The 144,179-nt window shown below is 41.8% G+C and overlaps 5 protein-coding genes across 7 annotated transcripts in view; 2 read left to right on the forward strand and 3 right to left on the reverse strand.

Moving 5' to 3' along the window:
- The window catches only part of LOC124148043 (cell wall protein DAN4-like), a 25,881-nt gene extending 6,303 nt beyond the window's left edge, over positions 1-19,578 (reverse strand). Inside the window, exons 1-3 of one of the 3 annotated variants that reach the window (XM_046518976.2) lie at positions 19,037-19,578; positions 1,711-1,809; positions 1-480 (exon numbers count right to left, since the gene is read on the reverse strand). The exon at positions 1-480 is cut by the window's left edge and continues 216 nt beyond it. In XM_046518976.2, coding sequence (XP_046374932.2) covers positions 1-480; positions 1,711-1,809; positions 19,037-19,340 — 883 coding nt within the window. In that variant the 5' untranslated portion in view covers positions 19,341-19,578. The remainder of the gene's footprint in view (positions 481-1,710; positions 1,810-19,036) is intronic. The other 2 variants (XM_046518975.2, XM_048386658.1) reach the window with 2 other exon arrangements.
- A 10,731-nt stretch (positions 19,579-30,309) lies between these two features.
- LOC124148048 (aldo-keto reductase IolS-like) lies at positions 30,310-49,484 on the reverse strand. The gene is made up of 8 exons (XM_048386671.1): positions 49,295-49,484; positions 44,791-44,853; positions 42,616-42,801; positions 39,746-39,904; positions 38,334-38,512; positions 37,749-37,800; positions 36,049-36,210; positions 30,310-30,844 (listed from the first exon to the last, which is right to left on the reverse strand). The coding sequence occupies exons 1-8, from the start codon at positions 49,406-49,408 to the stop codon at positions 30,749-30,751; spliced, it is 1,011 nt and encodes a 336-aa protein (XP_048242628.1). The 5' UTR covers positions 49,409-49,484; the 3' UTR covers positions 30,310-30,748.
- A 5,766-nt stretch (positions 49,485-55,250) lies between these two features.
- LOC124148045 (ankyrin repeat, PH and SEC7 domain containing protein secG-like) lies at positions 55,251-65,326 on the forward strand. Its single transcript, XM_046518977.2, has one exon. It carries the CDS (start codon positions 56,701-56,703, stop codon positions 57,994-57,996), a length of 1,296 nt encoding a protein of 431 aa, XP_046374933.1. The 5' UTR covers positions 55,251-56,700; the 3' UTR covers positions 57,997-65,326.
- A 4,393-nt stretch (positions 65,327-69,719) lies between these two features.
- Positions 69,720-87,925, reverse strand: LOC124148046 (26S proteasome non-ATPase regulatory subunit 11-like). The gene is made up of 12 exons (XM_046518978.2): positions 87,829-87,925; positions 85,841-85,942; positions 84,069-84,193; positions 83,065-83,136; positions 82,756-82,813; positions 82,091-82,202; positions 74,789-74,871; positions 73,629-73,773; positions 73,032-73,155; positions 71,578-71,739; positions 70,890-70,941; positions 69,720-70,189 (listed from the first exon to the last, which is right to left on the reverse strand). Exons 1-12 carry the CDS (start codon positions 87,908-87,910, stop codon positions 70,047-70,049), a joined length of 1,260 nt encoding a protein of 419 aa, XP_046374934.1. The 5' UTR covers positions 87,911-87,925; the 3' UTR covers positions 69,720-70,046.
- A 23,594-nt stretch (positions 87,926-111,519) lies between these two features.
- On the forward strand, positions 111,520-117,157 carry LOC124148047 (cyclin-dependent kinase 5 activator 1-like). Its single transcript, XM_046518979.2, has one exon. The coding sequence runs from the start codon at positions 111,984-111,986 to the stop codon at positions 112,857-112,859; it is 876 nt and encodes a 291-aa protein (XP_046374935.1). The 5' UTR covers positions 111,520-111,983; the 3' UTR covers positions 112,860-117,157.
- Positions 117,158-144,179: the final 27,022 nt, after the last annotated feature.

Below are 144,179 nucleotides of genomic sequence, written 5' to 3' on the forward strand. Positions count from 1 at the left end.
GTGTTGGAGTTGTTGCAGGTGATGCAGTTGTCATCGGTGTTTGATTTGTTGCAGTTGATGCAGTTGTCATCGTTGTTGGAGAAGTTGCAGGTGATGCAGTTTTAATCGGTGTTGGAGTTGTTGCAGTTGATGCAGTTGTCATCGGCGTTGGAGTTGTTGCAGTTGATCCAGTTGTCATCGGTGTTGGAGTTGTTGCAGTTGATCCAGTTGTCATCGTTGTTGGAGTTGTTGCAGTTGATCCAGTTGTCATCGGTGTTGGAGTTGTTACAGTTGATCCAGTTGTCATCGGTGTTGGATTTGTTGCAGTTGATCCAGTTGTCATCGGTGTTGGAGTTGTTGCAGTTGATGCAGTTGTAATCGGTGTTGGAGTTGTTGCAGTTGATGCAGTTGTCATCGGTGTTGGAGTTGTTGCAGTTGATCCAGTTGCCATCGGTGTTAAGCCTACAGTTGCAGTCAGTGGCGTAGCAGTCAGGAATGTTACTGTGGGCGAAACATCTACGCATGCAATAATCATTTCATTGTTATCATTGAACAGTTAATTGGTATGCTCCTCAGTTTAGATTTGAGTCCTGAAAAAATGTGTTTCAAACAAATAAAGATATATATAATTTTAAACGGTGAACGAAAAAAGTGTCTCATTATATATTCGTAATTTCAATTATTTCTAGGTACTTTTAATATTTGGATAAGTTTCTCGTTACTTTGATAATTTGTCGTAATTTCAGAATTCTTCTCTTAATTTCAATAATTTTAAGAAATCGAAATTTCGGTTCCTTAAATATACTTGAAATAATGAGAAAAAACTCGTAATTTCCTTCTTTTTTAAATAACCTTGAAATAACGAGAAAATATTCGAACTTATGATAAAATGATCAAATTAACGAGGAAGGACTCGAATTTTGAGGAAATAATTGAAATTACTAAATATTATATCGAGTCGACGCAACAGGAAAAAAATCGAAAATACGGAACCGTGTGGGATAGTGTTGGCAGCAACAATAGCAGGTTGGAACCGTTGTCGTAGGTGGGTGGTTCGAATCTGCCTGTCCTGTATGATGGTGGTTTAACCTGGTCTACCACTATGGGACCTGTGCCTTTCATGGTTTTATTGTTGCCAACGCTGTCAGGTTGTGTTCTTGTGAACGTTAAACTGTAGTGCTACCCGGTTCCGTCACGTCAATAGGTCTGTGACGGTCATTTTACAAGCGTGGCATCCTGATGCCGAATTGCGTTGGGCAGTAACCCAGTGTGTAAACGATCGTATACTGGTCCACCGCAGATGTTGGTTTATTTGTCCAACAAACTTTTCACTTTTTCATGATTATCTCCTACTGCACGAGATTTTCATCCCAACATTCTCACATTGCAGCTGGTTCCTTTAAGCACTCTGTTTCATGCATTACCTATGGTGTTTTCAACAACCAAGGTACAGTCATCAAAAACAGTTTCTTTTGTTGCTGAGAATCTTATCGAGATAAATATATCACAGAAACATTACATACGCGTCCCAATGTTGAGAAGGAGCACACATATATAGAAGCGCCTAATGGCCGATATGAGTTCAAGTATCAGTTACAAATTCGAAGGAAAAGGCAATATTTCATCTTTCACTGAACATTTTATACTGGCAACTTAGTGTTTGTTTTGGCTCTGTAATAAACGCAAATAACATGTCATTAGATCATACATATACGTTAATCACAAAGGTACCTTCAGTCGTTGTCATGATTGTTAATACTGTAGTATGTGTCGGTTGTGCCGTTGCTGTTGTCGTCGTCGGTGGCGTCGTGGTCGAGAAGGGCACCGCACCTGTTTTGATGAAGAAATACTCCCTAGTTGTTCGACATAAATTTACTATTAATTACTTTCGGTTTTGTAAAATCAATTGAAGAAAAAATATAATCCAAATAATCTGAAACAGTCTGAAGATAATACATAAGATCTCAGCGTCAGGTATATCTAACCAGGTGGTAGCTAGTAGATGTCATTGTTGGGAATGTTACCTTGGCAGGAGTAGACGTCAGTGTCAGGTATATCGTACCTTTGCGGTAGCAGATATACGTGTCAGACATATATCACCATGGTGGTACCTAGTAGATGTCAGTGTGAGGTATATCTTACCTTGGCGGTAACAGATGTAAGTGTCAGACATATGTCACCTTGATGGTACCTAGTAGATGTCATTGTCGTGAATCTTACCTTGGCGGGAGTAGATGTCAGTATGAGGTATATTGTACCTTGGTGGAAATAGATATCAGTGTCAGACATATATCACCCTGGTGGTACCTAGTAGATGTGTGGGGACCGTAGCAGATGTCAGTGTGAGATATATCTTACATTGGTGGTAGCAGATATCAGTGTAAGGTATATCTTACATTGGTGGTATCAGATGTCAGTGTAAGGTATATCTTTCCTTGGTGGTAGTAGATGTCAGTGTGAGGTATATCTTACCTTGGCGGTAGTAGATGTCAGTGTGAAGTATATCTTACCTTGGTGGTTGTAGATGTCAGTATGGGATATATCTTACCTTGGTGGTAGTAGATGTCAGTGTGAGGTATATTTTACCTTGGCGGTAGTAGATGTCAGTGTGAGATATATCTTACCTTGGTGGTAGTAGATGCCAGTGTGAGATATATCTTACCTTGGTGGTAGTAGATGTCAGTGTGAGATATATCTTACGTTGGTGGTAGTAGATGTCAGTGTGAGGTATATCTTACGTTGGTGGTAGTAGATGTCAGTGTCAGGTATGTCTTACCTTAGTGGTAGTAGATGTCAATGTGAGGTATATCTTAACTTGGTGGTAGTAGATGTTACTGAGAGGTACATGTATATCTTACCTTGGTGGTAGTAGATGTCAGTGTCAGGTATGTCTTACATTGGTGGTAGTAGATGTCAATGTGAGGTATATCTTACCTTGGCAGTAGTAGATGTCACTGAGAGGTACATGTATATCTTACTGTGGTGGTAGTAGATGTCAGTGTCAGGTATGTCTTACCTTGGTGGTAGTAGATGTCAATGTGAGGTATATCTTACCTTGGTGATAGTAGATGTCAGTGTGAAATGTATCTCACCTTGGTGGTAGTAGATGTCAGTGTGAGATATATCTTATCTTGGCGGTAGTAGATGCCAGTGTGAGATATATCTTACCTTGGTGGTGGTAGATGTCAGGGTCAGGTATATCTTACGTTGGTGGTAGTAGATGTCAGCGTGAAATATATCTACCTTGGTGGTAGTAGATGTCAGTGTGAGATATATCTTACCTTGGTGGTAGTAGATGCCAGTGTGAGATATATCTTACCTTGGTGGTGGTAGATGTCAGGGTCAGGTATATCTTACGTTGGTGGTAGTAGATGTCAGCGTGAAATATATCTACCTTGGTGGTAGTAGATGTCAGTGTGAGATATATCTTACCTTGGTGGTCGTAGATGTCAGTGTGAGGTATATCATACCTTGGTGGTAGTAGATGCCAGTGTCAGGTATATCTTACCTTTGTGGTAGTAGATGTCAGTGTGAGGTATATCTTACCTTGGTGGTAGTAGATGTCAGTGTGGGGTATATCTTACCTTGGTGGTAGTAGATGTCAGTGTGAGGTTTATCTTACCTTGGCGGTAGTAGATGTCAGTGTGAGGTATATCTTACCTTGGCGGTAGTAGATGTCAGTGTGAGGTTTATCTTACCTTGGCGGTAGTAGATGTCACTGAGGGGTACATGTATATCTTAGCTTGGTGGTCGTAGATGTCAGTGTGAAATGTATTTCACCTTGGTGGTAGTAGATGTCAGTGTCAGATATATCTTACCTTGGTGGTAGTAGATGTCAGTGTGAGGTATATCTTACCTTGGTGATAGTAGATGTCAGTGTGAGATATATCTTACCTTGGCGGTAGTAGATGTCTGTGTGAGATATATCTTACCTTGGTGGTAGTAGATGTCAGTGTCAGGTATATCTTACCTTGGTGGTAGTAGATGTCAGTGTGAGATATATCTTACCTTGGTGGTGGTAGATGTCAGGGTCAGGTATATCTTACCTTGGCGGTAGTAGATGTCAGTGTGAGATATATATTACCTTGGTGGTGGTAGATGTCAGGGTCAGGTATATCTTACCTTGGCGGTAGTAGATGTCAGTGTGAGGCATATCTTACCTTGGTGGTAGTAGATGTCAGTGTGAGGTATATCTTACCTTGTCGGTGGTAGATATCAGTGTGAGATATATCTTACGTTGGTGGTAGTAGATGTCAGTGTGAGGTATATCTTACCTTGGTGATGGTAGATGTCAGTGTGAGATATATCTTACGTTTGTGGTGGTAGATGCCAGTGTGAGATATATCTTACCTTGGTGGTAGTAGATGTCAGTGTGAGATATATCTTACGTTGGTGGTAGTAGATGTCAGTGTAAGGTATATCTTACCTTGGTGGTAGTAGATGTCAGTGTGAGGTATATCTTACCTTGGTGGTAGTAGATGTCAGTGTGAGGTATATCTTACCTTGGTGGTAATAGATGTGAGTGTCAGGTATATCTTACCTTGGTGGTAGCAGATGTCAGTGTGAGGTATATCTTACCTTGGTGGTAGTAGAGGTCAGTGTGAGATAGATCTTACCTTGGTGGTAGTAGATGTCAGTGTGAGATAGATCTTACCTTGGTTGTAGTAGATGCCAGTATGAGGCATATCTTACCTTGGTGGTAGTAGATGTCAGTGTGAGGCATATCTTACATTGGTGGTAGTAGATGCCAGTGTGAGGCATATCTTACCTTGGTGGTAGTAGATGTCAGTGTGAGGCATATCTTACCTTGGTGGTAGTAGATGCCAGTGTGAGGTATATCTTACCTTGGTGGTATTAGATGTCAGTGTGAGATATATCTCACGTTGGTGGTAGTAGATGTCAGTGTGAGGCATATCTTACTTAGCTTTAAAGGATATCAAATAACCTTCCCCAACCAGGAATCATATATGGCCGCCTCTAAAATCAAACAAATCTTCCAAATTACCGTAAATAGTTCTATCCCCCACTGGCCAATATTTACTAGGGGAGTTATTCGAGTGCACCCAAGGGAAACCGATGAGGACCTCGACATATACGCCCAAGAAGCCAACACTATAAAAACCCAACCAGAAATAACTAGCATCCGCAGGATCAAATCAAACAGAAACGGAAAAAACACCCCCACGCCTATAGTAATAATAAACTTAAAAAAACAGCCGAACATCCTGGAGCCCCCAAACACATCACTTTCGGCGCTAACCAAAACTTGTAAGTTAAACCCTACATAAAACAAGTAAAGCAATGTTCCAATTGTCTCCAATACAACCACACTGCTAACCAATGCAGATTAAAAAAAACTCAATGTAAAAACTGTGCCCAAACGGACTGCCCAGGCACATGCACACCCTGGTGCTTCCACTGCAAATCCGTCAAACATTCGTCACTCTCAAACCAATGTCTCCACAGACTATCACTCACACAACAGGCCAACAAACATATAAACATAAATACGGTCAAAATCCAAACCAAAAGACCCACACCGTAATCATACAAACAACACCTACCAACACCACCCTCAAACAACAACACTCACGCACGCAAAACAATACTCCGAGATTCCTTATGGGACTCAAAACAGAAACACGCATACATCGCACACGAAACAAACATCCCACTCATCCCACAAACTCACACACGCACCCTCCCCGCCTTCCACCACACGGTCACAACATCTACACCCGCAAGCAAAACCCAACGCACAACGACCACCACACAACCAGCACCCACACAAGCCACTACAACCACGAGGGCAACAACACCCCAAAACCTACAAGCACCCCCCGAACATCCAGACAACAGGGAAACCACAGAAGCCATACAGACTCACACATCAAAACCCAGCACGCAACCCACCACCGATGAGAGTGACCCAAATAAAACTAACCTAGCCGAAGAAGACCATTACTCAACCTCAGAAGAAACTAACGATGTTACCTTATCAGCCCCTTTAACCAAAAGCTATAACAAAAACTCTCCCAAAATGTAGCAAACAAAAAACTAAACAACTTAGTCCTCCTACTAGCCTATATGCTTAAACAGTCTAACCCAGAAGCCAGCTCCAAATCCTTTTTTTGGTGTAGCACAAAAACTCAAACGCATCACCATCCCTTTCGACCGATTCAGCAGCAGCCTTAAGGACTTAGTAAAGTAAAATCCTAAAACAGCTTAAACCAAACATAAAACCACTCAGCTTCCCAATGGAAGGCCTTAACATTTTCCAATGGAATGCCAATGGCCTCGCCGGCCATGGATCAGAACTCAAAGCTAAATTTAAAATAGATAAAGGTCCACATGTAGCCTGTATTCAAGAAACCAAATTTTCACATGAAACCAAATTTAATCTTCCAAATTATAATTCAGTAAGAACTGACAGGTCTAATACCATCCCAGGCCGAGCAGGGGGAGGTCTAATCATCTACGTAAGAGAAGCTATAAACTACGAGGCAATTCAAGTTAACACATCTAATCTAGAAGCTAATGGAATCCAAGTCACCATTAACAACAAGAAAAGAAAATCATCAACATTTATCACTCATCTCTAAAACCAATTAAAGATAAAGACCTAGACATCCTTTACCCACTGGGAAATAAATCAACCATCTTCTTAGGGGACTTCAATGCCCATCACCCTACATGGAGCATTGCAAATAAATTAGACAATCATGGACAACTAATATCATATACTCCAGACTTAGCACAAAGGTTACTGTGGGATGTCCACCAAGTACCTCTAGGCAGCGACCACTTCCCCATAAATATAACCTTAGGAAACCTAAAAATCCCAAATCAAACCCCTAAACAGGAACCACAATTTCAGTACAATAACGCTAACTGGGCCAAATTCCAAGAATTAAGCAACCAAGCTAATCTAAACGATTTAGAAACAAACGACCCGAAACATTCTGTCAAAATCTAACTAATTTCAGAATCAACGCAGCCAAAATCGCAATCCCCTTTAAATCAACCAACCCAGGAAAACCCACTGTCCCAAAGTGAAATGAGGATATAGAGCTAGCCAGACGCAAACGCAAATCAGCATTCAACAAAGCTAAACGAGACCCCACTCATCTCAAAACAGCCCATGAATTAAACCACCAAGTCCAAAAGCTAGTTAAAACTGCTAAAACAAAAAAAATGGAAAAAATTCTGCGAGGATCTAAACCACCACAGGTGTGTGGCATAAAATTCACGCCATCAGAGGCATCAAACGAAGTCAGTAGCAACAATAACTTCAGTAAGAAATTCCAAGATAAATTAAAAGAAGTGACCAAATTTTCCAAAGAAAACAAACAAGACAACCTAGAAATAAACCAACCTTTCACAATAGAAGAGCTAAATCACGTACTAAACAACAGGAAAAAAGAAACAGCCCCAGGCCTAGACCTCACCTCATATCAAATTATCAAAAACCTACCAGCTAAACTACTCCAAACTTTACTTAAACTCTATAATCTAGTCTACCTAAACGGCCAGGTCCCATCCTCCTGGTAGGAAGCTCTAGTTATACCTAAACCTAACAAACCAGCAGATCAGACAAACTCTTATAGACCAATCTCCGTAACCTCAAACCTCTGCAAAGTAATGGAACTAATAACTAAAAATAGGCTGCAGCACTACCTAGACCAAAACAACATTATAAACCCTGACCAAAGCGGCTTCACGCCTGGCCGATCAACTCTCGACAACCTCGCCCGACTAGAACAGGACATAAAAACAGGACAATTAAACAAACAATACACTATAGGCATATTCCTCGACTTCTCAAAAGCTTTTGACATGGTTTGGTACCTCGGGTTCATTCAAAAACTCCAAACAATAGATCTAAAAGGTAAAATAATAAACTTTATCCAAAACTTTCTAGCAAACCGAAAAATAACAGTGGGGATAGACCAGACGCTATCGGACCAATGTCCACTAGAAAACGGAACACCCCAGGGTAGCATCCTCAGCCCAACACTCTTTAACATAATGATAAACGACCTCTTTGAGGGAATATCCCCAAAAGTCAATACATCTAAATTCGCAGATGTCGGAGCCCTCTGGGTCGCACTAAAAACATCAAAATGGCCCCAAAACTCAACAAAATTCAACAATGGGCCGACAAATGGGGCTTCTCTCTTAAAACTACAGGCATAGTCTTTAAACACAAAAACATGCAGCCCGCCACTCCTAGGCTAAACCTAAACAACTCCACGATTAAATTCCTAAAACAAACCAAATTCCTAGGCCTAATCTTTGACCAACATCTCACCAGGGAAGCGCACATACAAAACCTCAAAACTAAATGTAGCAAAGACTTAAATACACTAAGCTGCCTCTCAGGCACAAATTGGGGGGCATCTAAAGACACACTCCTTTCGCTCTACATTGCTCTCATAAGATCAAAACTAGACTACGGCAGCGCCATATATAATACTCTAAACCAAACACAAAACCAAAAATTAAACTCAATCCAATACCAGGCCCTTAAAATAATAACGCGTACTCAACACGGCACTGCTGCCACCTCCCTACAAGCACTAACAGGGGAAATTCCACTACAGCTCCGAAGGGAACAACTTACACTAAACTTCTGAGCCGCATCCCAATCTAACCCGCTAATTCAAATCATGATCCAAAACAATATCAGCCCTAAAAACCAAGCCAAAACTAAGAAACTCCCTCTTCGCACACCAATATCACAAAGGATAACCAATTACCTGAAAGAACACAACCTAAATAGCCTAAAACAAAACACTAAAAACTCAAAAATCTTCACCCCCAAACTCGAAATCCCTAAAATAGACACAACACTAGCCGACACTCTAAACAAACACTCTGACCCCAACCTAGCTAAACACTCTACGCTAGCATACTTACATGAAAACTGGCCAAACTGGTGTCACATATACAAGGACGGATCTTCAGATCCTAACTCATGCAGGTTTCGGAGTCCACATATCTCAACCAATAAAACAAACAAATTCATATCGACTCCCAAACAACCAGTCCATCTTCACTGCAGAGCTAATGGGCATGGCCACAGCCCTCCACAACCAACAAATTAAAAAACACCCAAAAATCCTAATATTAACAGACTCTCTCAGCGTCCTTCAAGCTCTCAAAAATAAAAACACCAAAAATCGACCCAAACTTAAACCAAATACTAAAAAGCACTAATGATCTAACTAAGGCAGGCAAACAAATACATTTCATCTGGATCCCAGCACATGTAGGAATATTCGGAAACGAACACACAGACAAGGCCGCCAAACTATCCCTTAAACTACCGGAGATTAGTCTTAACCTTCCACTGTCAAAATCAGAAATCAAAAGCATCTCTAAAAGAAAAGTTTCCAAAAAATAGCAAAACCTCTACCAACAATCCAAGTGTCAATTAAAAAAGGTCCTCCTTAAACCCCTTCAAAACCAAAAATCCTCCACCCAACAAAAAGAATAGACAGGCTTATCACTAAATTACAGGGGGGGGGGGGGGGGGGGGGGGGATGTTTATTTAAGTGTCACGTGCATATTATATGATAAAATACAAAATATACATTCATAGAATTATAAAAAGCACCCGGCCATATGGCCTATGAGACACTATAATCTAAAATATCACAGAACAACAATAAGTTAAGAAAGTACAAATGACAAACAGTCCCTACATTCAATATATAATTAAAACATGAATTATACCAAAACCTGCATGAGAACAATCATACAGGTCTATCAACAACAAAGATTCTCGCACAAACATGCATTCAGTGCATGTACTAAATTACAAACAGGGCACACCAATCTAAATAGCCACCGGCAAAAAATCAAAACCAAAACACTAGGAACTTACCCCCACTGCACCCATCCAGAAACACCAGAACACGTACTCCTGCATTACCAACACTACCAGACTCAACGCACAAAGCTAAAAAACTCTGTAAAACCAAATAAAACACTAACCCTAGAATCAATACTAAACCCCCAAAACCACCCAGACACTTTCAATGCCGTAGTCATATATTTAATCCAAACCAAATTAATAAACCGCATCTAAAACTCTAAAACACACCTAAAACTACATAAAACCCAAATCACTTAAACACCAAACACTCCCTTGGTACTACCTACTCCACCCCTGGCATTTTCCAAATCTCCAAATTTCCAAAATATTATATTAGCAGCCAATAAAGCCCCATCCTGGCTGCAAACCCCCCTTCTTCCACATTTTTCGGCAAAACACACCAAATGGCCTGGACGGGCCCGTGTGCGAAATACGCTTAGTCGGAAAGCGCACGTAAAATCTCCAAAGTAAGTAAGTTTTGACCAAAGGAGGACCCATGATAAGCTGAACTTGGTGGTGGTTACAAGGAGAGACATTTTTGATATCCTGAAGACAAATGCTAATACACGATATTTTTTGTACTTGCTGATGTCTCATTTTTAGATGTGTGATTTTGTAGAAAAATATGAGTACTGGTATGGCTTCTACATGATGGTTTGCGATGGTGTCAAGGGAATACACGATCCTAGTAAATGTTATTGCCATTCAAATGTTGTTGTTTTTCTGATATGACATCAAATGTCTGTAGTACGACTTTCAATGATAATGTTTATGAGGCTTGACGGGGCATTGTTTTTATTGGACCCGAATTACTTTATGACGGCTGGGTCTCTTTATCTCAGCTCCATAGCCTTGACGCTGGAAAAGAGCAGCATTTAATTAATGAGAGTAGGTTATATCATGGAAGATACACTTGAGAGAGAGAGGGTTCTACTAATTACCGTACCACAGGAAGAGACCTGTAGACGTGAGCGCGGGGTTGTGTATAAGATGGCCGTTGCATAATGGCCGGAGAGATAAACATTGAGCTAAACCACTTTTGTTTTCACGGGCTTGTTGAATAGTTTCCCAGCGCTACTGTCAATATATCTTCTACTTGATCCTTGATACATTATTTTGGCATTAACAATATATTATTTTCAACGTACATTATTAGTTTACTAGTCATTTGTTTTTGAGTATTTGTCAATTGTGTTTAGCTAAAAAGCAATAATGGTAATATATGGTGACATGTAAACATAAAACGTCTCACGTAAAACGTAGTAAGTACAATAGTAAATATAAATATTCAAATCGCATAACAATACAATTATAACAAGATACATAATATTATGTAATTCTAAAACCTGTGTTCCTCATTCAGAGCCAGGCGGAAAACTGATTAAGTAACGGGAAGAAGCTTGACCTTACACATATGTAGATACATCGACTGAATATGACTATATATGTAAATGTTAACATACTGTACCTATCTACACGAACTGTAAAAAATGGGCATACGGTCACGGAGACGAAGGCTATAGATATCATACCTGATTCGATGTTTTAGATGATAAAGTACAGTATTTGATAAGTTCTGTTATTGATATCTAAAAATCGATTTGCGGTATCAATAAACATTTCATGGTATAATAAAATAATATTTGTGATATAAATTCATTCTTTGGTACCCATAAATGAATTATTGATATAAAATATGGAATAAATAGTAGAAAGGCGCCCTATATATTGTTCTTTGTGGATTGTATTGAGTAACTCGATTGCATCACGGTTATAGTGTTAATTGCTAATTCTGCACCATCATTTCTTTCATCTTTTCAAAAACTGTTTACAAAATGGCAACTTATAATTAACCAATGAAAATATACTGACCCGACCTGCGTTTATTCATCTCTCTGTCATTATTATCGTTAACATATGTCTAGTTTTAAGTGTATATATTCTTGCTATACATCGTACTAAAGGGGAACTGATCTAAAGCAATTCCCCGGGACTGGTTGTTGCCTTTGTTATTGTTTTTTCCCGTGAGTACACGGATGATATAGCAGAAACCTAGACTAGTTCGCGACCTGTGCTGCGCAATTCGTATGCGCATTTGTCACTTTTATTGCTTATGCAAGGGCGTATGGTCACATTGATCAACAAAATGAAATACAGTTTTGGAAATAATAAGGAAATGTTGCTTGGTAGTTGTGCGATTTTCGTTTACACTATTTCGCCAGTAACACAATGTGATTATTTCCCCCGAGCATTGCTTAATTTATCGTGAGTATATTTTTACAGTCAAAATGTACAAAATTTTCACTTAGGAATTTTATTAAACGCCTGAATATTCAGTTATTTTACAAATTGACAGAAACATGTGTCTATCTGTATTACTATGACAACGAATTCCAAACATTTCTATGTTTAATATCATCACTAAGAGACTGAAAATGTTACGATGAAAAGTACTTTTCTATTTTGTCTATAGATCTATCTGTCTGTCTGTCTGTCTGTCTGTCTGTCTGTCTGTCTGTCTGTCCACGGTTCCTAAATAAATCCATCGAGTTAGATAACAATGAGCAATCAATCAACTTATTGTCGGTTAACCCTTTGAACAAAGTATGGTGTTTTTAAATCGGCACTTCACGCCATGGCATGAGTATATTCCCTTTGTTTGAGTAAACTTAGACATGTAAACACTCACTCTTAACATATCCACTGTGCAAGATAACAGTGTTTAATCAATCAATGTATTTTCTGTTAATCCTTTGATGACTAGGAACGATCCGTTGATTTACCAAAAAAGTAAATCACCTGATCATTCATCTCTTGCTGGGCTGCCACGTGCATATTACATAACACACATTTCACCTCACTTCAAATCTGGATTTAGATTGAATATTTACCCCAGACACAATAAATGCCAAATGGGAACATTTGTCAGGTATTCTGACTGGTGCTACCACTAATTATACCTGTAATGAATTCATTAACCGAGCATCAAGTGAATGACGACAAATACACAAGTGTAGGGTTATACCAGAAAACGCGGATGACAACAAGGGAGTAGTAATCGTATTATCGACGCAATCCGAAATCCGAAAATGCTTTAACTGCATGGATACTCTTTTTTATTATTAAACAATAACCATCAGGGGTATTTCGAAATGACGACATCTGATGAGCTCCGTCGTTCTTTTTGTCTGTTTGTTTAGACTGAGGAAATTAATTAACATGCACCCTTTGTCGAAATCTTTATAGATCACGGTTAACCAATCAGTGTTAAAAATGAGTAAAACAAATATTGCCTCCAAGTTTATTTAGCTGTCCATGCAGACTGTAGCCCAGTCTCTTGTCACGCTCAGTTGTGTTGCGTATCATAATACTTAATACCATGTCTACAGGATATTTTCAGGATTTTTATCCTTTTTCTTCCCCTTTGTGTAATTCTGATGGAAAGAAGTCACTCATGCATTCTATGTAAAAGAAGATCAGACTTGGTTAGAATCCGTGTTTATCTGTGACAACTTCCAACTGGTGACATTTCAGTGAACTTGGCAAGTGGTGGTGAATTTTGATATTCATATTATTATAACCTGTCAAGTTGTACATAAATTTGTGTTTAAATCATAAATATTCAAAGGGACTGTTCCCTACACCCGTCCATATCTTAATTAATAAACATTATTTAATGTATGGATTATATAAAGATTTTATCTAAGTATACGTTTGACATTTTGTGTGCATGAAAGATGGGATTAAGGGAGAAAGGAAATATTTTCCTAAAAGTTTCCAATAACTAATGGAGGAAATTGGAAATGGCTGAACCTGTAGAAAGCATCAAATCCGTGACAGATGTGACAGATCTCACAGGGTGACATTCAACAGGCCTATTACCTTGTTTAACAGTTTAGAAAAAGATAAGAAATTTGAAGTGAACTACATTGGAAAATGAGAGAAGAAATTGATAGTCAGTGTTTTTTATCATAAAAAAACTCTCTGTTCAGTAAACAACAGTTGTTATTTTGGTACTTTCAAGAGGAATCCCAAACCTTCTCTTACTCTGTTATGAAAAACTTATGTCAAAGTGAAAACAAAAAAACATTAACATGCAACAAAGAACGTTTATTGGATTTGCTTATTGTTGATATGCATGTGTTCAGATTAATGAAAACATAAAATTATACTATATCAACTATAATATGCTTCCGTGTGTGAATGCATGTAATACTTGCATATTGGCTCCCCAGTTCTCACAATACTTTATATGAAAGCAAAATTTTGTGTCAGAGACCGATTTCACAACCGCATGTCTTGGTGTTACACAGCCAGTGTCCCAACTCTCGTGTATCTACTTTAATGTTTCGCCCTCGCGATCTAACGTTCTAACATTTCAGGGCATACATATCATCTTCTTTGAGTGGAGTTGGAGTGATGAAGTAAGACGAGTTTTATGGATGAACAACTTCTTTATTACAATTAGTGCGACGTTTCGGTGTAGATCCTAACACCTTTATCAAGTAAGTGATCACTTGCTTGATAAAGGTGTTAGGATCTACACCGAAACGTCGCACTAATTGTAATAAAGAAGTTGTTCATCCATAGAACTCGTCTTACTTCATAGACATCATCTTATACACAACATATGCGTTCTGGACATAGCCTGTACGTTACGATAGCGTCAGCAGAGATAATAGAGGTCATAAGACACAGCTTTATTTGCTTTTCAGGCCACAGAGAGTGTCACATGTAGATCATAGATATACATGTTTAAGTTACTTCTTTGATAGGCATGTAGAAGTTGCAGTACTAAGTAAGGATAAGATTTATGCATGAACAACTTCTTTAAACAATTAAGAGCGACGTTTCGGTGTTGGTAAACTTGCTTGATAACGGTGTTAGAACCTACACCGAAATGTCGCTCTTAATTGTTTAATCAATCTTATCCTTACTTATGTTTAAGTTACATGGGCAGCAGGCTAGATTATTTACATCAATACAGTGCAAATATTGTGTTCAATAAAAGAAAACGTTGATAGCTTTTTAACACCCTTTTTTGTACTATTAAACAAACTGTGGACATATTCGCCTATTGTAATAACATCTAGGTAACAAATAATATCTATTTCTGAAATCCACGAGCATAATTGTTGTCAAACCCTAAAACATTATCAGGGCGGCCAGTTTTGACTTGCCAAGTGCCTTAAAGTGAGTTTATTCTTAAATATGCCATTAGCGATTGACCCTACAATGTATAGCTGGGAATTGTCTCTCGCACGGTTATGGGTAATGACGTATTGTATAATATTACTGGGTAATGCTCAAATTAGGTGCTGTCATTTACTCCAACGTCAAGCGTCTCAACAGGACCATAACTTTGGTTATATATCAACTCCCTGTCTCTATCTCTTAATTTGTTAATGGGTAATTGCAGTCCAAATTTATCAACTCATTAATCTATTGTTGCAAACGTGACTGATTTGTTTACACAATAAGAAATGTAATTGATCATGAACTACTGAGGCAGTCAAGCATCTGTATAAGAAATGTAAAAGCAGCCATGTTACATGTAGTCCAAAAGTACTAAACTTCATCCATCACTAAAATGTCACCAGTTGGAGTGAGTGAGTGAGTATGGTTTTACGCCGCTTTTAGCAATATTCCAGCAATATCACGGCGGGGGACACCAGAAATGGGCTTCACACATTGTACCCATGTCGGGAATCGAACCCGGGTCTTCGGCGTGACGAGCGAACGCTTTAACCACTAGGCTACCCGACTGCCCGTCACCAGTTGGAAGACCAGTTCACAGATAAACAAGGATTCTAACTAAGCTTAAGTCTATGAAAGCTAACATGTGAATAAACTCAGTTCACTTAAAATTAAATAATTCAAGCACTTGCAGTGACCAGTTAACAAGTAATCAGTGAGATGGTATATAAATACTGGGAACGCCAAGCAACTTCATTGTAAATAGACATATGCACCTGTGAATGGCGTGGTGGCCGCAGCCTTGTATATCAAAGTTTCTAATACCGAGTGAAACAAAGACGAGGTCCCTGCATACACTGGACATGATGTATGCTGCATGTCCAGCCACCATCAATATCTCTAGTGATCTTTTCACGATTCCGAGTCTTGCGCATAACCATTGTCACCACCTGGTTGAGTGGCTTCCTTCCATCAACGTGAAAGGATTACCCAAAACCAATCTCCCCTAATAATAAACTGTTACCTTTGATATCCCTTGCAATACTCATTATGGTCATTGGGCAAATGTAACATCACAAACCCTAACGAGATTCTGTGTACATGGTCACACCCGGTGATTGTGAAGATCTCAAATTCTATCAAAGTCAGACAACATGGCTGTTCATATTCATTACCAATCTTCTCTTAGAATTAGTGATACATATTAGAATCCCACGCACAACTATCTCTTATCAATTCTTACAAAATACAAAACGGAAAGTGAGGAGTGGGGAAATGGGACTTATCCCTATGTGAAAAAATAAGACATTAGTAGTGGTGACATCACTATCATAATTGTACTATCTAAAGCATAAATTTGGCGTACGAAAAGCGTAATATTTGCAATCACCTGGAATGACTCATGTTGGCAAAACTTAAAACGAATATGTCCGCAATCCACAAACAATGACTTCATTAATGGCGAACATTTACCATCCCGCGACAATCGTGTCAACTCGGTGTTCCCCTAGCAATAAACTCGCATCTAAATTCACTACTGTTCTACTGTCGGCTAGTCACCAAAGGGTGTGCAACCCGTTGAGCACCCGTGTAACATGCGTGTTACACGCGTTCTCAACGCGTGTTAGGGGAATGAACTTCTAGGCAGTAGTGTATATCTTACCTTTGTGGTGGTAGATATCAGTGTGAGGTATATCTTACCTTGGTGGTAGTAGATGTCAGTGTGGGATATATCTTACCTTGGTGGTAGTAGATGTCAGTATCAGGTATATCTTATCTTGGCGGTAGTAGATGTCAGTGTGAGGTATATCTTACCTTGGTGGTAGTAGATGTCAGTGTCAGGTATATCTTTCCTTGGTGGTAGTAGATGTCAGTGTCAGGTATATCTTACCTTGGTGGTAGTAGATGTCAGTGTGGGATATATCTTACCTTGGTGGTAGTAAATGCCAGTGTGAGATATATCTTACCTTGGTGGTAGTAGATGTCAGTGTGAGGTATATCTTACCTTGGTGGTAGTAGATGTCAGTGTCAGGTATATCTTATCTTGGCGGTAGTAGATGTCAGTGTCAGGTATATCTTACCTTGGTGGTAATAGATGTCAGTGTCAGGTATATCTTACTTTGGCGGTAGTAGATGTCAGTGTCAGGTATATCTTACCTTGGCGGTAGTAGATGTCAGTGTCAGGTATATCTTATCTTGGCGGTAGTAGATGTCAGTGTGAGGTATATCTTATCTTGGTGGTAGTAGATGTCAGTGTCAGGTATATCTTACCTTGGTGGTAGTAGATGTCAGTGTCAGGTATATCTTATCTTGACGGTAGTAGATGTCAGTGTCAGGTATATCTTATCTTGGCGGTAGTAGATGTCAGTGTCAGGTATATCTTACCTTGGCGGTAGTAGATGTCAGTGTCAGGTATATCTTATCTTGGCGGTAGTAGATGTCAGTGTCAGGTATATCTTACCTTGGCGGTAGTAGATGTCAGTGTCAGGTATATCTTATCTTGGCGGTAGTAGATGTCAGTGTGAGGTATATCTTACCTTGGTGGTAGTAGATGTCAGTGTCAGGTATATCTTACCTTGGCGGTAGTAGATGTCAGTGTCAGGTATATCTTATCTTGGCGGTAGTAGATGTCAGTGTCAGGTATATCTTATCTTGGCGGTAGTAGATGTCAGTGTCAGGTATATCTTATCTTGGCGGTAGTAGATGTCAGTGTGAGGTATATCTTACCTTGGTGGTGGTAGATGTCAGTGTGAGGTATATCTTACCTTGGCGGGAGTAGATGTCAGTGTCAGGTATATCTTACCTTGGCGGTAGTAGATGTCAGTGTCAGGTATATCTTATCTTGGCGGTAGTAGATGTCAGTGTGAGGTATATCTTACCTTGGCGGGATTAGATGTCAGTGTCAGGTATATCTTATCTTGGCGGTAGTAGATGTCAGTGTGAGGTATATCTTACCTTGGTGGTAGTAGATGTCAGTGTCAGGTATATCTTACCTTGGTGGTAGTAGATTTCAGTGTCAGGTATATCTTACCTTGGTGGTAGTAGATGTCAGTGTCAGGTATATCTTACCTTGGTGGTAGTAGATGCCAGTGTGAGATATATCTTACCTTGGTGGTAGTAGATGTCAGTGTGAGGTATATCTTACCTCGGTGGTATTAGATGTCAGTGTCAGGTATATCTTACCTTGGTGGTAGTAGATTTCAGTGTCAGGTATATCTTACCTTGGTGGTAGTAGATGTCAGTGTGGGATATATCTTACCTTGGTGGTAGTAGATGTCAGTGTGAGGTATATCTTACCTTGGTGGTAATAGATGTCAGTGTGAGGTATATCTTACCTTGGCGGTAGTAGATGTCAGTGTCAGGTATATCTTACCTTGGCGGTAGTAGATGTCAGTGTCAGGTATATCTTATCTTGGTGGTAGTAGATGTCAGTGTGAGGTATATCTTATCTTGACGGTAGTAGATGTCAATGTGAGGTATATCTTACCTTGGTGGTAGTAGATGTCAGTGTCAGGTATATCTTATCTTGGCGGTAGTAGATGTCAGTGTGAGGTATATCTTACCTTGGTGGTAGTAGATGTCAGTGTCAGGTATATCTTATCTTGGCGGTAGTAGATGTCAGTGTCAGGTATATCTTACCTTGGTGGTAGTAGATGTCAGTGTGAGGTATATCTTACTTTGGCGGGAGTAGATGTCAGTGTCAGGTATATCTTACCTTGGCGGTAGTAGATGTCAGTGTCAGGTATATCCTATCTTGGCGGTAGTAGATGTCAGTGTGAGGTATATCTTACCTTGGCGGGAGTAGATGTCAGTGTCAGGTATATCTTCCCTTGGTGGTAGTAGATGTCAGTGTCAGGTATATCTTACCTTGGTGGTAGGAGATGTCAGTGTCAGGTATATCTTACCTTGGTGGTAGTAGATGTCAGTGTGAGATATATCTTACCTTGGTGGTAGTAGATGTCAGTGACATGTATATCTTACCTTGGCGGTAGTAGATGTCAGTGTCCTGTTTACTGACCACTGTCAGAGTCTGTGGCAACTCGCCGTGGAGGACACACTCTCCTGAGCCTGAATACGCCATAGACACACACCCTTCCTCTTGATGACACAGGACAGAACACTCCGCCCGACTTGGCACCGTCTTCCCACTTACAACGTAATCTGTGGCGGACTTGTCTCTGAATATCAGGTCAAACATCTCATCTACACACAAGCTACTTCCCGTAGTATTTGCATTGTTTGACATGACCATAACGAGGAACACCAGTTTCACATTGTCAGACATTATGGGAAATCCTCTTAACCTTTACTTAGAAGTCTTTCGGTTGAAATCTCCTCTCAGAATAATTTCCTAAAGACACGCGCAAGTACTTGTACTAAAACACTTTAACGGGGCCACTTTTGTTTTTTCTCTGAAACACTCATTGGTTGTCGAGTCCTTGTGTCTTCATAGCTGACACTGACATACTTTTTGCAGATACCATGTTTTCCTTAAGTGTGTAAAATAGTTCATGCAAGGCTGACTTCACATTCAACGAGTTTTGAGCAGCTGCATCATCGGATGTCACAGAGTACTCTGTTTCACATCTTGGAAGATACGCGCTTATAAAACCGTAAAAAAACCAAATAAACAGAAAAATTGAAAAGCAATTTCATTTATTGTGAAGAAACTTTAAAACGATGAATTGAGAGTTCAGTGAACAAAATCTACATTACCTTTTTGTTTCATCGCGCTCCGACAGCGGTTCTCCTGCCGTCATATTATCAAATGATTACAATGTGTCACTTGGCTGATGTTTCATCGCGCTCCGACAGCGGTTCTCCTGCCGTCAGATTATCAAGTGATTACAATGTGTCACTTGGCTGACTTTGTTTCATCGCGCTCCGACAGCGGTTCTCCTGCCATCAGATTATCAAGTGATTACAATGAGTCACTTGGCTGACTTTGTTTCATCGCGCTCCGACAGCGGTTCTCCTGCCATCAGATTACAGGTGATTACAATGTGTCACTTGGCTGATTTTGTTTCATCGCGCTCCGACAGCAGTTCTCCTGCCATCAGATTATCAAGTGATTACAATGTGTCACTTGGCTGACTTTGTTTCATCGCGCTCCGACAGCGGTTCTCCTGCCATCAGATTATCAAGTGATTACAATGGGTCACTTGGCTGATTTTGTTTCATCGCGCTCCGACAGCGGTTCTCCTGCCATCAGATTATCAAGTGATTACAATGGGTCACTTGGCTGATTTTGTTTCATCGCGCTCCGACAGCGGTTCTCCAGCAGACAGATTATCAAGTGATTACAATGTGTCACTTGGCTGATTTTGTTTCATCGCGCTCCGACAGCGGTTCTCCTGCCATCAGATTACAGGTGATTACAATGTGTCACTTGGCTGATTTTGTTTCATCGCGCTCCGACAGCGGTTCTCCTGCCATCAGATTATCAGATAATTACAATGTGTCACTTGGCTGATTTTGTTTCATCGCGCTCCGACAGCGGTTCTCCTGCCATCAGATTATCAAGTGATTACAATGAGTCACTTGGCTGATTTTGTTTCATCGTGCCCCGACAGCGGTTCTCCTGCCGTCAACTGCAGCTGTTTATGGCCAAGACTTACTGCATCAATAAGCATCATTATGCCTGCGAAGGAAGCTGTCATTGGGTGAAGTGTAGGGAATGGGGGTTCTGTCTCACTGCCACCTAGACCAGATTCACGCCCCAATAATGCCACTACAGAGGTCATTTTGTATGCAAGTTATGCAATGCGGTCCAATGACCAGTTCTTTGGTTTTGTGCGGAATACTTGGCGAGCTTGCTGTCTCCCCTGCTCTATGAAGTTTTTTTTGTCTTCACTAATGCCACTTGAATTTGATCGAATCTCCTGGTTCAGTGCGTTGTATTTGGTGAGTTCTGACAACACTGAACTGTTGAACTGTTTGGAGATTAATAATATAGTGTTTCCTCGATATGCATCTCGCATGCCGATCATTGGATCGCATCACATAATTTGCATAAAAAATTACCTCTGTGGTAGCACATTATTGGGGTACGAATCTGGTCTAGGTGGCAGTGAGGCAGAACCCCCATTCCCTATACTACTACTTTGAGACTTAATCCGAGCAGATGGGGCATCCGAGCAGGTATAATTGATAAATCTGACTTTAGTGAAAGAGACCTACTGATAGGAGTTCTGATTATCAGGAAGTTTATTGTGCCTTACCTACTGAAAGGAGTTCTGATTATCAGGAAGTTTATTGTGCCTTACCTACTAAAAGGAGTTCTGAGTATCAGGAAGTTTATTGTGCCTTACCTACTGAAAGGAGTTCTGATTATCAGGCAGTTCATTGTGCCTTACCTACTGATAGGAGTTCTGATTAGCAGGAAGTTCATTGTGCCTTACCTACTGATAGAAGTTCGCATTATCAGGAAGTTCATTGTGCCTTACCTACTGAAAGGAGTTCTGATTATCAGGCAGTTCATTGTGCCTTACCTACTGATAGGAGTTCTGATTAGCAGGAAGTTCATTGTGCCTTACCTACTGATAGAAGTTCGCATTATCAGGAAGTTCATTGTGCCTTAACCTGCTGATAGGAGTTCTAATTATCAGGAAGTTTATTGTGCCTTATCTACTGATAGGAGTTCTAATTGTCAGGTTTTAAAGGTGAAGTTTTCAAGGCTTATGAATTTGTTCCTGGTGATAGAGGCTATAGAGGCTTATAGGCAAAAGGTTAGTTCTGCTCAGAAAATGGATGGTTCTACTTTTGTTGAGTTTGCTTGGGAGAAATAAATTTTGCGTGAAAGGCGGTGTACTTCTAAGGAAGACAGTGGTGAATGTGATAGTTTGAGACGGTTTTACTGAAGGATTTTAAGCAGTGTGTTTCAGGGGACATTCGGACATATCTTGATGAGCAGAAAGTGGATCAGATACTCAAGGCCGCTACTTGGCTTATTTGTTAACTCAAAGGGTTAGTTTCAGGCAGTCAGGGTTTTAAGGCAGGAATTCGCAGGGTTAAAAATCTGGAAAGGATAGTTCATCACTTCCTAGATATAGTTCTATTATTTGTAAGTCTGATTCTGAGTTTATTGACAAAAAGTCAAGTTCTAGTCCAGTTGCTTGAAAAGACACTTCTGGATTGATGTCGGCGCCTACATGTAGATATTGCTATTACCCAGGGCATATCATTTCTGTGTGCTCTCCCCCTAATGATTTTATGAACGTCAGGTCACAGCCTGTGGTTCTGCTAATGAAGAGGTGTTTTGTAGACCAGTCATCATGGTCTGTTAGCGTGAGAGAGGAGTACTCATCCTATCTTAGTAAAGGTTTTGTGTGTCAGCTAAAGGTGACAGTTCCAATGTTAAACCCATCACCATTTTGAGGGATACTGGTGCTCTTTCAAAGGCTTTTGGGTGGTATTTTGCCACTTTCTGAGGTGTCATCAGCGAACTCTGAGGTTTTGTGAGATGGTTTATGTGGTTTTACTAGAGCGCCTCTCCATTTTGTAAATTTGAAGACAGATTTGGTGTCTGTGTTTGTTAGGCACCTGTTGGAGGACAGATTTGGGGTCTGGGTTAAGGTTAAGGCACATGTTAGAGGTGCAGACTTACTTATTGGGAATGATTTGGCAGAGGAAGATTTTGCCTGATGCTGTTGTTTGTCATGAGCCCAGCACTTCGGAAAGTACTGAAATACCTGCGTACTATGGCCAAGCAAGCATCTTCTGAGAATGATTCCAATTACGATTTGGCTGGCACTTTTGTTGGTCATTCTCTTGACCTGTCTAAATTTTCAAGGGAGGGTACTCTAAAACTTATGACAATTTGGCTGTTGAGGAACCAGTTCATGGTAGGGAACTGTTGGTTACGTTACAGGGGGAAGACCAAGAACTCAAAATTTCTTGCCAATAGGGTACTCTCTTTAAAAGAAGCTGACACGGTTCCAGTTTGCTATGATTTCAAAGATAGCATTTTGATGAGGAAATAGTTCTTCCAAGTTTATGTCGAAATCATGTTTGGGTTTAACACATGAAACTCCTTTGGTAGGTCAATTGGGTGTGAGCAAAACTTGTGACAAACTTCTATCCCATATCTTCTGGCCTAATTTGTAGCATGAAGTGGCTGAATTCTGCAAAACCTGCCATGTGTGTCAAATGGTTGGCAAACCTAAACGCAAAATCCCAGCTGCACCTTTGAAACCAATTCCAGCCTTTGAAGGGCCTTTCAGCAGGGTCATCAGTACATGATTACTATCATGGTGCTTCCACAAGGTTTCCAGAGAATATTCCTTTACGGAAAATTACGGCTCCGTATATTATCAAGGCTTTGGTAAAGTCCTTCACTATGGTTGGTTTACCTGGGACTATTCAGTCAGATCAGGGCTTTAATGTCATGTCAGGTGTTTCCCAAGAGGCTGTTTACAGCTTAACAAAAGCTTAGCCTGCCTAATGTCAGATTGCTCTCAGACAGGAAAACATGTTAAATGTGAATAATATCAAGTTTTGTCATAAAAGACTACCTTCGTAATTTGAGTCAATGCTCGTGAGGTGAGGTGAGTTGAGATTGAACGTAGCTTTCAAGATTATTTTACTTATACAGTGACGTGCATGCACGTGTGTGGCTGCCTGTACTCGTCCCGACTTATGTCGGTTTTATTGTGCTAGCCCATTGAGATACAGTTAAATACGAATACCCTATTCGGACATAGTACACTGACTCCGAGCCGACCAGTCCTTGTTTTAGCCCCTTAATGCCGATTGCCAGACCGGGTAACAACAAGTACCATCTCTTAACGTCTTTTGGTATGTCGTGGCCGGGGATGAACCATCGACCTACCACTCCTCGTCCAGATGCTCTATCCAATTGACCACAGAGGCACCGTGCAGCTGGATAGCGTTGATTTGCCAATAAAATTATATCCATAATATACATACATTCTTTTACAAGAGGATGATTGGCCCGGTAAAAACAACTCATTTCTCTATCTTTTTACAATATTTTTACAATCTTGGCGACCGTGCTTAATCGAGTGAATAGGTTCGGCGACTTGGTTGTCTTGATTGTATGTCCACGTACCCTGTTGCTCATAATATCAGCCACTGTCTTTGGTCTTACAAGCCTCGATTATTTACACGAAGTCGTGATCTAGGCCGAACATTGCTGACTGCAGCGTGAAATAATAAGAAATCCTAATAATAATATTATTTTGTCATGTGTTGCTGCAACTAAATTAGAGAAGCTCGGGGATGCGGTTCCTCGGGAATATTTTATGTGCGCATCAGATCGACAAGTTTTTAAAGTGTGGTGCTCTGTGTGAGACTTGAATACTTTCAGATCAGGGACACGAGTGGCCCAGTCGTCCAAGGCGCAGAAATTCGCTGTGCAGAGTTGCGTTCCTTAGGCGTCCCAGAAACCTATGATCGTGGGTTCGAGCCTGCTTAAGTTTCTGGGTTTCACCAATATGGTAAACGTCTAAGACGTTAAGACCTGCATAATTTTGGGGTTTCCTCGCACATGAAGGTGACATGTTGTTATACAAAGCTGAAATACTGTTCAAATTGGCGTTAAAGCCCCACCCAGCCACTGATTTACTAACTATTTATTTAGTCTTCCAAAATTGTTGCAAAATGTATAATTATCCTTCGGTATATTTCACACTCATGGCGTCTTAATTCGGGTTACGCGGAAGGGAGTGAGTTGGGTTTAACGCTGCTTTGAAAAGTATTTGAGTTAAGTCACGGCGTGTCAGCATAAACATAATTATAGAAAAGCCCAAAGTGATGCAGGTTTCAGGCGTTTTCCACTTTGGTGAAACCCAGGAGCACGGGTATGGTGCTGACAAACCTAGAAACATTATCAGCGCGATTTGGAGACTTACCTGACTAGAACATTTGGAACTTTACACGAAGGAAACCCTTCAAACATAATATTTGAATAGACTTATATGTATCATGATAATATTTTGGTGCCATCTGTGTCATAAACCGGATGATTTATCGATATTTCAGTGATGACAGTAAAACATGCTTTTGGATTAACGGGTGTCTTATGAGATGAAATACCAACACCATGTATAGAATGTATACATCAGTAATTACAGTTATACCCATGTGATGCAATAAATGAACATCTTCCTTGTCTCAAGTGGTGCAATATATGAACATATGTCTCAAGTGATGCAATATATGAAAATATGACAGTGATGCAAAATATGAAAATATGTCTCAGTGATGCAATATATGAAAATGTGTCTCAATGGATGCAATATATGGACATATGTCTCAAGTGATGCAATATAAACTGACGTCCAAAAGAAACTTCACCAGAGTTTGAAATCACTCTTGCTAAAAAACAACAAAACAAACATGCATGAAGTAAAGTGTATTGAGAAGATCAATATATCAACATAATCAACACTGAAAATGACAATCATACCGCGACCGAGAATGACGTCAGAGCCCCCCAAAGTTGGGTGTGGTACAAAACACGAGCTTTCAGAATCATGGACATTAGACAGAGTACATAAACAATCGCTCACGTTCAATAACAAGTCATTAGTAGCGTGTGTGACCACCAAATGCCTCAATACACGCAAAAACTCTTCGACGCACAGAAAAAGTCAGTCGTCTGATGAGGTCACGTGGGATTTGACGCCATTCTTCTTAGAGGGCCAAGATCAGTTCTTGCCGGTTGGCTGGAGAGTGTGGTCGTTGTCGAACATGACGATCCATCAAGTCCCAGAGGTGTTCTATGGGGAACATGTTGGGTGAGCGTGCAGGCCACGGCAGGACGTTGACGTTGTTGGTTGCGAGGAAGTTAGTGACAATTCTGGCTGTATGGGCTCCAGCGTTGTCATGCTGATAAATGACACCACGTGGCTGCTGTTGGAGAAATGGTAGGACAACTGGACGAAGAATGTTATCCATGTAACGCTGAGCTGTCAAGTTTCCGTCAACGATGACCAGCGGTGTCCTCTCCTGCCCACAGATCCCTCCCCACACCATGACACTCCCTCCATATTGTACGACCTCCTGCACGCAACACGCCGCCGTTCGTTCACCCCTTTGGCGGTAAACACGTTGTCTTCCATCAGCCCTAAACATACAGAATCGACTTTCGTCAGTGAAGACAACCCTCTGCCAGTCACGTCGTTGTCAACGTCGTACAGTCCGGGCCCATCTCAATCGCAGACGACGATGTTGCGCTGTCAATAGCTGTCCTTTCACAACTAGCTTTCTGAGCCACCAGCGACTCCTTATCTGGTGTGATACAGGTGAGGTGAAATGGGGCTTAACGTCGCGTCGAAGGTTATTGCACTTATACATGACGTGCATGCACGTGTGTGTGTGTGTGTGTGTGTGTGTGTGTGTGTGTGTGTGTGTGTGTGTTTGTGTGTGTGTGTATGTGCGTGTGTGTATGTGACTGCTTGTACTAGTCCGGACTAATGTCAAGTTAATCGTGCTAGCCCACTGAGATACCATGCTGCAGTTTAACATGTCAATATCCCACTCAAACATAGCATGCTGACTCCGAGCCGACCAGTCCTTGTTTTTAGCCCCTTAATGCCCAGTGCCAGGCAGGGTAACATCAAATACCATCGTTTAACGCATTTTGGTATGACGCGGACGAGATTTGAACCCCCGACCTTCCGCTCTCAGGGCGGTCGCTCTACCACTAGGCAGTCTGGTCTGGTGTGATACACATGTAATTATATATAAATGTGTAAGTTGGGTTTAACACTGCTTTTAACAGTATTCCAGTTACATCACTGCGTGCCAGCTTAATGTGGGAGGAAAACACAAAGTGATGCATGTCTCAGACGTTTACCACTTCGGTAAAACCCACCAGCACGGGTATGGTGCTGACAAACCTAGAAACATAATCGGGGCGAACCGGATTCGAACCTACAATCATGTTTCTGACGTGCCCAAGGGACACAACTCTGCACAGCGTGCATCGCCAAAGACAACTGGGCCATCCCTGGACCTGCATGAACTAACTAGACTGGATTTATGACAGTCTTAAAAGTTAGTCCACTGAGATAGGTGCTGCAGTTGGAAACCCAACTCAAGACACAGTATACCGACTCTTGAATTGACCAACCCTTGTTTTATCCCCTTAATGCTGAGCACAAGGCAGAGTAACACAAAGTGATATAACAAGTGTTATATTTGAGATACCACTTTCTTAGTGAGTGAGTATGATTTTGCACCGCTTTTAGCAATATTCCAGCAATATCACGGCAGGGGACACCAGAAATGGGCTTCACACATTGTACCCATGTCGGGAATCGAACCCAGGTCTTCAGCGTGACGAGTGAACGCTTTAACCACTTGGCTACCCGACCGCCCCACCACTTTCTTAGTAAAGTAAAGATTCTCGTACTTTTTAGGTTGAGTCCGTCCGGGATTCAAACCCACAAAGAGAAAGTTTTAATGTGTTTGGGTATGACGCAGCCAGGGGAGTGAACCACCGACCCTACGGTGCCGGCAGATGCTCTTCCCACTGCACCACAGAGTTGAAGAACACTAGCAGCTGTGTTTTATCAATTCCACAAAACAACAAAACATCAAATCCAGTGATTCCAAGTGATATTTATTCCCTTCTTACAACAACATTCTGACAGTCGGTCCTACAAAAAGCGTGATTGATATGAAGGTATCAAATGTTCAAACACTCCCAAGTACAAACATCAGTTTGTTAGATATCCATGTGTTCCCATATATTCAAAATATACCCAAGCATTCATCTGTACATCAATAATGCTTACCCTATAACCTGTGAACATTTTGCATCCTAAAACAATATCTCCTGTAAGCTACACAGCACCTTACAAACATGTCCAGGGCTAATTTGTGATTGCACAGAAAGCTCCCTTTACACATCAATAACTATTGGGTCCAACAACAACAACAACAACATTAAATCACACACATCTTCAAATATTATAAGGGTAACGCTATTTTTTAGGGCATTATCATTTGCAGAAGCCCGAGGTCTTCCATTAACTGCCCGACGAAGGAGGGCAGTTGAAAAGACCAAGGGCTTCTGCAAATGATAATGCCCTGAAAAAGAGCGTTACCGTTATTATAGCTAAAATGGATGGAATTTGTTATCAAATAAAAAGAAACAACAATATCGGTTTTGAAACAATTACTGCAATCAACACGAATGTCACTGATCCACTTCTACAAGTATGGAAACGTCATAGAACAAACCAGATGACGTCACTATACTACGTGACGTCACTTTCTCTACCCTATGACGTCAAGCAATATGAGGGCATTATCAAGTTACAGTGGCCCGCTCATTTCTGATAACGTGCGGGCGGTTTAATGATAATTCTATCCATTTTAGCTATAAAAAAGAGTAAGTAGTCCCACTGGATTTCCCATGTGCACATCCACAAACGTATAATTATAAAAAACATGAGAAATATACCCCTGGAAGAAAGTTAAGGACCTCTCCATTTTTATTGTCAAATATGTTGACCTCTCATGCATCTTTTAGAAATACAGAATAGGAACTCTATAAGTTCTTCCTGCTGATTGCAAGGACTTGGTAATCTTGCGTGAAAACGGAAGCAGTGGAATGGGTAGTCAAAGAACTGTTGCCATGGAATGGCTACCGAACATTTCGGTTTCTGTAGTTCAATATGCGTATGTCATTTTGTAAAGAAACACAAATGTTTTTGTAAGCTGTATTTTGCAATACAATATGAATAAAGTAAATGCTGTTATCTTGAAATATACAGCTAGGTGAAAATGAGGAACCATGTGGTTCTGAGGTCAATACACACAATCTGTAAATGAAGGTGTGTGGTTGGCTAGTGCAAATATTCGATGTCAGTCTCTTTATGGTGCTTATCATTACCAGAAATAAAGCACAGAAATTGGTGCAATATTCATGATATTTGTGTAATAAATGTGTGAACACTTAGTTGCACTGTTCAAACTAGTCTGGGACCAGTAATTTGTCTGTAGCTATGGTCCCAGAGGCAAGCTGAAGAGATCATATTCATATGCCACATTGAGACGATTTGACATAAGGCATGAGGCACTGTGGTCTGGACTATACATTGAAGGGTTGTTAGAGACAGTGTTTGGGTTGGAGGAGACAGGCTTTGGAGAGGGGTAGGGGTAGGTGGTTGGTTAGAGACAGTGCTGGGGGGGGGGGGAGGAGACAGGAATTGGGATGGGGTAGGGGTAGGGGTAGGGGTAGGTGATTGGGTAGAGACAGTGTGGGTAGAGGGAGACAGGGATTGGGGTGGGGTAGGGGTAGGTGATTGGGTAGAGACAGTGTGGGTAGAGGGAGACAGGGATTGGGGTGGGGTAGGGGTAGGTGATTGGGTAGAGACAGTGTGGGTAGAGGGAGACAGGGATTGGGGTGGGGTAGGGGTAGGGGTAGGTGATTGGGTAGAGACAGTGTGGGTAGAGGGAGACAGGGATTGGGGTGGGGTAGGGGTAGGTGATTGGGTAGAGACAGTGTGGGTAGAGGGAGACAGGGATTGGGGTGGGTTAGGTGGAGTAGGGGTAGGTGGTTGGGTAGAGGGAGACAGGGATTGGGTTGGGTGGTTAGAGGGTGCTTAGATTAGAAAGACAGGAATTGGGGTGGAGTAGGGGTAGGTGGTTGCTTAGAGAAACTGTTTGGGTGGGGGGAGACAGGCGTTGGAGTGGAGTGGGGTTAATGGTTAGAGGGCGTGTTTGGGGATGGGTAGGGACGGGTCAAGTAAATAATCCAAGGCAGGCTTTGCAAGGCAGGCTTTGCAAGGCAAGCTTCAAAACTACCCTTGGCACATAATTCACTAGTATACCAGAAAGAATAATAAAAATACTTGTCCTCTATATTGTCAAATCAGTGCCGCATACACACTGGCACTGACTCAATGTGGACTTAAGTGACTGGTAAAATATCTGGCAACAATGACAATAAAACACACACAAGACACAGCTCTAACTTGACATGACACTTGGTATGACAGCAGAGTTTCCCTATAACACAACGACATAATGTATGATGCAGCCATTTCATCAGTTTTGAAGTTAGTCTTTGTGAGGGAATTATTAGGAGAAAGGACCAGTTTGAACTGTGTCGAAACAAATTTAATAAAAATGTCCCACCAACATTTTGTGTTTACCAGGAAATCAAACCAGTGAGAATGTAAAATCATTTTGCTTTTGAGTGAGTGAGTGAGTGAGTGAGTGAGTGAGTGAGTTTGGATTTACGCCACTTTTAGCAATATTCCTGCAACATCACTGCAGGGGACACCAGAAATGGGCTTCACACATTGTACGCATGTTGGGAATCGAACCCGGGTCTTCAGCGCGACGAGCGAACACTTTAACCACAAGGCTACCCCTACGCCCCATTTGCTTTTGAGTGATGTGACTGTTCGGATACGTTTTAATATAAATCAATCATGAAGAATGTTTGAGCAATAGGCAACTGCATTCAAGCACTCAAATGACAATTCTCTGAATTAAACTTCACAGGTCTTATTGAAATCTTTAAATCATTAACATTTGAAACATTTAAATCTTCTCTGAGTAGTGGTCTAGCAATGAATTACTTCTTGTTTAAAAATGTGGTTTTACAGAAGTGTATGATTTGGTTTAATAAAACAAGAGTTCATTGTGAGGAATGCATCCTATCCACCAGTGACAGGTGTCTTATTCACATCTATTCACATCTATTCACATCTATTCACATCTGTCAGGGTGAACCCAGGCATCCAGCGTCCGTCCGACCTTGGCCTTGAGCTCCTCCGTGGCGTCAGCCAACTGCTTCACTACATCCTGAAAGATGAGACAGGAATACATCACTTGTCGTCAGGCCTGTGGGAAATGTGTGGACACAGCGACGCACCATCACATCACACATAGGGGCTCGCATTTGTATTGCCTAATATAAGTTTTCCACACTAGCTGTGTTCATATTCTGCTCCCTTTATGTCTTCTGTGGGTGTATATTTTCATTGTCCCCTGTTGTATGTATGTCTATACGCTGTGATGTCTGTCAGTGGCGTGGAATTTAGCATAAGTCCCGCTACGATTGTCCCGATACAATACGTATCGTGATACTTTGTTCATAATGAAATATGTATCGTGATACTTTGTCATAATACAATATATATCGTGATACTTTGTCATAATACAATATGTATCCTGATACTTTGTCATAATACAATATGTATCCTGATACTTTGTCATAATACAATATGTATCGTGATACTTTGTCATAATGCAATATGTATCCTGATACTTTGTCATAATACAATATGTATCCTGATACTTTGTCATAATACAATATGTATCCTGATACTTTGTCATAATACAATATGTATCCTGATACTTTGTCATAATACAATATGTATCGTGATACTTTGTTCATAATGAAATATGTATCGTGATACTTTGTTCATAATACAATATGTATCGTGATTCTTTGTCATAATACAATATGTATCGTGATACTTTGTCATAATACAATATGTATCGTGATACTTTGTCATAATACAATATGTATCCTGATACTTTGTCATAATACAATATGTATCCTGATACTTTGTCATAATACAATATGTATCGTGATACTTTGTCATAATACAATATGTATCCTGATACTTTGTCATAATACAATATGTATCCTGATACCTTGTCATAATACAATTTGTATCCTGATACTTTGTCATAATACAATATGTATCGTGATACTTTGTCACAATACAATATGTATCGTGATACTTTGTCATAATACAATATGTTTTGTGATACTTTGTCATAATACAATATGTATCGTGATACTTTGTCATAATACAATATGTATCCTGATACTTTGTCATAATACAATATGTATCCTGATACTTTGTTCATAATACAATATGTATCGTGATACTTTGTTACAATACAATATGTATCCTGATACTTTGTCATAATACAATATGTATCCTGATACTTTGTTACAATACAATATGTATCCTGATACTTTGTCATAATACAATATGTATCGTGATACTTTGTTCATAATACAATATGTATCGTGATACTTTGTTCATAATGCGATATGTATCGTGATACTTTGTTACAATACAATATGTATCCTGATACTTTGTCATAATACAATATGTATCGTGATACTTTGTCATAATACAATATGTATCCTGATACTTTGTCATAATACAATATGTATCGTGATACTTTGTTACAATACAATATGTATCCTGATACTTTGTCATAATACAATATGTATCGTGATACTTTGTTCATAATACAATATGTATCCTGATACTTTGTTCATAATGCAATATGTATCCTGATACTTTGTCATAATACAATATGTATCCTGATACTTTGTCATAATACAATATGTATCGTGAAACTTTGTCATAATACAATATGTATCGTGATTCTTTGTCATGATACAATATGTTTCGTTATACTTTGTTAATAATACAATATTAATTCTACCATAAATTTGGAAATTACTTGATTCAGACGGGTCAATCAGAGGTTGTCAAATCATAATAAACCCCGTCTGATTGAAACAACTTATTTTACGGCCACATCACTGCGAAAGCTAATATTCATGGAATAGTACTTTTTTTCAGTCATTGCGGAAAGGCATACTTAAATAATTATATCTACAGTTATATCTTACAAAATGCAAAGTTGCGGTTACTACAATATTCAAAGGATGTGTGGCATTACATTTCGTGCAGTAAACACAATAGAAATGTACAAAGAGAATGCATTTGGGGTTTTGGGGACAACAGGGACTTGGAATATGGCGCTTTTCTATATATGGCTAGGACGTCTTTTTGAGTCATTTGTGGCACTTTTGAAAAAAATTATATATTTCCTAGAGTACGAACACTATTTAAAAGGTTTGAAACTTTCTGACTATCTGGTCTCATAATTCAAGACAAAAATGTTACTTTTCAATCAAAACTTGACTTTACATTCCGAATTGACAGGCAAAGTTGTAAACGACCCAGGATCATTCGACCGGCTCTGGGGTCCCTGGCCTCGTCATTCTCTACACACTGACGTATGAAGTCGTGGCTGTCAGTGGTAAAGTAGGGTGATACGTGTTTATGTTTGTCGAGTGTCCCGAATAAGCTAGAAATGTCCTGCATGTTGTACACATAGTTTTTTCCCAACCGATTTTCTTAATTTCCCTTCCCAATAGTATACGGGAAAACATGTGTTTCCATACACTGGATTTGTGTTGCTTCACTGGAGGTTCAAATTTTGTCGATGAAACTTTCATTTTCAATAAGTTCTTTCACACCTTTTGACAGTTTGCGCTGATATTGATGGAGGTGAGGTGAGGTGAAATGGGGTTTAACGTCGCGTCCAAGACTATTGCACTTATATAGCGACGTGCATGTACGTGTATGTGTTTGTGTGGCTGCTTGTACTAGTCCGGACTGATGTCGATTTATAGTGCTAGCTCACTGAGATACCATGCCGCAGTTTAACATGAATACCCCACTCAGACACAGTACACTGACTCCGAGCCGACCAGTCCTTGTTTTAGCCCCTTAATGCCGAGCGCCAGACATTGTAACAACAAGTACCATCTTTTAACGTCTTTTGGTATGACGCGGCCGGGGAACGAATCCCGGACCTTCTGCTCTCCGGGCGGACGCTCTACCACTAGACCACGGAGGCGGTGATATTGATGGGAATTCTGACATTCGATTGCATAGCATAAAAATTATCAGCCAATGAATTGTATGTAAAAAACGTGTCGCTCTTGCATGACCAGTAAGTGCTTGTTAAATGTTGATGGGCATTGATGTTCCAAAACTCGTTCAAAACTATTGCTGATTGGTTAAGTAGAGGAAGTTGACCAATGAAATCATAACAAACACTTTTATGATAAGGTAAAGCTTCAGTCAACTTCAGTGTAGGCAGGACCAGATTGTTTCATGTGTGTATCTGAATACTTTTGGCCAGGGCTCCGTTTAAACAATTCCCGGTCGGACATTTTGAACCCAACTCGTGAGTCCGACAACAAGTACTCAGGGTAGGGGTGGGTAATAGGGGGTCAGGTACCCAGATAGTAATTTGGACTCGTTCCTGCCCTAGTTTCTGGGGACCTATTCTAACCCAGTATCCCCCTGGGGCAGTAGACTGCTGGGGCCTATTCTGCCACAGGTTCCCATGGGGGCAGTAGACTGCTGGGGCCTGAAACCACAGGTTCCCCCGGGGGCAGTAGACTGCTGGGGCCTATTCTGCCACAGGTTCCCATTGGGGCAGTAGACTGCTGGGGCCTATTCTGCCACAGGTTCCCCCGGGGGTAGTAGACTGCTGGGGCCTAACACCACAGGTCCCCCCGGGGGCAGTAGACTGCTGGGGCCTATTCTGCCACAGGTTCCCACAGGGGTAGTAGACTGCTGGGCCCTATTCTGCCACAGGTTCCCCCGGGGGCAGTAGACTGCTGGGGCCTATTCTGCCACAGGTTCCCATGGGGGCAGTAGACTGTTGGGGCCTAAAACCACAGGTTCCCCCGGGGGCAGTAGACTGCTGGGGCCTATTCTGCCACAGGTTCCCATTGGGGCAGTAGACTGCTGGGGCCTATTCTGCCACAGGTTCCCATTGGGGCAGTAGACTGCTGGGGCCTATTCTGCCACAGGTTCCCACGGGGGCAGTAGACTGCTGGGGCCTAAAACCACGGGTCCCCACGGGGGCAGTAGACTGTTGGGGCCTATTCTGCCACAGGTCCTCACGGGGGCAGTAGACTGCTGGGGCCTATTCTGCAACAGGTCCCTCTGGGGGGCAGTAGACTTCAGTGTAGGCAGGACCAGATTGTTTCATGTGTGTATCTGAATACTTTTGGCCAGGGCTCCGTTTAAACAATTCCCGGTCGGACATTTTGAACCCAACTCTTGAGTCCGACAGCAAGTACTCAGGGTAGGGGCGGGTAATAGGGGGTCAGGTACCCAGATAGTAATTTGGACTCGTTCCTGCCCTAGTTTCTGGGGACCTATTCTAACCCAGTATCCCCCTGAGGCAGTAGACTGCTGGGGCCTATTCTGCCACAGGTTCCCATGGGGGCAGTAGACTGCTGGGGCCTATACTGCCACACGTTCCCAAGGGAGCAGTAGACTGCTGGGGCCTAAAACCACAGGTTCCCCCGGGGGCAGTAGACTGCTGGGGCCTAACACCACAGGTTCCCACGGGGGCAGTAGACTGCTGGGGCCTAAAACCACAGGTTCCCCCGGGGGCAGTAGACTGCTGGGGCCTAACACCACAGGTTCCCACGGGGGCAGTAGACTGCTGGGGCCTAACACCACAGGTTCCCCCGGGGGCAGTAGACTGCTGGGGCCTAACACCACAGGTTCCCCCGGGGGCAGTAGACTGCTGGGGCCTAACACCACAGGTTCCCCCGGGGGCAGTAGACTGCTGGGGCCTAACACCACAGGTTCCCACGGGGGCAGTAGACTGCTGGGGCCTAACACCACAGGTTCCCCCGGGGGCAGTAGACTGCTGGGGCCTAACACCACAGGTTCCCCCGGGGGCAGTAGACTGCTGGGGCCTAACACCACAGGTTCCCCCGGGGGCAGTAGACTGCTGGGGCCTAACACCACAGGTTCCCCCGGGGGCAGTAGACTGCTGGGGCCTAAAACCACAGGTTCCCACGGGGGCAGTAGACTGCTGGGGCCTAACACCACAGGTTCCCCCGGGGGCAGTAGACTGCTGGGGCCTAAAACCACAGGTTCCCACGGGGGCAGTAGACTGCTGGGGCCTAACACCACGGGTCCCCACGGGGGCAGTAGACTGCTGGGGCCTAACACCACAGGTCCCCCCGGGGTGAGGTGAGGTGAGGTGAGTCAAGGTGAGGCCGAGCGCCAGACAGGGTACCATCTTTTAACGTCTTTTGGTATGACACGGCCAGGGATCGATCCCCGGACCTTCGGTTCACCGGGGGGACGCTCTACCACTAGACCACGGAGGCGGTCCCTATTGTGTATACATGTGCGTGCAAAACTTACATCGGACAGCTTGACGATGTTGCTGTTCTCCACTATCTGCTGTGGGGTGCTTGCTCCTACGATGGCGACGGGGACGTTCTCCTGCTGCAACAGCCACGACAGCGCTGCCTTCGCCATTGGTACACTGGCCTTGTCACACACACCCCGGATCCGCTGGAGGGCCTGGAGTCAGACAAAGCACTGCTGTAGAAATCTCAGTCATAGGGGTTCATGGTATCCCAATTGCCTAGAGCGATACTCATACAGTCAAGTCTCGTTAATCCGACACTTGTTAATCTGACAATTGGCTTTATCCGACACTAATGGTGGGAACCAATTAAATCAGTGCCATTTAGACTTGTTAATCTGACAGTCTCGCACTCCAACTCCGACACACCTTATTTGCTGAAATCACTTTATAAACAGTCTCGTAAATCTGACACAGTGATCAGCGTACTCCCTGGTCATCTGCCCGCGAGTACACAGCCCGTGTTTTGATCCGAGACGAGCCGGCGAGTAGCTGCATATTTCAACGGCTGCAGAGATAAACTTGCTAAAAAATAACCAATTACTGCTTTGAATAAACAATACAGGATTATTCACATGCCTAGATTACTTCAATCTCATTAAAATCGGATACAAGTTCTCGCAACCGCTGAGGACATCCCATTACAGGTCACGTCAGAACGACCTTTCGCGAACTTTGACCGACCAATGAAATTACTAACAGGAAATCAATATGAGAAAGCAGCTTTCTTATACATTGCAGCACTAGTTTGAAATTGCCGATTTCCATTCCAGACTATGCTTTTAATGTATTTTGAATCAGTCATACAGTTCGTAACAGTAGTTTTGTGTTAGACTTTAGAGGTTGCATGATAAGAAAACATATTCCGCTAACAATCTAACATAACAATATAAATATTTCCTTTTTCCTTTTTGAATTGTGTAGTTGTCCGATTTTATATCATAAACGTTGATACTACCTAATTTCTTTTAGTTGACATACTCGTTAATCCAACATAATCATATGCAACCAACAATGTTGAATTAATGGGACTTGACTGTACCTGACATTTAGACCAGACAATCCAGTGACTGACATCAACATCCATCTTCACAACTGTGATACGATGAGATGCATCTACCAAGTCAGTGAGCCTGTCACCCAATCCCGTTAGTCGGCTCTTACGACAAGCATGGGTTGCTGAAGACCAATTCTTACCCCGATCTTCACAGAGTTAAGGATTTTAGAAACAAAACTATCGAACTGCTCCTAAAAGTACCAGCCTCTCACACAAGCACTTTTATTTGTTCGTTATTTTGTAAACCAAGTAACCAAGTCAAGATTCCTGACATATTCAAACCTGGAATCCCCAATGACAGAGTCAGCTGCCTAAAGTGAGTGAGTGAGTGAGTTGGGTTTAACGCCGCTTTTAACAGTATTCCAGTTATATCATGGCGTGTCAGCTTAATGTGGGAGGAAAGCCCGAAGTGATGCAGGTCTCAGACATTTACCACTTCGGTGAAACCCTCGAGCACGGGTATGGTGCTGACAAACCTAGAAACATAATCGGGGCGAACCGAGATTCGAACCCACAATTATAGGTTTCTGGCATGCCCAAGGGATGCAACACTGCACAGGGAATCGCGGCGCCTTAGACGACTGGGCCACCCGTGCCCCCCTGCCTAAAGTGAGAGCATGGCTACATTTACTGTACCTCAAACACCTCCTTCTCGGCGCCATCTTGACCATGTCGACTCAACTGGGTGCTGAAACAGTGAGGATGGACATCAGCAGATGAATGCATACTTTGTAATGTCACATCAGCAATCTTGCTGCTTTTAGTTAACAGCAATGTGAAGTAAGAGGTTATGTATCAATGATGCTGTAGGCAGAGTGCCAGAAATTAAAGGAAGCAATCAACATATACCCAAAGGCTAGGAGACCTACAGTAACATGTGACCAAAATATACATGTCACAATTGAATTCCATTTCATGTTGATACTCCATCTTGTTTACATCTCAAAACGAAACAAACAATTTACATTACATGAATTGGGAAGTTTTTCAATACAAATTTGAGAAGTTTTAACAAATTTATGCAAATATCGGCTTCCAAGCAGGTTTCGAAACCTGAATTGTTTTTTTATATATCATTGTTTTATCCACCTACTGACTAGGACTTTCAACACACAAAAAAATCACAAATCAAGAAACAGAAAAGTCTGTCCTGACAGAATAAACCGATTGGACCGGAATACTTGCAACATGAAGGCCCAGGGGCAGATAACTCTAACTGACCTGTCACGAGAGAAGAGTTTTCCTCTCCTCCTTCCCTCGGGGACATCGTCGAGGGTGGCATACTTGCCAGTCAGCAGCCCCTGTTGTAGAGGTGAGTAGGCCAGGACACTCATATTGTTCTCCTTGCACACCGGCAGGACGTCGTACTCCGCCGACCGCCACAGTAGGTTGTACCCCATCTGTAATAACATTCAGGGTTGGTTGGTTTGTTGTTTAAGACCTCTTCTAACCCGGGTCGTGTCCGGACTAACGAGAGCGTGTGAGTGGTTGGTTGGTTGTTTAACGCCGCACTCAGCAATATTCCAGCTATGACGGCGGTCTGTAAATAATCGAGTCTGGACCAGACAATCCAGTGATTAATATCATGAGCATCGATCCATGCAATTGGGATCGATGACCTGCATCAACCAAGTCAGCGAGCCTGACCACCCGATCCTGTTAGTCGCCTTTTACGACAAGCATAGTCACATTTTAAGGCAAGCATGGGTTGCTGAAGACCTATTCTACCCCGGATCTTCACGGGCCTTAGCACTGACAGAGGATTCAATAAACCCTCTTTGCTTACTAGCGTTTGTTACAAAGTATTATGATGTCAAGCCTTACCACCATAAACTACAGCAACTATTTTGTACTCCTAAAGTCTCAGTGATGAGAGTGTGTGAGTATGGTTTTACGCCGCTTTTAGCACTTTCCAGCAATATCACAGTGGGGGGCACCAGAAATGGGCTTCATACATCGTACCCATGACGGGAATCGAACCCGGGTCTTTGGTGAACGAATGTTTTAACCACGAGGCTACCCGACCGCCCCCTCAGTGTTAAGAAATGTCAGCAGACGAAACCCCTGTATACTTAAAGAAATCTAATGTATACTCTCCTACTCATGCAAATGCATCTGTTATCATGGTTATTCAAATGACTTTCTTGTATATATGTCCATGTACCACTGTGAGTGTTTATTAATTGAAACTAAACAAGGTAAACGTGTCGCCATTATGATGGCTTTAATGTCATTAGTCCATCTGGGGCTGATGAAACTTGCGTAGGAAACTGCATCAAAATCAAAATCAAAATTTTTCGCTTATTGAGAACATAAGTTCTTATAGTGGAATATAATGATAAGGATTGACTGAGATTTTTATAAAAATATGCAGTCAATCCTTACATGAATATGTGTTATATGTAGCTTCTCCTTTATAGGTGAGTGATTTTGTCTCTGATGGACAGTTTGGGCTGTATACTCCCCATGGAGCTGAGAATGAAAATCAAGTGCACACTGATCCACAGACCAGGGCAATAATGGTTTCTAGCTCCATAAGAATTCCCTTATAGAAAGCATATATCATTATTGATACCACCATCAAGACAAACATGACACCAGTTCACAGCAGTCAACTTGAATATAACACATACCTGGTTTGATATCGGCCTTCCTCCGGCAGCAATGAATTGTTTCAAGTTTTTCGGACCAAAATTTGAAACAGCGTAGTACTTCAGTCGTCCCAGGGAAATCTGCCTGTTGAGTTCTGTGACAGTCTCATCGTAATCCTTGATAAATGCTGGAAAATGAATCTGGCAGAGAAAAAGAGTTCATTAAATAATGACAGTATGCATCTCAAAAAGTTGAGAATAACCATGGTAACATTTTTACAGCTTCATTCCCACAAAAGCTAACCCAGAACAAACAAAATTTTAGTTTTTTTTGGTAAAAGTGATGTAATGACACAAAACCGCAAATGCGAGAGATATGAGAGGTGTTTTCTGATTGGTCAATAGGAGGGACACAGAAGTCCCAGAACTCGAAATAGCCACTAGTTGCGCTACAATTGAGCCCAGAAATTCCAGCCTAGTTTGGCAAGTTTGGAAATTGGACTTTTCTAGTCAGTTTACACCCTTGCCTCGGGAAGAACTGGACTTTCTAGTCAGTTTATGCACTTGCCTTGCGAAGAACTGGACTTTTCTAGTCAGTTTACGCCCTTGCCTCAGGAAGAACTGGACTTTTCTAGTCAATTTACGCCCCTGGCCTCGGGAAGAACTGAACTTTTCTAGTCAGTTTACGCCCTTGCCTCGGCTCGACTGTAGATGCACGGCTAAGGACAACTCTGTCCAATGGGTCGGACTGTAGATGCACGGCTAAGGATAACTCTGTCCAATGTGTTCGACTGTAGATGCACGGCTAAGGATAACTCTGTCCAATGGGTTCGACTGTAGATGCACGGCTAAGGATAACTCTGTCCAATGGGTTCGACTGTAGATGCACGGCTAAGGACAACTCTGTCCAATGGGTTCGACTGTAGATGCACGGCTAAGGACAACTCTGTCCAATGGGTTCGACTGTAGATGCACGGCTAAGGACAACTCTGTCCAATGGGTCTGACTGTAGATGCACAGCTAAGGACAACTCTGTCCAATGGGTTCGACAGTAGATGTACATCTCAGGACAACTCTGTCCAGTGGTTCGACTGTAGATGCACGGCTAAGGACAACTCTGTCCAATGGGTTCGACTGTAGATGCACGGCTAAGGACAACTCTGTCCAATGGGTCTGACTGTAGATGCACAGCTAAGGACAACTCTGTCCAATGGGTTCGACAGTAGATGTACATCTCAGGACAACTCTGTCCAGTGGTTCGACTGTAGATGCACGGCTAAGGACAAATCTGACCATTGGGTTTGACTGTAGATGCACGGCTAAGGACAACTCTGTCCAATGGGTTCGACTGTATATACACAGCTAAGGACAACTCTGTTCAATGGGTTCGACTGTAGAAGTACTGCTTAGGACTGTTTTCTAGGGGGATATTAGGATCACAAACTGATAGAATACCAAGGGTTAGATGAAACTGAAGGGGATTATCATGAACCAACTTTCAGCATCAGAGGGAAAGTTTGATAAGGTTCTTAACAAATACTAATGTTGTATGGGCAATCTCATTGAAATCAGATCTTAGTTCTCGTTGTCGCTAAACAAAGATCTGAGGACATCCCATTACAGGTCACGTCAGAACGACCTTTCATCTGACCAATCAAAGAGTCGCTTACCAGATCATGAAAGTGACAGTCGGAATGTGTTTTATAATCATGCAACCTTGAAACGTTAAAACGGGGTATTCCGAATGACAGTTACGGCCCGTATGACTGATTCCATCAAAATTATTGATAAACATTTGAACGGAGGTGGCGTTGCACAGTACGTGGGAAGCACTGCCATACAATCGCAACCATATATTAGACATTCCAGAATGTTTGTTTGTTCACTTTTCAAAATTTTCATCGAGAACTGTGTCAATATATTTTTTAAGCGTCGTCTGAAATGGAAGTCACCAGGTTGAAGCGAGTGCCGTAAGGCTCGAGAAAGCTGCTTTCTCATTGGCTGATATTGACTTCTTGTTATTCGTTTCAGTGGTCGGTCAAAGGTCGCAAAAGGTTGTGTGACCCGTAATGGAATGTCCTTAGACCTTCGTTTAGCAGAAGCAAGAACTTAGATCTGATTTTACTGAGATTGGTTGTATGGTGCAACTTATTTCAGTCTATTAATAGATTTCTCAAATGATTTTTCACAGGTGCAAATTTAACTTAAGTAGAACAAGTCATAGATCAGGGGTGTCACAATTCACTGACAACTAACGGGGCAAGTAGACTTATTTCACTCGTATCAATTCATCCCTCACCATTTTTAATAAAATATGCAGGTAAATTTCAATCCTAAAATATGTTTTCATTTCTCAAACACTTGTAGTAATAATAATGAAATACATGTCGCTTATATCATAACTAGAAGGCATACTTGGCGTCTGTCTGTTCAAAAACTAAACAAAAAAGTGTGTTGGCGTAGCAGGTCTTGAAACTATTTTTTAAAGGGATGCAATTATATTTATTTTTGTTGTAAGCAACTCGTTACTGATTCTCAAATATCAAAGCAAAAGTGAATGATTTTGTGAGGGTTATGACTGGGGTTTTTTAAATCGAGAATGACTGGGTTGATGAGAAAAAAACATGATTTGATTACCAAACAGGCCCAAAACTGAATTTATTTTCTTTAAAAACAGTATGACTAAAAAACAAAAACAAAATGTTCATATTAACTCAAAGGTTAATTACAGAAAATGGTAATAATAACTGAGAACATAAAACTCTATAAAATTAAACAGGGCAAGTGAATATATTGCAGGACGAGTACAAAATAACATCTACTTGCCCTACAGGACAATTTGGGTTTAAGAGATTTTTTTATTAGCCCTGACAGTGAACATAGCACACCTATGTGGTGAAGGATGCACACACCTGTATAAGATCAATATAGTCGGTCTTCATCTTCTTCAGGGCTTTGTCGATGGAGTTTTGGATGTCCTCTGCTGAGTATGGTGGGGTGCCAGGGCCTTCCCTAAACCCATACTTGGTTGCTATGACAGCATCTCGGCGCCTCCCCTCCAGACACGCTCCCAGAGCCTCCTCTGAACCAGCATAGCCCTGAAGTGAGTGAGTGAGAGAATGTTGTTTATTTAGCAATAATATTCCAGCTACATTGTGGCAGTCTGTAAATAATCAAGTCTTGACCAGATATTCAAAGCATGTGCAGCAATCTGTGTAACAGGGGACAGTGATACATACACATTCAGCCGAGTCGCTGACCTTGACTAGACATCTATTTTAGCTGATTCATACAACATGCATAGATCAGTGGGGACATGCGGGACAAGTTCAACAGAGGCATCGTAATCTTGAAAGCAGATAACAATTATGACGACAGACAAATCTGCTGTGGATGCAAACATATATGGGCCAACAACATCTGGTAAAATAATTTCCCTTTTTTATTTCAATGTTCCACAGAAAGTAAGACCTGCCTATTTGTGACAATTAAATTATATGCAGATATTCTACAGTAATTTGCATTTAAAAGAATCTTCATACCCAATTTTTATGGTTGATAAAATACAAACCTTACTACAGCCCTAATACACGTCATGCTACAGCCCCAATACATACCTTATTAGAGAATCAATATAAACATCTTACAACAATCTCCCTACATACGGTACAACAGCCCCATACATTTCATACTACAGCCCCAAAACAAATAATAATACATCCCCCATACACATTTGACTACAACCCCAATACACATCTTACTACAGGCCCGATGCACATCTTACTACAGCCCCAATAACATCTTACTACAGCCCCGATGCACATCTTACTACACCCCCAACAACATCTTACTACAGCCCCAACAACATCTTACTACAGCCCAGATACACATCTTACTACAGCCCCAACAACATCTTACTACATCCCCGATGCACATCTTACTACAGCCCCAACAACATCTTACTACAGCCCCGATGCACATCTTACTACAGCCCCAACAACATCTTACTACAGCCCCGATGCACATCTTACTACAGCCCCGATACACATCTTACAACACCCCCAACAACATCTTACTACAGCCCCGATGCACATCTTACTACACCCCCAACAACATCTTACTACAGCCCCGATGCACATCTTACTACAGCCCCAACAACATCTTACTACAGCCCAGAAACACATCTTACTACAGCCCCAACAACATCTTACTACAGCCCCGATACACATCTTACTACAGCCCCGATACACATCTTACTACAGCCCCAACAACATCTTACTACAGGCCCGATGCACATCTTACTACACCCCTAACAACATCTTACATCAGCCCCGATGCACATCTCACTACAGCCCCAACAACATCTTACTACAGCCCCGATACACATCTTACTACACCCCCAACAACATCTTACTACAGCCCCGATACACATCTTACTACACCCCCAACAACATCTTACTACAGCCCCGATGCACATCTTACTACAGCCCAAACAACATCTTACTACAGCCCAGATACACATCTTACTACAGCCCCAACAACATCTTACTACAGCCCCGATGCACATCTTACTACAGCCCCGATACACATCTTACTACAGCCCCAACAACATCTTACTACAGGTCCGATGCACATCTTACTACAGCCCCGATGCACATCTTACTACACCCCCAACATCTTACTACAGCCCCGATGCACATCTTACTACACCCACAACAACATCTTACTACATCCCCGATGCACATCTTACTACAGCCCCGATACACATCTTACTACAGCCCCAACAACATCTTACTACAGCCTCGATGCACATCTTACTACAGCCCTGATTCACATCTTACTACAGCCCCAACAACATCTTACTACAGCCCCGATACACATCTTACTACACCCCCAACAACATCTTACTACACCCCCAACAACATCTTACTACAGCCCCTATGCACATCTTACTACAGCCCTCATACACAGCTTACTACAGCCCTCATACACAGCTTACTACACCCAAAAGAACATCTTACTACAGCCCCGATGCACATCTTACTACAGCCCCAAGAAACACTCTACTACAACCCGAAAGTACTTACCTCTGCCGTGTCAAAGAAATTGATGCCCTGTTCAAAACACTTGTCAACAATTGCCTTTGAGGTCTGAAAACACAAATTTCACAGATGAATAAAGTTGTTTATCACATAATAATGTATTTATATCAGTCACCAACTGATTTTTCACTAATGATTTGTCCACAATACAGAGACATACTTCCCATGCCCTACACAGTACAGAGACACACGTCTCATGCCCAACACAGTACAGACACTTCTCATGCCCTACACAGTACAGACACTTCTCATGCCCTACACAGTACAGACACACTTCTCATGCCCTACACAGTACAGACACACTTCTCATGCCCTACACAGTACAGAGACACACTTCTCATGCCCTACACAGTACAGACACTTCTCATGCCCTACACAGTATCGACACATGTCTCATACCCTACACAGTACAGACACACTTCTCATGCCCTACACAGTACAGACATACTTCTCATGCCCTACACAGTACAGAGACACACTTCTCATGCCCTACACAGTACAGAGACACACTTCTCATGCCCTACACAGTACAGAGACACACTTCTCATGCCCTACACAGTACAGAGACACACTTCTCATGCCCTACACAGTACAGACACTTCTCATGCCCTACACAGTACAGACACACTTCTCATGCCCTACACAGTACAGACACTTCTCTTGCCCTAAACAGTACCGACATACTTCTCTTGCCCTAAACAGTACAGACATACTTTTCATGCCCTACACAGTACAGACACACTTCTCATGCCCTACACAGTACAGACACTTCTCATGCCCTACACAGTACCGACATACTTCTCATGCCCTACACAGTACAGACACTTCTCATGCCCTACACAGTACAGACATACTTCTCATGCCCTACACAGTACAGACACTTCTCATGCCCTAAACAGTACAGACACTTCTCTTGCCCTACACAGTACAGACACGTCTCATGCCCTACACAGTACAGACACTTCTCATGCCCTACACAGTACAGACATACTTCTCATGCCCTAAACAGTACAGACACTTATCTTGCCCTACACAGCACAGACACACTTCTCATGCCCTACACAGTACAGACACTTCTCATGCCCTACACAGTACAGACATACTTCTCATGCCCTACACAGTACAGACACACGTCTCATACCCTACACAGTACAGACACTTCTCATGCCCTACACAGTACAGACACTTCTCATGCCCTACACAGTACAGACATACTTCTCATGCCCTACACAGTACCGACACACTTCTCATACCCTACACAGTACAGAGACACACTTCTCATGCCCTACACAGTACAGAGACACACTTCTCATGCCCTTCACAGTACAGACACGTCTCATGCCCTACACAGTACAGACATACTTCTCATGCCCTACACAGTACAGAGACACACTTCTCATGCCCTACACAGTACAGACACGTCTCATGCCCTACACAGTACAGACATACTTCTCATGCCCTACACAGTACAGAGACACACTTCTCATGCCCTACACAGTACAGAGACATTCTTCTCATGCCCTACACAGTACAGAGACACACTTCTCATGCCCTACACAGTACAGAGACACACTTCTCATGACCTACACAGTACAGACACGTCTCATGCCCTACACAGTACAGACACTTCTCATGCCCTACACAGTACAGACACTTCTCATGCCCTACACAGTACAGAGACACACTTCTCATGCCCTACACAGTACAGAGACACACTTCTCATGCCCAACACAGTACCGACACTTCTCTTGCCCTACACAGTACAGACACTTCTCTTGCCCTAAACAGTACAGACACACTTCTCATGCCCTACACAGTACAGACACTTCTCTTGCCCTAAACAGTACCGACATACTTCTCATGCCCTACACAGTACAGACACTTCTCTTGCCCTACACAGTACAGACATACTTCTCATGCCCTACACAGTACAGACACTTCTCTTGCCCTACACAGTACCGACATACTTCTCATGCCCTACACAGTACAGACACTTCTCATGCCCTACACAGTACAGACATACTTCTCATGCCCTACACAGTACAGAGACACACTTCTCATGCCCTACACAGTACAGACACTTCTCATGCCCTACACAGTACAGACACTTCTCATGCCCTACACAGTACAGACATACTTCTCATGCCCTACACAGTACAGACACGTCTCATACCCTACACAGTACAGAGACACACGTCTCATGCCCTACACAGTACAGACACTTCTCATGCCCTACACAGTACAGACACGTCTCATGCCCTACACAGTACAGACACTTCTCATGCCCTACACAGTACAGAGACACACTTCTCAAAAAAGGCGACATATATAAGTATTTGTGTCTGCCATATTGTTCGCCATGAGAAATGTGTGTTGTGAATAATTATGAGCATATTACAGCACAGGTAATGTTGTGTCAGTAAGGATTAGATAAGGGTATATTTACGTAGGTTTATCTATGACATTCTATTTGAGATTACGTTTATAGTAGGTTTAGAATGAATTAATATGGCAGTAGATTACTATGTACCGTAATAAGCGCCCAGGGCCCTCTCAAAATAAGAAATAGGGGGCTCTTATTAGAATATTATTTTGGTGAGAAAAAAAAAAAGATTTGAAAGATAAATTTTGTGGTTTATGCTGACAGCCTGAAATGTTTATATACGACAGATATATTTTTCCAGAATTTAATTGCCCATAATTAAGGGTGCATATAACACACGAGTGATTATTATACGCGAATAAATAAGTGTTGTGTACAATGATCAATGGGAAGGGGTGCTAATTGGTATTGTCCACTAGCCAATATATTAGCAAATATAGCCATGGGCCCTTATTAGAGCGGGGCACTTATTACGCCGAATACGGTATATTATTTTATGATATTTATATTTAAGTTATAGTGACTTGCGAGATTTACACCACAATAACCTGCTACATTGATATTGTTGTAATTTTAAAGCCTCCATAGGGTGCTGTATAGTCTATCTCCCAAACCCTAAAGAAAAAAAGTAAAAAGGAGTCCAACTCAAGTCTAGATTCTGGGTTCCATTTGGATTTTATTCTTTCTATTTTGTGGACATATATTTTAAACAAGTTAACTTTATTTCTGGAACTTAATGTCAGTCTAGGTGTTGTTCCACAACATATTCTCTATTGTGAGGAAAGTATGACGAAAAACTTTCCAACCCAGGCCATTCAACCCCTTTATCAAATGTATGTCAAGGCTTCAGAGAGTTTTGTCGCTGAACTGAGGTGATAGTCAACCTAATTGACACTGCAGGTAATGCCTGACACAGATAGGAAGACGAGGTCAGAAGATTAACTCAGGAGGCACAAGACGTGAGGTACATGGGTACTTCATGATTAAACTGGCCATCAGCATTGAACAGAGAAACAAAGACCCACACGTACGAGGCTCTACAGCTCACGTACATGTTTCTGTGATTATATTCACCAAAACTTTTCTGGAATTACACTTCATTGATCATGTGAACATATTTACAAATGAATATGATGTTTTACATATTGTTCCATTTAGGACCTGGTCCTGATCCACAAAATAATCTTACTCCTACAACTGGCGTAAGTCTATGTTAAAGTATGGTAGTTAGGATCACCTTTGCTCCGATCGCTTTGTAGAACGGGGCCCATATTACCATGGTTAATGAATAGGGTATCATTTGATGGTTTTGACAATGTTTTCAAGAAGGCCTCTTCTTGCATATTTTCAACAATGAATACAGTCAGGCAGCGGTAGAAACGAACATTTTTAGTCCACTAGTCCTCTTAATGATAATATATAGTAAATCCTTAAAAAATGGCAAATTTCAACTAGTCCTTATGATACGTTAACCATTGGGAGTTTTGCAAGGACTACATAAGCATGTAAAAATAAATACCTTACACAAACATGACCTTGTAAATGTCTGTGTCATCAATAATCGTTTACAACAGACTTTCAACAGTTTCGCTCAGAAAATACTAGAATTCTGACACTTGTTTCGTAAAATCAGTATGACACGTGTAATAACCTGTTTAGGTAAGCGGGTCAGTAGCTATGATATAGATCTATTTGTCGGACCCCAGTATTGTCATGAGAAGTAATAGTTTGCAACTGATAATATACACGTTATGAGTCGTGAGGGGGATGCATAACAACTGCTTTGGGGTCTATACTTTGTTACACAGTGTTTTTTGTTGGTAATATGATATCCGTTATAGATCTCAAAGATAAGCCATCCCTAGGCCCCTCTGCAGAAGGACCAGCACTGAGCCTGTTAATGGAATGTCATTTTGAACCTTGAAACTCCACAATCTCTGCTCAGATCCGGGCACATTCTGAACACTGGAGGATATAGTATCTAAGGAGCTGTACCTCCTTCACTCCACAACGTCGGATATCATGAGTCCGTAATACAAGGAAGGGGAGGGACCGGCAAAATCTTACTTTGTGCAGAGTCTGCCAGATATGTAACGGTGGTCTTACCTCTAAACTCTGTCCGTCCCAATTAACCGTCGTCTTTCCCATGTTGAACTGCCATGTCCCCAAACAAATAGGGGACACTTCCAGATCGGTTCCTCCAAGTTTCACTCTGGCCATAGCTGCAGATACTGGTATGCCGTGCGCTCGACTGTTGACGACGTAGGTCGGAGTTACCTCCCGTTGTACTCGATATAGCAAGCTCCATGTCAGCGCGTGACACCTTCGTTGCAACTCTCGGTATACGGTATATCACTGTGAGGAGCTTGTCGATATAGGGGTCAGCGCTTGTTGCAAGCTCATTCTTCGCGTGATAACTTCGATACGCTATCATAATTGGCTGAGTCTTGACATTGACGCTTCTTTGCTGTTTAACATGTTAAGATAACCGGTGGCTGCAAACATGGGCAACTATCGCAGTGATTACATTAACCTATCGGCTCTTGTCTAAATTTGTATTTCAAGTGAGTGAGTATGGTTTTACGCCGCTTTTAGCACTATTCCTGCAATATCACGGCGGGGTACACCAGAAATGGGCTTCACACATTGTATCCGTGTCAGGAATCGAACCCCGGTCGTCGGCGTGACGAGCGAACGCTCTAACCACCAGGCTACGCGACCGCCCATTTGTATTTCAAGCATGGCCGGGGTTCTGAAAACTATTTTAATATTTCTTGGGATCCCCACAGAGTAATGTCCAGAGACCCATGGTGAAGATTTGAACACTGGTTGTCTTCGGGAACTGTGTCTCCCTTATACTCAAACTCTTGACTTGATCCATCCCCGGATCTTCACGGGTCGTCAACAAGGACCAATCCAAAAGACCCGTGAAGATTCCGGGGTAGAATAGGTCTTCAGCAACCCATACTTGCCGTAAAAGGTGACTATGCTTGTCGTAAAAGGCGACTAACGGGATCGGATGGTCAGGCTCGCTGACTTGGTTGATGCATGTCATCGATCCCAATTGCGTGGACCGATGCTCTTGATATTAATCACTGGATTGTCTGGTCCAGACTCGATTATTTCACAGACCGCCGTCATATAGCTGGAATATTGCTGAGTGCGGCGTTAAACAACCAACCAACCAATGATCCATCCCCGGTGATATATGCTTTGTAGACCATTGTGACGTCAAAATCAGTTGACGCCACTATTCCCTGTCACTGGTTTGCTGCAATTAGTATATTCACGATATGGTTAGTATTGTTTATAAACTGAAAAGGTTGAAAGAATGGTATATTAGGGTGATAAATAGAATCGGCAAGCCTGGTTCATGTGAGATTCTCTGTCTGTTATGATCTATACCCTAGACCCAATTGCCACCATAGCGCTTCGTTCAGGAAGTGACGTCATCATCTCGGTATCTCCTTAAATAAACCTCGGACAGAATTACTCTCGCTCGTGCGTGTAATATGAGTACTGGTAGACGGCCATTTTTAACATCGCTTTTAACATTTTATAATCTGTTATCTTTATTAAAAAAATGTTTGACAACTCACATTAATATTTTATATTGTGATAAGTCCCGAGTTCAGCGCGTGCCACGTTATGTTTGTTGTTATTCTTTTTCTTCGATATAAAAAAATATCAACTAGCTGTTCTTCCCGAATCACTTTTGTTCTCAATACAAATTTAAAATTCCTACCTTCCTCTTCTCTTTTGCGAAAAAAGTGCGCGTGAAACAGTTAATAATTTTATACAGCCTTGTGATTAAGAGCCTGGACCAGTTTGCCAACATATGTAGCTGCGTTTTAACAGTGACGTCACCATCACACTGTCTCTTATTGCTAACTATGCACCAATTTCCTCTGTGTGGGGGTAACTTAAATTTTAGGCCGCTTTTAACACTATTCCGGGGCGGTCGGGTAGCCTAGTGGTTAAAGCGTTCGCTCGTCACGCCGAAGACCCGGGTTCTATTCCCGACATGGGTACAATGTGTGAAGCCCATTTCTTGTGTCCCCCGCCGTGATATTGCTAGAATATTGCTAAAAGCAGCGTAAAACCATATTCACTCACTCACTTTAACACTATTCCACATATATATATAACATTTTGGCCAATGGCTGTGAGACATCATGGTTTTCAAAGGAACTGTCAACAAGAGGTTTGTTTGGTTGGTTGTTGTTTTACGCCGCACTCAGCAATAGTCCAGCTATAGGATGGCGGTCTGTAAATAATCGAGTCTGCACCAGACAATCCAGTGATTGATATCATGAGCATTGATCCACGATCTACACAACTGGGATACGATGGCATACATCAACCAAGTCGGCGAGACTGACCACCCGATCCCGTTAGTCGCCTTTTACGACAAGCATAGTCGCCTTTTACGGCAAGCATGGGCTGCTGAAGACCTATTCTACCCCGGATCTTCACGGGTCGTCAACAAGAGGACCAATTCTAATGACATAGTGTCATTGGTTTTCAGCATATCCGTCGTTGCTTTGTGTTGCACCCCTTTATCTAGCATCGTATCATATCAGCGACTATGTTTGTTTGTTTGTTTGTTTGTTTGTTCCTGCTTAACGCAACATTCCAGCTATATGACGGCGGTCTGTAAATAATCGAGTCTGGACCAGACAATCCAGTGATTGATACTGATATCATGACCATCGATGCACGCAAATATGATACGATGATATGATATAGATAGGGTTTGTTGAACGACTAGGGTGTGTATTGGATGACTAGTGTGTATTGGATGACGAGGGTGTGTATTGGATGACTAGTGTGTATTGGATGACGAGGGTGTGTATTGGATGACTAGTGTGTGTATTGGATGGCTAGTGTGTGTATTGGATGACTAGTGTGTGTATTGGGTGACTAGAGTGTATTGGGTGCCTAGGGTGTGAATTGGATGACTAGTGTGTGTATTGGGTGACTAGAGTGTATTGGGTGCCTAGGGTGTGAATCGGATGCCTAGGGTGTGTATTGGGTGACTAGGGTGTGTATTGAATGACTAGGGTGTGTATTGGGTGCCTAGAGTGTGTACTGGGTGCCTAGAGTGTGACTAGGGTGTGTATTGGTGGACTTGGGAGTGTATTGGCTGACTAGGGTGTGTACTAGATGACTAGTGTGTATTGGGTGACTACGGTGTATATTGGGTGCCTAGAGTGTATTGGGTACCTAGGGTGTGAATTGGATGCCTAGGGTGTGTATTGTGTGACTAGGGTGTGTATTGAATGACTAGGATGTGTATTGGGTGACTAGAGTGTGTATTGGATGACTAGGGTGTGTATTGGGTGACTAGGGTGTGTATTTGGGTGACTAGGGTGTGTATTGGGTGAATAGAGTGTGTATTGGATGACTAGGGTGTGTGTTGATTGACTAGGGTGTGTATTGATTGACTAGGGTGTGTATTGATTGACTAGGGTGTGTATTGATTGACTAGGGTGTGTATTGGGTGACTAGGGTGCACATTGGTTGTCTAGAGTGTGTATTGGGTGACTAGGGTGTGTATTGATTGACTAGGGTGTGTATTGGGTGACTAGGGTGTATACTAGATGATTAGTGTGTATTGGGTGACTACGGTGTATATTGGGTGCCTAGAGTGTGTTTTGGTTGTCTAAAGTGTGTATTTGGATGACTAGGGTGTGTATTGGATGAGAAGAGTGTGTATTGGGAGACTAGGGTGTGTATTGGATAATTAGGCTGTCTATTGGGTGATTATGGTGTGTTTGGGTGGACTAGGTTTGTATTGGCCTGGTTTGGTTAGCTAGGGTGGGTATTTGTTGGCTAGGGCGAGGTTTGGTTTGCAAGTGTAGGTATTTGTTGATTAGGGCTTGGTTTGGTTAGCTAGAGAGGGTATTCGGTAACTTAGACGGGTATTTGTTGGCTAGGGCTTGGTTTGGTTAGCTGGGGAAGGTATTTGTTGACCAGGGCATGGTTTAGTTAACTAGGGTGGGTATTTGTTGCCTAGGGCGTGGTTTGGTTTGCTAGGGTAGGTATTTGTTGGTTAGGGCTTGGTTTGGTTAGCTGGAGCAGGTATTTGTTGACTAGGGTGGGTATGTGTTGACTAGAGCGTGGTGTGGTTAGCTGGAGCGGGTATTTGTTCACGAGGGTGGGTATGTGTTGACTAGAGCGTGGTGTGGTTAGCTAGAGCGGGTATTTGTTGACGAGGGTGGGTATGTGTTGACTAGAGCGTGGTGTGGTTAGCTAGAGCGGGTATTTGTTGACTAGGGTGGGTATGTGTTGACTAGAGCGTGGTGTGGTTAGCTAGAGCGGGTATTTGTTGACGAGGGTGGGTATGTGTTGACTAGGGCGTGGTTTGGTTACCTAGAGCGGGTATTTGTTGACGAGGGTGGGTATGTGTTGACTAGAGCGTGGTTTGATTACCTAGAGGTGAGGTGAGGTGAAATGGGGTTAACGTCGCGTCCAAGATTATTGCACTTATATAGCGACGTGCATGTACGTGTGTGTGTTTGTGTGGCTGCTTGTACTAGTCCGGACTGATGCCGATTTATAGTGCTAGCACACTGAGATACCATGCCGCAGTTTAACATGAATACCCCACTCAGACACAGTATACTGACTCCGAGCCGACCAGTCCTTGTTTTAGCCCCTTTATGCCGAGCGCAAGACAGGGTAACAACAAGTACCATCTTTTAACGTCTTTTGGTATGACGCGGTCGGGGATCGAACCCCGGACCTTCCACTCTCCGGGCGGACGCTCTACCACTAGACCACCGAGGCGGTCTTGATTACCTAGAGCAGGTATTTGTTGGCGAGGGTGGGTATGTGTTGACTAGAGCGTGGTTTGGTTACCTAGAGCGGGTATTTGTTGACTAGGGTGGGTATGTGTTGACTAGAGCGTGGTTTGGTTAGCTAGAGCGGGTATTTGTTGACGAGGGTGGGTTTGTGTTGACTAGGGCATGGTTTGGTTACCTAGAGCGGGTATTTGTTGACGAGGGTGGGTTTGTGTTGACTAGGGCGTGGTTTGGTTACCTAGAGCGGGTATTTGTTGACTAGGGTGGGTATGTGTTGACTTGAGCGTGGTTTGGTTACCTAGAGCGGGTATTTGTTGACTAGGGTGGGTATGTGTTGACTAGAGCGTGGTTTGGTTACCTAGAGCGGGTATTTGTTGACTAGGGTGGGTATGTGTTGACTAGAGCGTGGTTTGGTTAGCTAGAGCGGGTATTTGTTGACGAGGGTGGGTTTGTGTTGACTAGGGCATGGTTTGGTTACCTAGAGCGGGTATTTGTTGACGAGGGTGGGCTTGTGTTGACTAGGGCGTGGTTTGGTTACCTAGAGCGGGTATTTGTTGACTAGGGTGGGTTTGTGTTGACTAGGGCGTGGTTTGGTTAGATAGGGTAGGTAGTCGTTGACCAGGGCGTGGTTTGGGTGAACAAGAGAAGGTACTCTTGATGAATAGAGCGTGTCTCGGTTAGCTGGGGTGAGTATTTGATAACTAGGCAGTGGTTTGGTTAGTCAGAACAAAAGTTAGAAGAAATGTCTAACCGACTAACTAACAATACACGAAATAGAGGTTATGGGTGCGGTTGTTTTCTACACTTCAACATTCTTACAACAAATCAGAATTTATGAGTATCATATTCATGGTATTTTGCGTTTGCATGATTGCGTTTACTCATTTTATCTTGGCCAAGAATAAATTAATTAATCAATATAGAAATCTGATTATGGGTTAACAGTGTTCAATGCCGTCCATGAAGTACGTACCCTTGTTGCTGAGGAGGGGGCACGGGTGGCCCGGTCGTCTAAGGCGCCGCGATTCGCTGTGCAGAGTTGCGTCCCTTGGACACGCCAGATACCTATGATTGTGGGTTCGAATCCTGGTTCGCCCCGATTATGTTTCTAGGTTTGTCAGCACCATACCTGTGCTCGTGGATTTCACCGAAGTGGTAAACGTCTGAGACCTGCATCACTTCGGGCTTTCCTCCCACATTAAGCTGACACGCCGCGATATAACTGGAATACTGTTAAAAGCGGCGTAAAACCCACCTCACTCGCTGTTCCTGAGGAATGTTTAAAACAAATTCAATATACATCGGCAGAACCTTAACATACGTGTTCAGTGTGATATTTATCAAAGATCATCTATTGTGGATAGTTGATGTAATACGTACGCAATTTCAAGAACACATTTCAAAATATCGGGTAAAAGTATCAATATTGATAACGGCAACGTCTACAGCTTGCGTCATATGTCAATAAAACACGTGGAAGCGTTTATTTTTAGTATCTTAGTCGCAAAGCTGGCTTGCAGTCAGCAAGGAAAACAAGCGTCATTTCTATAATAAACAAAATTACTATATCTAACGCACAAAAATAGACAAATCTCCAATTGCATCGCCGATAAGAAATCGTTATGAATCCGATGTTATTGACAACTGTCAGTTGCTTCCTCGATATACGCGTACAGGAACGGGGGGCGCAGGGAATCTATGTGCTACTCAGTCGTCTTATAGCGAGGGGAATTGACATCATCTCAGAAAAATCGATACTCGCATGCCAGTAAGGGCGTAGATATCTTCTCACGTTGCTAGGTGAGGTTTTGGCCGAGATTTCCGTGGTAACGACACAATGCGATCCATGTTTCTCGAACAACTGGTGATTATCAGCTAATGGTTTTAGCCAGAAAGGATTCCTAAATATTTAGAGAGCAAACATTTATATGTATTTGTAAAATTAGTAATCAAAGCGTTTTGAATCAAATCGACTTTTCATAAAGAAGATGAAAATAAAAACATGTTTATCGCCTATGCATTGAAATGACAATTATTATGACATAATATTGATTATTACATTTTAGGGGATGTTTATGTATGTTTTATTTGTAGAGGTTTGGAATATCTAAAGTATCGTTTTCCCAATACGCGTATTGTTGACCTTACCCCATCACTATTTTCAGATAATGTCAAAATCTTGTTTTTTTTTGTAAATCACGGATAATAACTATAAAAATACGGTATTCCTATCTGATAATTATGACAAACTGTCAGCGTCAATATGGGGATTTTAGCGTGAACTGCTCATAGCGCTCTTCCAGCATCTGCCCATTACTGACAACCGCCACCACTATTTACCGTTATGACGGCAGCAGCCACTGTATCAAGAACTGGCGTTACAACGAGGCATCTAGGGAAGTAAACATTAGCGTCAGCATCCACCTACACATAGCTTTCCTCCCTACGTGCCTCGCTCTGGCACCGCGGCATCGAGGCTACAGGATAATTTTCATAAAACTTGATAATAAGGTATCTGCCTATCGCTTAACGGTGCGTCAGCATAGGGAGGGCGATTGATCAGCGCTTTGTCGTAATGGCGGACAGAGGTATTTTGGTTTGAGAAATAGGGATGGTTTGAGCTGGAACCTGGGACACGGGAGCGTGAGGAGAGGTACAGAGAGAAGAGATCCCCCGGAGAAGACAGAGCTAAACAGGGCCGCCTCAATGCTACTCAGGACCCAAATGGCGGGTCTGGAATTCTATGATGCGGTGCTTAATAATGAGCTTCAACAACTGAAGCGTTTGGCTACTCAGTACAAAATCGATCTAAGCGCCAAGTTCGTGGAGGTAAGGAAAAAGAATCACTCTGATTTATGCCCAATACATTTGGCTGCGTACAGGGGCTACACTTACATGTTACAATATCTCATAGAGTCTAAATGCGACGTGAACCAGACGACGACGACATTGCGACGGACAGCGCTCCATTTCTCAGTACTACAACACAAGATGGCGTGCATGCTACTTTTAATCTCAGCTGGAGCCAAAATTGATGCCAAGGACACGTTTGGAAACTCGCCGTGTCATTACGCTGCCGACGACGGGTACTGCCAAATCCTCGACGTGCTCCTACGTCGTAGTGTCGACGTAAATAGTCAGGACATCACCTCCAAAACACCCCTGATGAAGGCGGTAAGAAATAATAAGACCGACGCAGTGTTAAGACTGTTGCGTGCAAGCGCCGACCTCAACCTTACGGACCGGAACTCGGACATGGCTCTTCACTATGCGGCAAGAAACGGGTGTGTTGACATTATTGACCTGTTGGTGGCTGGGGGTAGTCTCATCGATGTCCAGAACTATTGGGGGCGGACGCCTCTCATGGAAGCCGTCTGTTACAACCACAAAGACGCCATATCTCGCCTAATCATCGCAAACTGTGATTTGAACCGACGGGAATTCAAAACAGGCGACACCGCTCTCCACATAGCCATCAAGAGGAACTACACCGCCGTGGTGGAGCTGTTGCTGGCGGCAGGAAGTCGGCACGACATCTTCAACCACCAAGGAGAGACAGCCGCGTATGAAGCTGTTGTGAGTAACAAGCTGGAGGTAATCCGTCTAATGCTTATGTACAACTGTGACCTTGACGTACCCGCCAAATACTTTTCCAATGGTGTGTATAAGTCCATATTTCACTTAGCAGCAGAGAAAAGCCAGTTAGAAATATGTCGTCTGCTCGCCTCCCTGGGCCACGTAGATTACGGAGCACGGGTTCACTTTTACACAAGCTACGTTCCCTCCAGACTGTGTGAACAGGATGAGGTTCTGCACGTGCTGCGCGCGCAGATGGGCTCAGTGGTGTCTTTGCAGCAGTTGTGCAGGAAATCAATTCGGAAATGTTCAGGAAGAAACATCGCAGAAAAGGTGGATTCTTTGCCCATGCCAAGAGCACTCAAGGACTATGTGATGATGAAAGAAGTACGAGAAAGGTCAGAGCACGGAGCAAGCTTCTGTTGAGAAAGGCAAGACTTGAATCCGGTACCGTGACCTGTCGTCGCCCGCTGCACGAGACGCCTGACCTTGACCATGGACTGTCAACTTCCGGTCCAAGTAGAGTGTGATATTGCCCACTGGTTATAGTGTGAATGTGGTCAGTATCTGTGCAGGTCAAGGTGACATGACATGGCATATAGTTCAAGGTCAGACCCATTGCAAGAGTGTTCATTATAATATTCACATTTATTGAAAACGGGTACCATTTGCCATACTGATTTAAATAGATAGTTTTACCACTTGGATGATCTCAGGCAGCCTTGGTTGTAAGGGTGAAGGTCAAGGTCATTTCACCATGAGTTGCACAGGTTGTGGGTATCCCTTCTGTTGTCGTTTAGTGATCTGAGGTGAAATGCCGAATTAACGTTGGAAGAGTTTTTTAGTCACCCCGTATTTTTGTGTGTAGCTCTAATAGAAGGGGGTATGAGAACCCAGTCATGTTGAATTCAGTTCTTGCATACGTTTTGCATAAGGGTTTGGGCGAAAAGTGGTAATATTGCCTGAGATCTTTGAAAACATGTTGTGAAGGTGAATATGAGATATTGTGTGGATAATATTGCCACTGATGGTAATATTAGTTGTATATAACATGGATGACAAGGGGTGAAATGTATGAGAGTTGAGGTATGGAAACCGTTGCCCTTGGGTAATATTGCCTGGATAGTTGATGTACAGCGTGAAGATAGTGGGGTATACGTGATGGTGCACATGAATATTACTGCCGAAGGTAATATGCCAATTATGTTCAATAATAGTATTGATTGATATGTTGGAGATGATATGAGTGATATGTTGATGGCAAGGATAAGTTTGAGGCGATATAGATGATATGTAAATAGCAAAGGTATGAAGACGATGGAATGAGTATGTTGGAGCTGATATGGTTCATATGTTGTCTACATGGATGATATGTCAATTGATGATGGTATGGGATATATGATAGAGGTGATATAGATGATATGCTTGTGATGATATGATTGATGCTATTCATGCCAGCTGATTAAACATTTTTAAATATCCCGAGGGAGGAGACTGAGGGAATGTCATTTTGAGTGTTGGAACTTTCATATTAACGAGATGTTTTATGGTTAGAATGGCACATGTAAATGTAATAGTAGATGTTATGTGTGGACGGCATGGTTAATGTTGCTCTTATATGCATCAAAGAGGAATTTCAGGTACATAGGAACCCGTTAATCTGGACGGTTTAGTCCAGGTAAAATCCCCCGGATTAAGTCATGACCCTATAAACGTATCACAGGTATGGATCGATATACCCCTTCTGTGTGTATATATATAGAGAGAGAGAGAGAGGATGGGAGAGACAGGGAGAAAGGGGAGAGAGAGAGTGGTAGGGTGTTTCGGACTAACAGGGTTTCACTGTAACCACATTAGTTAGAGACCGACCCTGATAATCCGGTTACTCGCTTTCCGAACACCCTACACCTACAATGCTACATGATTCGTTAATCCGGACAAAACATAAGGTATATACCGTCCGGATTAACAAGGTTTCACTGCAACCACTGACAGCGTGAGTTTCTGTTACTTAAACGTATATATATTATGAAATATGAAGGAACTATTTCCTATATGTACGGACATGAAGAGATGTGGATGTGGTATATGTGTAATGTGCCAGAGAATTGTCCAGTGGATCTACTTTTTGTGAGAAGGTGATTGTGTAACTGATTACTGGACTGATAATAACTGAATGTTGTTCAGATCGTAATATCAACAGGGCAAGATGATATTACGTTTATATTTAACAGGCTCGTATGTGGGTAATACATTATAGGTAGATATGTTGATATTGTCAGGCATATTTATATGAGTGTTGGTGTAACCCTACACTCCTCACTATAACGCCAACGCTGAGTGGAGAATTTGTCCCGGAGGTGTCTATTTTAAGTGAACTGGACATACATTTGAGCCATGAACGCACGAACTTGCTAAATGGTCGTTATGGTTCTAACATTAACTGGAATTCAGGAATTGAAAAAAATGGTATTATCTTGGTTGGTTGGTTTGTTGTTTTACGCCGCACTCAGCAATATTCTGGCTATATGACGGCGGTCTGTAAATAATCGAGTCTGGACCAGACAATCCAGTGATTGATATCATGAACATCGATCCACGCAATGGGGAACGATGACATGGTCAACCAAATCAGCGCGCCTGACCACCCGATCCCGTTCGTCGCCTCTTACGACATCAGTCTTAATGAAAAGGACGGGGGAAAATCAACTACTTATATCTAGCTAATGGTGAGGTTCCAAGATTGATCGAAAGTATTTCTTGTTAGCACAGCTATTTTTCTGGTGAGTGCTCGGACATTTGAAAAAATAATGTTTTCAAAAAGATGTTTTTTTCGATTCACTGATTATTTACCTTGAACTCCTTTCCTCCCAAACTACATCATAACCTTGCCTATCCGAACTAAACGTGTGGAATATAGAATCGTTTATGAGTTTGAAAGACAGGAATGCAGTATAAACAGTGTCCGTATACAAAGGGTTTATCCGTAAGCTATGATCCCCTTCAATATAGTCGTTGTAGTAGGCTAAGTGTGTTCTGCGGAAAAGGAGAAAGCGATTAGACCATGTCCGTATTAAGGAGGTTGTGTTGAACTCAAGTCTTAATTGAAGAATTAATAGGCAGGATTTTGTTTTACAAACTACTTTTTCTTACGAATGTAGCGTTAAAAATAGAAGAGGTGAAACGTGAGTACAACAGCTAGATATTGATTAATTCAGATTGATTCAATGTAACGCTTACATCGGGATACCTACTGTTTCAATGTAACGCTTAGATTGGTATAACGACTGTTTCAATGCAACGGTGACATCTGATACATAGATGGAGTTAATGTAACGCTTACATTGGTATGCAGATTTATTCAATGTAACGCGTACATTGATATACAGGTTGATTCAATGTAACGTTTAACTGGAGTACAGATTGTTTCAATGTAACGCATACATTGGTATACAAATCGATTCAATGTAACGTGTACATTGGTATACAGATTGATTCGCTGGACATCACGCGTTCATTAGTGTAAAGATTGTTTCAATGTAACGCTCACTTTAGTATACAAATCGATTCAATGTAACGCGTACATTGGTATACAGATTTGATCAATGTAACGCGTACATTGGTATACAGATTCAGATGTATAGCAGACACGTCATCGTGGCCACTATAACGCCACGCTGTACAAAACGACTAGTCTTATTCTAGCAATATTTGCATAATTTGGTTTAGTGATCTATAATTACATGCATGAACAGCATTTAACATGCAAAGCAAGTATGTTCATAGTGTGTAGTTTACAATGAAACACAATGTAAATATAGGCATCAACAGGCCATGTTATCCGCTCAGCTGTGGCGTTATAGTGAGGGCTGTCGATGTATCAAATAACACACCCTGAACCGTAACATCAAATAAGTGTATGTTACAGAGAAATCCGGGTACAAACTCCATGGAACCCCGAAAATCAGTTCGCTATATCCAAACAAAAAACATTACCATTCCTTAGCCTTTTGAATTTGTTAAGCTAAGTCGATTCTCTGTTATGCATGACTTCGTGACATCCGGGGTTGACTAATACATATTCATATAGTTAATCAGCGGAAGTATATAGCGTATTCTATACACATATTTTAACGTTGATGTATATGATAGTCGTATAGATATATCAAATGTCGCACGATGATCATAAAGCCAGATTGTTTTTTTAAATGGTCTAAAAATTCAGATTGGCAGGTCGAAATCTTTTTTAAATTAAAAAAATAAATAATCCAATTTCAAATATATCTATTATTCCTTCAAAATGATAGGTAGGTATGGAAAAGAGTGAAGGGAGGAATGGGTTAAGAAATAACAACAATCGTCTCGGCTTGATAGGCTGTTTAATACAATAAAGACATTTTTAACATTTAACTTATTTCTCTTCGGCGGAATATAAAAACACCGCTTTTCATCAATTTTTGTTATCACATTAAATTTTGTTTGAGTCGGAGGATTCGTAACCCAAGTTTAAAAAAAGTCTGGCCTATCGTAGGACTGATCTATGGTACACAGATGGGAAATGAAGGGAATACGCCAGTAACTATAAATCCTTGGGGCCATACATTCGAGTAATCCGTTCTTCGAGAACAACGGAATTCCGATATAAGACCATGTAAAGTTATACGGGGACCATGACGTTACCTCGTTTTAGACGATGGTTCGAGATAAAGGATTTCGAGTTAACAATATTTTATTGGTAGTTTGTAGAAAGGAACGATAATGTTCGTTCTATTATGTTCACGCAGCATTCCAATAATTTGCAAGAACAATTTATCTTGTCTTTTTAGCATTTGAAAAAGAGGGCGATACTAAGAAAGAAACTGGTTCATATGTGGTTCAGGATATTTCTGATAAAAATATGCTGTTTTGCAGAATCATGTAATGTTAAAGTTTTATTACATAGATTTCAATTGCATTCCTAACGGTTGAAGTGACATGTTTGAATTAGGATAGTGTGGTATTTTTAGTTGACAATCACATCTGCAACTGACCGATATATACTCTTCTGTGATTGAAAAATACATTGTTACTTTATTAAATCATTGTGGACTATAATTATTGTTAAATTGTTTGAATATCAAGTTGTGCTGAATTACATGTAAGACTGTTAAATTATACCACCCTTCTCTAGGCAGAGTTGCGTCCCTTAGGTCGTGCCAGAAACCTTTGATTGGGGTTCGGATCTCGGTTCGCCGTTATTGTTTCTAGGTTTGTCAGTGCTCGTTGGTTGTACTAAAGTGGTAGACCTGCAACGGTTAGGACTCTCTATCCATATTTATCTGACACTCCCTGAAATAGCGTTGTTAAAAAAGTGTTGTTATACATCAGCAATGAATCAAAACACCAGTGGGGTACCTCAGGGCAATTGTGGGCGGTCGGGTAGCCTTGTGGTCAAAGCGTTCGCTCGTCACGCCGAAGGTCCGAGATCGATTACCCACAAGGGTACAATGTGTGAAGCCCATTTCTGGTATCCCCCGCCCTGATATTGCTGCATTATTGCTAAAAGCGGCGTAAAACCATACTCACTCACTCATGGCCATTATAGAAACTCTTGTTCATCTCTTTTCAGTTGTGATTAATACCTCAGACTCATTCGCAATAGCCATCGCCCAAATCGCCCATATCTCCAACGGAATTTCCCTCGCTCGTGTCAGTAATTTGATTGGCTATTTTTTGGCGCGCAATTCGAATCACGCTCAAAACGAATTTACGGCAGCGAATGGGTCCAGGGTATTTATTAAAATAAAAAGGTGGTATAATACCCTGCATTATCGAGGATGCCTCGAGGCACGTTCAATCGATTTTATTCTCGACCCCGATTCCTCGGAGCAAGAGTGTACCAAGTTCTGGGCGTCGTTGAAGGGGCAACGAGTAGTTTTGAGACCGAATTTGGTTTGCAAAGATAAGGCTTGAAAACTTTCACAGCAATACTTGGATTGAAATCAGCAGAAGCGTTTCCCATCTTACCAATGTTGCTTCCGTAACAAAGTCCGGATAAAATGGCAGTCTACATTTTGGATTCCTGATTAAAAATCGTTTTTCCTCTACCTACTCACGTACCATGTATTCCATACAATGTAATATATTAGTCGGTTTACAAAACAATGGCCTTAAATTCAGTGAAGGTGGTCGAAAAATATCTTCTTCTTTTTCCAAGTTCCAGCGTAGTACTCTACGTCTTATTCAACATTTTTTTACTATCAGCGGTGATACAATCTCATCGGTCTTTTTCATTTCCCCTAATTGTCTAATTGTCACTTAAAGTCTTTTTTCGAATTTCAGGTCTTTTATGTCGATCGGTCTCGTAAACCAGCTAAACAAATATATGGCCTTGGCGTATATATTTACCCTATTTATGCAGAAACCAGGTCTCAATATTCAACATGGCACTGATTACAAAATCCAACACTAGCCTTAGGGCACCAGACCGGGGGCACATAGTTCCCCCTTAAATTACTCTTATAATACATACTACCCAGCATATGATAAGGGCACGGCTTGCGTGAGCTTGGTTAACGCCGCTTTGAACAGTATTTCAGTTCTGTGTTACATGTTTGGTGCTGACAGACTTAGGATATTAATTAGGGGAATCTGAGATCCAAACCAGAAGATCCGGACACCACTAAGGGACGCAACTCTGCACAGCGATTGTTGTGGCCCCAAGATAAATGGAGATATTTCCGAGTATTTACATTTTGGTGTATGTGGAACAATATGAACACCCCAATCAATAGTTGAGTAGTACACAAGATATCAAACTTCTGTCCTATAGATATATATTTTTGATCTATGATGATGAATTTTGAGGTTAACCTTTTTAAGCCGCTGCTTTGTTATCGTTTCATATGATTATTTCTCAATGTTTATTGTGTCTGCGGCGACAGGATGGATCTGTGATATTATATAGTGTGGTTACTTCAGTAAAAATCGTTGTTAGTTTATTTGTTGAATGTATTATGTGGGAGACGATATGGAGCTTATAAGAAAGAAATCATAATATATAAGCTCGAAATTACCGTATTTCCTCTATTAAGAACAGGTCTCTATTAAGGGCCAGGTCAAGGCGTAAGGTTTCTCAAAAAGGGAGCGGGACCTCTTATAAGGGTCAGGTATTGGGGTAAAGTTTTGAAAGAAGTACAGGGTCGGTTGCTACAGCTAATGATTATCCCCCATTGCATTGAAAACCATACCGTTTTAAATACTTAGCCGTCCTTCTTTTCGCTTCCAAAAGGTTTTTTTCTGAAAGGGGAATCTGGACACTTATTTGCCGGATCCAACATAGAAATGAAGTGAGGACCCGCGCTCTTAATCGAGGAAATACGGCAACTATGATTTTCTTCTGTACATTACACACGCATAGGAAACGAAACCAAAGTTGATGAAAACCCGAATGTTTGCAGTGGTGAGATTCATACGAAGCGTATGCCCATCGGGGAACAGTGACCGTACTCTGCTTTAAATTGAGATTTCTGGAACCAAAAGAATCAGACCAGCAAATCCTCGATCAGAGGATTTGCTGGAAAAGGTATGACCCTTTACAAGCTTATTCAAATGATTATGTGTGAATGCAAATCCGGGGATTTATTTTCAGAACCTGGTTGAATGTACGTGAGTCTTTCTGTATGTGCACTCAGGGTGATCTAGAGAAAAACGAGTCGTTGTCATGAGAAAATATCTTTATGATTTAGTTGTTTTAAAATAAATCGATTTAACATTATGGTGTTTTCTTTGTCTGTGTAATTTTGTTGTTTGTTTGTTTGTTTGTTGTTTAACGCCGCACTCAGCAATATTCCAGCCATGTGACAGCGGCCTGTAAATTACCAAGTCTGGATCAGAAAACCAGTCATCGATATCATGAGCAGGGTCCCAGTCCGTCGGGGTACAATGTCAAGCAATGAACTAAGTCACCGACCTTGACAACATGATTCATTTAATCGCATCGGACAGAACAGGTTGCTGAGGCCTGTTCGAACCCGGATTCCCCATGGCAACAAGTAATGTGTAGCACAACTGTCGAAAGAATCACTCTTCAAGAATTCTGCATTCCGGACAGTGAGAGAATGTTGTGTAACGCCGCAATCAGAAATATTACCACGGCCTGTAAGTAATCAAGTTTGGACAAGGGGAACCAGTGATTGAAAGCATTAGCATAACACGCAATCAACCCACTCTGAACACGATCGGCCATTATCGGCTGAAAATATACTTTTTGCGGTAACCGAAAGGGATGAGGTTTGCCGACTTGCAATCAACCAAATGACACTCGGGTCGTCTGTGAAAACAGCACCTCGGCCATCACTGGCAGGGATCCATAGTGGAACTCGTTCCTGCACGTGACTATCACATGACACGTGACAACATGGCGCCTGACTTGATTGGTTGGTTTGTTAATGTAAATAATCGAGTCTGGACCAGACAATCCAGTGATTAATATCTTGAGCATCGATCCACGCAATTGGGATCGATGACATGCATCAACCAAGTCAGCGAGTCTGAAGACCCGATCCCGTTAGTCGCCTCTTACGACAAGCATAGTCGCCTTTTACGGCAAGAATGGGTTGCTGAAGACCTATTCTACCCCGGATCTTCACGTGTCTCGTCTGTCTTGAATAGGTGACTGTTCCAAATGTATCCGTTTGCTTTGTTTTCAAACTGAACTTAATACCTATTTTTGTCTTTAGCAGTTTTCAAAAACAGTTGTCATACTTTATGAACTACATGCGGTGGGATCTGGCGTGAGGCGGTTTACAGTGAAACAGGCAATATTGCTACTCCAAGGTGCATCGCAGAGAGCGGAATATTCCCAGTTGATTGGTTGCACTAGAGGGACCGACACCAGGTGTCAGGTTACTGGCAAATTTAAAACCAGGGAGGCTATGCAAAGGTATAAAATAAATTTACAGTCTCCCTGTTGAAACAGACTGGCTATACCTATAACACGCGTTGAGTCTGAATATTGCTTCCAGCTGTTTCACCAGTGTATTGTAACAGGCCTATAAAACTACCAGATTGCAATGAGTTTTGATGTATGACGCTGCTAATATATCACTCCTATAATATCCCCACTGGTGTCTGTCGATTAAACGCAGGGTATCGATTAAAGGATGGGTAGTTTATATGCAAGGAATTCTCCCAGTTATTATCTTTCCTATTAAACGCCCAATAATACGTGTCTTAAAGAAATGTAGGCAAAGGTGTTTAATCAGGGAAATACGATATCCTGGGTGTTTGGGTCATGTCACTATACAGAAGAATTGATAATTTGTATAAACGCCTGTTGTTATATACTGCATTCAGCAAAATTGATATGAACAAGATCCAACACTGTTTATAAGACAACCATCACCCCTTATTAGCTTGACCACAGGAACCAATTTAGTCACCTCTTACCACAAGCGGTCCAGTACAGTCCAGTAATTGATATCATGAGCATGAGCCATGCAATTGGGATCGATGACATGCATAAACCAAGTCAGCAAGCCTGACCACCCGATCCCGTAAGTCGCCTCTTTCGACAAGTAAAGTCGCCTTTTACGGCAAGCATGGGTTGCTGAAGACCTAATCTACCCCGGATCTTCAGCGCCCGGTCCAGTACTGAGGACAGACTAGTCCCATATAGGATTTGATTTATTGTTTGTTGTTGAACACGTCACTATGAAATATTCCATCTATATGACAACAGCATGAAAGTAATCGTTTCTGAGCAAAACCAGTGATTGATAAAATGAGCAACCATCAATGCTGTCAAGATATGTTGACATGCTATGACCAGCAGATGTTGCTTGGGACCAGCGTTAACTAGGCACACCTGGTCACTACATACTTATGCAGTCAAACTATGCAGGCAGATATAATATACCTTCTAACAGTCAAATAGTCTTTCCTTGTGTTCAGATGACATAGCCAGAGAACATCTGGGTTAGAATTGTTATTCAGCAACCCATGCTTGTCTGAGAGGCGATGATGGTTGTCGAAGAGGCGACTAACAGCATTGGGTGGTCAGACTTGCTGACTTAGTTGATGCATGTCATTGTATCCCATTCAATATTGATGCTCTTGATGTCAATCACAGAACTGTCTGGTCCATTTCCATACTTTCCTCATATAGCTGGAATATTGATGAGAGCAGTGTCAAACAACAAACAATCGGTTGACATTCGTGGTACACACCTCACGTCCAGTACTCAACACCTAAATAGAACTACAGTATTTAGATCCCAACAATGGTGAAGATGGAGAGGCTGACCTACACAGCTACACAACCTGCCTGGGTACCCAGAGCAAGATGCCAGTTCCCTGATCAATTATCAATATGTGTAAAACCACATTACTTTAAATAAGCTAGGTGTAATATTGTTTTTTAGAGTATTTATAAAAGTGGTGTCTGTTTGATTTGGGAGGAAACACCAAATAGATCTCTATCAAATAGTATATGACTCTGGTCAAAACCATGAGTACATTCTGATCCCAGTCAGGGATTCCACCCAATGGCAGATCCTGCACATCAAAGGACACATCTAGTACATGAATCTCTGCCCAGTGAACTTAGGAACCTTAAACAACAAGGCCACGATGAGGGAATGTGTGAGGTGAAATAGGGTTTAATGTCGCGTCCAAGATTATTGCATTTATATAGCGACATACATGCACGTGCGTGCGTGCGTGCGTGCGTGTCCAGACTGATGCCGATTTATAGTGCTAGCCCACTGAGATACCATGCCGCAATTTAACATGAATACCCCACTCAGACAGTATACTGACTCCGAGCCGACTAGTCCTTGTTTTAGGCCCTTAATGCCAAGCGTAACAAGGGTAACAACAAGTACCATCTTTTAACATCTTTTGGTATGACGCGGCCGGGGATTGAACCCTGGACCTTCTAATCTCCGGATAGACCACAGAGGCGGTCATGAGGAAATGGGAATGTATAGAACATATTAAGATAGCCTTATAGTACCCGTAACTTGGTAAAAGAGTAAGTGATTGAGCTGGGTTTAACACCACATGAACAGTATTAGTTATACCACAGTCATCTTAATGTCATGTTTCTGAGCCAAGGGCATTAACTGACTATAAAAGTTCAGTTTCCATCCTGGCCAAAGCTGGAATTTCCAGGCTCGATCGTAGAGCCACCAGTGACTATTACGAGTTATGTCCCTTCAACTGACCAATCAGATTCCATCTCTCATGTCACTTGCATCCACTGCAAACAGGCAGCACCCAGTCAAGATGATCTGATTGATAATCAAGATCTAAATTGTAATAAAACAGCTCTTACCCCACAAAGTGCATTAAATCACTTGGGCACCTGGATTAAAAACATGAAAAGATTTGCAAAATATTTGTCGACTCTCAGTTGAAAGCACACATGCTTTGCAAATCCTGCAGTCGACCGATATCTGTACGTTGATATCCATGTGATTTACGAACGGGATGTTGAGTTCATTACGAGATTATGATTGGACTATGCATAGACTCGTTAGTCCAGCCGAAATGTAACTCCGGAATTCTAGCCTAGTTCGGCAAGGGTGGAAACTGGACTTTTGTAGTCAGTTAACACCCTTGGATTGGGAAGATGTCATCAAATCTTAGATGTTTAGTGGAATCCATGAGCTGACAAGCCTAGAGTGAGTGAGTGAGTGAGTATGGTTTTATGCCGCTTTTAGCAATATTCCAGCAATATCACAGCGGGGGACACCAGAAATGGACAAGCCTAGAAACACAATCATTGTGAATATGGATTTGAAACCCGATCACAAGTTTCTGGCACACGTAAGGGATGCTTCGCTGCACAGCAAACTGATTTTGCCTTCAAATGCCCCCTCATAATCATGACATGAACAGTTGAAAGATAAATTGGCCTTTAAGTCTACCTCTTTACCTGTGACCTTAGAATGGCAACAGTGGACGAAGGGCTTGCACCAATTTTGTATGGAGACTAGATGTTTTCAGCTACAGCTGCAGCACCAGATAATATTTTAATTAACACTATGACCCAAAATATTTTTTCTAAAACTGCATTATTTTGTTCAAGCATTTTTGGGGACAATATAATTTATTTTTTAAAATCCCACCCTCTATGACTCCTTAGTGATAAACACAAGCCAACATTTACAAAACATGTCATTTATTCGGATGATAACAAGTTCAATATGAATGAATGCACATATAAATACTCAAGTGTTTCTTTTGCGATGTGTACTTGTCTTTTTCCATTGTACATCAGAACAAATATTACTCATCACGGATGCCAGAAATCCTTTCAAAATAATAACTGAAACAATAGTGTTTAAATTGACAGTGTTTTGATATTTTGGGCAACGAAATATTGCAAAATATTCAAACAAAATTGTCACTTTTGAAAGGATGAATAGCGCTGTTGGCCATTCTGGAGAGGGAATACTCGTCAACTTGATCAAGTCTTTGTGAAGATGAGCTTAGGTAAGTTTCTTTGCTTTGTTGTACAGAGCATCAACAACCTTCCCCATGCTCTGGATTGTTTCAAGAGAGCTTTCGTATGTCTTGTCGACCGGGGTTTCATCAAACACAATCAGCACTCCAGCTCCCTGGTCCAGAATACCTAGAAATGCAAAGAATTGCTAATTACAGGTTTTGTTTGCACTCTTTCAGCAATATTCTTGCTAAATGACAGCAGGCTGAAGAGATAGTCGAGTCTGGGTCAGACAATCCAGTGATTGATATGATGATCCATCCCATAGATGACACACTATCAACTAAGTCACTGCCCCTGACCGCTCAATCCATAGTTGCCTCTTACGACCAGCATAGGTTGCTGGTGACCGATTCTAACCCAGAATGCCAACAGGGATATTTCAAAATAAGATGCTGATGTTTAATAAAGCTTTAAACATTCAAGCTATTTCTCTGTTGCCTGTTGGCAGACAAACCAGCTGTCTGTTTGTTTGTTGTTTAACGCCACACTCAGCAATATTCCAGCATAGGATGGTGGTCTGTAAATAATCGAGTCTGGACCAGACAATCCAGTGATTGATATCACAAACATCGACTACCATGACATTCATCAACCAAGTCAGCAAGCCAGACCACCTGATCCTTTTAGCCGCCTTTTACGACAAGCATGGGTTGACAAATTCTAACCTGGCTCTTCACAGAGACAATACAAGTAATGTTCAATGCTGAGTCTGATCACCCAGTCAATTTAGTCGCCTTGCAAAACCCAAGGTTGCTGGGGACCTTTAGTAACACAGAATCACCACTGGGGACAACATAAAACAGCTTTAATCCTATTTTCTACTCACCATGGAACTTCCTGTCTAAAATCATCTGGGATAATTTCTTTTCTACTACTGCCTGTAAAACAAAGTATTGGGTATATAAGTCTCAGCAATACACAGAGCTGCATGGAGAAAGCTGGTTGTCCCTCACGAACACACAGACACTATTAAAAAAGCGATGTTAGCACTAGAACTGATCTTACATTTTCCTTGACAGCCTTTGAAATTCACGTTAATTTGCTAAATTGTGCTGAGGACAAATGCAAAAATCCAGTGACCAGTATCATTTGAGGGCTATAAGTTTGCTTCAATGGAATAAAACTGACAGAAATAACTAGCCACATAAATCAAATTCCTAAGGCTGCCTTGAGCATCCAGAGAAGTACATTTCCAGTAAAGATCAATATCCCGGATCTTTTTACCACAATACCAGGGTGATCTATGCAAATAGGATACGATGACATGCATCACTGAGTCTGACCATCCGATCCTGTTAGTCATCTCTTACGACAATCATCAGTTTGTCTGATGGTATTCCAAGAGCTGGTTCTATTCAGCTTGTTTGAGGTTAAGGTGCTCCGTGAATACATACGAGGCATTTTGAAATATTGAATAGATTTTCAGCGAGGCTATAGGAATTTCCACCAGCATCTGGGGCCAATATCGACTTCTGGTAATCCGTGGTGAACATACACAAACTGTTCACACTTACCACGGGTAACTTGATAAGATTAGCTATGTGCTGGACTTGAACCCGAGAGAAAGGCTCTATGATTCTACACAGATTCTGTTCCAATAAGTTGTCATAAAGCGTCTTCAGATGAGCATTCACGATGGGGTCATCTTCCAACTGGACCTTATATGTAGCCAGAGTCTGAAACAGATTGAGACAGATTCACATCCCTGTCAGCTGCAGTGAAGACTTAAGTGAGTGCATATGGTTTTACGCCACTTTTAGCAATATTCCAGCAATATCATGGCGGGGACACCAGAAATGGGCTTCACACATTGTACCCATGTCGGGAATCGAACCCAGGTCTTCAGCATGACGAGCGAACACTTTAACCACAAGGCTACCCGACCGCACCCAGTGAAGACTTTAGGGTTAGTCAGGGTTGATACTCTGAACAGTATTGTAGTTAGCATGGTTTGGCCAAGCTGTTTTGCTAGGCCTGAGATTTTATGTGACGGTTTACTGACCTTGGCTGAGTACAGTTCTCTTCATGTCTACAAGAGTTATCTCCCCTTCACATTGATCACATACCACAATTATTATCATGCATTCTATAACTCAGGGGTGTGGAAACATCACAATCATTAACTTATCCCTACACAATTTAACAGTAAACATGGAATGTTCCCGAGACAAAGTCTGCCTGAAGAACGAGGGCAGAAAGAGACCTTTGGTGGATAATCTAGACATGTAGACTTTGCCTCAACAAAAGGGAATTTTTACTGTTTACAAGATCACAATTTTGATATTTGCCTACATCTTGTCTAGTCCTGAAGTCTTGCGAACACTGCAGTTGCAGTTTATCCTCTACCTGGTTTACTAAATACACTGAGTGTCACTGTTTACAATCAAACTATTGATTATTGGGATAAAAGGATTAATGTTTACTGATATCATTCTGAGATATGCTTTCTATTTCAAGTATTTAACAACCCTACTCGTGTTGTAGAAAGACATATATGCAGGGCTTGAAATTAACACGGGTCATGAAATTTCCTTATGTACTACCACATTCAACATTTGGTAGATGGCAATTCTGATCAGATCATTCTGCAGCAAAAAATTCATTTTTAACCATGCTAAACCCAGCGTATGCAGTCAATGACTCTGTGTTTACAGTTATAATAATGTTTTATCAAGTCAACTTAAAGAGTAAACATATCATTACTAACACATGTTCCCGAGACCCCAATATCTTGTCAAATACAGTCAATAACTTCATGCATAATTTCTATATAATCCCACATGTCAAAACATAAACCCACATGCCAAACAAAATGTGTGAAAACACTTCCTTCTGGAGTGAGTGAGTATGGTTATAGGCAGCAATATCACGGCAGGGGACACCAGAAATGGCTTCACACATTGTACCCATATAGGGAATTGAACCCAGGTCTTTGATGTGACGAGCAGGCTACCTCGCCACCCCTTACCTTCTGGAAGTCTGCCAAAGAGCGCTTATGACTAGCCTGGGCTATACTCTTCATGGCATCCACTTCTTGGCCTGTGTACTTGAGAGCTAGCTTGCCACTTACAATGGCGTGTACCTCATCAGCGCTGTAGTTAAAGGTAGGAGTCAGTTACAAACTTGTGGCAAACAATATCAATCATACTTCTGTGTCTACTATAATTGTCATCCTTAGTGTTATTATAGTCCAGAGATTTATTAATAATTAATGCCACTTTAAGCAGTGTTTCAGTTATATTGATGCTTCTTCCATACACTTATTAAAGAGTGAGTGAGTGAGTTGGGTTAATGCCGTTCCAATTATGTTACGGTGTGTCAGCTTCATTGGGGATGAAAATCTGAGATTTAACGAAGGTCTTTGACGTTTGGTGAAACTCACAAACATAGGGAAGTTGAAACCCACCAAACAATCAGGGAAAACCCACGATCATAGATCACAAATAATAAATATAAACACTGCCGAATAGCATAATGATTCCCAAGACATTAAGTTGAGAAAACAAACAAAAGTAAGGAATTGATACAATATCTGTCTCGTGTGCAACAACAGTTAACAACTTACAGATTCAGCATGATCTTGCACAGTAACATGTATTTAAGTGCTGTGATAGCTTTGGGGCTGTCCACTGAATCATAGCCTTCGAATCCTTCATAGAAATAGGAGTAGGCTGTCTTGAAGTCTCTCTCATCAGCAGCATGAAGAATACCTGGGGAAACGGGAAATAACATAACTGCAGGAAGACAAACATAATGGTAGAACATTCAGAAATATTCCAGTTTTATCACACAGTGTCAGCTTGATGTGGAAGGAAAGCCTGACGTAATGCAGGCCTTGGACATTTACCATTTTGGTGAAACCCACGACCATGGGTATGGTGCTGACAAACCTAAAAACATAATTGGGGTGAACCAGGATTCGAACCAATGATCACAGGTTTCTGGGATGCAACTCTGCACAGCAAATTGCAGCGCCTTAGATAACAAGACCACCGATGGCCCCCAAATGAAGGAAGCATCGGACGTTTAGATATCAGCTCTCTCAAACAATTCAGCTGCATTTCTTTTTATATTATGAGGAAATTTAGATCATAGCAAAAGAAAACCTCCACAGAATTCAAATATAATCCCTCAATACTACACCCTTGGTGTAGATGCCATGGCATGCAGAAACGACAGGATGAATAAAATATCAACAACCTAATACATAGTGGTTTTGTTTGTTGTTTAACACCACACTCAGCGATATTCCAGCTATATGACGACGGTCTGTAAATAATCGAGTCTTGACCAGACAATCCAGTGATTGACATAATGAGTATCAATCCACGCAATTGGGATATGATGACATGATACCATGACATTCATCAACCAAGTCAGCGAGCTTGACCACCCGATCCCATTAGTCGCCTCTTACGACAAGCATAGTCACCTTTTGCAACAAGCATGGGTTGCTGAAGACCTATTCTACCCTGGATCTTCACGGGTCTAATACATAGTCAGGATTAATAGTTTCACAATTGGAACTCCCTCATTACATTCATTACAGAGAAAGAGAATGGTCGGAATGCTTGGAAGCCATGATGCAGGCTTGATTGACTGGTGAGAATGTTCACCTGATGTCAGATCTCGACACAGGGAGGTATCAGATCAGAGTAAAAGACCTGATTTGAATGACATGGACATGGATACAAGCATGATTTGAAAACTTCCAGAATGTCTCACCAGATTGTTGGTCAAGGGCAGCCTGTAGTTTGGGTGGGCAGTAGATGCCATTGGCTGTTGTTCTTCCTGATGTCAGTGCAGCTCTGAAAGACAAGAAGTGCTATGAAGAGGCAGTCTTGTTGGTTTGTTTAACACAGTATCCATTATAATAATAATTGAGTGAGGATCAGACAATCCAATGATTGACATCATGATCTATGCAATTGTGACAGATACAACATTGTACATATTTATTTTATTCACCTTCAGTATCTGCTTTTAAGTGTTCAACTTTTATGTTTAATCATTGATTAAGATAGATTAAATGTAGTTAATGTGTCCTTCATTGTTGTAAGCCTTAACAAACCCAAGCCATGACGTGCTCAACTGATTGGCCAAGCTAACCCTCAAAGTTGAGCCTTTGTCTCACTACATGTTCTCAGTCTGTACACATTTCTTACACAGACAAGTTGACAGGTGAAATCATCTAAAACCAGGTTAGTTTAATATGTTTGTGTATATTTGTATTGTATGTTATTGCATTTAAATAATGCAGTATATTAAACCTATAATACTAAACTTAACTAAACGTGTTTAATATTATCATATTCTCAGTTACAGTCTATTTAAGCAAATGTGGTAAACAAGACTTATAAATTGTAAGCTTTGGTAATTACTAATATATCACTTTTCTGTCTCTTTATTCTTGTATGTATGAGGAAGAGTGTATGTGTTGTTTTACTATGCTATGTTTTAAATGCTTTTGTGATCAGTTCTGTATAATATACAATCTGTACTATACAGGATCCGGAGAAATATTTTAACATGTATGTAAACAGTTGTATTAGTCATTGTTATAAAAGTATATGTTTTATTCAGATATTCGGAATTATAAGTTGCGGCGCTAGTCTGGAAGACACCCCAGTCTCACCCACAGGGTAGGCACATGATAACTTGTATAGTCAGTTTCTATATTTGTGTAACACATAAGTGTGTCACACCCGTAAAGTTATGTACAGTCAAGTCTCGTTAATTCGACATTCGGCTTTATCCGACACTAATGATGGGAAACGATTAAATCAGTGCTATTTAGACCCGTTAATCCACCAGTCTCGCACTCCGACTCCGACACACCTAATTTGCAACGAATTACTCATCACTCATAAATCAGTCTTGTTAATCCGACACAGCGATCAGCGTACTCCGTGGCCATCTGCCCGCGAGTACACAGCCCGTGTTTGATGCGAGACGAATCGGCTGGTAGCTGCATATTACAACGGTTGCAGAGATAAACTTGCTTAACAATAAACAATTAACGCTTTAAATAAAGAAAACAGGATAATTCACATGCTTAGATTACCTCAATCTTATTAAAATCAGATACAAGTCCTCGCTATCGACGAGGACATGCTATTACAGGTCACGACAGAACAACCTTTCACGAAGTATGACCTACCAATGAAATGACCAACAGGAAGTCGACGTTAGCCACTTAGAAAGCAGCTTTCTTAAGCTTTGGGTACCAGTTTCAAAGTTGCAACTTCCATTCCAGACTATGCTTTTTAAAGTATTTTGAATCGGTCATACAGTCCCTAACAGTTGTTTTGTGTTAAACTTTAGAGGTTGCATGATTAGAAAACATATTCTGCCAACAATGTAACATAACAATATGAATATTTATTTCATATTTTTTTTTACGTGTTTGAATCCTTATCTATCGTTTATCCGACATAATCATATGCAACCATCGATGTCGGATTAACGGGACTTGACTGTATATGTATGTATTTTGAAAGAGTTTTTTTGTAATCGCTTTACACTTAGATTATATAATATATGAATAATTATTCTATTTGGTTCTTACATCAGTTAGCAGATCACTGTACAGTATAACAACTAATATATGAATAAGATGTGTTTGTAATGTAAAACGGTTTGTAATACTGTGATGTCGATGACTGCATTATGTATATTGTTAATATTACTTATCATTCCTTTGATATGTTTCAGGGTGTAGATACTAGATAGATAAATATATGACAAATCCATTGGCGGAATAAACGTCTCTCACCCGTAGCGTGTGTTTGCCTATCACTCATTCACTGCCCTGCTACAAATGGAGCCCCCAGTGAGGACTATAGTCGCCATGGAAGGAACGACATAAATCACCAGCAATATCCACTTTGGATGGTTTTCTTTGTGACCTTTGTGTGACCTTGGACACTGTCACATGATATTTGTGTGTTTATTGTGACTTTTCCAGTAATGGATATTGCTACTTCAGCTTGGACATTCAATTCAATTCATGGACATTCTGATCATGCGAGTCCCCATCATGTATTAATTCACTGTAATTGTATAAATAAAATGTAAGCTAAACATGTCTTCATTTACTGACTGTATGACGACAGACTTTTGCACTTTCTTTGAACATTTCACATTTTGTTACTAACATCCCCTTCCACTCCCTCTGTGTTGTCTGTAGATTTAGTATTTAGTCACTTCCTTGGTTTGTAAATACACTTTGTAAGTATTGTATTTTCAACTTGGGATTTGTCGTATGCCTAGCATTACATTCAAGTATATGTACACCTTATCCTGTGAACACTTGTGTTGCGTTTCTTTCTTTTGTATTCCATGATATTACGGGAATACTGTTGAAACGGGCCTTAAACCAAACTCACTTTCTTTTGTGAGTATGTTATTACACTTTGTCTTCACATGTGCTATGTTGGGAGGGATTGCCTTTCAGCTTAGTTAGTGTATTAGTTGTCTTTGTGTTTGCCCTAGTAGTTGGTACAGGTACTCTGCCATTTACTTGAACTCGCATTATCCACTTCACTACACACGTGTACAGTAGATATTTTCCATTTTGCGTTCCCATAGCTGTATTTCTGCACGATTGCAACATGCGTCACGTTGCTTATTTCATGCTTCGCTGTATGTGTCCTTAGTCATACTCATATAGTTACATGCCAGTGTGACCCTTTATATCGCTTGGTACTTCCTACGCACTCACCACGCGATTGGTGTTTCACTCATTTGACTTCCTGGTACCCTTTGACATTCCCTCTTTACCTCGTTGGCACATGGTCTGCTTTTTGAGCAGTTGTGTTTGTTTCTTTGTCTACTTCTGCTGCATTCCTTAACCATGGAGTTCAAGGATGAGGAGTTGGAAGGCATGGCCACACTCTTTAAGAAGTTGGGGATGCAACCGAAGGCTGACATGCCGGAGGATTTTAAAGCCTGGATCAAGGACATGTATTCTCACCAAGGCCCTCTTACCGGGGAATATGAAGAGACAACTGGACCTCCTACTCAACCACAGACACAGGATGTTAAGCCTGTAGCTGTAGTTTACCATCAGTTCCCTAAGCTGCCATTGTTTAGTGGCGATTTTCAGGGCAAGGATGTCTCATTTGACCTTTGGACTTACGAAGTGGATTGTCTCTTGAAGTCAACAATCTACACACCAGATGTCATGGATCGGGCCATCAGGCATTCCTTGAAGGGAGAGGCAGCCAGAGTAGCAATGAGGTTAGGATCCAATACAGGATTTACTGAACAAACTCTACAGTATTTATGGAACTGTTCAGCGCAGAGATGCTCTCTTGGCTCAGTTTTATAGCGCTTCCCATGGTGGAGTTGAAGATGTTGCTACTTGGGGATGCTGTTTGGAACACTTACTTTTAAAAGTCACGCATCACAACGATATTCCTTTTCAATAACAGGATGACATGTTGAGGAATATGTTGTGGAGTGGTCTTAGGCCATCATTGAAGAATGTGTCCGGCCATAAGTTTGATTCTGTCTTCTCTTTTGATGGACTCAGGATATCCCTGAGGGAGATCGAGTATGAAATGTTGCAAGGAAGAGATCTGACACCATCACCTAGGAATAGGACTGCTACTGCCAAGATGGCCTCTGAGTCTTGATACAGTGACGAAGAAAGATATTGATAGTCTGACTTCTGCTATCCAACAGTTGCAAAGTGAGGTTACAGATCTGAAGAGCAAGCAGTTTCCCTAGGGTCAGACGCCGAGGCAATCTGCCATTTACCTCTCAGGAAGTGATTGCACAACCCTAAGGAGCTACCCCAAATGGATCCTTCTCACCCCACGGCTTGGATCAAGAACCACAAGGTATTAGAGCTACAGCAAACCCTTACTACAGAGGTACAAGAGTAAACCATAGAGGACAGAGAACTACACTTACTACATCTGGTGTTCAGATAGCTGCACAGAGGAACCCGTATCCACCACCACATGAGAAGGATTATCCTTATCCTACTAGGTCTCAGGAAGTTACATGCTTCAGATGTGGTTACCCAGGACACATTGCCATTGGATGTCGAGTTCGTCTGGACCATCTTCATCGCCCTTTAAACTGGCAAGGGTGTATGGGCAGGGGTCACCACTAGACTTACAGAACCCCAACAGAGTACCTGAAGGATTAGTTGGTCAAGCAAATGAACATAACATCATGCTTGATGGTAAGCCAGTTCGAGCTTTACTTGACACAGGAGCCACAGTGTCCATCATATCTGAGGCCTTTTATGAGAAACAGTTACAGCACATTGAACTGGAGCCACTCGGTAATATTTTGGAGATTGAGTGTGCAGGCGGCGAGACTTTAAGGGGTTTATCAAAGTGGATGTATCAATCACTGGAAGAGGTGTTGATGCTGTTCCATGTTTTTATTCCTTGTACCAAGTACCAGGTATAGTGCCCGCTTACCAGTACTTCTAGGAACTAGCATGGTTTCTACAGAAGGCCCCATTGCACACCCCATGGTATTTAACCTACAGGACTATTGTGCTTGGAAAAAAGGAACTTGGTATAGGAGCCAACTAATTCAAAAAGATATTTTGTTTCAAATTTTACACAAAACCAATAAACAAAGCCCAATGGGATCATATGGAGGCAGTTCATGAAGGGTATTACAATGTAAGCCTCATTTTGGGACAAAGCAGCGTTTAGGCTATATCAGGATTAATGGCCATCTCTGTGAGTGTGCATTGTATAAAGCCACTATTCCAGCTTGTAATATAGTTGAACAATGATCGAGCCTCCGAGGACCAACTGCTCCAATACAACTTCATACAACCAGGAAGGTTGCTGGGGACCAATTCTAACCTGGAATCCCCATGAGGACGTTTTAAATAAGGTGGTGACTTCAAACAACATATTTCAGTTTGTATGGATATTTGTTTTTATTATGCCAGTCAGCAATTTTCCAGCTGTATCTTGGTTGCCCCTAAACGAAAGTCCGGGCCAGGCAAACTAGTTTTGTTTGTTGTTTACCGCAGTATTCCAGCTATATGACGGCAGTCTGTAAATAATCGAGTCTGGACCAGACAATCCAGTGATTGGCATCATGAGCATCGATCCACACAATTGAGACACGATGACATGCATCAACCAAGTCAGCGAGCCTGACCACCCGATCCCGTTAGTCGCCTCTTACCATGCTTACGGCAAGCATGCCAGGCTAACCAGTTCACACAGTCAGGGTATGATTACAACCTTTAAACCAAGTCACAAAGTCTTTCAGTTATATCACTGTGTTAGCTGGATGCAGGAAGAAAGCTTGACATGGGAAGAAAGCCCAAAGTGATGCAGGTCTTAAGACTTTTACTACTTCAGTGAAACCCATGAACACGGGTATATGGTACTGATTAACCATGTTAACCAAGAAACAATCTGGGCAACTCTGAACAGGGAATTCTGGCATCTAAAACAATTGAGCCACCCGTGTACTCCACATCCACTGTTTCATATTCAGATGAATTTAATAATGCAGGGCTCCATTTATAAGGAACTTGATTCAGGTGCATGTTCACATGAAAAGCAAGTTGCACCACACAAAACCAGGTTGCACCCTTTATCAATGTTGCAACAGATGCATAAACTAGTATATAATACAGTATTCGATGTAATAAGCGCCGAGGGCGCTCTCAAAATTAGAAATAGGGGGCTCTTATTAGAATAAAGTTTTGGTGAAAAAAAAGAGTTGAAAGATCGCAAACTTTGTGGATTATGCGTATTATACACGACAGAATTGCCCATTATAAAATAAAGGGTGCATATAACACATGAGTGCATATTATACACGAATAACTAAGTCAGAAGGGGTGCTAATTGGGATTGTTCACTAACCAATATTTTAGCAAATATCGCCATGGGCGCTTACGGCGAATACCGTTAGTATAATCTCAGATCTCTGATGACTGTCATGAATTTGTGGTATAGTATGGTACATAAAGCTTAGGTATTGAGTGTATTCAGAAATGTCATGTAGACAAGTAAGGGCAAGTCAGGCAAAATTTGACTTTTTATTGTTACATGTACTTGGTGCATGTGGATGGATATTGTGAGCTTTTAGCACGGCGGGGGACACCAGAAACGGGCTTCACACATTGTACCCATGTTGGGATTCGAACCTTGGTCTTTGGTGTTAACCACTAGGCTACCCGACCACCCCTCATGTGGACATCAATATTAAGTTGCCTTTTTCAAGTGCATGCTTTATATAGCTAAATCGAGCTCTGTAATGTTATGTTCAATACTTAAGCTATTTTCTCTTTAATCATGAATGTCCTGTTATCAATTACAAAACAGTACCACAAATTGTAATATATTTTCTCAACATGATCAAAATATCTCAAATTTGTAAAAGATTAATTCCAACCTGATCACCTATACTGACTTGCTGCAAACCATGAACACCAACGTTCAAATATTGGCGTCTAATATTGCCTAGTCGAAGCAAAGTTTGGCTTCAGTAGCGCTGTGTACTGGCAAAAAGTTTGAATTGCAATATATTATATATCCACGTATCTGAATTGCGGTTTATATTGCGTAATATTGAGAGCTAAAGAGTGTGACACTGATTGACACATCCTTTTTTCCACATACTGAAGTACAGGGTTCATTCTAAGAATTTTCTGACATGGGCCTTTTATGTGAAAATTTCAAATATTATTAGTACGCCCATTCAGCACAATGTTAAAATGCCCCACTCTATTTGAAAATGTGGGCCTTTTTTTCACATTTAGGGGCTAAAAGCACAAGGCCCCACCCTAGAATTATCCCTTGAAGCACATATTACTCACCTTGGTCAGTCACCGCCATTTTGTAGTCATGGATACAGGGGAGATAAAAATGTAGGAGGGAAATCACTTCCGCGTTTCCACCGTTATGCAAATCAATTTCGAAAGGAAACATGGGTGTATGAAATCACTGTGTAGATGGTCGGTTAAACGATGCAACTAATTCGAAAAGAACACACCAGTATACCAGCGATACTGTGCATTCCCATTACCTGGCTTTGGGCAGGTTGGAGAGTGCGTGGTAGATCTTGCTCTCCAGGAGCTGCACCTCCACCAGCAGAGCCTTGTCATCCAGCTTCTTCAGCTCCTTCAGTAGGCTTGACGCTGCAACACAGACCAGAGTTGGTACATTGTCCTTGGATGAAAGGTCGTTCTGACGTGACCCGTAATGGGATGTCCTCAGATCTTTGTTTAGCGATAGCGAGAACTATGATCTGATTTTAGTGAGATTGTCAGATTTTGTACATGATCTAGATGATGTTGAAAGGAATCCCGCAAAAAACAAAACAAACTAGATTCTCTCAAATCTCCCTGCAGGTCTCCATTCTGTGGCGATAAGAAAGAGAACGATGGGGCAGAGGCAAGAACGTGATCGTATCGTGTAGGTCTCTATGCATGGGATTATAATGCTTTGTTCAAGCACATATCCATATAGGATCAAAAGAAAAGGAAGAAATGCATAATGTGAGATGGGATAAGGTTAAAAAAATGAACTAGACTGATCTGTAGAGCAAGTTTCAACAAGAAATATTCAACGGTTTCGGAGTTCAGCTCTGGAAACGGAAAACAGACACACAGGACATACTGATTGCTCTATGATTTTCAAAATAGGGATTAAACAATATACATATCTGTATATATTAGTGCTTGCTCTTACCTAGTGTCAGTGCACCCTGATAACTCTTTGTGTCAAAGTAGAGAGCAATGAGACGAGCCTGAAATGGAAGTAAAAGTCATTTCAATATACATGAACTTTTGAGTTTGGTTTCTGAGATTTATCTAGGATTCCAAACTAAATATACTTCGTAGGTAAAACAGTGAATTTTCTCAAACTTCTTATTTTCTCAAATTAGGAGGTATTTTAACATTCAATGCCAAAGAGTACAACTAAGCTCAAAAGCCTTTCAAATTTTATAATGGCAGGTACATGATGTACGGTTTAAATGTCCACTTTCAGCTCTCTCACCTCTAAGGCTTGTCTCAGGAATGTTCTCTTTTCATCTTTAGCCCAGTCAATGCATTCCTGACAGAGCTCAACCTTGAAAAACATTCAGTGAAAATGACCATGACAACCAAGGAGGATCTAAAAAGCATATAATATATATCATCAGACATTAGACTTATCTTGTCAAATAGCCTGTTTATGTTATTGCATATGATCTTACACTCAGATCTTAAAATCAGAGTGTCATTGAGGAAGTTTGAAAGTACTTCCAGCAGACATGTTATTTCACTCAATATATATTGCTATTTTAACAGAAAAATATGTTTTTTCATCACAAAACAAGATAAATACATAAAAGTTATATTAACTATCCAGTAAAATGTATATATATGCAAGATTAGTGTTAAGCTTCTTCAGTTTACAGCATTTGTAGAGACCAGTCTGTCAGGCTTCCTTAATCAGAATGAGTGAACATTGTCTAACACCGCAGCCAGCAATAATCAAGGTACATTATCACTGCAGCCCGTAAACAATCAAGTCTGGACCAGGCAAACCTACCAGACATAAATTTATCGACATTAAGCTATGTTTGTTTGTTGTTTAACACCGCACTCAGCAATATTCCAGCCATATGACGGCAGTCTGTGAATAATCCTGTCTGGACCAGACAATCAAGTGATAGACATCATTAGCATCAATCTACCAAATTGGGACACGATGAAATGCATCAACCAAGTCAGTGAGCCTGACCACCAGATCCTGTTAGTTGCCTCTTATGACAAGTATAGCTGCCCTTTACTGCAAGCATGGGTTGCTGAAGCCCTATTCTAATCCGGATCTTCACAGGTCTATTGACCTAGACATGATGATTATATCAATATTCACAAGAATACCACAGCAAGAGTGCATTAGAAGCAGTGAGAGAACATGTATTTCTCTAGTCCTTGTAATAATAACAGTACAAGTAAACATTTTCTTACAAAACAGTTACCATGGTTACAACATAAATGGTCCTGTAAGCCCACCTCTTTACCGGTTCCTGCCTCCATGTCCAAGAACAGGTCAACCAGTGCTCGCACCAACTTGGCTGCCTTAGCTTTGCTCACCATACCGAGGAATGGCCGTGTGAACTTAATCAGGCCAGCCAGCTCTGAAATCCAAATATTCAGTCAAAGTAAGATACCATGTAAGAATAAGGCACCCCATACCAGCGCAATCTGTATTGTGATAAAGGAATAGCTTCAACAGGCAAGAAATTTCTGATTGTCCTCAGTCTGCCAATTTGTTCATATCGTCATATTGTCGTTTTTTCTGATTGCTGATTGTATTGAATATTCTCCATTTTTTCAGATGTTCTAAACTTCTATACTCATCTATAACACCAAGAAAAGACAATAACTTAAACCATTGTCAGTATCTAGAAGACAAAAGTAACATTATACACAGTGTTCCCTTGGTCATGTCTTACATTCCACCAGAATCTAAGATTCATGTCCCTGGCAAATACCCATGCTAACTGTATATTTAGCTATGGCCTGTTGTTTCCCGATCTTGGATTCTATATTTTCCCCTGTGGCCAGTTGCTCTCCAATGTTCTTACATGTGGCCTGTTGTGTTTCCATAATTTACCATGTTTACCTGTGACCTGTTGTTTTTTATTTCTATACAGGTGGTCTTTTTGTTGATATATAGCTGAGATCTGTTTTCTATCTATTTACCTGTCGCACAACGTGTCTATTTAACCCTGGCCTGTTGTAGAACTTTTCTATTTACCTGTGATCTGTTGCATAACTATCTGTTTGGGAGTCATTTTACCTGTGGCATTTTGTATTACTGTCTATTTACCTGTGGCATTTTGTGTTACTGTCTATTTACCCGTGGCATTTTGTATTACTATTTATTTGCCTATGGCATGTTGTATTACAGTATTTACCTGTGACATGTTGTATTACCATGGTTACCGTCTTTTTACCTGTGACATGTTGTATTACTGTCTACTTACCTGTGGCATGTTGTATTACTGTCTACTTACATGTGGCATGTTGTATTACTGTCTACTTACCCGTGGCATGTTGTACTACTGTCTATTTACCCGTGGCATGTTGTACTACTGTCTATTTACCTGTGGCATGTTGTATTACTGTCTACTTACATGTGGCATGTTGTATTACTGTCTACTTACCCGTGGCATGTTATATTACTGTCTATTTACCTGATGCATGTTGTATTACTGTCTATTTACCTGATGCATGTTGTATTACTGTCTACTTACCTGTGGCATGTTATATTACTGTCTATTTACCTGTTGAATGTTGTAATACTGTCTATTTACCTGTGTCATGTTGTATTACCCTGATAATTGTCTATTTACCTGTGGCATGTTGTATTATTGTCTATTTAACTGTGGCATGTTGTATTACTGTCTACTTACCTGTGGCATGTTGTATTACTGTCTATTTACCTGGTGCATGTTGTATTACCCTGATAATTGTCTATTTACCTGTGGCATGTTGTATTATTGTCTATTTACCTGTGGCATGTTGTATTACTGTCTACTTACCTGTGGCATGTTGTATTACTGTCTATTTACCTGGTACATGTTGTATTACTGTCTATTTACCTGTGGCATGTTGTATTACTATCTATTTACCTGTGGCATGTTGTACTATTGTCTATTTACCTGTGGCATGTTGTATTACTGTCTATTTACCTGTGGCATTTTCTATTACTGTCTACTTATCTGCGGCATGTTGCATTACTATTTATTTACCAGTGACATGCAATACTTTTTACGTACCTGTGGCCTGTTTTGTTCCTGCAAAGAGAGCACCAAGCTCCAGAACAGCCTGTTCCTTCACCTTCACCCATTCTTCGCCCTTGTCTCCACTGTCTCTCTTTACTGCAAACAAGTGAACCAGGTAGGAATAATTGAATATGACCTACAAATATATATATATCGGATTAACAAGACTTGACAGTACGAACGCGCGCACACACAAACTACTCCAAAGAAGTTAGAGAATACCCGATTCTTTCATATTTACTTTAGTTAATCTGCCAATAGTAATATGAAAGAACTGGGCATCCTTTACTTCTTATTGAGTTGTCTCAATTTGAATGCAGTGACGTAAATCAGACCAGATAGTGCTGAAGTATAAGGATCTTCCTACATGCCCTAACCTAAACATTGCTAAAACACTGCTGAAACCGTGCCTGAAATTCTACTCATGCTCATAGGCCTCACACATGTCAGCATACATTTAACATTAGACAAACTGACTCTGAATAGGTCAAACAGGATCTATCAACATTCCATCTTGTCCAATGCAATCCATATCAATTCTTTCTCCCTGCTTGTACTGTACATTATCTTTTTCAGAAACAAATTATCATTTTTGACATTACATAAATACCAACATTCTGCAATGACGAAGGTACCCAGCTTCAGTTGGTGTCTTAATTTTTTACAGTCAATGGGAAATTAAATCAATAATCTGTGACCAATACAGTTACTCAGAATGCAGGAATTACAATGAACACAACAAAAATGTAATTATTGTTCTATGTCAGTGATTAGTTGATTGAGGACTCTTGAGAGATTTATATTTGACTAGTCAGCAACAAATCTTCTGGTCTTAGACATATGTTATACACAATTATACCCACACATGTACAAAGAGCAGAAAGTGAACAGTTTTCTACATGATTTGTCTTCGCACATGTGTTTGATCTCTGGGACCATCAGCAGCATATCAAATTCCAGTTAAATTAAATTAAATCGTTGACTATTAACATTATGGTTATGATTGATATGGACCCAATGACTTTTATTCTGAACTTTGAACACTGGTACGCATGGAAAGGAAAAGAGTGTCATATATTACTATATTATTAGCAACATTTTACCATAGTTCGCATGCAGTGTTTGAAAAAACCCAACAAATGCAAGGCTGCCATCAGGACCCACAGGCTTTAGAAGCTGCAGGCTCTTACTGAACTATTCAGGTCCTCATTTAAAACTGCAGTTTATTTAGTTATTGTGACAAATTAATCGACAAGACACTTTACTGCAGGCCATAAGGACCCATACAAATTTGAAACTACGTCCAGATTCGAGCTGTACCTGCCACAGTCCTATGGGCAGGTGCTTATTTTGAACACTGATCACAGTACTGTCACAAATATTAAGTGAGTATGGTTTTATGTTGCTTTGAGAGCTGTGAGTAGACTGGGAGCCACAGCCAGCAGTGAGAGCATTATTCCCCATATAGTTGTTTGTTTAACGCTGCACTCAGCATTAGTCCAACTACATGACGGTTCCCCACATCTCATGCATCTGCATACAGCTACACCCAGACAGTAAACTGCAGCTAATATAACAGGCAATGCCCATTGTAAATTATCAATTGGGTTGGGTTGGATGAATAATTATTACCAATCTTGAGCATGATGAATACGCTAAGTTCGTGGGCTCACGAATTTAGGAGACAAATGTACACATTATTTGTCCCCCTGTCGGTGTCCTTGGCTCGGAGGTACTGTTTACAGCAAACATCGATGTCTGATAACATTCCAAATCTTATCTAAATCTCAATCACTACATAGAAATAACCATTGATGCCGCTGCCGGGTCTAATTCGATATGTTGACATGTGTTGTTTGCGTGATTGTGCAGAATTTGAAGACCGGCGTATCTAGCAAGTGGAAAATGAAACAAACTGTGCAGCGAAATTGCAGTACAACGGAGAAAAGCAGAACTGAAATGTGATTTTGATGTCTGCTCACCTATTCCCGACAAAATGTCAATTGCTCCAGTCTTATTTGATACTTTAAAAGCAAGTGCTTTCTCTAACTCCGCGGCAGCCATGATGATAGGATTTTTGTAAAGAAATACTTGTAGTACTACTAATTATTATCTATTTAATATGAAAACGTTTCTGTGAATAAAAACAATACCTCAGCTCGTATCAACATACAAATATTATACATATTGTAATCTATACATTATAGTATGAATATACGGCACATATTTTAAAATTATTAATGTTGCACGTGTACTTCAATCGCATTGTAATATTAGTAGACAGGAATACAGTTATATCAAGGGAGGCAATCGTATTGGAACGTAATTTGAGTACCGTTATTCAAACATGAATCTCTTCACAGTCTTTAAATATAATTCTAAAAGCTTCTTACTTACCCCGTCTATGTAATTACCTCTTAAATTATTCTTGTCGTAAGAGGCGACTAAAGGGATCGGGTGGTCAGGCTCGCTGACTTGGTTGATGTATGTCATCGTAGATCGAAGCGCATGATGTCAATCAGACTCGATTATTTACAGACTGTCGTCATATAGCTGGAATATTGCTGAGTGCGGCGTTAAACAACAAACAAATAAAACAACAACAAACCTCTGGTTGGAGCCATACTTTTTGCCAATTAACAACCCAAAACTTCAGTGAGAATATGAAATTCGGTTTGTAAATTTAAAATAAAATATAATCTTTAGAAAGCACATGGGGTCCATCGATCATATTTAGCCCAAATAAACCCAAGTTCATTCAAAATATTTAAAGAAAAGTGCTGTGTTAAATATGTCCAAATATAATCAATTTTAAATATTACCACTGACTTGAAAAGGCAAAAGGAAGCACACGTAAAATGTCCTTGTACAATTTTGAATGATCAGCCTGGTTGTAGTTATCCGGTCCTCCGACGATATCGATCTACCTCGCATGTGACAAGACTGATCGATAGATTTCGCTGTGAAATCTCATTGCAGAGAACACATACTGCCGGGTGTAAGTGATTGTGAGGCGTGTCTGGACTGCACGAACACAAGGTGAATATTTAATATATCTGACGAATATTACCCTGGGTATATCATGAGGTGAGGTGAAATGGGGTTTTACGTCGCGTCCAAGATTATTACACTTATATAGCGACGTGCATGTACGTGTGTGTGTGGCTGCTTGTACTAGTCCGGACTGATGCTGATTTATAGTGGTAGCACACGGAGATACCATGCCGCAGTTTAACATGAATACCCCACTCAGACACAGTATACTGACTCCGAGCCGACCGGGTAACAATAAGTACTTTTAATGGCGGGGCCGGGGATCGTACCCCGGACCTTCCGCTCTCCGGGTGGACGTTCTACCACTAGACCATGGAGGCAGTCAGGTCATATCATGACCCATATTGTGTGTTTGTTAATTCACAAAACAAATGGAAACTGATTTAGCCACTACTATTTCTGAAATATCATAAAGAAGACAAAAATTGGCACACAAATGTCAAGCACTCATTCTAATACCAATTTTATATTTAATTTGATATCTTTTAAAATTCAGTGTCAATAATGCATTGTTTTAATATGCTTCTAAATTCCATTTATTTATTAAAGTAAATACGCCACCGTAGTCTTTTATTTCGTCCAATTTGGCTGCGCGCACAAATTCTACAGTGTACATTGAAATAATAAACAACACGTGGTGGCACATAGTCCTGTGCACAGAGCACAGATCACAAATCAGGTGAAGTTAAGCGACTTTGGTCTCGGAGAGTAGCTGGGTGGGTGACCACGTTTACTCCTGAGAGTTTCTAGGGCTTCGGTCCTGCCCCACACTGAAGCACATGTACCACATGTGGTGTCTCCTTAGGCAAGTGACTTTGTTCGAAATGTGCCCCTGTTCACCCAGCAGTGAGTGGGTACCCGGTAGGATGAGATGGTAATGTGGCTGTTAACCTTCTAGCGCCTCACAGGCAGCTTGGGTTGTATACTCCCCAGGGAGCTGAGAATGAAAATCGAGTGTTCACTGATCCATTGACCGGGATAATAATTGTGTAGCGCTATGAGCATCCACTTGGTGAATGGAATCTGGTGCATTATGAATGCACTTATTATTATTTTACTACCAACGCTATTATCACTACTATCATAGGATTCTGGCACTTAAGGGATGAAACTCTGCGCAGGGAATTGTGGCGCTGTAGACGACGCCCATGGAATAGACAAGTATGCGAATCACATCCTGGGGAATGGTAGTCCACTCGGCCTGCAACGCAAAAGCCAACTGCTGCAACGTCTGGGGTTGTGGTTCACGTCGGCGTAGCCGTCTATCCAATTCATCCCACAGGTGCTCTACCGGGTTCAAATCCGGGGATCTGGAGGGAGAACATCAACGTTGTTGTGTAGACAGGTTCTTGTGATCCGCGCAGTATGCGGCCGAGCGTTGTCCTGCTGGAATACACCGTTGCCGTTGCCTGCAACTGGGTTTGATTGGTTTGTTGTTTAACGCCGCACTCAGCAATATTTCAGCTATATGACGGCGGTCTGTAAATAATCGAGTCTGGACCAGACAATCCAGTGATTAATGTCATGACCATCGATCCACGCAATTGGGATCGATGACATGCATCAACCAAGTCAGCGAGCCTGACCACCCGATCCCGTTTGTCGCCTTTTACAACAAGCATAGTCAGCTTTTACAGCAAGCATGGGTTGCTGAAGACCTATTCTACCCCGGATCTTCACGGGTGCCTGCAATTGGGAGGACGTGTGGCAGGAGAATTTCGTTGATGTATCGTTGAGCCGTAAGGTTGCCCTAGATATGGACCACACCTGCCCTGCCATGATGAGAGATGATGAAGAGCCCGCCACCCCCACCAAACCTGTCCATTTCCTGTACGTTGTTTCCGGCGTAACGTTCTCCCCGACGTCTGTAGACCCGTGCCCTTCCACCCCTTCGGCGGAGAAGAAATCTTAATTCGTCAATGAACCAGACATCACTCCATCGCAGTTAAGGCCATTCCCTGTGTTGACGACACCATTGCAGTCGTCGTTGACGATGTTGTCGACTCAATATGACGCGTCGAACAGGACCTGCTGCTCTTAAACGGTTTCGTATGGTCTGGTCGGAGATTCTGCGCAATCCGGGTTCTTAGGATGCGGTTGAGGTAGCTGTGGTCGTCCTTTTACGTAGGTGGCGCAGTCGGATGTAACGATCTTGGACGATGTAACGATCTTCCTAATCCTAATAAAGTCGATATATTTAATTTAATATCATAGATACAAATATAAAATTTTGAAGCTCGGTAGTCACATGTTATCGTTGTACAAAGGCATTGACAACTGTTCATTGTCATGTCACAGAAGGCCACAAAGTTGCGCTGAACTCAGTATCTCGTGTGACCGCCCAGGGCAGCAATCACGGCTCTGCATCTCCTCGGCACTGAGTGGATAAGTGTACGAATTCTGTCCTGCGGAATTCTGCGTCATTCTGATTGTAACACGTTGGCCATGCAGTTGTGGGAATGTCTGCGGGGTGTTCTGACGTTGACGTACACGTCGATCGACTTCATCCCAGAGGTGTTCGAATGGGTTGAGATCTTTTTACCCACCTGTTTCTTGACATTTGGGTATTTAACGTAAACCCTGTATTTAACTTAAAACCTGTATCGTCCCTGTAGATCATTTAAACCTATATGAGGTGAGGTGAGGTGAAATGGGGTTTAACGTCGCGTCCAAGACTATTGCACTTATATAGCGACGTGCATGTACGTGTGTGTGTTTGTGTGGCTGCTTGTACTAGTCCGGACTGATGCCGATTTATAGTGATAGCTCACTGAGATACCATCCCGCAGTTTAACATGAATACCCCACTCAGACACAGTATACTGACTCCGAGCCGACCAGTCCTTCTTTTATCCCCTTCATGCCGAGCGCCAGACAGGCTTACAACAAGTACCATCTTTTAACGTCTTTTGGTATGACGCGGCCGGGGATCGAACCCCGGACCTTCCGCTCTCCGGGCGGACGCTCTACCACTAGACCACGGAGGCGGTCTAAACCTATATGAATACCTATATGAATAGTAGTATACCCGTCTGCGTCTTCTTGCGGCTTCCTCTCCAGGAAGCCATTTTTTGTTTTCAAAACCTATCATTGTAAGAAAGGTGCTTTTGTTTTAATCACCAATCAGCGACTAATTAAGATACAACATTTACATTGACAAGGCACGATGTGCTTTTCAAGGTGGCATCTATCAGTATGTTTGTCGCAGAAGCTGTATATCGAAGTGTGTGTTTCAAGAAAATATTCAAATGTTAACAAACATCATCTCTGCACGTATAGGAAAATATTGCTCATCTTCGTCCGTCCTTTGTTCTTTGAAGCCCCACACAAACCCGCTTATAAACACAACACAGATTTTGTAACATCTGACACATGTAGCCATCTGTAAGGCTTAAATCTCTAGTCTGAGATTTGTGTCTGTTTTCTTGACGTTAATATCCCTTCCATCACTCCCTCCACCGACGCTCCCACTCAACCCACTTACTATATCCCCCAAACCCCATCACACTTGAAGTAAACACACATTTGTCTGTGTTAACGAGAATTTCAATCAGCATTCGTGATAACACGGTTTTATGCGAGATTTGCCTATACAAACGAGCTCACCGCTAGGGGGCACTCCATCTTATTCTGTGCGTCTGTAGCGTTGGTTGTGGTTCGTGGGTAATTAAGCCCAAATCGATATTCATCTGATGGTTTCTCCGCATCCGATGACCACAGTTGCTGAAACAGGCACGTTATTATTTGGCACATGGTCTATAACGAACTATGGCAGGTGCGTGTTACGGTCCAATCACACATTAAGATCACTGTTAGGAAAACTTAGCTTATTAGTCTGCAAAGAGAAAACTGAATTAGGGGCGAGTCTCATGGCAATATATCTAAAAAAAAGGGTAATTTAAAGACATCTCCCGAGGCCGACAAGATCTTTATCCATTTCATTATCATTGATTGTAATAAATGTCTCACATTACCCTTAAATTATACGGTAATAAAAGGGTAACAAAACAATTGAAATTGTCGGTGTTTTTAAAGTAAACGTTTCCAGAAATTACGTTTCGCACACAACATATGATTCAGTATTCATCCTTCAACGTGAGGATGCGGACGACATTTTTGATTTCAAATGAAAACATTTAGTGCTTTCAAAGACTGAAAATTTCAATACTTTTTTTACACATTTAATTTTTATGATCATATTTATCCATAAACGTTAAGCTATTACTGATTTGATTCTTTTGCACTTTATCTTAAGTGAGTGAGTGAGTGAGTGAATGATTATGGTTTTACGCCGCTTTTAGCAATATTCCAGCAATTTAACGGCGGGGGACACCAGACATGTTTTCTTTAGAGTCCCAATGGATGGATCATTTTAACGAAAAGTGAAAGTAATAAAATTAATTTTTGTTTGTTTTGTATTGGAAATAACTGGAAATATTTGTTGGAAAATTACATGATCTTTGACGAATTGGGATCTTTTGATTCAGCAAATTTTGGAAACAGATTAAATTCTTGTTAAGCGTGCGTGGAGCCTAAAAAGTTATATTGTTTTACCAGACAACATGCAGTTAAAATGTGTGCGAAGTGAATCACCTTCTTGTCTCCTTGCAACCCACCCCTAAATCACCTTCTTGTCTCCTTGCAACCCACCCCTAAATCACCTTCTTGTCTCCTTGCAACCCACCCCTAAATCACCTTCTTGTCTCCTTGCAACTCACCCCTAAATCACCTTCTTGTCTCCGTGCAACCCACCCGTAAATCACCTTCTTGTCTCCTTGCAACCCACCCGTAAATCACCTTCTTGTCTCCTTGCAACCCACCCGTAAATCACCTTCTTGTCTCCTTGCAACCCACCCGTAAATCACCTTCTTGTCTCCTTGCAACCCACCCCTAAATCACCTTCTTGTCTCCTTGCAACCCACCCCTAAATCACCTTCTTGTCTCCTTGCAACCCACCCCTAAATCACCTTCTTGTCTCCTTGCAACTCACCCCTAAATCACCTTCTTGTCTCCTTGCAACCCACCCCTAAATCACCTTCTTGTCTCCTTGCAACTCACCCCTAAATCACCTTCTTGTCTCCTTGCAACCCACCCCTAAATCACCTTCTTGTCTCCTTGCAACCCACCCCTAAACCACCTTCTTGTCTCCTTGCAACCCACCCCTAAATCACCTTCTTGTCTCCTTGCAACCCACCCGTAAATCACCTTCTTGTCTCCGTGCAACCCACCCCTAAATCACCTTCTTGTCTCCTTGAAACTCACCCCTAATTCACCTTCTTGTCTCCTTGCAACCCACCCCTAAATCACCTTCTTGTCTCCTTGCAACCCACCCGTAAATCACCTTCTTGTCTCCTTGCAACCCACCCCTAAATCACCTTCTTGTCTCCTTGCAACCCACCCCTAAATCACCTTCTTGTCTCCTTGCAACCCACCCGTAAATCACCTTCTTGTCTCCGTGCAACCCACCCCTAAATCACCTTCTTGTCGTATCAGCGTATGAGGCACCAGATAAGCAGAAGATTACAACGCCTGACTTTAGATCAAGATTTAAATTATCACAAATCTCCGGCTCTGGAGCAGAATCTCTGTGGCGATGGTCGAACTGTATAATGTGTTCGTGTGTGTCGTTATGTTCAGTTCATGCTAGCTGTTCAGAATAAATACTCAAATGAACTGTGGAGGTTCTGACTTCAATAGCATCAGGACCGAATTAAAACTGTAACGTTGTAGTTGGGGTGATCGGCGTTCTATCCCGTGGCCCGCCATCATCAGCGTTCTATCCCGTGGCCCGTCATCATCGGCTTTCTATCCCGTGGCCCGTCATCATCGGCATTCTATCCCGTGGCCCGTCATCATCGGCTTTCTATCCCGTGGCCCGCCATCATCGGCATTCTATCCCGTGGCCCGTCATCATCGGCGTTCTATCCCGTGGCCCGTCATCATCGGCTTTCTATCCCGCGGCCCGTCATCATCGGCGTTCTATCCCGTGGCCCGTCATCATCGGCTTTCTACCCCATGGCCCGTCATCATCGGCGTTCTACCCCATGGCCCCTCATCATCGGCGTTCTCTTCCCAGTAAAACAACTTCGGCATCCTCGTTCGTCGTCATCGGCGTTCTGACACCGGTCCGTCATTATCAGCATCTTGACCAGACCGACAACATCGAATTGAGAACTAAAAAGAAAATCGGAAATGTTCCATATTATTTTCCCACCAAACGACCTGGAATTGTTTTTTAGAGGATTCATTAATCAGCGATAAAACACTATGAACAAAATCTGACCTTGCTATACTTATAATTCACCAACAAGGTAGTGTTGTTTTCCTGATTTCCATACCGAGGACAAATCATTTTAAAATGAAAACACTATTTTTTTATTTTGGTCCCGATTTGTGTTCAAAAGTTACAGTAAGATATACTAATTTTAGAATGTTTTGTGGTTTTCTTTACCCTACACACTTCTGGTAATTCAGCTGACCTACGTTATTTTATTCACGGGTTTGAGATGGTCCCTAGCAACCCGTGCATACATATATGCATAAACATTGGTTGTTCCGGGACTTGGTTGATAACGTGTCATCGTGTCCTGACAGCCTGCGATTTTGCTCATATTATCAACCACTGGTTTTAGACTGGCCCAGACGCGATATTCCATGCCGCCGTCATATAGAATGAATATGAATACGCCGTTAGATCACAAATAAACACTAGTTTACATTTGCTGTTATTGTCCAACTCATTCGCGTTTGGAAACATATTTTGTAACAGTTGTTGACAAGCTGAATACTTTACCGAATGAACCGAGCTATATATAATACATCATTCGGACCATCACGGAATGATACGAGTATTCGTGAAAGGAAAATATTATTCATTTCCTGGACCATTCATTACCAACCTGGACCATTCATTACCAACTCGTCCCATTCATTACCAACTCGGGACAAGCCTTGTTGTAGGTTACGGAAACATGCGAGTGGTGACGAATATTCTTGGGCCATTCATCACCATCTTCGGTAACCACAGGAGGCAACGTGACCTGGAACAAGGTGTCTGGTCAAATCGCCGGCGTCATTTTATCTGAAGATGTGTAAAGAGAGATCCATTGTTTGCAGACACCCATGAAATATGCTCCCCCCAGACGGACGCTGGGGGACTTAAGAAATACGTCTAGGCAACTCATCACATTGCGTGCGTCCGATTATATAATTCAATAATATGAGTGACCCGCTTTAACCGAGGTCACCACATTTCTGGCAACCAGATTTGCCTGGATTCAGCCTGAGTTAACCAGTGTTAATGTAGGATGACTTTTGGCTGTATCCGACGCCCCCCCCCCCCCCCCCCCCCCCCAAACAAAAAATAAATAAATAAATAAAAATAATAAAAAATAAATAAAAATAAAAATAAAAAATAAAAATGAAATAATAATGCATAAAAAATAAAAAAAAAATAAAATAAAATAAAATAAAATAAAATAAAATAAAATAAAAAAAAAAAAAAAAAATAAAATAAAAAAAAAAAAAAAAAATTAAATAAAAAAATAATAATAAAAAAATAATAAAATAAAATAAAATAAAATAAAATAAAATAAAATAAAATAAAATAAAATAAGTAGGTACTGGTTAGTCACGTGATATATTGTTTAATGACAAAAATGATCTAGAACTCTATGGTTACACTAAAGTCATTAATGTTCGCATTTCTTTCTGGCTATGCACCCATTCCTTCTGATTTTTTCGTATGGTTGAATAAAGATATAACTTAATTCAACTTCAGTGTATAAATGACCAGATTGTTTAATACATGTCGTTTTGCCAGGGCGATGCTAAAAATGTTCCCAATGAGACATTTTGAGACATTTCCCGAGACCTACAGTACCCGGGAATAGGGGGTCGGGTAATAGGGTGGTGGGTACCCGGTTAGTAAATTTGGACTCGTCCCAGCCCAACAGGAAAGCATGCTCTGCGAGCTTGTTGTAAGTCCGAGTCAAGAAACAGTTCAGGGGAAAGCCTGTCTGAAAAAGAATGGTTTTATCTGAGGATAATTTACGGGATTGTTCTATTTCAAGTGGTGGATCATTCCACAAAGCTGCTGAATGTTCGGAGGATCTGTTTCCACAAGTCGTTAATGCCTGTGTTGTTAAGATGAACATTTTGTTTTTGGATTGGAGCGAATGCGTTGGTTGGTAAGGAGGTAATCACTCTGAGAGATAGGTTGGAGCTAGACTGACACTTAGTCCCAGAAATATGGCCATCTTATTAACAAAAATATATCTACAAAATAAAATAGATAAAATCCAAATGGAGCCCCGAACGTTCCTTAATTTTGAGATGAGCAGTAGTCTACAAGATAGACTTATTTCAGGCTCAGACAAGCTGGACATGCCAAATCATTCTTGACTAAGCTGGACTCCGTTTTAAATTATATTCTCTTGGATATGGGTAGAGATACTGGGTTGGAGCTTCTTCATAATAGCATCAGAGGGCAAGAGTGCGTGAGTTGGGTTTAACGCCGCTTTTAACAGTATTCCAGTTATAACACGGCGTGTCAGCTTAATGTGGGAGGAAAGCCCGAAGTGATGCAGGTCTCAGACGTTTACCACTTCGGTGAAACCCACGAGTACGGGCATGGTGCTGACAAACCTAGAAACATAATCGGGGCGAACCGGGATTCGAACCCACAATCATAGGTTTCTGGCGTGCCCAAGAGACGCAAATCTGCACAGCGAATCGCGGCGCCTTAGACGACTGGGCCACTCAGAAGGCAATGGAAAAGTTGGAAGTTGATCCGTGATGGAACGGGAAGAAAATGGAATCCTATGTTTTACTGTGAATTTCCAACACAGCATACGTTTATACATAAAATGTCCATCACAAATCAAAGTTAAGCTTAATTCACCTATGTCTTGATAAAATGTCTATGTTGTGAAAACCTTAAAATTACTGTCCCTCAACGTGAAAAAGACTCCTGTCAATGTCTTTTAGGCGTCAGAGACTCGCAGTACGAAATGAAATTCCGAGTGTGCACGAACACTGCTATCACTCTTTAATTTAGATCAAATGTGTGAACGCTTTAGATTAATATGACGCTGACTTCTGTAACCAGAGACGCATTCATTCATCCAGCTGCATTAACAGGCTTCACTTTTTAAAGTTTATCCATGGTTCGGGTTCCAAAGGAAAAACGTTACTGCCCCCTCTGTGTGTAATAATCCCGAGCGTGGGCAAGAAAGTCCGCCTCCAGCACGACACACATTACTAATTGGGTGTTGTCAAGGTAGAAGTCAGGTTATCGTGAGACTAATCAAGGGAGATAACTGCTTGATTACACACTTAGTTGTGACCCAAGCCATAAGACGTCCCAGTAATTATGCAAGTGGCTGACAGATAGATCGACACATGTTGTTTACTTAAATAAATATATGGAGAAATAGAATGGTTAACTTATTATCATTTCTTGAAAAGATGAGAATAATATATATGAACACATATCTCACATCGACTAGCAAAATGAAAACCCCTTTTTGCTGTTTTCACATATCTTTAAAGGGACAATAGTGAGTGAGTTTGGTTTTACGCCGCTTTTAGCAATATTCCAGCAATGTCACGGCGGGGGACATGGCTTCACACATTGTCTTCGGCGTGACGAGCGAACGTTTTAAACACTAGGCTACCCGACCGCCCCAAAAGGGAGAATAGAAACACCTAGTGATTTAAATATTCGCACATTCGCGAACGGTACAATTGATGGCGTTCCCGTCGTGATATTGATGGACTATAGCCAAACTCACCACATCTTTGAAAAATAATATTCTGCTCTTGTTTTGAAACAATATTTATGGTAAATTTAAAAAACCCAACAACAATCTTAATATTCAAAGAATAGTTAAAAGTGAAAAGAAATCAATAAGGAAAATGAAAGTTCCTCTTTACTTTCACATGATTTTGTGTGATTTTGAGAACTAAAAGTCCCGTGAAGATTCTTGGTTACAATAGGTCTTCAGCAACCCATGCTTGCCGTAAAAGGCGACTATGCTTGTCGTAAGAGGCGACTAACGGGATCGGGTGGTCAGGCTCGATGACTTGGTTGATGCATGTCATCGTATCCCAATTGCGTTGATCGATGCTAATAATGTCAATCACTGGATTGTCTGGTCCAGACTCGATTATTTACAGACCGCCTTCAAATAGCTGGACTTTTGCTGAGTGCGGCATTAAACAAGCATCATCATCTTGAGAACTAATAAGAGTACATGAGTCTGCAGCAGCCTACGTCAGTTGCAACCCTCCATCCATCAACGTCTCCACCAGAATCGGCTTCAGGATCACGTGGGTCCGTGCACGGTCAGTCCCACTACGGCCGTCATAGCCATCGGTCACCCGCCCTGGCCATGTCAGCTGTTAAATGGGGCTTGCGGGGATCTGCAGACACCAGATGGATTACATGTCGATAAAATCCCGAGCTGATGGACCGGCTATTGCTGCCCCCAAATTGACACGTTCAGCAGACAGTGGAACAGCATATTCCGCTAGGCGTTTTCGCTGAATCTTCGGAATTATTTGATAATGCAACATTTACAGCTATTTCGAGATTTTATAAAGGAATGTAGCGATTTGTTTCGTCAGATAATATCTTGAGAGGAATGTCTTTCTTTAACTCCAAAGGCGTAAAAACAGACAACTTCGTATGACCATTCATACCCACGAGTTAAGGGTGTGGTATCATTTATTGAGTGATGACTGAGTGAAGGTTGTTTCCAAAAGTTGGAATACGAATAGTGCATGTCAACGCTGAAGCTTGTTTGTTTAACGCCGCTCTCAGCAATATTCCAGCTATATGAAGGCGGTCTGTACATAGTCGAGTCTGGACCAGACAATCCAGTGATTGACATCATGAGCATCGATTGGAATATGATGACATGCATCAACCAAGTCAGCGAGCCTGACAACCCGATCCCGTCAGTCGCCTCTCACGACAAGCATAGTCACCTTTTACGGCAAGCATGGGTTGCTGAAGCCCTATTCTACCCCGGATCTTCAGGGGTTGGAGGGTTTCCAAAAGTGGTAAAAGCATGTAAATATGAAATCTCGTGATAGTTAAGGTGAATACACAATGAAACTTCTGTATTCATCGAAGCCACGCGAAGCCAGCACGTAGAGGATTTCATGTGCAGTCAGGTGGCACAGGTGGTACAGTCGCCTAAGGCGCCGCATTTCACTGTGAAGAATTTCGTCCCTTGGGCACGCCACAAACCTATGATCCCGGTTCGAATCCCAGTTTTCCCCAATTATGTTTCTAGGTTTGTCAGCACCATAGCCGTGCTGATGGGTTTCACCAAAGTGGTAAACGTCTGAGACCTGCATCACGTCAGGCTTTCCTCCCACACCAAGCTGATGCATGCGCAGTAATATAACTGCAATACTGTTCAAAGCGGCGTTAAACCCAACTCATGTGCCTTCATTAAAAAATATAAGGCGTGTATATTGCTGTTGGGCTGGGTCACTGCATGGATGTATTAAAAATTCTTCAATTAGCTTTTCCAAATATTACCCTACGTATTATCTTATTTAGAAAATCGCAAGACATTAATTTTCGTGTTGGAGACTGACATACCGAGTCTTTGTGTTACGAAATATGACACCTGTTTGTATTTGGGAACAAGCGGCGTTTAGCCTACTCTCTCTCTCTCTCTCTCTCTCTCTCTCTCTCTCTCTCTTTCTCTCTCTCTCTCTCTCTCTCTCTCTCTCTCAGTCGTTTTCGTGAAAGATGCCTAGGAGTCAGAGAGTAACGAGTTTTACGCTGAATATTCCATTAATATCACGACGAAAATAGTCGAATCTGGCCAAGGAAGAACAACAGGTGACAGCACCAATGAGACTGACTTTGGGATTAAGAATTTTCATCATCATCTTTTCCAAGCATGGGGTATATAAACACCACGGACCTATTCTACCTTTGATTACCCACAGGTATTTCCTTTGAATATGCCTCTTATGAACCACCCTCAGCTCAGGAATCCATATTGAATCGAATATCACGAGTTTCACTAGTTCACGTGACTACTACATTACATTACACACCACAATCTGTCGGCAGTCGTATATGTTGCCCGATATCCAGTTGTACAGCAATTTCTGTTAACCATTAAAATATTCTTTTCTCAAAATCGGTCGATATTGTGTGTGAACTATATCGGGGACTTGGTATTACACGGTTTGCAAAAACGAATCAGGCAATGTCGATACACCATTGCTGCCCGAGGTATGATGTAGGGAACGGAATAAGCCGAGTGGACCCGAATGCCAGCACGAGGTGCTCTTCCAGTTTCCCTACATAAGAGGGCTGTTACCATGGAGACGCTTATGTTGAGGGGATGATTGGTAATCCAAAGTGAGGTTAGGTGAGGTGAAATGGGGTTTAACGTCGCGTTCAAGATTATTGCACTTATATAGCGATATTTTGAAAATTGCCCATGATTAACTTTTTTTCATGTTCCGCGTTTTTTCCGAGTACGCGAGCATTGATTTCAATTACTCACCAAAGCCGAAAAGCATTTGCTGTCGTCAAATGACACCGAATGTTACTTTTAACGCAATTAAACTTTTGATGCAAACAGGAATATTGTATGGATTGTATATGGATGAAATTAATTCTTTGTTCTTGTTCATATACACCGGAAAGTGAGATGTCGTTAATTTAGTACGAAGTTGAACTAATGCAGACGCATTAACTCTGCATACAATCTCTGGGTAAAGATGGGGGAAAGCTGTAGTGACATTGAATTGAGGTGATTACCGTGAGACCCACGATCAAGGGTATGGAGCTGACAAACAAAGATCCATACTCAGAGCAACGTTGACACGAAACCGTGACAAGCAAATAATGAGAACTAAGGGAGACAACTCTGCACAGCGAGACCACTCCCCACCCCCACGCCCCCATCCCCCAGCGCTCATTAGGGGTATAACGTACGTTTGAGAGCAGGTGACGTGACAGAGTTATTGATTTGCCACCGGTGAGTCACTAGTGTAGGATGTGGAGACTGCGGCTGTGTGTGGTACCAGCAGAACGACATAAAGCATGGCGAAGGCGTCATTCTGCCCCTTGATGCAGCCGTTTCTCCATGCGCAGATGATGTAGACAATGCATTTGATGACATCATGTTGGCAATAATTATACCTCCACTCATGGTAGCTAGCTCAATAAAACGTAATGATACGTGCAGAAATAACCTTTGACCTGAACGCATTGAGGAGAGTCGATAATGTATTTCTGCGTTCGGATCACTTGTCACGAAAAGCGTGTTCTATATAGGGCGCGGATGAGAAGAGAGTGTACTTTAATGATATTTGAGTTTTGAGTATTTTTCTTCTTTTTCTTTCCTGTCTTCCTATTTAAAACGGCCTTACAAATGAGGGGACCGCCTCCGTGGTGTAATGGATGGAGCGTCTGTCCGGAGAATCGAAGGTCGGTGGTCTGATCCCCTGGCCTCGACATACCAAAATACGTTAAAACATGGCACTGCTTGCTACCCTGCCTGGGTATTGGCATTATATTTCAAGAACTGGTCGGCTCCCAGTCGATATTCTGGTTTAATGTTAAGATTCGCATGGTATCTCAGTGGTCTGTCACAATAATCACGGTAATTATTAGCCTGTACAAACAAACAAACAAACAAACAAACAAACAAACAAACACGAACATGTATGTCGCTATGTCTGTGAAAACATCTTAAGCGGGACATTAAACACCATTTCTTCTCACCTCGCCGGCAAAATAACACCAATTACATTTTGTTTTAATCGTAGCTGGTCGTGGTTTGTTGGAGGAAGCTAAAACATAAGGTTTATGTCTTTCGTGGTAACAGCAGGAACATCATCATCAGGCACGTCGCTACCTGAGTGAAATAATCTTGAACATCACCTTAAACCACATTTCACTTCACCTCACCTACAAACAGCGCCCACCGGGAGAGCAAAAGGTCCGGGGTTCGTCATACCAAAAGACGTTAAAAGATGGTACTTGTTGTTACCCTGTCTGGCGCTCGGCATTAAGGAGCTCAAACAAGGACTGGTCGGCTCGGAGTCAGTATACTGTGTCTGAGTGGGGTATTCACGTTAAACTGCGGCATGGTATCTCAGTGAGCTAGCACTATAAATCGGCATCAGTCCGGACTAGTACAAGCAGCCACACACACGCATGCATCCACGTCGCTATATAAGTGCAATAATTTTTGACGCGACGTTAAACCCAATTTCACCTCAACTCACCTTAAACAAAACAACAACGCGACCTTGGAGTGAGTGAATACGGTTTTATGCCTCTTTTAGCACTATCAGCAACATCAGGGCGAGAGACACCTCAAATGGGCCAATGTGTAGCATCAGAACCCTTTCCATAACCGTTAGAAATCTCTACTAACAGCAGAGTATATTGTACGAAGGCGACTATATGAGCATGTGTTTATGAATCACTATCAAATACTGGTGATACCAGGTGTTCGCGAAAAGGTGAGCGTATTCCGCCCACCACTGTCACCTGCACAAACACACGCAAAGGAAAGTCATCTGAACAAAGACAGGTCAAAATAGGAAATTCCATCGAACATATTCTTTATCACGGAAGCGTCAAATTCGGAAATATCCTTCACATGCCAAGCCCACGTGTTGGGAGCACACACGTCCGTAAGACTCCGCACGGAACAGAAGTAATTAACATCGGTATTGATTTTTTTGCATGGAGAAGGGACACCTGCTGTCTAAAGAGCATGATCGCTTTTTTACGATAATGGAACATGGGTAGAGACAGCAAACAACTTATATCAGCGGATAGAGGATATTTCACGCGTCGAGTAGCTATGCCACTTGTCAACATATGTCCTTCCCCCCGTCACTCGATGAGAGAAACATGATATTTCACAGACGGAATATCATATCTATTTGATATTTATTGTGTTGTGGTCTTCCGGAAAATTAAATTATTTCATTATAAATGTAAAACGTTGAAACGCAAATTTTCCTTAACGAACACACAGGGACGTTTCACCACCAGTATTTGCGACTTAAAAGGTAGTTCCGTGTGTGCAAAATCTCGAGAAATATAAACAAGAAATATATTTAGGGTCACGAAACTTCTTTGTCATATTTAGATATGGTTATATACAAAATTCAACTTCAACAAAAAATATTCTTGATATCTACGAGACCGCTTTTGGAAGCGAAAGAATACACGCTAGTCAAGTAACAAAAATGGCGCTTTGCTAAACGAACAGTCTCGATTGAGCAAATAAAGAAAGTTACAGTTTGTATTACAGCGAATCATTTTCAACGGCAAAGACCGATATGTGGAACGAATGTTAACAGGAAGTCAACAGTTAGTGTACGGGTTAGACACTTACGATAAAGAGAGACAATTTGCAGGAAGATAACTCTTGGAAATAGTTCCGTCAAAGTGGCAATAGTTCTGTCAAAGTGTTATGTTCACTGCAGTGAAAATATCACTTTTCTCAACTTCAGAAATCTCTTTCACACTGACGTATATAATAAAAGTGAGTGAGTGAGTTTGGTTTACCGCCGCTCAGAACAGTATTCCAGTAATATCACGGCGTGTCAGCTTGATGTGGGAGGAAAGCCCGAAGTGATCAAGTCTTAGATGTTTACCACTTCGGTGAAACCCGCGTGCACGGGTATGGTGCTGACCGTCCTTCAAACATAATCGAACCCACGATCGCAGATTTCAGGCGTGCCGAAGGGACGCAACTCAGCGAATTGCGGCGCCTTAGACAACTGGGCCGACTGTGGCCATAGTTTTTACCATAGATTTAAAATATTCTAGCTGAGAAACCACCAAGCTGGATGCATTATGTAAAATGTATTGAAAAGATCACAATCTCAACGAAATCAACATTTAAAATGACAGTCATACAGCATCGGATATTGGCATTACAGGTGCCCGTATAGAGGTGGGATTGCAAAAACAAGCTTTGTTTGTCAGTGGTGTTCTCTTCAGCCCACAAATCCCCCCATAAAACACCATTACACCCCCTCCACCATACAGCATGACATCCAGAACGCAACATGCCGCCGTTCGTTCTCCCTTTCGGCGGTGAACACGCAGTCTTCAATCAGCTCTGGCTTTTATCAGTAAAGACGACCCTCTGCCAGTCACGACGCTGCTAATCTCACTCTCTGAGGAAGATGTTGCGCTGTCAATAATTGTCCTCTGTAAGGCTTGTAAGCCCTAATTCCTTGAGCCCAGAGTCACCTGGCCATTGTCTGTCGACTAACCATATGCCCTTAGGCATTCGTCGCTGAAGACGTTACTGTCAGGAATTGATTCCGGAGATGCAATTTACGCAAGTACAGGCCTTCATTGGGCGTAGTTACCCTAGGTGTCTGGTCTTGGTCTGGTGTCTGCCATGGCTGTCCGTCACGTTGCATCAGGTTACAGTAACACGGGAGCAACCAAAAGTTCAAGCTGTGTGGGAATGGGTGGCTCCTCTCTGTATCATACCCACGACCAGGGCCACCCCGAAAGACAGGCATCTGTCCACCAGAACTGTCCAAACCGGCTAAAATCATTTGGGTTGAAGTCACGAAGGAATCATCAGACGTCCCTTGTTAACTGCTCATCTTCAGAGGCTTCGATTAGCTTGGTGTATGGCTCGATGTCATTGAAATCTGAGGACGTGGTGACGGATCCATTGGTCTGGTGAAAGCAGATTCTTGCTGCACGTCACAGATAGGCGAGTGCAGGTTTGGAGACCCAGAAACACTGCGTATACCCCTAGGATCACTGTACCAACATTAGCGCATGGTGGAGGCTCCGTCATGGTGTGGGGAGCAATATCTCATTACTGTAAACTGGACATGGTAACAGTACGAGGCAATCTCAACGGTGATCGTTACATCCAGAGCCCCGTTCCTCAAAGCGATCTTAGCGCTACAATGACCGTAAGCCTATGTTATGGGGTATGAGACTTACGATCATCTAAGTGCTAAGATCGGTTTGTGGAACGGGGCCCTGGACATCGTCAATCATATTGTCACATTTTGACAATCATGCACTTGCCACTCGATCTGTGTTTATGGCCGACAACGCTAGGCCCCAGCGTCCTCGTACTGTGACTGCATTTCTGCAAGGACAAGCTACTGACACTTTGCCTTGGCCCGCTATGAGTCCATGTTAAAACCACTGGAACATGTTTGGGACGTTCTTGGACGTCGGCTGCAGGCAATGGATCCACCAGTACAGAAGGTGGCGCAGCTGTAGAGGCTGCATTGCATCAGGAGTGTCATTGCACCAGGAGTGTCATTGCACCAGAAGCGTCATTGCATCAGGAGTGTCATTGCATCAGGAGTGTCATTGCATCAGGAGTGTCATTGCACCAGGAGCGTCATTGCATCAGGAGTGTCATTGCACCAGGAGCGTCATTGCATCAGGAGTGTCATTGCACCAGGCGTGTCATTGCACCAGGAATGTCATCGCATCAGGAGTGTCATCGCATCAGGAGTGTCATTGCATCAGGAGTGTCATTGCACCAGGAGTGTCATCGCATCAGGAGAGTCATTGCATCAGGAGTGTCATTGCACCAGGAGTGTCATTGCATCAGGAGTGTCAGCTGTTACTTCTTGATCGTATCAGAAGACTCAATGGAGGAGTGAGGAGGTAGAATCTGTCATCCATTCACAGGTCGGTTTACACTCTCTACTGATTTTCAGGATTGTGATCATCTTTTGTAAGATAACAATGAACGGTTTTGGACAGTAATGGACGTTCATACCTGCTCATGGAACTTTCCAGATTCTTAGTTTTCGTGGTTTATCAATTTTGCTCAATTACAGCACTATCACAACTGTGTTATAAATGCTATTAATTATTGAACATTTGCATCATTCTCTGTGTTTTCATTAGTCAAGCGTCTCATCTTACACAAGATATTTAATTCTCAACCATAGCTCAGGCTTGACGCGAATGATGCCTTGTTTGACAGATATGGTCGCAAAACCAGCTTAATTAATTTTAGGTGTATTTGATAATCCGATGCACGTGTAAATAAACAAACAGAAATCAGATTTTTTGGTACATAATATATTTATCAACAATTCAGTATGTCGTGTTAAAGTGAAAATGACCAACAAATCACATATCTAGGCAGGGGCAATGTCCACGTGCAGCTCACGCGCTCCAAGTATGCTCAGCACTGCTGTCCTTCCCGCCCACACTCAGACCGCGGCCTCGCACAGTGGATGACGGCCATTTACCATCCTTGATGAGGATGTATTATCGGCTGCAGGAAACGTAAGCCAGAGATTAATGACACAGAGATAGTTTTTAGTGTCATTTGGAAAAAGAGATAATTTATTCTTGTCATTTGGACAAATGTTACGGACTCAAATTAGATTTCATAGCTTCAAACAACATGACATTGTGTTATTTAACTCTGACGGGTACACGAGTACCGATTGACAAGAGGCCGAAGTCAAGGACTCACAATTTCTCTTCTCTAAAGTTTTTTGCAGACTTGAAATAGAAAAGGTTTAGTGCCTGGACTTTGATGCTGCTAAGAAAAAAAGGTAAAATGTCGATTATGGCATATTACTGTTGAATCACTGGATTGTCTCGTCCAGACTCCATTATTCACAGACCGCTGTCCTATAACTGGGATATTGCAGAGGACGTTAAACGAAAACATACAAAAACAAATGATTCTTCGCACACATGAACGCTGCTCTTAGGTCGGGGATTGTTTTAGTTTTTGTGAGCCGAATACTGTCCGGTCCAGATAAAATGTGAAAATGGGGTTTAACGTCGGATTCAAGATTATTGATGTGATGTTTGTTGTTTAACGCCGCACTCAGCAACATTCCAGCTATATGACGGGGGTCTGTAAATAATCGAGTCTGGGCCAGACAATCCAGTGATTGACACCACGAGCATCCGTCTACGCCATTGGGATACGATGACATGCATCAACGACGTCATCGTGCCTGACCACCCGATCCCGTTAGTCGCCTTTTACGACAAGCATGGGTTGCTGAAGATCTATTGTAACCCGGATCTTCATGGGTAAAACTATGACATCGAAACACACATAATAAAATAATAATTTCTATTGATGGTATGGTAAGTTATATAACAATAATTTCCTGTGAGCCTTTAACAAAGGTTTATTTAGCGTTCATTGAACACTACTCTGTCTACTGCAAGACTCCCTTTATGTGAGTATTCTGTGACTCTGTGTGTGTGTGTGTGTGCGTGCGTGCGTGCGTGCGTGCGTGCGTGCTTGCGTGCGTGCGTGCGTGGCTGCCTGTATTGGCCGGATAAATGCCGGTTGTTATAATTCTCGCCCATTGAGATACCTTGCCGCAGTTTATCATGGACACGTATTACTGTCGTCGAGCCGACAGATCCTTGTTTCATCGAGCGTCAGGCAGGGTAACAACAAGTACCATGTTTTAACGTCTTTCGGTATGACGCCGTCGGTGATCGAACCCACAGGCCTCTTCGGGTAGACAGACGCCGCCCCCAGATCACCGAGGCGGTCGTTTGAACATTAGAACACGAGAGACGGGGTAGCCTCGATGTAAGCGGAGTCTCGTCACGTTCAAGACGCGAGTTCAACCCTTAAATGGATACAAAACCAACTTAAGACAAAACGTTATGGCTGAAATAACACTAAAGCGTACACCAAAATACTCGCTCACTGACTTACTCACGGCAAAAGTGACATTGGCTCCCGTTGTAGACGTTGAGTGAGTGAGTATGGTTTTACGCCGCTTTTAGCAATATTCCAGCAATATCACGGGCTTCACACATTGTACCCATGTCGGCAATCGAAGCCGGGTCTTCGGCGTGACGAGCGAACGCTTTTACCACTAGGCTACCCGACCGCCCCTTGTAGACGTTGAGCTCAACAACGGCTGGGGGCTGGGGGCTGGGGGCCGGGGGCTGGGGTACTGACACACCAATGATTATAATTAGGGCCAATCTGGGTTCGAATCCCCGTACAGAGAGGAACGTCCAGTGACTACATAGCACTTCTACACATACAACTCGGTTCAGCATCGGTTATATCAAGAAACTACGTGAACGTGATCTTATATTGTCGATGATGTCGTTATAAAACGTCGTTCTTAAACCCCAGTCATACGTAAACTCGTCCACTGATAAGATTCAGTGCGTGGAACATACCTATATTTGTAACTTGTGAGATCTACATCTATACTGTGTTAATTGTGGTCGACATTCATCGACCTTTTTTTATCGACCTGGCGTATTTCGCTGAAGCAGTAGATGGAATTAGAACCATTAGTCATTGACGGATGTCAATCTTGGTCACAGACATCGTGACTTGAGAAGCCTGTCCCTCCCCCTCGTCATCTCCATTCCTACCCTACACACCTCTTTCGAAACCCCAGACCACCATGTAAACATGTTTATAGTCATATACGCACGCAATGTTTCCCAGGTGAAGAATGTATTATATGCTCGCCATCCTTCACAACAACAGACTATTGATTTATTTTTAATTTGCCTATCACTCGATAATCAGCATGTTTTTTGTGAACTTAGGAATAGTCTGAAATAATATGACACAGTGAGGCCTAAGAGCAGTGTATGCGACGTTAAAACAAATTTCACCTTATCTCACTATTATCATCCACGGTCTACGTCACGTGATCTTTCCTCCCAGCTAACTCATTCTTTACTTGGGGGCATTGGTGGCCAAATCGTCTGAGGTACCACAATTTCCTGTTCCACATCCCTTGGGCACGCCAGAAACCTATGATCATAGGTTCGAATCCCAGTTCGACCTGATTATGTTTCTAAGTTTGTCAGCACAATACCCGTGCTCGTGGTTTTCCGAAAGTGGTAAACGACCTGTATTATTTCGGCCTTTCCTCCAATATTACACTTACATGACGTAATAAAACCGAAATACAGCGTTAAACCAAACCCACTCTCTCACACACGACCCGTGAAGATTCCGGGGTAGAATAGGTCTTCAGCAACCTATGCTTGCCGTAAAAGGCGACTATGCTTGTCGTAAAAGGCGACTAACGGGATCGGGTGGTCAGGCTCGCTGACTTGGTTGATGCATGTCATCGATCCCGATTGCGTGGATCGATGCTCATGATATTAATCACTGGATTGTCTGGTCCAGACTCGATTATTTACAGACCGCCGTCATATAGCTGGAATATTGCTGAGTGCGGCGTTAAACAACCAACCAACCAACCACTCACACGCTCTCGTTAGTCCGGACACGACCCGGGTTAGAAGAGGTCTTCAGCAGCTTATGCTTGCCGCAAGAGGCGACAATGCTTGCCGTAAGAGGCGACTAACGGATAGGGTGGTCAGGCTCGCTGACTTGGTTGATGCATGTAGATCGATGCTCATGATGTCAATCACTGGATTGTCTGGTCAAGACTCGATTATTTACAAACCGCCGTCATACAGCTGGAATATTGCTGAGTGAAGTTTTAAACAACAAACAAACAAACAAACAACTAATCAGGACAATAGCGTATCTGTCAAATCGTCCAGATGAACAAACGTACGGATTAACGACTCACTTTGTCTGTAAGCGTTCCAGTAGAAATAGGTCGGTAGGTCATGCTCCAGATGAATAGGGTCGGGATTAACAAAGTTTCACTGTATATAAAATCCTTTTCACATTTCCAACGCATCGTTGCGACAATGTCTGGCGCTCATTTCGTGTGTCCCCGGCTGTGCTATCTTTGGAATATTGCTAAAAGCGGCGTAAAACCATACTCACCCCAACCCATAAAGCAGGTGTACATTTCAGCACGAAATAGAGAATAGGGTTTCTGCATATTCATTTTAGTAAAATCTATGAGGAATTATCCTTGTATATCAATCATTTGTTTACCTGTCTCAACAACATTAACGTGAGGACTGTTTTGACGTGAGTTCCCATTAAGATATTACCTGTGCTTCCGCGGCACTGCATTAAGGCATTATCATTACGAAATGATGAAGCCATCAGACAGATGCTATTACAACCCGCCCTCTTCAATTATATAGTATTCCAAAACTCGTTAACTTAATAACGGTATGAATTAAAGATATAGTCCTGTTTAGTAATATACAGTATTCGAGATGAAATGTAAAGCGATGGGGATGTAGAGGCCGCAGAGGAGAAGGAGAGGGGGTTAGCGAGGGACGGGAGAGAGTTGCAAGATCCCAGACATATGTTGTGGCACACTCGCACTATAATCGATAAGATGATCCGGGTCACACCTCAGTGATTATTGTCGGGTATCGACCGCATAAACCGCCACCCCGAGCTGTCAATGTATCTCCGTGGGTTGGGTTGGCATAATTAGCCCAGGGTCATCTGAACAATTGATGCAGGCTGTATGACAATGTGCGTAGGTCTTACCCAGCTGTTCCCGCCTCCATAATCTTCGAAATTAGACCCCCTCACTGCATTCTCTTAACGAGGCCTAAACGACTTGCACCCGACGCTAGCTCTTATTAGAAAACGCATCAATTTTTAATGGTATGAATGAGTGTAATCTGTATAAGGTTTCATTCCCTACCGACAGATGGCGCTCAGTCATATGTTGACATAAACGTGCTTGAGCTGCTGTCCGAGATGAAATCCTGATGATATTTTTGACCAGTGTCCAGTAACGTCGCCTACAGTGACCTAATACCTGAAGCAAAGCTGGGGCGGAAATGTATTGGTGAATGCCATGTTCTTAATGCTGAATATTGATCGATCCGCCTCGTACAGCGTTCTGATTAGCGGAGGCTGCACTTGCGGCGTTGCCATGGAGATGATGTCATCGTCTGCATTATGTTTATTGATTATTCCAGCGAGAAGACAAAGCTGATGAATGATGGTGGCACTGCTTGAGTGTATCTAGGCCGCCATTTTCAGACCAGTCGCTGTGAACGTCGGAATTACCACTTGTTCGAGTGGAGGGAGACTCGGGAGGGATATCGTACCGTCCCTCTACACAGAGTGAGCCACCCAAAACGAGTCGGAACCTCCATCTTTACAGTGTCCCGATTCTGTCGCGTTCGTGATCAGGAATTACATTAACGATGGGAACGGTGTTGTCGTTTTCTCCCCGACCCCGGAAACCTCTGTACGAAGACATTAACCTCAACAACTTTAACTATGAGGTTCTTCACAACGTCAAGAACCAAGCCAAGGATAAGGAGAAAGAAAAGGAGAAGAACCTAAAACGTCACTCCATCTTCCTCAGTGCGCTCAGCTGGAAGAAGTTTACTGTGAACAGCAAGAAGAAGGAAAAGGGTCTTATCAAACTCTCCAACACAACGTTCCTTGCCAGTAAGTTTGACAATAACTGTAACATTGAGAATGTTAATATCAACAAAAACATCCAAAAATCCATATCTTGCTATAACCTCAAAACCGGAATCGATGAAAGTCAATCTCAGCATTCTAACCTTGTTAAGAAGGTAGAAAAATGTCTCAGTCCCAAGCGGACGGTGATTCAAGCCTCCACATCAGAACTGTTGAAATGTCTGGGGGAATATTTAAAGAAGAAGTGTAAAAAATTACGTCATTTTGAGGCAAGTGATGTAATTATGTGGCTCCGAAGCGTTGACAGATCTCTCCTCCTTCAAGGGTGGCAGGATGTCGCCTTCATCAACCCGGCAAATGTTGTGTTTGTGTATTTGCTTATAAGAGATATGGTCACCAGTGATAGCGAGTCGGAACATGATCTACAGGCCACTGTTCTCACGTGTCTATATCTCTCCTACTCATACATGGGCAATGAGATCAGCTACCCTCTGAAACCATTCCTAGTGGAAGATGACAAAGACCGATTCTGGGACAGATCTCTTGTCATAGTAAACAGGCTGAGTCCCAGTATGCTACGGATTAACAGAGACCCAAGCTTCTTTACTGAGATTTTCACAGAACTTAAGTCCTACTCCCCCTGCATATGACAGACTGGATTCGACTGTAAACAAACAAGATCGATAAACTGATACGGACAGTGTGCCGACCTGGTCTGTGTGACATAGCCAGGTAAAGGCTTGGTTTGTCTTGGGGACATCTATGAACAACATGAATGTGATACAGACCACAAATGTGACTTTAGAGGAACATGTTTCCCTTTTTTGGAAGTACAACTGCCCCTGATTGCCTGAAGGCCTCATTTTCCAAAGATACATACCTGGTTATTACGTGAATCAACCTCTAGAACATTTCAATTATCAGCAACGCAGTTGTTCTTGTTTGTCTAGACTCTGACACGGGAACAGATCTTAATCACGATCTGATAACAACCAGCCAATCCAGTAATGATGCCGTGGGTTGGACCAGTGACAAGCGATGATGTAACCCTATTTTCTAGTCAGTTCCATTTTGAAGAACAAATCTGCCTGAAAAATGCTGATAATATTGGCTAACAAAATGGCGGACGTGTAGCAGACGATATAACATAGACGACGCTTCCAAAAGATATGCTGTGAATATATTTTATTATAATGTGTGTTTATCCCCAAATCCAAGACCGTGGCTTCTTCGAGATAACATGACGGTTCCGGAGCAGACGACAACTGGCTCGAAGTTCAAGACACAGGACATTTTCATATGGTGATAAGAACACGAAACGACAATGCTATCTCTGAGAATGTCCCGATAAAGGGGAGTACAGTATTTCCAGTGAAACAGATCCATGAAACATCTAAGCTGGGAACCATGTATTAGTTACCACATGCGTGCAGTCGTATGTTTAAAGTTGACGGGAAAATCAATATGCCAGTATACCGCTTGTGATGAATGAATAATATTTATACAAAACAGCAGAATTGTGTTACTTCATGGGTAGTCAATGTGCGATACTGCTATCAGATGTTCACGTCTCTTGGCGATTGACAGTAGACATAATAATGGAAGGACGTTGCATACCGTCGATAAATGATGACGTCTTGTTCCAAAGACGTTTCGGTGTTCGCCGAAACCATTCCAGCGTTGAGTGTTCTACAGTCGCCGAAATCAATAACGGCCGCGGGCGAGTCCTCGCCGTTCAATAGCACTCCCGTGTTGAGCATTCCGATAGATTTTTGCACTATGGCTGGTGTTGAAGGGTTACAAGATGTAATAATGTGTGCGAGATGGACGCCTTGGGACGTCTCACGGGAGTGAGAATTGAGACATTCCTACTGTTATCATTTAATAAGTTGATTTCATGTCTCTTTATATCGATCATGTTAATACCTTTTTAACTAACGTGGATCCTAAAGAACTCCACAAAGTATAATGTGATTGTTACTTTGTGTAATTGTTTACATCTGAATCCAATATTTACCTTATCCGGAACCTGTTAATGGATACTTATATGTGAAATTTGTATTAATTTGTTTTGAAAATGAAAACATGAAATACTAAGTTTATTTGTTATATGATACAACAAATTTCATTTCGTGCATGAAGTAAAAAATGAACTTGATAGCGAATTTTGTTTGGGTTGGGAGTGGGGTGGGATTTTCAACTCGACTCTTTCCCTTGCTAGTTGAACCTGTGATTGTCATACGTTTGTTTTATATTCAGAAAATCAAAGAAGGGTACCTCATGGCCATAATTATTTGTGAATAATTGTAATGACAATTTAAACATTGTCCCGTTTGCTTCGTGGATAATTCTGACGTTGTATGAGGACGTCGAGTGTCAAGGTCACACATGACGTCATAAACCCGCCTAACGTTTTGTGGCATATGTCGTTAGGTATGTCGTGTCTCTGTGACTTGAAGCCAAACATGTGTCCACTGTACCACCCAACAAGCAATGTACCAGTGGACGCGGTCTTCTCATTATCTTTCATACAATCCATTTATAGGCAGATGTCTGAATGTACCTCCATGTTTTCATTTCACTTGTGATGTATAGTTGATATTCTTAAAGGGGCATTGCTGGTTTAAAGCTATAATACATTAATCTTTGTCACATATTAACATAAACTATGTCGCATTGTTTTGGGTCGTATTGATGTACAGTGTTTTGTGACTTTGTCTCTTTCCTAACGTTTCCACCGAATATTCCAAAGACTAAAATATATTTAAATACATGTAACCAATCTATGATTTATATGTCATACCCACAGACCGGCCATTTGAAACAGATGTGACTTATTAGAAATATTCACAAAAACTTTAAAAAAAATTCATAATGTTCATTGGCTTGAAAATAAACGTGTTGTAGTTTAAAAAATGGCATGGCTGTTTTGAAGCAGTGTCGTCACAAAAACAGAATTCCTTACCCTCCTGATCTGATATTAAATGGGCGGTCCCTAATTATATAAACAATTTAATCAGAAATTAGAATTCGATTTTTTGTAATTATCTTGTTTTACCAGTAAAGATAAGATTTGAAAAACGCCAAGATTGGCAGAGATCATGTCATTACATAAGCTTACACTAAATCATTAGTGCCCCTTTGAATATGTACATTGTTGTTTATTTAGACAATCAGTCTGCGAGACAATGCCTCTTGTGACATTCAGACATCTGAAACATTTTCATGCCATGAAGGAGGAGAATTTGGGCGAGTGTGGGTCTGACTGTGCGCGTGTGAAGTACCCCCCTATAAAGACGCCATGCTCAACTTTTTACCAACCATTATATGTTCATTGTACGAATGTGTAAATGTAAATGAGAAATGTATCATGAATATTTTGAAATGCAGAGTTTCAGATCTACCTATGTTAAAAATATGTTTACTAATAAGAATGTAAAATTATTTAATTATATTTCTTCATGCGGTGGTGATGTTTTTGCTTCATAACTCTAATCCGAAAGTCTAAATCCATCTTTTTTCGTTTCGGAATCAAACAGCGTTTGACGATGATGGCATTTGGACTTTTTGACAACTTCCGTTTCAGGCAACGTGAAACGATCTTGTTTCTCTTCCTTTTACTCCACCAAAAATGGGTAGGTAGGTAGAATTTTCATTATACGTATATATTTATATTTCGTATTATGAAACAAAACGTAAGTAAGGAAAATGGCATCGTAATGGGACGCAAGCACACATTTTGTCACGTAGTTGTGAAATATTATGAAACAAGATTTAATCACTTTCATTTTTCCTCATTATATTTCAGAATTAGTCTTATTCTCAAAACATCAATTCATGACTTCATCTGATGACCATCAAAACTGATCTGATACTTGTGTCGTTATTGAAATTTGATTTAATGTTTTTGATTGAAATCGTCTATGTTAGGCATTAAACGATCGTGAATATTTCACCGCCGTCACGGCTGCGAGCAATGCACGTGCAGCTGTTACATGCTTTTGTCAAATTCAACTTGGTAATGCATTGTTTGGAAAAAGTTTGTCATATTTTGCATATTTTAACATATTCGTTCCTTTTAAAAAATATAATGTTTAGTTTTTAAGATACAGGGGAAATTTAACAATGTTAAAGATTAAGATGTCGTCAGTACACATTCACACATTAACATATCACAATGTGGATGAACCAGATAATCCTCAATAACAATGCCCACCGTACTTAATTTTCTGTCATTTACGAAATCAAAATAATTTTATAGACCATTTTACTTTATGTTTGTAATTGTTAATGCTTATTTTTTATAATCATTACAACAATGTAGGATGAGTCAAAATCATATTCTTACTGATGAATTTTAAAATCAGCGAGGACAGTTGGATTTGAATCTCAATGTAAATAAATACCTCAACGACAATATATATCAGTATATGTATATTCTCAGTTAAAATCGTACATTACGTACTTACATGATAGTGGAACCTCGTTCATACAACATATTTCGATTGATCAAACGTGTCTAGATTGACGTTAACAGATTTAAAAGTATACAATCATATCATTGAAATATTAATATCCATGAAATTCGCATGGAATAAATTTGGTTTAACAAGGTTCCACTTGTAGAGAAGACCAGATTAAGGAGATTCGGTTTCACAAAAGCCCGAAAAGCCGACGAATGTAAACATTAATATTTTGTGGCTTTGCTGGTAATGTGTAAGGCCTAATTTGTCTGGCCTTGAGATGTGAGTTGAGTGTCTCGTTATAGTCTCGTTAAAAGTCTGAGAGTTGAATGTTGCATGCGAGAAGAGAAATTGTGATATCTGGCGTGCAGCTCTCTTACATAGTGTACATTGTTCTTGGTTGAAAGTTGCTTTGCTGTTTACAGGAATATTTGTACGTTTTGTGTTTGTCCCCGTTGCAAGACAATAAACGATGAATTAATATACATATGTAGTGGTTGTTTATTCATCTCTTGGTGCCACATGGGGGGACTTAAACGCTGTAGCACGTGGTCTTGTGCACGGCACAAAGGTGTGTTTGTTTGGTTATTGTTTAACGGGGCGGTCAGGTAGCCGAGTGGTTAAAGCGTTCACGCCGAAGACCCGGGTTCGATTCCCGACATGGGTACAATGTGTGAAGCCAATTTCTGGTGTCCCCCGCCGTGATATTGCTGGAATATTGCTAAAAGCGGCGTAAAACCATACCCACTCACTATTGTTTAACGCCTCACTCAGCAATAGTCCAACACCAAAGTGAGCGAGCCTGACCACCCGCTCCCATACTCGCATCCTACGACCAACATTGGCCATTGAAGACCAATTCTTCAGGGGTTGTGAACATTTATAGACACAAAAGACTGTACATGTTGTATGTGCACTTTTAATAAAACAAAGTTACGTGAACTTTAATGACAGTTGGATAGACGCAATCATTTTGCTGACCCATAGTTTGAGTATGGGTACTTAATCGTCCCATAGTCTTCCTTGAAAGGTTTCCCTACCATAGTTAAACAAGAGCGGTCGCCCTCCCATAGTATAGCATAGTATAGTGAACATCACTTGAAGATTAGTTTGAGGCATTAACTTGATCGAACATTGTTTTAAGTAGGAGAAAGTCCTCAATCTCGCGATTATTTTCGCTCGTGAAACTCGGCCTAACGGCCTCGAACAAGCTTCACGTGCGAACCGTGAACCACCCTCCCATAGAATAGAATAGTATAGTGAATATCACTTGAAGATTGAAGTTTGAGGCATTAACTTGATAGAGCTTTGTTTTAAGTAAGCTTCACGTGCGAAAATAATGGCCAGATTTCTGACATTCTCTCATACGTAATGTTGAAAACGAATAATCATTTGTTGTAAGTTTGTAAAACCTATCTTAAAACAAAGTTATATAGATGTTAGTTATTTTTTTAGTATTCAACCTCTAATAATTTTCCAATAATTTTCAACCTCCAATAGTTTTCAACTAATTTTCAACCTCCAAAGGTTTTTAACTAATGTTCACCCTCCAATAGTTTTCAACTAATATTCAACCTCCAATAGGTTTTACCCTTGACTGAGTTTAAAGGGCTTCGGTCCACACTGAAGTACATGTGGTTTCATCTTGGGCAGGTTCGTAATATGCCTCTTTCACCTAGCAGTGAATGGGTACCCGGAAGGATGAGATGGTAATGTGGCTGTTAACCTTCTAGCTCTTTACAGACAACTTGTATACTCCTCAGGGAGCTGAGAATGAAAGTCGAGCGCGCACTGATCCATTGACGGGATACCGTAGCACCCGGATTGTTCTCTTGGTGAAAGGAATTTGGCGTATTATAAATGGGTTCGAATTCCTGTTCGCCCCGGGGGCCAGAGGCTTGTCAGCACCAAACCCGTGCTCGTGGGATTCACCAAAGAGACGTCTAAGACCTGAATCACTTATGACTTTCCTCCCACATTAAGCTTACAGGTGAGGTGGTGAGGTGAAATTGGGTTTAACGTCGCTTTCAAGATTATTGCACTTATATAGCGACGTGCATGTACGTGTGTGTGTTTGTGTGGCTGCTTGTACTAGTCCGGACTGATGCCTATTTATAGTGCTAGCTCACTGAGATACCATGCCGCAGTTTAGCATGAATACCCCAGTCAGACACAGTATACTAACTCCGAGCCGACCAGTCCTTGTTTTAGCCCATTAATGCCGAGCGCCAGACAGAGTAACAACAAGTACCATCTTTTAACGTCTTTTTGTATGACGCGGCCGGGGATCGAACCCCGGACATTCCGCTCTCCGGGCGGACGCTCTACCACTAGACCACGGAGGCGGTATAAGCTTACAGACCGTGACATAACTGGATCACTGTAAAAAGCGACGTTAAACCCAGCTCACTGACTCAATTACTCGTAGTGACCCGACTACGTTTTTCCATGAACCCACGATCAATTTGATGACTCTTTTCGAGGGCATTGGCTCTGCAGCATAATTTGTCTTCAGAAAATCAATATTTATAAGACCTCTGATTTAATGTCTTTGGATCTGAAACATTTCGTATCGTCAGAAATCAAATTAGAACCGTATTCGACTTCAGTTAACATTATTTCTAAGTTTCAATCGAGCAATCATACGATAACCTAATGATCGATCCCTAATGACACGGTGTTTTCTGGAGGGAGACTAGTTGATGTCCACCATTGTGGAGACTAGGCTAACACCGGGTGTGCTTGGTTGTCAGAGCTGTTAAAGGGGAGTTTGAATCCTGAACCCATGGCTTGAAACACACCAATGTTTGCCTCGCATCTTTTGGTGTGTGAATGTTGTTTTAGTACGCTGTCAGCAATTTTCAAGATAGAACGGCGGCCGGTGGTTAACAGAGTCTCGCTCAGTAAACCTGACTTTGTGTGTGTGTGTGTGTGTGCGTGCGTGCGTGTTCGTGCGTGTGTGCGTCTGTGCATTCTACCAAAGAGTGAACAGATCAGGTAATAGAATGACACAGGTTTATTTATTATCACGTAAGGGTCTTGCACAAATGGGGGATGTGCACTTGCTGCCATAGTGGTGGAGATTCTCGCTGACCCACCAGTGACCCCATAAGTCGACTCCGGGATATGAAGTACTCGGGAGTTTCCGGGGCCCCTCGGGGTCAGTTCCTGGGATCAAATATTCCGGGGATTGCTACAGTGGCCGCGTGTGTTATACAACCATGCTTCCAAGGCTGACTGTCAACTCATTAAGGGACAAGTCGGTGATGAGATGGATGATTAATATATGAATTCGAAACATCACAGAACTATATTTTAAAATAGAAATTTATATTGATTCCAATGTTTGTGATATAATGATTTCTTTCCCGCATTTTCTGCAGTCAATCATCAGTCAATCCTAAGGAATAAACATAAAGGTGGGGACGTTGCGTTCTCGAACGTAGATGTGAGGAATGATTGACTAGAAAAACAGAATTGATCTGGTCCGGTCAAACACGGATGGCCCAGCGGGTCATCTAAGGAGCAGCTGTGCCGTGCGGTGCCCCATGGGGTCGAGTTCCAGCATCGTGGGTTGCATCAAAGTGTTACACAGAACAGTGCTACCCTTACGAGTGAGTGAGTGAGTGAGCAAGTGAGTGAGTGAGTTGGGTTTAACGCCGCTTTTAACAGTATTCCAGTTATATCACGGCGTGTCAGCATAATGTGGGAGGAAAGCCCGAAGTGATGCAGGTCTAAGACGTTTACCACTTTGGTGAAACCCACGGGCACGGGTATGGTGCTGACAAACCTAAAAACATAATTGGGGCGAGCCAGTATTTGAACCCACGAACACAGGTTTCTGGCGTGCCCAAGGGACGCTACTCTGCACGATGTAGTCGGAATCGTACAATCGACTCTGCTTTATGCAGAGATTTCTGTTGGATATGGAAAGGGTTTTGTCGCTTTATGAACAATGCACAAGATGTGAAAGGTGACATGTACCAAAAATGTATGGTGACCCGTAGATTGGCGTACAATGTACAACATAGGACCCACATATTTACCCAGTAAATAATCGAGGCTGGACCAGACAATCCAGTGATTGATATCATGAGCATCGATCCACGCAGTTGGGATACGATGACGCGCATCAACCGAGTCAGCGAGCCTGACCACCTGATCCCGTTAGTCTCTTCTTACGACAAGCATGGGTTGCTGGAGATCCAATTCTAACCCAGTAAGGATAAGGTTTATGGATGAACGACTTCTTTATTACAATTAAGAGCTCTAAGAGCATAACACTTATACTTACTTAGTACTCTAACTTCTAAATGCCTATCAAAGAAGAAATTCTAACCCGGATGTTCACGGGGAGGTGCCTTTTGACAGTAACGTGGTCTGGTTCGTTCAGAAAAGACAACACCACGTTTCTATAGAATATGGAATTATTTGGTTTAAATCAAAATTCGTTATGTCAATAGCACCGCCTCTTTATTTGCTAAGGACTCTTCTATTTAAAATCAGCCTCTGTAGATAAACATTGCTAAGCTTGGTAAATATCTTGCAACAGTTTGATAGAGAGGGGATGTGAGGGTGTTATATTACTGTGTCACATGCTAAATGAAATACGCAACGGAAGCAGGTTTAAATACAAGAGACGTACTTGCACTAACATCCGTATTTACATCCGTTAAGATACGAGTGAGTGAGTGAGTGAGTTGGGTTTAACGCCGCTTTTAACAGTATTCCAGTCATATCACGGCCTGTCAGCTTAATGTGGGAGGAAAGCTCGAAGTGATGCAGGTCTCAGACGTTTACCACTTCGGTGAAACCCACGAGCACGGGTATGGTGCTGACAAACCTAGAAACATAATCGGGGCGAACCGGGATTCGAACCCACAATCATAGGTTTCTCGCGTGCCTAAGGGACGCAACTCTGCACAGCGAATCGCGGCGCCTTACACGAGTGGGCCATCCGTGCCCCCTGTAAAGATACAAACGAAGACTGCTCGTGTGTGTTAGTATGTGTAGTATTTTAAAACTGATCTTTATACTGAGAGGTATGTCAGTGGTTCACTTGATAGATATGAAAGAAGTATTTTGAGTAAATTCCGTTGTGGAACCCTGCCTTTATATATTGCAATAGGAAGATACACAAAACCTCTAACACCTTTAATAAATAGACTCTGCAAGTTTTGCACCAACTGTGTTGAAGATAATCACTTTTTAATGAAAAGATGTATATTTTATGTTTTAGATTTTAACTATTGATGTTACACGTATATTCGTGTCTTATAGGCCAATGCTGACCGGTGGATGTATTTTAAATTCATGCAATATTTGCCATGTTTTTATGCATCCAGTGACCCGTTGGTAAATTCTTCTTCTTCTTCTTCTTCTTCTTCTTCTTCAGGGGCGGTCGGGTAGCCTAGTGGTTAAAGCGTTCGCTCGTCACGCCGAAGACCCGGGTTCGAATCCCGACATGGGTACAATGTGTGAAGCCCATTTCTGGTGTCCCCCGCTGTGATATTGCTGGAATATTGCTAAAAGCGGCGTAAAACCATACTCACTCACTCACTCTTCTTCTTCTTCTACTACTTCTTCTTCTTCTTCTACGTCTTCTTCTACTTCTTCTTCTTCTACTTCTTCTTCTACTTCTTCTTCTTCTACTTCTTCTTCTTCTTCTTCTACGTCTTCTTCTACTTCTTCTTCTTCTACTTCTTCTTCTTCTACTTCTTCTTCTACTTCTTCTTCTTCTACTTCTGCTACTTCTTCTACTTCTTCTTCTACTTCTTCTACTTCTTCTTCTTCTACTTCTTCTTCTACGTCTTCTTCTTCTACTTCTTCTTCTTCTTCTACTTCTTCTTCTTCTACTTCTTCTTCTACTTCTTCTTCTACGTTTTCTTCTTCTACTTCTTCTTCTTCTTCTACGTCTTCTTCTTCTACTTCTTCTTCTTCTTCTACTTCTTCTTCTTCTTTTTCTACTTCTTCTACTTCTTCTTCTACTTCTTCTACTTCTTCTTCTGTACTTACTTATGTGAACCTAGTTATGTTCGCGTGTGTGAGTGTAGCGTTTATTGTCTTTGTTTGTTTATTGTTAAATATTGAATATGTTGACCTCGGGGCCAAAAGTACAGTTGTATTGACAGTACAATTACGCACGTGTAAGGACAAACACTAAGTTTTAAGTAAGCAGCCTGGTTTTAACAAAACCACATTTTATCGGTCAAGTCCACATATCCAACCACGTTGTCTGTCGCCCAGAACCACGAAAATAAATACAGGAAGGGGTCAAACTGAAGTCTACACTGACTTGTTTAGGCTGCTTTGGGAAATAAAGCAATGTTCTGGGCTCCATTTGGATTTTATTTTTATATTTTGTAGATTTATATTTTTGAATTTTGAATAATAACTTTATTTCCTGGTCTAAAATTAGCCTACCGACCACGCTGTTCTCTGACTACTATCCACTAAGCCCCAGTTTTTTTACTTTGTTTGTTTAACGCCGCACTCAGCAATAATCCAGCTATGTGACGGTGGCCTGTTGATAATAGAGTCTGGACTACATAATCCAGTGATTGATTTCATGAGGATCGACCCATGCAGTTGGGATACGATAACATGCATCATCCAAGTCACCGAATCTGACCTCCTGATCCCGTTTGTCGCCTCTTACGACAAGTATAGTCGGCTTTTACGGCAAGAATGGGATAGTGAAGACCTAGTCTATCCCGGATCTTCATAGGTCGTTGCGTTTATGTGATATCGTCTAAGGAAAGATACATGTGTAGGAGTCGATATGTGTATGTGTGTCTGTTTGTGTGTATCTGTGTCTTTGAGGGGCGGTCGGGTAGCCTAGTGGTTAAAGCGTTCGCTCGTCACGCCGAAGACCCGGGTTCGATTCCCGACATGGGTACAATGTGTGAAGCCAATTTCTGGTGTCCCCCGCCGTGATATTGCTAGAATATTGCTTAAAGCGGCGTAAAACCATACTCACTCACTCTGTGTCTTTGCGCTCGCTCGCGCTTGTGTGTGTGTGCGTGCATGTGTCTGTGTCTCTGTGTGACAGACACCATGCAATATATATCGATATATGAAGACAGTGCAATAAACCACAATAAATCAAAACAAAAACACCCAACGTGATCGATGTAGTCTGATAATATAATGAAGATTGCATCTTAAATCGTTCTTGTAACTGAAGTAGGTTTTATTATTACCGCGTGGCTGCACTGAGCTCGGGAGAGCTTCGTCTCGGCTTCGGAGAACTGCCATCTCAATTGAATTTCATTGACTTGTCTGTGCCCTGGTCAAACATCGGTTACCGCTGCAACCAAGTGTCGTTGGGATTTTGAGCTTTTCAATTTGATATATTTCACGTTTAGGGATTTTGTCATTATTAGTACTTTATCCAATAGGAGACTGTTCTCTTGCTGCATTGCAAGCTGATTTAGAAAGATCGTTATTCGCTCTCCACTGATATTTACGCCAGACTTTGTTATCGCTGAGTGTGCAATATTTTCACTGATAGTATAAGACTTGTTTCTGTCAGTTGGTTAACGGATTTATCGACTGTATCAGTGGAATAAACGGGAAATCTGAAAAATGCTTTTCTCAGGCGCCGCAATTGGCTGCCAAGAGTTGCGTCCCTTCGGCACGCCAGAAACCTATGATTGTGGGTTCGAATCCCCGTTCGCCCCGATTATGTTTCTAGGTTTGTCAGCACCATGCCCGTTCTCGTGGTTTCAACAAAGTGGTAAACGTCTAAGACCTGCATCACTTCGTCTAAGATCTGCATCACTTAGGGCTTTCCTCCACATTGAACAGACACGCCGTGATATAACTGGAATACTGTTAATAGCGGCCTTGAATTCAACTCACTCACTCATTCAGTGTGTGTATATTCAGTAACAATAATTCATTTATATTTAAGGGTTAAACATTTAGTTTTTCAAAAGTCCCCCTCGCCCTTTTAAATTAATTGTCGCTTATGACACTGGTGTCAGATATATGTCCCGACACTCCTTTAACTCCACGTCGGGTCGCCGTCACATTCACAAGTCACGATCTCATTATTTTTATAATCGCGTAGGTTGGTTTCCCTAACATAGAAATAAGATGGTTGCCATGGTGATTTGTTATCAGCACGGGCACTCGTTGATCAGTTCATGATGACAACGGTGTATATAGCAGGGTGCGCATAGAGCAAGTTAATTATTTATAGAAGGTGATGCATATTTCAGATGACTATTATTACGGAATCGGTCCTGATGTTAATCATTTGTACCAGTAAAGTCAATAACCCTTCTGGTATATTATCATGATTGCTGTGATGAGGATGCGGATGGTGGTGAGAACTACACCTGTATACAACGGGACACGAGGCAGACTGGCGGCCAATCAGGGTAACCACGGTGACATAGCTCATAAAGAAAATTGTGAGAACGAAAATTAGCATATACTAATGAAAAAAATGATTGTACGGCGACATGATTATGCCATAGAGTGAGTGAGTGAGTGAGTGAGTGAGTGAGTGAATACATGGATGGTTTTACGTTGTTTTTAGCAATATTCCAACAATACCACGGCGATCGACATAAAAAATGGCCTTCACACGCTGTTCCCATGTGTTTCGGCATGACGAGCGAACGCTTTAACCACAGTCACACCCCATTTGTTCGATACCCCAGTTGTCAGATACCCCAAATGTCAGATACCCCAATCGTCAGATACCCCAACTGTCAGACACCCCAACTGTCAGATACCCAAAATGTCAGATACCCCAATCGTCAGATACCCTAACTGTCAGACACCCCAATTGTCAGATACCCCAATTGTCAGACACCCCAACTGTCAGATACCCAAAATATCAGATACCCCAATCGTCAGATACCCCAACTGTCAGACACCCCAATTGTCAGATACCCCAATTGTCAGATACCCCAATTGTTAGATACTCCAAATGTTAGATACCCCAATTGTCAGATACCCCAATTGTCAGATACTCCAAATGTCAGGTACCCCAATTGTCAGAAACCCCAATTGTCAGATACCTTAAACTCACAGATGCCACGGCTGACTTCTCCGCGGCCCGGGGTTGTTTCCAGAATTTAAGACAGTTGGATTCGGCCGAAATATTTTACCTTGTTTCATCTTGTCGCTGTGAAAACATCTAACAACATTTCATAACGTTTTAAAAGGCCAGACAGATTGTAGTTACACAAATGCGTGACAGTTTTCTCACAGTTTTTCGTCTACATATTTTATGTATATAACACTTGTGTTAATTATTAATACAGGATATATATTTACCATCCCAAAACACACTCGCGTGATAAACTCTATGTATATATTTGAAACGCGTTAATAACAACTTCTGTGAAGAGACCATCTCGATGACTATACTTAGCCGGGGTGGCAGGGTTAAATCACCCCACTTATAGTTCACTCTAGAGAGATTTAAACCTTGCAGTATATATTATTTAATACATTAAATAGTCATATAACTGATATAACACTTAATTTTGATAGCATTGAATATTAATATATACTAAAGATTATACAAGTAAAGAAGATGGCCGTTATATCACACAAAGAAACGTTGGGCGAGTTGGAAAAACAGTTCGGAGTTGTGACCACATCTTCCAGCTTAGCAGGAGTCAAGTCTGGCCTCAGAGTATTCTCGATAGCCACTTGTCTCAAAGTATTCTATATAGCCACTGGTCTCAAAGTATTCTCGATAGCCACTTTTCTCAAAGTATTCTCGGAACCCACTGGTCTCAAAGTATTCTCGATATACAATAGTCTCAAAGTATTCTCGATAGCCACTGGTCTCAAAGTATTCTCGATAGCCACTTGCCTCAAAGTATTCTATATAGCCACTTGCCTCAAAGTATTCTCTGTAACCACTGGTCGCAAAGTATTCTATATAGCCACTGGTCTCAAAGTAGTCTCGATAGACACTTGCCTCAAAGTATTCTCGATAGCCACTGGCCTCAAAGTATTCTATATAGCCACTTGCCTCAAAGTATTCTCTGTAACCACTGGTCGCAAAGTATTCTATATAGCCACTGGTCTCAAAGTAGTCTCGATAGACACTTGCCTCAAGTATTCTCTATAGCCACTTGCCTCAAAGTATTCTCTGTAGCCACTGGCCTCAAAGTATTCGCTATAGCCACTGGCCTCAAAGTATTCTCGATAGCCCCTGATCTCAAAGTATTCTCTATAGACACTGGCCTCAAAGTATTCTATATAGCCACTGGTCGCAAAGTATTCTCTATTCAGATACCCCAATTGTCAGATACCCCAATTGTCAGATACCCCAATTGGCAGAAACCCCACTCGTCAGATACCTTAAACTCACAGATGCCACGGCTGACTTCTCCGCGGCCTGAGGTTGTTTCCAGAATTTAAAACTGTTGGATTTGGCCGAAATATTTTACCTTGTTTCATCTTGTCGCTGTGAAAACATCTAACAACATTTCATAACGTTTTAATAGGCCAGACAGATTGTAGTTACAAAAATGCGTGACGTCTTACAGAGGAGAACATGTTTTTCGTCTACATATTTGATGTATATAACACTTGTGTTAACTATTAATACAGGATATATATTTACCATCCCAAAACACACTCGCGTGATAAACTCTATGTATATATTTGAAACGCGTTAATAACAACTTCTGTGAAGAGACCATCTCGATGACTATACTTAGCCGGGGTGGCAGGGTTAAATCACCCCACTTATAGTTCACTCTAGAGAGATTTAAACCTTGCAGTATATATTATTTAATACATTAAATAGTCATATAACTGATATAACACTTAATTTTGATAGCATTGAATATTAATATATACTAAAGATTATACAAGTAAAGAAGATGGCCGTTATATCACACAAAGAAACGTTGGGCGAGTTGGAAAAACAGTTCGGAGTTGTGACCACATCTTCCAGCTTGGCAGGAGTCAAGTCTGGCCTCAGAGTATTCTCGATAGCCACTTGCCTCAAAGTATTCTATATAGCCACTGGCCTCAAAGTATTCTCGATAGCCACTGGTCTCAAAGCATGGTCGATAGCCACTGGTCTCAAAGTATTCTCGGAACCCACTGGCCTCAAAGTATTCTCGATATCCAATAGTCTCAAAGTATTCTCGATAGCCACTTGTCTCAAAGTATTCTCGGAACCCACTGGTCTCAAAGTATTCTCGATATACAATAGTCTCAAAGTATTCTCGATAGCCACTGGTCTCAAAGTATTCTCTATAGACACTTGCCTCAAAGTATTCTCGATAGCCACTGGCCTCAAAGTATTCTATATAGCCACTTGTCTCAAAGTATTCTCGATAGCCACTGGTCTCAAAGCATGGTCGATAGCCACTGGTCTCAAAGTATTCTCGGAACCCACTGGCCTCAAAGTATTCTCGATATCCAATAGTCTTAAAGTATTCTCGGTAGCCACTTGTCTCAAAGTATTCTCGGAACCCACTGGTCTCAAAGTATTCTCGATATGCAATAGTCTCAAAGTATTCTCGATAGCCACTGGTCTCAAAGTATTCTCGATAGCCACTGGTCGCAAAGTATTCTATATAGCCACTTGTCTCAAAGTATTCTCGGAACCCACTGGTCTCGGAATATTCTCGATGGCCACTGGTCTCAAAGTATTCTCGATAGCCACTGGTCGCAAAGTATTCTCTATAGACACTGGTCTCAAAGAATTCTTGGAACCTACTGGTCTGAAAGTATTCTCTATAGCCACTGGTCTCAAAGTTTTCTCGATAGCCACTTGTCTCAAAGTATTCTCGATAGCCACTTGCCTCAAAGTATTCTCGATAGCCACTGGTCGCAAAGTATTCTCTATAGCCACTGGTCTCAAAGTATTCTCGGAACCCACTGGTCTCGGAATATTCTCGATAGCCACTTGTCTCAAAGTATTCTCGATAGCCCCTTGCCTCAAAGTATTCTCGATAGCCACTGGTCGCAAAGTATTCTCTATAGACACTGGTCTCAAAGTATTCTTGGAACCTACTGGTCTCAAAGTATTCTCTATAGCCACTGGTCTCAAAGTTTTCTCGATAGCCACTTGTCTCAAAGTATTCTCGATAGCCACTTGCCTCAAAGTATTCTCGATAGCCACTGGTCACAAAGTATTCTCGATAGCCACTGGTCGCAAAGTATTCTCGATAGCCACTGGTCGCAAAGTATTCTCGATAGACACTTGTTTCGAAGTATTCTCGCAATGCACTGGCTTTAAAGTATTCTCGATAGCCACTGGTCTCAAAGTATTCTCGGAACCAGCTGGCCTCAAAGTATTCTCGATAGCCACTTGTCTCAAAGTATTCTCGATAGCCACTTGTCTCAAAGTATTCTCGATAGCCACTGGTCTCAAAGCATGGTCGATAGCCACTGGTCTCAAAGTATTCTCGGAACCCACTGGCCTCAAAGTATTCTCGATATCCAATAGTCTTAAAGTATTCTCGATAGCCACTTGTCTCAAAGTATTCTCGGAACCCACTGGTCTCAAAGTATTCTCGATATCCAATAGTCTCAAAGTATTCTCGATAGCCACTTGTATCAAAGTATTCTCGATAGCCACTTGTCTCAAATTATTCTCGGAACCCACTGGTCTCGGAATATTCTCGATGGCCACTGGTCTCAAAGTATTCTCGATGGCCAATGGTCTCAAAGTATTCTCGATAGCCACTTGTCTCAAAGTATTCTCGGAACCCACTGGTCTCGGAATATTCTCGATGGCCACTGGTCTCAAAGTATTCTCGATAGCCACTGGTCGCAAAGTATTCTTGGAACCCACTGGTCTCAAAGTATTTTCGATAGCCACTGGTCTCAAAGTATTCTCTATAGCCACTGGCCTCAAAGTATTATCGATAGCCGCTGTCCTCAAAGTATTATCGATACCTACTGGTCTCCAGATATTCTCAATACTTGCTCAAACTTCACAATCCTAAAATTTTAACATTTTGACCAATTATCATTGTGGGCCCTTATTGTGTATTTAAACTATTGTCTTCAGATAACACCCGTTTTTGTGCAGGTGAATCGATCAAAATCATGTGCACAGCACTTAAGTGGCAAAAGTGTTTTTTCACGTGCAACTGGTCACGTGGCCAAAATACCGCACGTGTTTTCAGCCATACTAGTTAGCAGTCATTAACAAAAAAAGAAAAACACAAGAAAACAAAAGTCTTTACGGCCATTTGTCATGCCACGCCTTTCAAATGTGCAACGTGAACGTGCCATCGGCATGTTGCAGACGGGAACGTCCGTAGCTGAAGTCGCAAGGACGATGGGTTGTAGTCGACGGACTGTTTATGATTTACAGACGCGTCTACAGCAAACGAGTACCACCGCTAATCGCACTCGGCCAGTTCGACCACGTGTGACCTCATATGCAGAGGATCGTCAGATTGTCTTACGTCACCTCTGTAACCGATTTTTGACGGCTACATCAACCAGAAATGAACTGTTTAGGGGTAGACTGGGTGCGCAAACTGTTCGAAACCGTCTGAGAACTGCTCAGCTTCAAGCACGACGGCCATATTGCGGGCCGATTCTGACGTCAACGTCAATTGTAGGCACAGCGACACTTACGATGGACTCAGAGGAATTGGAATCAAGACGTCTTCAGTGATGAATCCCGATTTGCTGATGGTAGGGCGAGGGTGTGGAGGCGCCGTCATGAACGTTACGCCCAGTGTTGTGTACAGGAAGTTGACAGATTTCGAGGCGGAAGTGTCATGGTGTGGGGTGCTTTCTGTGGCAATGCACGTTCCAGGCTTCTTGTCATCCGTGGCAACCTCAACGCTGCTGCTTACCGTGACCAGGTACTGGCACCAGGACTCTTGCCTTTTATTGCAGCACATGGACCCGGTTTTGATCTTCCATCACGACAATGCCAGACCCCACACAGCAATTTTGACAAGGAATTTCCTTCAGAATGGCACCATTTTGCAGCAACAATGGCGTCGTCTTCCCAATCATGTGTTCACAAGCAGCACAAGGTCCATGCGGAGGCGTTGTGTGGCAGTTGTCAACGCACATGGTGGCCATACACGCTACTGAACTTGTGTGCCATCAGATTCTCGTGCTTGGGATTTATGATTTAAACTGTTGATGTTATTACCGAATACCGTAGGTGCTTGGAACAAATTATGGTTACCACCGTTAATTAAAATCCTTCTTTGGACATTAATGATTAAAACTTACCTTCTCTGATACATTTGTCCGTTGTATATCATATATGGGATTACTTTTAAAAATGTGAAGTTTTTAATTTGACTCAGTATATTATCGATACCTACTGGTCTCCAGATATTATCGATACCCACTGGTCTCAAGAAATTATCGATACCTACTGGTGTCAAGATATTCTTGTGGTAATGTAATACGGCATTGTGTACAAGTTCTTAAAGTAACTTACCAGAGAAGCAAATTTAATTTACTGCGTACTCTATTAATACATGAGACTGAATTTAACCTGAATGAGTTAAACATGAGTTAAGCTATCGTGGCAAAGTGGTTGGCATCCCTGGCAGAAAACCAGACAGAGGCTGACTGCCGGAACCTTGTATGCGACATGGCTTCATGATATTGAATTACTCATGGCTGCAGAAAGAATTACGCACGCAGGGTTCGCATCCAAGGGGCTTTCACATCACCATAAATAACCGCATCTTTGAGGTTCAATTAAGCTGACAGACTGACGTTCCTTTATACACGGAGATCACCGAGCGTACTCACAGGAGCTTAATTATTGTGTCATTAGTAGTCGACCGGCTGTCCTGCTGTGGTGGTCAGCTATCAGGGCAGCTTTCAGGGCAGGTATCAGGTCAGCTTTAAAGCTGAACTGGGATATGGGCGTATTTTATCAAGTGCTATGTTTCATGTAAAGCCATGCTTATGTTACCCAAGTGAAAGGATCTTGTTATGAGTGTTTTTTTGTTTGTTGTTTAACGCCGCACTCAGCAATATTACATCTATACGACGGCGGTCTGTAAATAATCGAGTCTGGACCAGACAATCCAGTGATTGGCATCATGAGCATCGAGCCACGTTATTGGGATACGTTGACATGCATCAACCAAGTCAGCGAGCCTGACCATCCGATCCCGTTAGTCGCCTCTTACGACAAGCATAGTCTTCTTTTACGGCATGGGTTGCTGAAGACCTATTCTACCCCGGATCTTCACGGGTATGTTATGAGTGAGTGACCGAGAGGGTGAATGAGCGAGTGATCGAGAGGGTGAATGAGTGAGTGATCGAGAGGGCGAATGAGTGAGTGATCGAGAGGGTGAATGAGTGAGAGATCGAGAGGGTGAATGAGTGAGTGATCGAGAGGGTGAATGAGCGAGTGGTCGAGAGGGTGAATGAGTGAGTGATCGAGAGGCCGAATTGGGTTTAACAACGTTGGAACAGTATTTCAGAACCGTCTAAGGGACCGCAATTCGCCGTGCAGAGATGCGTCCCGTAGGCATGCCAGAATCGTGGGTTCGAATCCCAATTCTCCCTGGTTATGTTTCTAGATTTGTCAGCACCATAACCGTGCTCGTGGGTTTCACCGAAGTGGTAAACGTCTGGGACCTGCATCACTTCAGGCTTTCCTCCCACATTAAGCTGACACGCCGTAATATAACTGGAATACTGTTCAAATGAGCCTGACCACCCGATCCCGTTTGTCACCTCTTACGACAAGCATAGTCGCCTTTTAGCTGTGACTATACCTATATCTATGATTATAATAGTGTGGGACGCTTATTGTCGAAAATGACTAAATTTTGCCTGAGAAATTATGATATTACTACTCTTACACGAAACACATATAATAAAGTAAGACTCAATCTATGGTGAATTAGGGTGACAAAACACTTGTTTAATAATCTCCAAGTGTGTATGATACAACAGTAAATTTTAACATATACCCCCACTCCCATTATGATACGAGACGTGTTGTGTAAAAAGGCCACATCTACAAAATCAATATAAATATATGGTATGTGGAACTGCCATCACACACGCAACGAGTATCGGCAGACACGGTTGTCTGCATTGGGTGCTATGTATAGATTAATCATGGATCGTCTGCTTGTCATTTGTACTTTATTTTTGCGATGAAAGGCGAACTCATTTCAAGAATATGGAATAATGTTAGAATATTTTTTGCGTTCTCACAGTCTCAACCACCGGAAAATGGTTAAACTGTAAAATGAGTGCGAGATCTCGCAAGATCACGAGGCCACGAATATTCTGCTTACAATCAGAGGTACATTTATCACATTCACAAAAGATTAACCCTAAGAAAAAATATTCCGAAGGGAGACGAGTCGGAAATTGGTATAAAGACTTTCCTTCGCTGCGCCTGGTTTTTCTGGTCTGGAGTTCTGATTCCCGATACGTCTGGATTACGTTGGGAACTCAGTATAGAATAATAGGTCACCATCGTTATTAAGCTTCCCGAAGAAAGGGAGTTAACTGACTGTAAAAATCCAGTTTCCACCAATGCACTTCGCGAAGTAAGGCCCGCTTTATTACAATATAGATCTTGATTGGGCGCATCATTTTGTTCAGGCAAATGCAAGTGACATGAGAGGTGGAATCTGATTGGTTAACAGGAAGGACATAGAAGGGAAACAACTCGTAATAGCCACTGGTGGCGCTATGAGTCTGGAAATTCCTGCCTAGTTCGGCAAGGGTGGAAACTGCACTTTTACAGTCAGTTAACGCCCTTTGCTTGAGAAGATGTCAATATTTTACTTGTCGTAAAAGATTATTTTATTGGACTGGGTTGTCAGGCTCAGTTACTTGGCTGATGGAGATGTTTTTTCTTATCCTACCAAACTCCCTTCCTTTACAATTTGAAAAAGATACAGGTTTTATTTATTTTTTACACTTCTACAACCGATCCAACGGTTTGCTAAAAGAAAATCCTCATACCAATTGAAATTGAAAGAATATCCTCAAACAATTACTTTGTCATAAAGCCATAACATTTCTTCAAAAACTCGTAATTGTTTTGAAACAAAACTGCCTGAGAAAAGACAGTTTACACCCACATTTGATATTGGCTAAAAACGAAACAAACAAATGGTTAGCCGATGGTGATGGATTTGATGCGGGTATCACAGTTGTTTTTTGAATCTTTAGTTTGAAGTGTTTCGGCGACTGTTTTCAGCCACGTAACGTTTTGAGAACGTTTGTAACTGTTTGTTCAAGTCCAATTTTCAAGTGTATGTTTTCTGTTGCCCATTTATCAGTCTAACCAAAGAGGTGGTGACTTGAATTGGGGGTTTAACGTCGCGTTCAGCATTATTGCACTTATATTGCGACGTGCATGCACGCGTGTTGCTTGTACTAGTCCGGACGAATACCGGATTTATAGAGCTAGCCCACTGAGATACTATGCCGCATGAATAGCCTACTAAGACACATACCGACTCCGAGCCGACCAGTCCTTGTTTCAGCCCTTTAATGTCGAGCGTCAGGCAGGGTAACAAGAAGTATCATATTTTAACGTCTACCCAAAGAGGAGTAATATGTACGAATGGTTACACTCAACAAAATGTACCTCTTCATGCTCTTCAGACGGATTGACAAGGAACCTCTGTCCGCAAACTAAGAGGCGCAAATTTTTAACTGTTTTTTTCCTCTATGACGTCATTGGGCAAGTGCCCGCGCACGTAATCCGCCTGATTGCCGCCCCCTGAATACACGATGCTGTGAAGTATGCTGACACTGCTGATGAAAGGAGCTCGATGTATACAGAACCCCAACAAATTGCCCCGGCATCATACAATAAGTCAATACTCAACACCACCACTGTGCCGGTGCCTATGGACCTGCTCACACGAAGTTCTGATAAAAATAATGAAATTGTATGCCCTTTTCACAATTACACATCCCTCTCTATGTATAAATACACAACACAGGGTTTGATAGTAAACAGGGATGAAACTTCAATTATAATAATCACGTTAGAATCGTCTGACTGCGTCTTGTGTCTGTGCATAATAATCACCGACTGCATCTGCGCTGTTTGGAGTGGAAGTGTCGCATTCAGGTTCACTCGGTTAATTCCGTTACTAAATACTACGTGATAAGTCGAATGAGGTCGTGATGTACAGGAATGCGTCGCGGATTAATGAGAGTATTTACAGTGTTGAGAGTGAGTGAGTGAATATGGTTTTACGCCGTTTTTAGCAAAATTTCAGCAATATCACGGTAGGGGACACCAGAAATGGGCTTCACACATTGTACCCATGTCGGGAATCGAACCCGGGTCTTTGGCGTGACGAGCGAACGCTTTAACCACTAGGCTACCAGAACGCCCCTACAGTGTTGAGATCATATTCACTGAAGAGAACGTAGTTTTGAGATGAACGATTTCAACATTGTTCATATGTCACGACTTCATGAACAGTAATCTCCAAGTGACCTAGGTTGTGGACATTACCCACGTGGGCCGGCATCTGGCGTCAAAGGGTCAGTTGTTGGTAATGATGGATTCGAACTCGCAATTAGCGGATCCTGGTAGCTAATGAAAGGGCGCCCACATAACACTGAAGCAAGCTTTCTTGATAGGGCTATAATGTAGGCATCTGTTTTGCGAAATTTTACCATGACATTGAAGGAGGATCTAATTTGATTGGTTAATTTTACAAAATTTGAATTGGTTAATTAGCGATAACCACTTAGAAGGGTGAGTGACTTATTATATTATTTGAACAGGATTGGCAACCCTCACTAATGAGTAGTTCCAATAAAGTCTACTTACTTTCGATTTAAAATTAGCCCGCCTCCGTGGTCTAGTGGTAGAGCGTCCGCCCGGAGAGCGATCCCTGGTCGAATCCCATACCAAAATACGGTAAAAGACGGTACATGTTGCTACCCTGTCTGGCGCTCGGCGATAAGGGGCTACAACAAGGACTAGTCGGCTCGGAGTCAGTATACTGTGTCTGAATAGGGTATTTATGTAAAACTGCGGCATGGTATCTCAGTGGCTTACACTATAAATCGGCATTCTTCAAGACTAGTACTAGCAACCACACACACGTGCATGCAGGTCGCTATATGTGCAATAATCTTGAACGCGACGTATAAACCCTTTTGACCTCACCTCACCCCAGCTGAAAAATAAGATTGTCCTTGAACCATGTGGTCAGTTATTACTGTCCGTAAATTCAGATTAGCAGTAGCAAACTCTCGCCGAAGTTCTCACTCTTTTCACACCATGAAAGGAAAATGAGTGAAGATTCGTTCGTTCTTTTTTTAATCCTCACTCACTCACTCACTCACTCACTCACTCACTCACTCACTCACTCACTCACTCACTCACTCATCTATCTATCTGTCTATCTATCTATCTATCTATCTATCTATCTACATGTATCTATCTAACTATCTAACTATCTATCTATCTATCTATCTGTTTGATTTGCAATTGAAGATGTGTTAAGTTAGAAATTTGATTAAAAAAAACGTGAACTGTACTGGCGCTTTGTCAGCACTCAAAGAATACTTCAACATGGTTGAGCGATCACGAACTGGCCAGGACGCTCAATGGTCGCCTTAACCCAGGAAATCATGTTTCTGTATAACTGCTCCAGGCATGATGTCTTGTGTCTACTGAGTCTTGAGTCTTTCTTGAGTCGAGTTGTTCAGCGTCTGCAACCACAATGAAACACTGCAGGCACAAGCCCTCTATTTATAGGCAAGCTGAGGAGGCACTACAGGTAGCTCAAAGGAGGCAGAAAAGAGGCAGAAGCATTGCCATGGTGTCTCAAGGGTTGTCGTGGTCGCCGAATGGAGGCACGGCGGTCGCCACAGCCATCGTTTAATCAACACTGTTGGTCGCCCAAAGGAGGCACACGGGAGGCAGAAGCATCGCCCAGATTGACGGAAACATATTGCAGCAGAACGCATCTATGACCTGGTGACCATTTGGCGACAACTATGCCTTCATTCTGCAACAACGGCAATGCGTGTGCCTCCCTTCTGCCTCCTTTGAGCCACCTTTGAGCAACCAACTTCCTAGGTGACCTTTGCCCTACTGTTTTGAACATGTTCAAACATTCACGGCGACCATGGCGTCCATGGCGATGTCTGAACCTCCTGTGTACCACCTTGGAACGACCTAGGCAACCATTCTGCCTCCTTTGAGCCTCCAACGACGACCTGGCAAATGTTATGGTCGCACGCGGGAGGCACAAAGGTCGCCATCGTGTGTAAAGGCCTTATTACCACCTTGGTTCCCCGTGGGGGCTCCTGGTTACAAAGCAAGGCCCTTGACCTTTGCTTGTCGTTAGAGGCGATTAATGGTTCGGATGGTCAGGCTCGGTGAATTGCTTGATTGATAGTCATCGCATCCCAGTTGCGTGGAATCGATGCTCATGATGTCAATCACTGGGTGGCCTTGAATCTATATTTACAGGCTGTCATCATATATCTGGAATATTGCTGGAGTCCTGAAGAACAAACAAAGAAATAAACGAAACTACGTTGACTGACAAACCAAATATATCGTAGTCAGGGCGAATCTCGGATGTGAACCAAGTCTACCATAATTCGGGCACGCCTAAGGGGCGTAATTCTGCATTGTACTGACACAAGGTGTTCGTGAAAAGGTGAGCGTATCTTGCCCCACCTGTGGCACCCATCACAAACACATGCATGGGCAAGTCAATTGTCCACCTGAAAAATACACAGAACATATGGTATATGCCAAAATTGGGAAATGCATCGGAAATAATATTTGAGACTGATGCTTCAAATTTGGAAATGTCCTCCGCATGAAACTTACGTGATGGCAGATTCGAAGCTCTCGCCAGTGTTGTACTGTGGCATTTGTTTGATATTTCCATACTTTCAATCAAGATAAAAATAATTTATTTTTATTATATGCCTTTCCTGACCCATACTGAATATCGAATCCAAATAATAAAAACTAGAACGATAAAAAAGTCGTAATGTTTTCCTGAAACGCTGAAACAAATAAGCCGGGGGATTTCATGACTGGTTAACAAACTATTGGCACGTGAGTGTACTATTTCCCAAGATGGCTGTAAATCACCCCTAAAGTGCGTCCCATACACGATGAATGCTGCCTGAACCAGTGTTTACTCTGATTGTGATTAGAAAGGTACGTTCTATAATCATATTTAGGAGCAGTAAACACTCGCACCTTTCTACCATGGCCGTCGGGTTGTGTGAGAAAGTAGACAGGCAAATAGGGCGCCGACAAGCTTGGCTGTAAATCCCAGATCAGGCACGCCCTCTAGAACCCCTACTCCATCAAAATAAACCAAATTGATGAAATGTTGGAGAAATCTCGGCAAAGGACTCTCTTGATGGATATTTCCGCAACGCCGCGGCTATAGAAAATGTCTAACTGGCACTTTTCCAGTAGATTTCATTCATAGTTGGGGAATGTGTCCCTCTGTGATTACTGTTGGTCTGGGATCGATGCCATTTGTCAAAGTTCCAGCACCAGACTACATTCAAATGTGACTGTGTGCTTTATTCAACCGAGCGTTCCTGTTAATGTGCGGTCGGCAACACATGTCTTTTTCTCGATTATCTCCCTTTGTGTGATGCATTGAAATCCTTTCGGAAGCCGTTGCTGAAGCGTCTTCTCTTTGATTCGGATTAATTTCCTGAACTTGCATGGCTACCGATATTCATTCTTGTCAAAGGGGAGTCTTACACCTACAAGATCACATCTAATTATTTTTTTCAAAAGAGATCACAGAGTCCACAGTGTTATAATACCGTACGTTATCGTGGTATTAAGTATAACAACGTTTCGTTTTTTTTGTTTTTAAATTGGTCTACATTAATAAATACATCAGTGTCCGTGGTCCTAGGCGTCGTACAGACCGATATTGATGTCTTATTGTCGTACTAAGATACGAGTACTTGGATCCCTTTGTGAAATGACAGACCTATACCAATTGCGTGGATCGATTCTCACGATGTCAATCACTTGACTCGTATTTACAGCCCGCCGCCACATAGCTGGAATATTGCTGAGGAGGCGTTAAACAAACGAACAAAATAAAAAACCTTGGGCTTAGTGGATAGAAGTCAGAGAACAGCATGGTCGGTAGACTAACATTAGACCAAGAAAAAAAGTTATCTTATTCAAAAATATAAATCTACAAAATAAAAAAATAAAAATCCAAATGGGGCCCAGAACATTACTTAATTTCCGAGAGCTGAGGCAATCAGCCTAAACAAGTCATTGTAGACGACGTTGACTCCTTCCTGTATTTATTCTCTTGGGTCTGGGAGACGGACTTAGTGGTCGGATATGTGGACTTGACCGATAAAATGTGTTTTTGTTAAGACCACGCTACTTACTTAAAACTTAGTGTTTGTCCTTATACGTGCGTGATTGTACTGTCAATACAACTGTACTTTTGGCCATGAGGTCAATATATTCAGTAAACTACTCGATTATCTGACTTATGAACAAAGTATCCACGGAACCAAAATAATGTCATCCCCAATATGTTATTCCATATTTTTTTAAAAAGTGAGTGAGTGACTTTGGTGTAACGTAGCTTTGAGCAGCATTCCAGTTATATCACAACGTGTCAGCTTGAAGTGGGAGAAACGTCAGTGTGATGGAGGGAAGCCCGAAGTGATGCAGGTCTCAGACATTTAATAAATCGGTGAAACCGAGAGGCACGGGTGGTGATGATAAACCTAGAAACATAATCGGGACCATCTTGGATTTTTAAGCCTCGTTTATTGGTTTCTGACGCGCCTAAGGGACGCTACTCTTCACAGCGAATCGCGGCGCCTTAGACGACTGGGCCAGCCGTGCCCCCTTATGTTCTAAGAAATGTTATTACCATTAGCCATGGCAGGTAGCCAACACGCATTATAGACAAATGCATTTCCCTGATTGTGATAGTATATGACACAGAACTCCCAGTCGTCTGAGGCGCCGGTTCCCGGTTCGCCCCGATTATGTTTCTAGGTTTGTCAGCACCATACCTGTGCTCGTGGGTTTCACCGAAGTGGTAAACGTCTGAGACCTGCATCACTTCAGGCTTTCCTCCCACATTAAGCGATATAACTGGAATACTGTTAAAAGTGGCGTTAAAGCCAACTCACTCACTAACTATAAGTCATTGACGTCTTGAATTTGGGTTTGACGTTCTTTACGTGGGTTTGATTATGATACATAAACACATGCTCATGATACATATCTATTTTCTTTTGAACATCAAAGTCAACCAAAATGAACGATTAATAGCTGTATCTTATTTAATTCCAGATACTAGACACCACCTATGTTTTGTCTGGGAAAATGTGCAGGCGTTCATTCGATGAGTCTAAATGTTAATGTAGCAAAAGAACACTGTCTAGATAATATCCGGTAGGTGATTGATTTTTAATCGCGAGTCACTAGTCTCATGACGGAGGCAATCCAGACACTGCGACGGAATTTGAACGTATCTGGACTTCTGATATTAAAATATTCCTTTGTCTTATATCTTTTCTAAACTGACTATATAGGGAGGAAGGATATTATTATTTTTGTATGTATATTTTTGGTAGGTTAAAAATCTATTAAGTAAACTAGAAATGTACAAAGTGTCCTCTACAACTGTGGTTCGAAGTAGGAGTGAGTGAGTGAGTATGGTTTTACGCCGCTTTTAGCAATATCCCATCAATATCACGGTGGGGGACACCTGAAATGGCTTTCACACATTGTACCCATGCGGGGAATCGAACCCGGATCTTCGGCGTGAGGAGCGAACGCTTTTACCACTTGGCTACCCGACCGCCCCTCGAAGTAGTAAGAGAGAGGCCGAGGCCACGGCGTGTCCGAAAAGTTAGAACCAAGTACAGAAACGAAATATGACTTGAAGACGTTTTTTCGTAATAGTGTGTAAAACATGTAAGTGTCTGGGTAGTTTTAGGGGCTGTCAGGTCATGTGACACAAACACAATATTGAAGTCTTATTAGAAGAGTTTGGGCCTGTTTACTCTGAAAGAGGACCCCCTCGTGCTGTCGAGATAGAGCGCGTGTCCACTCAGTGGTTGTTGGTTCGATCCCATGCCCGCGTCATACCAAAAGACGTTAAAATATGGTGTTTGTTGTTGTAATGCTACACATTAAATGGATAAAACAAGGACAAGGACTCGAAGTCGGTATACTGTGTCTGAGCCGACTATCTATGTTTAACTATTGTTGACGTAATACAGCGACTATTGTTGATGTAATGCTAGCACTATTGTTTACGTAATAGATACATCATATAAGTGTTGAATGGTCTCACAATGGTAATGAGATCAAATCATTTCGTTGCTAACGTTATGTTGACACGATTTTAGATCGTCTAACAAAACTAATAGAAAAATAGTGCGTGTCTATTAACATTTAGTCATTATATTGTTTAACTTTCAAGTTGTTTTTTCATCTTTCAAAACTTCCATCTGTATATCAGTGTTTAAAGAAGCGACAGAAGACTTGGCAATCATAAATGATCTAAGAATGGCAATATATAAGACATGTACAATTATCATTTATTTCCATGAAAGATTGTTTTTTTTTAAGTTGCAGAATTTCTGTGAATATGTGCAAATGAGAAACAAGGATTCGAATATTTTTTAGGTATCTCAAACAGGTGACGTGCTCCTGACATCCCAAGGCACAAGTGTGCATTTCCAAGCCCATGTTTTTTTTTGCCCGGTAGTTTAGATCTTGCCATACAAGATAACTGAAAAGTAGCAAATTTATATCGCACGTCTCACGCCATGAAGAAAGTACTTCAGGGGGAAGGGTTACAAAAGCTAATATGTTCAATTAGGGACGGTTAAGGAGAAGACAAGCACAAGAGAAAACTAAACGTCTGAGGCAGACGACCAATTCTCAGCAAATGACCGAAGCAGACGACACCGCCACCTGCAAACCGTGACAAATTACATGGCGAAGATGTTCCTTGGAACTGAAGACCCTCTTAGATCAATAACTTTCAACTGTTACGCTACTTTCTGTCTCTTATTCAACTGTAACCATGGTGATATTTTAGCCAGCGCGAGAATTGCATGATTTCGTGAGTGGTTTGAGATGCGTGCCGCCATTGTTGTGTTATTAACGCCTGCCTGTCATCGCGTTATTTGCCTCTATACTGAGCAACGATAATGGGAGAGGACAATGTGCTCTATTTCCACTAATAGAATTAGCTTCAAGACATCCCCGGACAACGTTATAAAAAGGTTGTAAACATACTTGCGGTAGGGATGTCGTTCTTTCGCAATATTGACAAACACACTACAATTCAGTGTCTGCGTTACGTCAACAATAGTTTCGGCATTTCGTCAGTAAATAGTGTCCACATTACGTCGTCAATGGTGTCTGCATTACGTCAACAATTGTGCCTGTATTACATCATGAATAGTGTCACTCTGTATTGCGTCAACAATAGTGTCTGCATTTCGTCAGTAAACAGTGTCTGCATTACGTCAATTATAGTGTCTGCATTACGTCAACAATGGTGCCTGTATGACGTCATGAATATTGTCTGCATTGCGTCAACAATAGTGTCTGTATTTCGTCAACAATGGTGCCTGCATTACGTCAACAATTGTGTCTGTAATTCGTCAGTATAATTTATAGTGCCTACAATTCGTCAGTAAATAATGTCTGCATTACGTCAACAATAGTGTCTTCATTTCGTCAACGATAGTGTCTGCATTACGTCAACAAGTGTCTGCATTACGTCAACAAGTGTCTGCATTACGTCAACAACAGTGTTTGCATTACGTCAATAATAGTTTTTGCATTGGGTCAACAATAGTGTCTGCATTGCGCCAACAATAGTGTCTGCATGTCGTCAACGATAGTGTCTGCATTACGTCAACAAGTGTCTGCATTACGTCAACAAGTGTCTGCATTACGTCAACAACAGTGTTTGCATTACGTCAATAATAGTTTTTGCATTGGGTCAACAATAGTGTCTGCATTGCGCCAACAATAGTGTCTGCATGTCGTCAACGATAGTGTCTGCATTACGTCAACAAGTGTCTGCATTACGTCAACAACAGTGTTTGCATTACGTCAATAATAGTGTTTGCATTGCCTCAACAATAGTGTCAGCATTGCGTCAACAATAGTGTCTGCATTTCGTCAACAACAGTGTTTGCATTACGTCAATAATAGTGTTTGCATTGCGTCAACAATTATAAGTCGCCTGAAAACCAGAGTGGTGTAACTCCCACTCCTACAGTATTGAGGTAACTCCCACTCCTACAGTATTGAGGTAACTCCCACTCCTACAGTATTGAGGTAACTCCCACTCCTACAGTATTGAGATCATGGTGAAAGAATAAGGGCACCTGTAATATGTAGTATATACTTATCAAAACAAGCATCTGGTGACATGGAGTTAGAACATTGATCTAAAAACGAATCATCTTAATCTAAATCTCATTAAAATCAGATCTTAGATCTCGCTGCCGCTAAACAAAGATCTGAGGACATCCCATAACGGGTCACGTCAGAACGACCTTTCATCCGACTAATCTAAGCGTCGCTTACCAGATCATGAAAGTGACAGTCGGAATGTGTTTTCTAATCATGCAACCTCGAAAACGTTAACACGGGGTATTCCGAATGACAGTTACGGCCCGTACGACTGATTCCGTCGAAATTCTCGTCTATCTCTTGCTACCGTGCGATAAATATTTGAACAGAGGAGGCGTTGCACAGTACGCGGGAAGCACTGCCATACAATCTGAACCATATATTGTACATTTCGGAAAGTTCGTTTGTTCAGTTTTCAAAATTTTAATCGAGAACTGTGTCAACATATTTTTCAAGCGTAGTCTGAAATGGAAGTCGCCAGGTTGAAAAGAGTGCCGTTGAAGCTCGAGAAAGCTGCTCTCTAATTGGCTGATGTCGATTTCTTGTTACTCATTTCAGCGGTCGGTCAAAGTTCGCGAAAGGTCATTTTGCACATTTTGACTACAGGGGGCGGTAGTGGTTAAGGCGTTCGCTAATCACGTCGATTGGGTTCGATTCCCAACATGGAACGCACTCACTCACTAAAGTTACAAAATAATGCATTGACTTTATGTACTATGAAATTAGAATAAGTAAGACCTGAACTTTGTTCCAAAATGATGTAAAATATAGATATTCATTAACTATTTAACTTGATATGTCATACCTAAAGTATATATTTAATATCCTTCAATTTCTAGTTGACTTCTTACCAGACAGTTTCTTTGGGATAGGCTGTCGTACAAACTTTACAAAATCTTACAACAACGCACAAAACTTGTAATAATATTTAAATTGTTAAAAAGCAAAACACGGATATTAGATTGATTGATGGACTAAGTGAGTATGGTTTTACGCCGCCTTTAACAATATTCCAGCAATATCATGTCGGGCGTCACCAGGAATGGGCTTCATACGTACCCGTGTTGGGAACGGTACCCGTGTTTTCAGCGTGACGAGCGAACACTTTAACCGCTAGGCTACCCCACCGTCCCTAAAGC

Source organism: Haliotis rufescens, unplaced genomic scaffold, assembly GCF_023055435.1.
Source record: "Haliotis rufescens isolate VD_foot unplaced genomic scaffold, xgHalRufe1.0.p SCAF_10, whole genome shotgun sequence".
Lineage (NCBI taxonomy): Eukaryota > Metazoa > Mollusca > Gastropoda > Lepetellida > Haliotidae > Haliotis > Haliotis rufescens.

What these genes read in the sequence shown, in the direction of transcription:
- LOC124148048 (XM_048386671.1), bottom strand. Translation starts at nt 49,408, where the DNA reads ATGGCCAGAGTGAAACTTGGAGGAACCGATCTGGAAGTGTCCCCTATT. An exon ending in CCGAGAAGGAGGTGTTTGAG is followed by an intron (nt 36,211 to 37,748) that starts GTACAGTAAATG and finishes GTCTGACTCCAG; the next exon opens with GCCCTCCAGCGGATCCGGGG. An exon ending in ACATCGTCAAGCTGTCCGAT is followed by an intron (nt 30,845 to 36,048) that starts GTAAGTTTTGCA and finishes CTCATCTTTCAG; the next exon opens with GATGTAGTGAAGCAGTTGGC.
- LOC124148045 (XM_046518977.2), top strand. Translation starts at nt 56,701, where the DNA reads ATGCTACTCAGGACCCAAATGGCGGGTCTGGAATTCTATGATGCGGTG.
- LOC124148046 (XM_046518978.2), bottom strand. Translation starts at nt 87,910, where the DNA reads ATGGCTGCCGCGGAGTTAGAGAAAGCACTTGCTTTTAAAGTATCAAAT. An exon ending in AGGCAGGAACCGGTAAAGAG is followed by an intron (nt 83,137 to 84,068) that starts GTGGGCTTACAG and finishes ATGTTTTTCAAG; the next exon opens with GTTGAGCTCTGTCAGGAATG. An exon ending in TCAGGGTGCACTGACACTAG is followed by an intron (nt 82,203 to 82,755) that starts GTAAGAGCAAGC and finishes TCTGTGTTGCAG; the next exon opens with CGTCAAGCCTACTGAAGGAG.
- LOC124148047 (XM_046518979.2), top strand. Translation starts at nt 111,984, where the DNA reads ATGGGAACGGTGTTGTCGTTTTCTCCCCGACCCCGGAAACCTCTGTAC.